Genomic DNA, 130,556 nt, shown 5'->3' on the forward strand with positions numbered 1-130,556 from the left:
TTCAGTCTGTAGCTCTAAGGATTGAAAATGTGTAACATTATTGTCTTGTACAAATCATGTTTCATCTGGTAATGAAACTCTCCAAAAGAAAGAGAATACATTACTTGGATGTCCTTGGAAAATGCAAGCCTAGTACGTGGCCAGCAAATGTGCTGCTCAGAAACCTATGGGAATATTCACATAATTGCAACTAAAGCTTTGCTTCTGTGTTCAGGAATCCTGATCTTCTCACACAGATCTCAACACATGACTGAAATAATCTGTTTACTGAGCATACGGTCCTTTGTGAGGACCGGACAGAAATCAGTTACTCGGTCTTATTTACCATTTGTCCCAGAGTGCTGTTTCCTTCTAAGTGCTCCCTTTCTAGTCCAGGGCCATGGAGGCATTTTAGCAATGCAAAGGGGTGATTAGAGGCACTTCTGCTGGCATGTACGCTGTAGTGCTTAATGAAATTAATTTGGCTTATGACAAGAGCACTGAGAGGCAGCGCTGGGCTTTGTCCCACTCGCTGTCACTGTTTCCCAGCGTGACATTGGATGTGTCAGTGGTGACCTGCTCTTTGCTATGCCTTGGGCATGCACAGTGCTAGCAGGAGTTGGGGGGAGGCTGGGAGTTTTCAGGTGTGCTCGAAGGTGTTTGTGTCCAGGAGAACCAAATCTTTAAAATCAGATTATTCTGGCTGTTATTATTGTAGTTGATATTTGCATATAAGGAGAATCATATCTGCTTGGTTTAGCAGGAGGACTATTCTGGCAATTAAGTGCTGTCTCCTTCCCCTGAAATCAGTGACTGTATCTATCCCAGACACATAAAAACAGAAATAAAAAGGCTGCTCAGAGCTTTCCTTAGTCCGTCTTCCTGCATCCCTCTGCCTAGAACAGTGGAGCCAGTGTGGCTGAGCTGGGCACTTGGTGTTTTGAGTCTGAGTTCCATTTTTCAGGTTATGATGTCCTTCTTTTCTAATACATGCAGTAAAGTACTGTTTACATGGACAAACTCTACAATAATAGTGTAAGCACTATATGAGCTATACAGAGGAACTACCACTTGACTCCAAACAAAGTCAAGTTTTAAATTAATGAAAAGCAGGATATTTTGAATGAAACAAGGTAGTGCCCAAAATCCCCCAGATCTCAAAGGAAAAAGGTGTAGTATCAGGAAAATGCAGCCAAAGTGAAATCCCAGAAAAGTGATAATAAAATATTTCATTAAACAGAAGAAAGACACAACCAAAAAAGCTTTGCTTAAATGTCAGTGAGAACTTTATTTCTGGTTGGGTTTTTAACTTGCCCCATCAGTTGAAAACTGAAACCCTTCAGTCATACAGATATTTACTGCAGAGGAATCAGAAGCTGCAGCTGAATGGGTGATGCACTACCAACCGTGAGATCAATCAGGTTTTGACACTCGTGTTTTTACTAGGTGCCATTTCACCAATAGTTTCTACAGGTCTTTCAGTTGGACCATGGAAGCAATCTTTTATAACAGGAAAAGCAGTGAACTTGAAAAGCACTCTGCTCCTCTGCTCAGGTAGAGTGGCATTTGTAGCCCTTGCTCCCCAACAGAAACTGCACTGAAGTGTTTGCGTAGCTTGTGTGCCTTGCCAAATTCAGCCTATTTCTTACACTCCTCTCTTCTTGCTATATCAAATGGGGATCTAAGGTTATTCACATGTGTGTTGCACTCTGAAACCACTGCAAGGATGTGAGGGATTGTGTCATCTCCTGAGGACTGGTTTCCTCAGGGAACTGCAGATTTTGCTCTTACTAGTGGAGACTACAGAGCCTCTGCTGCCGACTCCCAGAGACAGCCCATGTGCATGGGATGCTACATGCTGCCTCTATGATAAAATCACGGGTTCCTGCTGTGTTTTCAGCAGGTCTTCAAGAACTGAGCAGCTCCGCCATTTGTGGGGTGCTTTCAGAGGTTACCTGGGCACCACGGCTGCTCCAGGTTGAGTTTGGGCATATGGGCAAAAGGGGTCAAAGTCGGTGAGAAAGATAAGATCTTGTGCAATGGTTTACAGGAGGGAGATAGTTTATTTGCATTGCACTTTAGGGGACTGGGTTCAAATTAGGTAACAGGTCTGTTCCTGGTTTGTGTAATGCCTGGGTGGGCACAAAGTAGCTCAGCAAAATACTTCAGTGACACACAAGTGGGTGCGAACCTTCCTATCCCCTTCCACATGCTGATCCTGCACTATCTTCCTGGGATCACATCATGGGGTGGCTCAAGTAATGCCATGGGAGAAGTATTTTCTTAAGCAACGTGTGTTAAAAAGTGCTGTTAAGGTAAAGGATGTGAAGTTGTCAGGCAGGGAGAGCTTGTGATGGCCAGAGGTAGGGAGAGGTAGTTGGGATCTCTGAACGTGCAGTGGGTTTATTCTGCAGTTGTTTGCTCTTTGTATTTGCACTGTCCATGTTTGTGTGATCACAGATAACAGGTGACATATTTAGACACGTTAAGAGAACTTGTGAGCACTCTGACAAAACCCCCCCCAAAGATAATGTCATGTGAAAACAGGAAGAAAACCGCAGCTTTCGCTACTTGCAACCAGACCACAGCAGTGTCCATGCAGTTCTCCCGGTTGTGCTCCCCTGGCATTAGTTTTCCCTCTGCTGTTAATTTCCTCATGCCATAATGCACCCATACCCTGAGGTGAAGCTGGGAAGACCAGACAGAGTTTGCAGGGTGTTTACATCCATGTGTTTGCCAAGTTTGCCAAACCAATGAATGGGGAGAAAAGAAGGATGATCTGTCTCAAGGGCCTGCCACCTCTGAGAGGTAACCCATCAAAACCACTGCAGTTTTACCCCAGGTAAGGTAGCACTAAAGTATTAATCTGCTGTTCTGCTCTCCAAGACCTCCACTCTTTTTGCTGAATTATTTTTAATTATTATTCCTAAATTTGCAAAGTTTCAATTTGTGTTAATAGGCCATCTTGCTGCCATAGCCAAATGGCAATGCCCAGTTAACAGAGTGGCAGAGCAGGCAAATGAGAACCTGCAGAGATAGCAAGGGGGGTGGAAGTGTTACTGCGGGGAAAAACCAACCTTCTGCTTAACGGGAACGTGGATGCATGGAAACCGCATGTGGGCAGCTCATGGCAGGATGGAAATGAAGGCTTGTAGTCTTTCAGGGGTCTCCTGCAGGCACAGCACAGTCAAGGAGGCTTAGTTTTGCAAGGCACACTAATTAAAAACCAGACGGTACATAGAACTCGCTATCTGAAATGCAATGGCGGATGGCACGTTTTCTACAGCAGAAGCCGTGATAAGGTATTCTCCACTTTATGGCTGTGATCTCCGCAGTGGTTACTCCAAGCCACATCCCACATGTTGTCTGAGGGAGGCTTAGCCCAGGGCAGGCAGGAGTGCAGGGGAGAGGTGATGAAGTCCCATCTTTGCTGTCTCCAGGTACCAGCTGGCTGAGGGCCAGCCCGCTGCTGAGCCAAACAGGGGCTCTCCCAGCTGCTGGTGATGGAGGGAGGGCACGCACTGCTTACATACCCCATGGAGCAAATTTTGTCTTGTTTTTCAAATGTTGGAGATTTCTCCCATGTCCTATAAGCTATTTGATCAATTACCTCCTTCTGTGAAGGTGTGTTTCTTAGTTTATGTATCTATGGTGATGCCCCAAGTAGGGCAACGGGGTTGGAGAGCAACTGAAAAAAAGCTTTTGCTCTGGCTGGACCCCGAGCTAGCCAGGTGTAAGGTGGCTCCCGTCCAAAAACTGTATTGCCCTGGTAGCTGAGGGTCAGCGTGCAGTAGCCTGGGCACTGTGCTGTGCCAGTTCAAGTTTGGGGCTGGAACTGGCCCCAGCCACCCGTCAGGCAACGCCAGGCTGGTCGCAAGGCAGGATGGGGGCCGTTGGTACCGACAGGGCCCCTGGGTTTGGTTCTGCACCATGCAAACACCCATGCCATAAATGAGTAACAGCATTTTTTTCTGGGTCTCAGGTTTGTTTGCCTTTTCTTTTTCTTGGACAGTGAACCTGTACCTTGAGAAAATAAGTGAAATGTTTTTAATATCCATGCCACCAATGAGGCAAAGGCGGTGCATCTAATCTTAATCTATATTGTTTGGACTTTCATTCGGTAAATCAGCTGAAAGAAAGAATACATTTCTTCTTTAAAGCACCCGCCCCTGCTGTATGAGTAACTGTTACTTCCTGCCCTCCTGCTTTCTCAATAGTGCTTCCCTTTCCTGTTTTGGTTATAAGCCTTCATAGAGACTCCTGGCTTGTCTCCCTGCCAAATTTGCCTTCTGCTCAGTAATCAGGTGAAATAGCCTATTTGGGTTTAAGCACAGGTGCCGGACTTGAGCGTATACTCCTGCGGGATTACCTGACCAGGTCTTCCTCGATGGCAGGCTCGTAAGTACCTTGGGACTGTGCAGGATGGCAAGGCATTTGTTGACCAGGGTTAATGTGACTGGGTGGGAAGGAGACTGTGTATTGTCATAAATGCAGAAGGTCTGCATTTTGTTTATAGCCTCGTAGGATAATTCGTAATTGTATAAAATGGTAATTAAGCTTTTATGGCAATGCTACATTAATATGCATCCCCTGGCAGAGAGGGAGGGGCTGACTTGACGGAGCAAGCCTCCTTCATTCCTGGTCTGCCTCTGTTGGCTCCAGGGGAATTGTCACAGGTTTATTTGCATTTCTTCTGGGACTGAAGGGAAACCAAGGCAAAGGAACGCCAGCTTTAATGAAAGACCTTTTTGTTCATTTCCTGTATTCGCTTAAGAGTCTGCCTCTCCTGATTATTAGTTATGATTATGATCTTTCAAAGACTTGGTTTAAGGTATTGTTCTCCTGAAATATGGATATGGCTGGCCCATGAGTGAGAGCCCTCGGTCATGTATTTTCACTTGACAGTTCAGTTTTGGGTTTTGCATAATGCATATTTTACAAGATTAGTTACTTCTTGGTTTTATTTCTGTAATTGAAGGGTGAAGGGAAATAGTTTATATTAATAGCAACCTGTTCTAGTCAAGTTGCTTTTTTACTGTTTTTGACTAATTCGGTTCATAGTGTTTCCCCAGGCCATTTACTTGATTTATTTTTAGCAACTTCTAAACATTTACTTGATATTTATTTTTAGGAACTCCCAAAGTATATGTTCAAGGTGGTCCGCAAAATCTGAAAGTGCACCACACTTCACTGCAGAAAGAAATGTTGCGTGAATTAAAGGATTAACCAAGCAATGGAGTTTCTCCAACGGAGACCTTGTTGGAGCAGGTGGAAGCTGAAGGGAAAGTTTCCTGGAGCATGGCATGGCTCTGGGAGTCTGGCTGCCTGGCAGCAATGGCACTTCTCTGAATCACTACACTTCTGCTATGAAGTGCCTTTTGCAAAGCAGTTCTCTTAAAACATTTTTTTAAGATGTTGAGTTGAGATACTGATGACTGGAGTTCCCCTTAGAATCATTCAGATTCTTATGCTTCAGTTTGCAAAACCTACGAGAAAAATGATGGGTTAAAATTAACTCTACCACGTAGTTTCAAAATTTCAGCAACATAAACTAAACAGATGTGCTGGCTTACGAGGGCATCAATCTGTGGCCACTCTGCTGGCCCTAAATCTCCACTGATTGGCAGATGTGCTATTTAAGTGGCACAGTGGACACAAGAGGTCAGGGCTCTCTGCGGACTTTCGCTGGCGGTGCTGAGGACTGAGCTGCTTTGGACTGGCAGTCAGGCCCCAGTGGAACATCTCTTCCGTTGCATTATCAGTTTGCATACTTCATTTATTTTTTGTATTTCTACTCACTTCTCCCATGCTCAGGAGCACTGAGGGGTGACAGAAGGTTATGCAAGTTTCTCATGTCATGCCAGGTTTGCATGCATGTTCCCAAATTTAGCAATTCATCTCCCAAAGTCCTGGCTTAGTGTGAGATCTGGGTGCCTCATACACTGTCTCTTTTTTGGTTTCCAGCTGAAGTGTCTGCAATGGATGTCTGCAATGGGTACTGGGCATGGCCATTCCCACTGGGTATGCCAATGTAATAAGGGAGAAGAGTAACTCTTAAATACTCTTCCTTGTGCAGGTGAACTGGTGCTCATCTTACTCTTGTTAATGCTGTAGGTACCACTATTTCCATTTCCTGCTCTGTAAAATATCTATTTATCTTGCAGGTGTGTCATGACTTTACTTAACAGCGTCAGTCTTTTTGAGAGCTGCTTATGAAGGAGGCTTTGTATGTGTACTATTTTCTTGTAATTATTTAATCTTAAACTGTTTAGATTCTGGAGTTTAACAGTGGATAAAGGTGATGGCCAGGCACCTGCAGCAGGTGCTCAGTGCAAAAGACTCCTGCTGGTGATGCAGCCAAAGCCCAGCACCAAAGGCAGACCTTCCATGTATACATACAAGCTGAGCAGGAGACCAAAAAATAGCAGCTCCCCTGGGAACTGGGTTTCACTTCAGGCTGACTGTGGCAAGGGCAGCACTGTTGTGGAGGTTTCTCTGCACAGGCAGGCAACCAGGAGTGAGCACAAATTGAGGACTTCTGACCACTGGGGTCCATGGGTTGGTTTTTCAAGGGGTTCCAGGTAATGGGAGTTAGAAAAGGAAATGGAGATAGTTTTTGTGGCACCTCCATATTATATATGAAACTGTGACTGCTATTTTTCTAAATATCTGCTAGAAAACACTCAGGCATCTGCATGTCACTGAGGATTAAAAGGTCCTATCTGGATGTAGAGTCCCTATGGGTTTCCACTGTCCTTTAGTGTGATCAAGTGGCTAAATGCTGTTCCTTGATTATGAGGTTTTGCTGCGTTGCTGAGGAAGTAAGTTCTTAAGTTCTTCAGTTCTTCAGGACAGAGGTAGGGTGAACGATGGTGACACTGACTGTGAGTTTGGTTGCAGAGGGAAGTAGACTTTGAAAAAGGAGGTCCCAGAAGGAGTCACAAGCATGACTGATGTTGTGTTGGAGAAATGAGGCTCCCAACGAGAAAAGGGGTCATGAGCAAAGCTGGTGGTGAATCTCTGGTGGGAAGGCTGGAGAGCCACTGCACTACAGCAAGTTTTACCTGTAATGAGCTCAGATCTCAGATATGGTCTACATGAGCCCAGAAAACCTGACTGACCTGTGTTCAGAGGGTCTCCCAGGTTTTTTGTTCTGTAGATCCAGTTCTCTGAGAGGAACGCCCACCTGTTCCTATAAAGATTACTACTGAAACAATTTCCCTGCATCTCAGTCATTGTTATATTTGTTGTAGTGGAACCAATTAAATGTTTGGCAAATTAGTCCATTAAAGTTTGCAGTACACTTTAAATGCTGCAGGAATATGACTTGTAGCTTACTAATTTTGAGGTTAACACAGATATGTACCACACAGACCACACATCTCCATATACAGGATTTTGTGTTTATGTTAGCTGTTTAAGCTGACATTGAGAGAATTCTGTCGGCTTCTTAAATCAGCATCAGCATCTATTTCTTGCACGTCAGGTTTAACCACACAGCTGTGACTTTCTGCAGGCAGACTCAGTGAGACGTGTTAAATGGCTTGTGAGTTATCTCACATGTCTGTGTGCTGAGGATTTGTTCCCAGCTGGGACAAGCATTGGGCAAACTAGTGTTAACAATTTCTGTCACCAATAAGGATGGTTAGGTCAGTCCAAAATATTTTTTTATTATTAATAATTTATAGTGCATGGAGGGAAATGGATGGGAAATAGAAATTAAAAATAAGGTCAATGTTTGTGAAAGTAGCTGTTTGCATTTCGTAAGAATACCAGAAGACAGCTCATTTGAAGGTGAGACAATCATGAGCAGCTTGAAACAGGGTAGATCTGTAATATGTTCAAAGCATGATAGCTTGATTTCTATCAGGGGAGCTTTCACAGTTCATGCTAAAAGTGAATTTCTGCCCCAAGGAAACAGTTGTGTCTGTAAACATAAAGGATAGTGGAAGACTCGTGGTCCAGCTGGCATGCTGGAGCAGAGCCCACAGAATTAGGTGCTTAACCCTGAGGTTCATTAGTTGCTGTAATTTGTTACACCTTTTGTGAGCATGGTTCGGTGACCCTCCAAAAGCTCTATGACATTGCTGTGGCTCTAGAAGAAAGTATTTCAAACCTCTCCCAGTGCCCGCTGGGTGGGCTGGTGCTGGACAGGGGTCCGGGGTAGGGCTGGGATAACCCTGTGCCACAGCAGGCTCTGCCACCACTGTTCAGAGGTGGGCTCCGCAAAAGTTTTATTCATAAGAAGATACCTAGTAAGTAGAGAAAGCAGGTCAATGAAGGAGCAGTGCAGCATGGCCTCTCCTCTTTTTCTTAGCGTGGGACAGGAGAGAATAGCCTTGGAGACCCTTCAGAGCCTCTCTAGCAAAGATGTGCCTCCAAACATTACGATCTGCTCCCTTTTTTTCTGTTTATTCTCTATGCCAGGTCTTTTGTGGTTCCGCCCTGAGCTTTTTGCTTGTAAATTTGGATAACCCACTGGGTTAGGCAGAGTGAAGCAGGCAGAGTGAAAAGTCCTTTTCCCTGATCTGCAGCTCCCCACTCCCAACCTCCACAGTAATTTCTGTAATTTCATTTCCCCCCTATGTTTTCTCCTCCTATTTAATTGCTTGCAGTCAGCCAGGTAATGTCAAGAAGCCCCATTAAGTCTCAAGTGATAATTCACAAAAAATACAGATGTTTTCCCTAAGAGTCCCTGTGTTATCTTTTCCATACTCCTTTGTGGCTCTTTTTTGACTATGAGACCTTGGTAATCATAAATTTACTAAAAGCCAGGAAGAAAGGACTGCATTTTTGAAGTTCTGCACAGACAGAAGAAAGAGAGACATTTCTGGATGAAGCCACCTTCATTGCAGCACTGTCTCGAAGTGCAGCCTCATTGCTACCCCCAGCTGCTCTCCCCAAATGCAGTAGTCTCTGTACCTTAAGACTGACATGACTCATTTGGGGCTGGAAGTGCCGCTGACACCATAGCTAGCAAAGCAAGGAGGGTACAGCAAATCCGTGCGGCCAGCCCAAGGATGCCACGCAGCCCAGGCGCTGTGCTTGGCTGCCCACTCTCACTGGGGCTGGGCAAGAATGGTCAAAGTTGACCCTTTCAAGAAGGGTTAAATCCAAATTAGCTAATCTGATAATTTGTGAAGACAAATCTTAAACAAAGAGATGGAAGACAGTGGGTCAAAATGGGTGACACAAAATGAAGCAAAGAGTATTGCCTGCAAACATATATATATTTCTTTAATATATAGTTTTTTAATATTGAAACACTATTCTATAAATCTCAACGATGAATGCTGGATTTTAGGTACCAGCTGCGAACAAAAGATTTCCCGGTGCAGTCTGCTTCTATCAGATATGAAGTTAAGCGGGTTTGCTTTAACTTCAGGCGAACAAGTGGTCCTGGTGCAGAGGCTTGCCATCCCACAGGTGTAAAGCACTGAGGAGACAATGTTTTCAGAATAGATAGGGGTGGATATTAGGATTTGGGTGTAAAGGGAAGAACCCCTTCCCCTCCACATATAAATAAGATGTCTCAAATCTGCCCTAGAGCATACTGCAGCGCATTGGAGTAGATGTTATGCACAAATGTGAACAACGTTGTGATTAAGACCCCTCCATGATGCAGTTTTTATCTTTTTTGCAAGTAATTGCCTATGGTGGAAACCCAGGTGGATGAGTCTGATGACTTGCATGTTAATGTAACATAAAAACTCAGTAGGGGAATTAGTAATATTTGGAAAGTTAAGTGAAACTTGATGAATCTTCTCCAACACATACCCATTTTTCAGTAACTTTTGTGTATTCTTAGGAAGATAAGGCAAGTTCTAGAAACTACACTCATGACTTTGTGTATAAATACTGATATCTGCCAGACTCTTCTCATGGAGAAGGAATGTGACTGCACAATAAATAGTGTGACTAAACCCCATATTTATTGCCTGTTATGTGTAGTTGACATAAGTGTCAATGGTGTATGGTCCCAAAAATAAAAAATTTTGCTGGAGCTTCGTGAAACCAATGTTGCTTGATTTACGTTTAAAGTAATGGACTCCACAGAGGGTAACAGAGAGATTCTCACTGACCTTTATGAGAGGAACGTTTTCTGGACTGTTTTCAGGAAGCCCCTTAAAGTGGCAGGGGGAGAGTTGTGCTTTTTGTGGGTAGGACCAGTAAAGAGTCTTCAGGCATAAAGAGTTACACCTCCATTTAGGGTGAGACAGCAAGCTAGTAGTGGGTCCCTGGGGGCATTTTAGGTTTTGAAAGATTGATGAAGTGCTTTGCAGGAAAGGATTCCCCTTGTGCTGTACTTGTTTTATGTTCCTTTCTGTTATTTCACTAGAGGCCAGATAACAGGCTTAATCCTGTTTCCATTTAAATGAATGATGAAAAACTTCCATTGACTGCAGGGAGAGCAGGGATTGAGCTTGATGTGTTGCTTTATGTTACGGTAACAATTGGTTGTCATGCATTAAGTATTGCTCCTGGGGTCTGTATCTGTATTTCAATCGTGAGGTTGTAGGGGAGTTCTTTGCTGCAGTTTTCAGCAGCAGCAAGGTCTGAAGGCAAAGTTGCTGTATCCACTGGAATCTGGATATGGCATTACGAATAATGGCACGGTAAGGCCCTCATGTCTGTATGGTTAGGTGCATTCCCTTTGTTGTAAGTCAGGATAATTTAATTAATATTGACTAATTAAGGAGCACATGGCAATTGTGGGTTCCAAAATTAATCTGAAATGGAGACGACATTGGGTCCCAGACTTGCTCTGATGAAACCAGTGGCGTGCTCTTGCTTACTTTAGTACAGCAAGGCTTGTAGCGACCGGCAAGGCCTGAGGAGAAGGACCCGGTGTCACGCTGGCTGCGTGTGACTCTCCCAGGGACCATGTTTTCTGGGAGCCTGCTGGCTCACTGTGCAGGGGGTTGCTGTGGCTCTGGGCAGCTGATGCTCCCCCCACCTCTGGAGCTGGAGGTGGCACGAGACACCTGGTAGCACAGGCAGGTGGGCACCATCCAGCCACAGGACCACACCGGAGATTAGTTTTAGCCATTCCACATCCACATGGCAAAGCTAATCCAGTGTACTTGGCTTTTTGCTGGTGCATTTCTCTCCCATCCTCCCCATCTGAGGGAGCGTCCCTGGGCAGGGGAGGATACAGGCAGTGCCGCTGCTGCTGCCAGTCTGCAGCTCTTGTACCAGTTGGAGGATTAGGCAGGCTGGAGCGAGCTCAAGTCTCTCAGCTGCTAGTGTCAGATACGGAGAAGCTGCCACAAGACATTAGCTTACCTTAAAAAAAGGGATGGAGAGGTATTTGCTGGGTGAGTACATCAGCAAAGGCACAGATGTTCTCCGGGTATATTGCATAACAAAGCAACAGCAGCTGGTGGATGAGCTTGATTTTATCAATTCTGAAGAATATAAATAAAATAATGTTTAGTCTTTCCAAACTGAATATATTGCTCCAGTAAGAGACTCTAGCTGTTTCCATGCTATGTAATAAAAATACAATTTATTCTAGATTTTCTTACCTTGTTCTTTATGGAGATATCTGCCAGCATCTGCTCCCTCTGTAAACGTTGTGAAGAGTTTTCAGCTCTTACCCACAGCCTGGAGGAGGTCTCTGGGCTACTTGGAGGCTATGCGAAGTGGCTGATAAAACCAGACAGAGTCAGTATGCTTTAGTGTACAATGGGGGATGCATCTGCCTTGGAAATCTTTTTGAGACTCACAAATCAGAAAAGATTGAAAATTGCTGCTGTAATCTACCCAGATCCTCTTAATACTTACAGTAATGTGCTCCCTTTCATGAAAGTGATGACAGTGGTGGGGGCGGGTGGGTTTGGGTTTGCAGCAGTTGGTGTAATTTACAAGTGGTGTAATTTGGCATGGTGGCAGTGCAGCGAGATGGTTTAGCACCACCCAGGAGGTTCTTGTGTATTTGTGTGCAAGTGAGGCATTATTGAGGCAAAACCAAAACAAAGACGTACATGCAAGAGGGGGAAAAAAAAGGATTTGTGTGCAAAGCGGATTACCACTTGATATTGCATTGCCAAAAATTAATTAATATGGCTTGGGCTAAGGAAGGGAGGTATATATAAGTATATATAGGTCTAAAGTTAATAGGACAGTCATGAACTTAAGATTTTTGCAGGACATAAATCCGAACAGTTTTATTTAGGCCTAAGATTTGCTTGTTGAAAATCCTTGTTACATTTGAAGATCTCAAATCTCCAAAATTTGGAGGGTTCATTTTTTTCTTCGTATAAGGAGCTCGTATCTCCTCTGGTATAAGAAAAGTGGCTGGGAAGTCAGGAGAGCAGGAACTGAAGTCCTGATCTGTATTGACATGTCACCTCAACAGTGTTTGCCAGTGGCATTTCTTGTATATGAAGGGTGTGTTTTAGCACGAATCAAGTATATGTGTATTAGTCATGAATATGCAAGCAAGAGGTAAAGAACTGATGAATTTCAGTGAATCTACGGAAGAAAAATAGTTATTAATGCTATACAAAATAATGGCTATGTACTTTAGCACTGGAATGCAGACATTCATGGATTCCCTTTTCACACTTTCTTTGCTACTAGGAGAAGGAAAAAAGAGTTCCTCTGTGTTTTGCACCGTGTATTCCAGGACTTCTAAGTGCGTCAGCGGGTCTGGGTATTAGGCGTCAGCTGGATTAACGTAATTGATTTCTTCAGTTTACCTAACGTGGCTTTTGGTTCAAGGTCTGCTTGCTTCCAGTTTTAAATGTGTAACTCAGCTGTGGATATCATGTTTATTTTGCCAGTAAGCTGTAAAATATTGGTAAGTTTTCATGCAAATGTGAAAGGCTTCACTTGCCAATAGGTATATAAAATAAATGGAGCATTCATACTGTTGGACAGTTTTCATAGCATTTGTGTAATACAAGTTATTCCTCAGGGCCTAATATTTTTATATAAAATAGATTATCAGTTCAAAACAGCAGTGTACTAGAGGTTTTTTAAGTTGATGAACACATACATGCCTGCTTTAATTTAACAGGCAGATTGCATTCAAAGGATTAGCAGATCTCTTATAAAACATATGTTGTAAGTAATTCCGATAAATTCTGTTGGTTTCTTTTCCTTTAGATGTTTTTGGTAGCATGCAGAAAATTCACTGGTTTTTTTCCTGATTTTGTTGTTTTTGCTCTCCAGTGAACAGAGTATTTGCCAAGCCCGGGCTTCAGTTATGGTCTATGACGATACCAGTAAGAAATGGGTGCCAATCAAACCTGGACAGCAGGGATTCAGCAGAATCAACATATACCACAACACGGCCACTAATACCTTCAGGGTAGTTGGAGTTAAACTGCAAGATCAACAAGTGAGTAACTGTATAGAGTTTCCTGTAAATTAACCTTTGATCTCATTGGATACCGTCACTTCTATACTTAATGCAGTCTAGCAACATTTCCTGCTCCCTGCAAGGTGCCTATGAGTCTGTTTACTCCACTCATTCAGATTTTGTATAATTTTTTGTGCACAGAATGTATCATAATTTATTACTGCTTATTTGCAAACAGAACTTTTGGTAAATGTCAGAGAGAAAATTTAATGTTATTTTTCCCCCCTCCATTTTTGCTTGTGAAATGAGTCTTATTTCATTCTGCAGGTTTTGCTCTCAGCTCCCCCTAACTTACTTTTTGCTCATTTTTAGTACTATGTATAAAAAAGAAAAATAAATCAATTGTTCTGCACTGCTGTCTTGCAAAGTGTGATTGTTACATTGCTATGATAAGTAATTAGTTCCTCATAATGCATTTTAAAATCCTAGGTGCACGCTGTGATCTGATTTACAGCAGCCTAAGTCCATAGGACCTCCTTGGGTATTAAAGGAGTTATATGGGATTTAGATAATCAGAACTGGGATCAGACCGTCCTCGGTCACCAGATCCCAGCAGCCTGGCTCATGGGTGTGCTGGGTGGTGCATCCCATCTGTAACCAAATGTCATGTTTAGACCGTAAATTACAAAAATATACTGGGGGGGGGAGTATACTGTCATGCCATTTACATTTTAAAGCAGACATTTCAGAGTCGGGCACTCGCTCTGTGTGTTAGCGTGAGGCTGGTACGGTGGTGGCAGCCCAGCCTGCCCGAGCTGCCCACCTCCCACACTCACCTTAAGCCCTCAACCTGGCAGAAGAATCAGAAGAGAGGGGGTGATTGATTTGCTGTTGTTTCAGAGCGTGGTGTTGCCTCCTGGGAAGGTGTGACGAGCACCACCACCAGCATGAGACGGGCAGGGGCAGGGGCAGGGCAAGCCAAGCCAAGCCAAGCCAAGCCAAGCCAAGCTGGAGAGTGGGAGCCAGGGCACCACCACCTCTCAGCTGCCACAAGTGTTAAATTGACCGATCTGCTCATGGAAATGCAGATGATGTCCCTCAGCTGTCAGCCATAATGATGCTTGGGCCAACTGGAAAAGCTAGTCACATTGCTTATGAGAAGTGTTAATGACTTTTCTACACTGTCCACATACACAGTCATCATTTTGAAAAAGGAAAAGCAGAATAGAAATAGGTGGGGGTTTTAGCACATCAGTTTTCAGCTCCTTGCAGTGCACTTTTGAAACATCTGCCTTATCTTTTGCCACTGCTTTTATCCTGCTCAGTAGAGCAAAGGCAATATATTATTGTAGTTCCATTTGAAAAATAGAAAATATTTTTGAAAATAAGTGAAATACAGTGGCTTCTTAGTCAGTTGTGAAAGCCAGTACTGCTTTGTAACAAGCCATGCTAGCTGTTTATTTTACATAGCCAGCAGGTGAATGTAAATTATTTTTGTGTGACTAGAATCTAAGATGGGTCTGAATAACTGGTGTAAAACTGGCACAAGTCATAAAGTCTACATATATATGTAAGGGAGACTATGTACCAGAGGTCTGTCTTAATCAGAGTATACAATTTAAAGAGTAGGATATGTTAAAAAGTCAAATCTTGATCTGTACTTTAAACATGTTTTGCATTAGCTGTAACATTCTATTTGCTTGTAAATGTTCCTACTTATGAAGAGGCTGCATGCCATCTAAAAATCATCTCAATTCAGAAGGAAACAGATAGAATATATTTTTCTAGTTTAAAGACTAAAAATCCTCCCTCAAACAAATGAAAAAGTACAGGTTACTTTAGTCACTTAAAACTGTCAAAAAGAAAGTATTCACCTTAAATATGATTACAAAAATCCAATATTATGAATAAACAAAAATTCAAGACAGCATAGCATAGTAGTATTAAAAGGAATGTTCTGAAAGTCTCAAGATTCAGAATTTAATATATTTTATATGAGTCTCACATGGAATCATAAGCTTGCTAGGCTAGCTAAGTATTTGCATTTAACGAGAACAAAAATGAATTTCAGTTAAAATAATTCTCTGTACAAGCCATTCCATGCTTGCTCTCAGGTTGTGCTAGATCACATGAAAGTGAGGTTTTAGTAAAGGCTGTTGCTTTGCCAGGAAACCCATATTTTTCTGAAAAGGACCAATCTTCAGCTAATATGTGATTTGGCATATAATGCAGCTAATGAAACTACACCGATTTCCAAGAGTTGAGAAACTAGTTTAAAATATGTAGCACAATAATACCATGGAGGAACAATTTTAAGTTTTATTACATACTGTTTGGCAAGGCACAGACTAGAGTAATCTTCATGACTTCACCCTTGCCTGCATTTAATGTTTGCCTTTAAATTTTTGTTGTTTTATATTAAACCTCTAATAATCTCTCTCTTTAACTTTCATGCTCTTTCTTTCTTCACGTGTCGTCTTCTGTAGGCTCCTTTTGCTGTCTTTGTCTAGCTGTCTTTCTGTTTTCTACCGCTTTTTTGATGTATGTGTTAGAGTTTATGATACTGTCTTCTCTCTGCTTACCTTATCTGTGTTTATCTTCTTCTCTAGCAGACAGTGTCTAAAAAGAAACATGGTTTTTAGAGTGGCAGAATTTGAGCATCATTCTCACCACTGGGAGTTGGTCACCCAACCTCTTGTTGTCCTTACGTGTCTGGGTGACGTGCTCATCGCATGCTTGCATGCAGCAGCAGCGCTAAGTTACAGACCAGCAGTGCATGAATTCCCCTTTCTGCTCTGCACGGATGTGCACATTTGCATAGACTCATGCTGGCATGAGCAGTAATCTTCAGAAAACCAGAAGTAGACTTTTGAAGCTTTGAAGTAGCCACAGAGGCCAGAACTGGTTTGAAGCTAAGGCCAGATCAGTATTACAATTGCTTGACGTCATGAGCTTTGATGCTTCCTTGCAGCCTTCATTTTCTCGTAGCCCAACAGTTGGAAACAAATGGTTTACCACTGTGTTGCGACTTGCCAGCTGTCATTGTAACCTAGCCTGTTGTAAAGGTGAAGTGTGTTAGGTTTAGTCACCATGCAAGAAGTTCACAAAGCTAAAAACATACAAGTGGTCCATCTTTGTGGCTTAGCTGACAAGCGGTAGCTCTCCAGTTCAGAGTCCTGATCAACTGAGGGTTTAAAATTACGATTTTGCATCAACTGATATCAGCTCAGCATGATCTCATCAGCAAAAGGCATGTGCTGAACAAATAGGCAGGGAGGAGGATGCAAGTCAAAAGTAAATCATATCTCCTGAGGGTTTGGTGTCTTGATGTGGCTAAGAAGTGAATGTAAAAACAGGGCCTTGGGGAAGGTGGGACGTTTTACATTTGAGCGTAAGCCAAAACTGAAACGGGGACAGCTTTTTGAAAAATAAAGAACCTATTAATCACCTCTGTAACTTATTAGAAATTGGTCAGGTTTGTGCCTGCTTACAGAAATAAGGAATCTGGCCTCAGCTGTATCAGTTTTTAGCTGCTACAACATATCCTCCCTTTTTTAGCAATCATACCACTGCTCCCCATGAGAGGAGTCCGAGTGCTGGCAGCATGGCAGACTCCAGGCTGATAACGAACTTCTGAACAATTTCATACTCTGGAGAAACAAGAAAATGTCTTTTCTGGTTTGATAAAAAAGAGTATGGGCAGTAAGACTTGTGTGGGAGCTCCTCCTGTGATCTTGGTTGTGGTTACACTTCAGATATGGTCCTCCTCAATCCCTTCTAGCCCCATTCTTGTGAGTCCTGTCAACCACCACCATCATCACTGCTGACAATTTGTAGCTCAGCAACCTACAGACTGTCGGCAAAGGGAAGGGCTTCTTGGTTTTGAGCTCTTTTCATAGGTCCCAAAATTCCCTGCCTGCCCCAAAGAGCCTACACTTGAAACTGAGATGAAAGGGTGAGGAGAGTACCAGGTAGAAGTGAAGCAAATCAGTTTTTAACATTATAGCAATGGGAACATTGAAAGGTGTCAACATATTAATACTGTGCACAATTGGTCTGTGAAACTCCTTGCCATATGAGATCATTGAAATCCAGAATCTAACAGGATTCAAAACAACTCAGACATCTATATCAGTAACAAGACTACTTTGTTTCAAGATAAAAAATAGTAAAAGGGGTTGGAAAAGAAAAAAGGGGTTGGAAAAGAAAAAAGGCACATAAAATGTCATGTTTCAGCTTTTAAGATAAACTCTGGGTGAAGAGTTATAGGAAGAACTGTTTGCTATGGACAAATCCATTACTTCTTTCTGCAAGATTTCCAGTAAGTTTCTCCAATTCACCTATTACAGACTACAACTGAAGATGAAAAGATGAACTGTTGGTCTGCTCAGCATGGCAGATGCTATCTTACTGACATATGAAGCTTTAGAGTAAAGATCCCTTAGAAACACCTGTAAAACACCACGCTGTGCTCCAAACAGGGAGACCTTCTTTATTTTAATTGCTGCTCTGAAGCACTTACTTATCATTGTGTGCCTTGCATAGTCTCCATACCATCTGTACAAGATACGTTTGTGCACTCATGCCTAACAACAGCAGGAGAACCCCTCCTCTTTTTTCGGTTTTCTAGAAACAATAGCCAAAGGAGATAAAATGAAACTCTGGCTATTTTGTGTTTCATTTCCCAGTTTTAAACTCTCTGTTTTGAGTTTGAAGACCAGGTATTACATGTGTAGGCATCCTGATGATTACTGAAGGTCAACATTCAAATTCTGTCTTTATTCAACTGAAGGGATCAAACCCTCAGAACAGAGTGGATTTTCTGAGTTTCTTGGGTCAATGTTCTGGAAAAGCAAATTTTAAACAGTTTACCTGACTTCTATTAAAGGGTTTTTGGCATAGGCTTTTATAATTTCTGTCTTTTGTTATGAAACTGTGCTACACCATCTGGTGCTCTTTGGACTTTAATAATGCTGTCCTTTGAAACAGAAGATTCTTCTAGTAGGTAAGAAATACTCACTTTGCAAAGGCTGGTAGAAGCTCACAGTCTTTCTAAACATTTCCTCCAAGATACTGGCTGTGCCTTCCCTTGGTTAAGCTACTCCGAAGTGGTTGGAAGACTTAAACTCTTGGGTTAGTAATCCAGGCAGCCTACTTAATGCTCCAGAGAATCCTGGAGTATGAGCAACATCGGTACAGGTTCTCCCAGTGCTCAGTGGTAGAATGAGAGTGATGTCCCATTTTTTAAGAGAAAAGGGCTGTCTAAGCTGTCAGCTATAAGAGTGAGTTCATGGCTTTGCTGTGACCGGAGCAACATGGTTTCCACGTCATTCTGGTTGGTGTGGGTGGCTTCCTGCGCAGCATATTGGCAATGTGGTTCCCATTTTCAGGGGACCAACTCTTGGGAGCCTGTGTACCAAATGTAGGCTGCCCTGCATCTCCCTTTGGATCACAGGTCAGGAATCTCTCTATGAAATGTGACAAAAAAAGCAGTGTAGGTCTGATTGCTGCCCAGTGCATTTACATGGAAACTTAGTAATGATATTGGTTTGAGAGCAACAGTTGGAGCAGATATCTGATCTTCAATAACCATCAGGATAATTTATGCCTAAAGCTAGACCAAGTATTGAAAGACTATCTGCTATGTCACTGTTTAATGCTGGCTTAGGCAAGTAAATGCATTATAGGGCACATCTGTAATTATCTGGTGTATTGGCTTCTTTGCTGGTTTCCATATTTTTTAATATATTTATATAGTATAGTTATCAGACATCTGTTAACTATCTATATCAATGAAACAATGTCATCCTTCAAAAATGGGAATGTGTGAAAAACAATTTGCTCTTTATGTATTAGGTGCTCGTCTAATGTTTTTCTGCCATTTTAAATTGGCAATCTGCTGAAAACTCAAAACGCAGAGCTAGGAGTAATCAATCTTTGATATTAGTTTTAATACTCTATTTTTATAATTGAGAAGAATTGTCAGTCATCTAGCAAAAATATTGTCAATCTAATTAAATATGTTGGAGTTTTTTAGATGCAACAATAGTACTAACAAAAAACTTTCCAAAGTACTGGTCAATCAGACTGCGAAAAATATGTATTGGTAGGTTTTCTGGTGTGTGGGATCCACCTGTAACAATAAATACTGTGTACAGCATTTATTCGTTACTGGCTCTCTGTTCCCTTGTCTTCAGCTGTTGCTCCCATTTTACCAAGTCCAGGATGGTAAGACTTGCACTAAGAGTGAGCTCCCGGACAGCGTGCACCAAGGTCCCTCTTCCTACTCCTGTATACCAGTGTCCAGCTCACCTAATTTACAGACGAGTCATACAAATTAGTTTGGTGGAGGATTTCCACTGATTGGCTTTCAACAACTACCAGAAATTGTGGGATTGTCCTGGCTCTTGATAAAACTCCAGCCAAAATAACTCCATTTGTAGAGACAATCTCAAATATTCAAAACCATTTTTTTCGCTGCTCATAATTTTAAATTTCTCTGTCCCTGCTTCCCTTCTGCCCCCAGCCTGCGTGGGCTGATGGAGAGCGAGCCTCCATTTCCTACTCCTTCTCTGTTTTCAACTTCACTGTGCCTGTTTATGAGAATAATTATGATCCTTTCTGTTGGCGTTTTGTTTCTTAAATTTGTGTCACAACAGAGCGCCGTTGTCAGTCCACAGATGGGTATCTCAGGGGTGCTGTCTCTGCCATGGGTCTTTCTGGCTTATTACTGGTGCAGCAGACACTCCTGCCTCTCCACCTTCAGCTAGAGCAGCTTACACTTTTAGCACTGGTTTCTGGTCAGATTTCTGGTCAGGTTTACTGTGTAGCTGGGTGTCCCATGTGCCCTGCCCAAGGATAAACAAGGCATTGTATTTAGCAGATTAAATCAAAACATACAGAAACACCCTTCTGCTGCAATCATCCCTTACCTGGAAATTTTAGCACGTACAGCAAGGGAGGAGGTGGGAGAGGAAATGTTTAGTTGTCTGGTTTTGTCATTGCCTATCTGATTCTAGAGAAAAAACTCTCTCAACATAAGAAGCTGGTGGTGATCAGGAGAAAAGCAGAGCCAGTGCAACGAGTCAAACATTTATCTGCTGTAGGGCAGGGTTAGTGCCAAGAGCCCTTTTTCTGACAATTGGGCATGATCATCCCCCAAAAGATGGCAACAGCTGCTGGGCCTGACTCCTGACACCTGTCTGCAGTATCTGCACAGCTGTATCCTGCAGAGGTGCTGTAGAAAACATGAGCAGGTAATAGATTTTGCAAAACTAGCTTGCAAGTCCCCGAGGCTGAACTGAACTGTTGTAAATCTCATGCCCAGAGGTGCGTCTTCTGTCACTGAAACGCACACTGCCTTACCATAGAGCCATGTTGGAGCTGCTATATAAATTGCCTCTACCAATTTAATTATCCTGTACCAAAAGTTTGGTGTTTTTTTCCCCACTGAAAACAGAACTATTTCTAATCTTCACCCCTCTCTTTCAAATCACAGGTAGTGATTAATTACTCAATTGTGAAAGGACTGAAGTACAATCAAGCAACACCTACCTTTCATCAATGGCGCGATGCACGGCAGGTCTATGGCTTGAATTTTGCAAGCAAAGAAGAGGCTACCACGTTCTCCAATGCAATGCTGTTTGCTCTGAATATCATGAACTCACAAGATGGAGGTAAATTAGCAGCCACTATGCTTTTTAGTAATCTGTGACATTTTACAATGCTTGTTGTCAATCACCTAGTGCAGTTTTATTGGATACTATGCCATTATAAAACACGTTATAATAAAAAAAGTTGATGTCTGGTAGACAGCCTTTAGATTAGCATTTGCTGTTTTATGAATTGTACGTGTTTTCAGGTTTTATTCACCTTCCTTCTAATTTTTCATGGTGCCTTAACTCACTTTAGGAAATCAATGGTTCTTTGGGAATGTCTCAGCAGGCAGGTAGCCCCACTGATTTATGTGGATCTGTGTATGCGTTGTGTTACATGTAAGATGGCAGAATATAATTTTAAGTAAACAGAAGCTATAGTAAAATTAGCAACGTTCTATAAGGTAGAACTCAGAGCTGGTATCTCCAGTGTGTTAGATATCAGCTACAGCCATTGGCTCTTTTGGGCTCACTTTCAAAAAGAGGATTAGTATGAGGACAGGACAACTAGGTGATCAGGCCCAGTCAGCATGGGTTTGAGAAAGGCAGGTCCTGTTTGACGAACCTGATCTCCTTCTACGACAAGGTGACCCACTTAGTGGATGAGGGAAAGGCTTTGGAGGTTGTCTACCTGGACTTCAGTAAAGCCTTTGACACTGTTTCCCACAGCATTCTCCTGGAGAAACTGGCTGCTCATGGCTTGTATGGGCGTACGCTTTGCTAGGTAAAAAACTGGCTGGATGGCCAGGCCCAAAGAGTTGTGGTGAATGGAGTTAAATCCAATTGGCGGCCGGTCACAAGTGGTGTTCCCTGGGGCTCGGTATTTCGGACAGTTCTGTTTAATGTCTTTCTCAATGATCTGGATGAGGGGATCAAGTGCACCCTCAGTAAGTTAGCAGATGACACCAAGTTGGGTGGGAGTGTTGACCTGCTTGAGACAGATCCCTACAGAGGGATCTGGACAGGCTGGATCGATGGGTCAAGGCCAACTGTATGAGGTTCAACAAGGCCAAATTCTGGGTCCTGCACTTGGGTCACAACAACCCCATGCAACGCTACAGGCTTGGGGAAGAGTGGCTGGAAAGCTGCCTGGCCGAAAAGGACCGGGGGGTGTTGGTAGATAGCCGGCTGAACATGAGCCAGCAGTGTGCCCAGGTGGCCAAGAAGGCCAACAGCATCCTGGCTTGTATCAGAAATGGTGTGGCCAGCAGGAGCAGGGAGGTGATTGTCCCCCTGTACTCGGCGCTGGTGAGGCCACACCTGGAATACTGTGTCCAGTTTTGGGCCCCTCACTACAAGAAAGACATTGAGGTGCTGAAGCGTGTCCAAAGAAGGGCAACAAAGCTGGTGAAGGGTCTGGAGAACAAGTCTTATGAGGGTTGAGGGAACTGGGGTTGTTTAGCCTGGAGAAGAGGAGGCTGAGGGGAGACCTTATCGCTCTCTACAACTACCTGAAAGGAGGTTGTAGCAAGGTGGGTGTTGGTCTCTTCTCCTGAGTAACAAGTGATAGGGCAGGAGGAAATGGCCTCAAGTTGCACCAGGGGAGGTTTAGATTGGATACTAGGAAAAATTTCTTCACAGGAAGTGTTATCAAGCATTGGAACAGGCTGCCCAGGGAATTGGTTGAGTCCCCATCCCTGAAGGTATTTAAAAGACGTGTAGGTGTGGCACTTAGGGACATGGTTTAGCAGTGGACTTGGCAGTGTTAGGTTAATGGCTGGACTCGACAATCATAAAGGTCTTCTCCAACTGTTGTGGTTTAAACCCAGCCAGTAACTAAGCACCACACAGCCGCTCGTTCACCCTCCCCCCCGGTGGGATGGGGAGAGAATCCAAAGGGTAAAAGTAAGAAAACTTGTGGGTTGAGATCAGAACAGTTTAATAATTGAAATATAATAATAATGATAATAGACAAATTGATTTAAAAAATATGAAAAGGAAAACAACTGGAGGAGGAACAAAACCCAGGAAAAACAAGCGATGCAACCGCTCACCACCCACCTACTGATGCCCAGCCAGTCCCTGAGCAGCGATCGCTGCCCCCAGCCAACTCCCCCAGTTTCTATACTGAGCAAGACATCATATGCTATGGAATAGCCCTTTGGCCAGTTTGGGTCAGCTGTCCTGGCTGTGCCCTGTCCCAGCTTCTTGTGCACCTGGCAGAGCATGGGAAACTGAAAAGTCCTTGACTAGTGTAAGCACTGCTTAGCAACAACTAAAACATCAGTGTGTTGTCAACATTATTCTCATCCTAAATCCCGAACACAGCATTATGCCAGCTAGTAGGAAGAAAATTGACTCTATCCCAGCCGAAACCAGGACACCAACCTAAATGATTCTGTGGTTCTATGGTTCTATGATTGTGTGGTGTCTTGCTTATTTCGTAAGGTAAAATGCAAAGGCTTGTACTCTGGACGTTGACTGATGTTCCTAAGTACTGTATTGTCTGCAGTTGAAGTTTGTGGTGAAGTTTACTGTTCTGTGAAATTGTCCTTGTACTAGCTTGACAAGGGCCCCAAACAAAGTCCTGGTTTCTCAATGGAAACCAGTTTATGGTCTGCAGTATCTGGATGAAGTTCTGCCCTCAGTTACATGCCTATGACCTCTCTGCAGCTCCTGGGCTGGGAACAGAAAGCAGTCCTTGTGTGGTGTCTTTTTTACTGCAAAATATACACCACGCCCTGTTTTCCTTTTGAAAACACAGTGAGTCAAATTTTACATCACTTGCTGCCATCCAGGTTTCACTGCAGTGTTCACTGGCAATGGACAGCAGCTCTCTAGAGACAGGTTGTCTCCTGACAACCTTCAATACACAAATATGTCTTAATAAAAGGTGTATTTGTAATAGAAAAGTTTGTATTTTTTTCTTTTGCTATTTCCATTCATCCTATTAAGCTGACAAATGCAAAAGTAATCAAAAATCAAGAAATATCTTAAATCCTGAGCTATATTTAGAAGTATTGAGGACTGAATTCTGCCTTTTTCAGCTCGAATTTTTTCAGCTCTAGTTGTGCCACAGCAGGAGACTTCAGGAGGAAATCTGGCCAACACTCACCAGTCCTAAACTCATGCAAGTCTGAAGAGTACAGAGGTCTTTGGCTGCTCATATGTGCTCAACCCTTTCAGACTACCAGATGAGACTCCAAAATTTGGATATTTTGACTATGGTCTTGGTGTAGTGATTGGTTTAATGTCTAGGATGAGTTTGCCTTTCTTCTGAAAGCCAAGTTTGGGGTTTTTTTTCCCATCTGTCTCTTCCTGTCAAAGGGAGTGAGGTTTTTGCAGGATTTTGAGGTTGTTCCAGGGAGGTGCCCTGTGGGAACATGAGTCTCAAGATTGGCTAAAATAAAAGAAACTACCTTAGAGTGGATACTTTAATTATGTTACCTACTCCTAGCAAAGAACAGCACGTATTTTTAAGAAAGTATTTTTGAGTACTTGAAAAGCCTATTAGATTTCTGAAAAGTTTATGAATATACAGCAAATAATAATTTGCATTTTGGGGGTATTCTTTTATTAATTTACTTAGCACACCAAAGTGTGTTAGATGCTTTACAGACATAAGATCCAGCCCATGCTGAAGAGCTTGCGTTTAAAGTTTGTAGTTGTAACATAGACAGACACAAATTGGGTCACAGATGAAAAAATTTACTACTTTCTTTTCTAGGGAAAAAAAAAAAGTCTGGTAAATATTCAGTCTTCAACAACCCCTTTTCTTTCATACATAAAGTGTTAAAAGTTTCAAAGATTGCCAGTTGTTCCATTCTTTACAGCTAAGCTTGTTAAAAACTGAAATTTGGTTTAAAGGGAATTTCAGCATTGGTGGCTTTTAAAAAAAACTCCGGTTCCATGAAACAAATTCCCCAAATATTCATTTTTATCAAAATTAATTTTTTAATTACAAAATTTATTTCAATAAATACTTCTCTTTAAAATTGTATTAGCTACAACTTGATAATAGAATATATTGAGGACTTTTATATCATCATAGGTTTCCCAGTTATTGCAATGATCTCAGCATGTGAGTTGACAGCAAAAGTATGTAATGGATATAATGTACAAAATGTTTTTTCAGATCTGCTTTTCTAGGCTCATATAGCACATAAGCTTTTGTGGGCATGAATTAATGCAGATAGGAATTCACACAAACACACATATCCATATATCTTTTCGGGCACAGCCACTGCCTGCATAGTCCATCCATTCTTCTGCCTGCATGCTGCATTAAGGGTTGATTTTTCATCTGGAAGAATCATTAGGGAAAAAAGGTATTTATTATATCTACATATCCATGTATTAAGGTTGCCCATGTGCTTATGCAGATGGATGACAGCTTTAAGGAGTGCATTGGTACGCACAGAACTGCTCACACACTAATAAAATCCTCAACCAAAACCAGAGAGTTAAACAGAGGTTCCCTCTGGCACATTCATCCTTAGTACAGAATACCCTATCTATCTGCTAGCTCCACAGTTTGCAATATGCTATGTGCACTGCTTGCGGTGTGCTATTTCTAATGTTTACTTGTTTCATATATTCCCTGCTGAGACATTATTGTGTTTAGGTACTGCTAATCTTCCCATAGTTGGATTCTGGCTTCCATGACTACTTCTCCCTTCGTTCCACCGCCCACTTGCATAGACTAAAATTAATCATGGTAGACTACAGCAGAAAATCTGAGACTGCATCATATCTTCAGCAGATGTGGAGTCAGGGTACCGTACCATTTGGGAAAATAACTAGTCTTAGTCGCAAAGCAATGGTGTGGGTTTTTGAATGGCTCATTAAGATTAATTAGTTTAAAAAAATTATAGCAGTCTGTGTTTTGGGGAGTTGGAAATAATTTTTAGGCAGTGCTGACTTTAAAATGAATGAGTCACTTCAAATGAATATACAGTTATGACTAGCATTCAGAATTACTGTACTGTCCCACTTCTTCATGAGAGAGACTACGAGACCTGAGACCATTCACCACAGAGGTGCCCATCGCTCTGAGGTGATTATGTGGGGCACTAGTGAAAACTAAACCGAGTGTTTTGTTAAATGCCTAAGGTTAAATGGGCTGAATCAGATCCTAAATCCAGCTGCTGACTCATGAGCCTGTGTTAACCTGGGTTACATGTCAAGATCATCCCTGGGGATCCCTCCTAGGAGTCTGACATCCCAAAGTTTGTGAAAGTTGGGAGAAAAGGTATACTCCAAACTTGCTGTCTAGTCATATTTCTGCAGTGGATGAACTCATACTCTTACCCACGGGGAGGGCTGGCCATCTTCCGCGTAGCCAAATTCTCAGTGCTGCAGTGGGAGCCTCTCTGAGTGCGCATCCTCAGGGAGGGGTGAAGCGAGTCTTGCAGCGCAGGAGCCGAACACATACTCAGCTCAGTCTTGTACTTTGTAAGATGCTAATGATCATGTTGGGAGTAATCTAAAATGAGATAAAATAAGACTAAAAAGAAAATAATAATACAAATGTGTACCATCCTTCCTTTAGAGGTTGACAGTTGTCTCACTGAATCACAATTGTTTACCTGCCAGCTTGTTTATGCCTAATTACTTTGATTTCCTTATACAGCTCTTTAATCTGTTCTCCTTTACAATAAAAGATGAAGAGTTGGTCCTGAGCCAGCATGCAAAATGAGAGCAAATGATACCATTGTCTTGCTCATTACCAATCTCTTGCTTATGGTTCTTTACGGTGTCATTTAGTAAGACCATTAGTATGACAAATAACTTCCCATTAAATTGGTTTGGGTTTTTTTTCATGGGAGTCCACTTTATGAAGCCAGGCTTTTTACTGGCATGAGTTACCTGATGCAAGGAGTGTCACTGGCCTACCTTGTCACTTGCAGCCGGGTTTCACTGAGGACCCTTCATCACCCCTTCTTGCCCAAGGTGTACACTGCAGGAAAAGCATTTTGCACAGATCCTGCCTGCAGGCTGTTTGATGTCTGGTAAGCAGACAAGGTTCATGTTCTTCAGGGCTTACATCCTCTTAGATTTAATAAATGCAATGACTGGTGGCAGCACGGCACAGTTATTGGAGCAGGACATAAGGTGAGGATATCAGTAAGTTCTTCCCTTACATAATTTTGTAGGAAAGCCGGTGGTACCTGTGATGAAGGTAACTCTCTGCAGGGCTTAACAGAGCCTGCATACTCAATGCTTCTCCCAGTGAGAGAGGGAATGAGGCTATTTTCTCTCCTTTCTTGCTCACCAAATTGCTAGAGACGGGCAAAGGAATGGCTTCACATCTTTCCATCCCTATTTGCTCACTTCAGATACTGTCCTTGCTTCCCTGCTGGTCCCTGGCAGCATCTGCACGTTTCCATCAGAACATTCTGCAGAAGGAGCCAGTGGCTGGGCTTTGTGGCTTGGTGTGACCAGCTCTGAGGGCATCTTGGGCTTCCATCGTTTAAAGACTTGGTACCTCTTGGAGAAGAATTGAGATTCTGATACATGCAGCCTACTGGTAAATACTGCCTATGACATAGTGAATATAACATATTATGGACTTTTGCTTTTCTTTTGATGTCTTTGCCCTGGGCACTTGGATAGTTATTGTTGACTTACAATGCAAGAAAATAATTTATATTTCTAAATGTGAACTGCATGCACTGGAAAGCCTTACGCAGAGGGCTATGTTGAAGAGTTAGTCATAGTTAAAGAGGTCAGCTGCCTTATCTGACTAAGAAGGGAGACGTTGGAGGAAAGCATGAAATAATAGGGCAGAGGTTTGAAGAAAATCAATAGAGTTTTTTTTTTTTCTTGTAAGAAGGCATTTTTCTTGTTCTAAGTGGCTTACAGACTACACAATACAGACGTGTGGGTCACAGAGGGTACAGAGTTCAGCCCCGTCCCTTCCGACACGGAGCTTCACAGACCGAAATTTAACTCTGCAGGGAGGGTATTTTAGCAGTCAGAAGGATTGCTCCTCACTCCTCTTCCTCTGCTAGCAGATCTGCTGGCTTTTCTTTTCCACCATTGTGGATTATTTAACATGTATTTCTCCAGCCCCCTTTCCCATAAGTTGGATTTGTGAAGTTCTTCCAAGTTTGAGATCTTTTTCCATTCCTTCAGTCATTCTGCTCTTATCCTTGTCCAGAAGTGACTGCATTTCTGTATTGCTGGGAGGAAGTTCCTTGGAAAGCACTTTGAGCCCTCCAAAGTAAGGGAAGAAATAGAAGAATAAAGCATTGATTCATCAAACAGTAGATAAACTGGCAGTATACAGCATATATTCTCTGTCCTCGTTAGATGCCCTAAGTATTTGCAAGGTTTCTGTCAGTGCAGGATGTGCGTGAACATTATGGTGCACTGGATTTCAGATGAAAGTCTACACAATTTTTTTTTTTTTTAATAGAATTTTGTAATGTTATATTCAGTTCATTTTTTCATTAGAATTTTTCCAACTAGTCCTGTGTCTCTTGATATTTCAGAGGCACTAAAGTGTAACTGCTGGGAAAGTCAGTCAGCTGCATTCATCTTCTACAATGCAGTGACTTTTATTTGATAATATTGCCCCAAGACTTCTCAGCACCACAGAGGACACACTGTGGGAAGACAAAAGACTGCATCTTCATTACAGTACTGCATAATACATAAAATAACTCATCAATAATGGAGGGGACCCACCACAGAACACAATGCCCACTTGCAGCCAGCTGGTTCCAAAACGTGCTGGTGTAAAGAGATCTGTGCCCCATGCGAGGCGCTTCGCATACTGTGCTGCGGATTCGTTTCCCATGCTATCAGGTGTGTTGGTTCAGGACATAAACCACTAAGATGGTATATTCTGTGCATGTTGTACTTTTAAGTGTGCTAATAACATTTAAAGGCTTGTGTAACTTCGTGTTGCAGGACTGTAAGCATGCCATTCCGCTGCAGGTCTTTTAACCAAATCATCCTGGAAGTTGTTCCTATTTATAATGTAGGCATAGAGAACTTGTAAATAGCAAACTTTTAAACTTACTAGTGTAAATATGATCCATGTGGTCAGACACCTAGTGCTAGCCAAAACAGCAAGCCACAGGCAATGGTTAATTGGGTGCATGTTAAAAATACAGAAAGCTTTTGCTTCTTTAAAAAACAGAGCTTTCCCAGGGGAATAAATATTTCCCAAGTGACATCTTCCAAAAGCACCAGAGAAAGGTTTGGAGAAATAAATTTCACAATTTTTCCAGCCTCATGCCTACTCTGGTTTCAATATAAACTTTAGTCACTCAGAAATGCTCTGCAGATAGGGCAGTTTCTGATCTAACTTGCTTTGCTTTGTAAGTCAATGAAGAGGGAGGGAAAATTCAAGTAAGATGATGAGCTTTTTCCTTTATCGCTGGATCTGTTCCAGAAAAATCCATCTGACTTATAAATAATCTTTTAGTATATTGCTTACTATAGGAATAAATTCCTTCCTTTGCGAACTGGACAGAGATGAGCTGTTACACAGCAAACAAGGTGTGAATTTTCTTGAGTAACCAGTGCCCCACCACGCGTTCAGTGGTTCCCATCTTGGACCGACCCTTTGAAGGCAGAGTCCCTTGCTATCGCAGCTGAAAAACATCAGCTTGGGCCATAGTAACACTTGTTGTGTCTTGCTCCCAAGGCCCTTCCTTACTGTGCTGACGGGGATAACAGTCCTCAAACGAGCCCAATGTCCATGTTTCCAAAATAACCAACACTTCTCCTCCTGGAATTACGGGCGCTTTCCTTGCAAGCTTCCCCTGCCTGCAAAACTGCTCAAGTGCCCGCTTCTCAGGTTAAGCTGGGTTTCCTGAGATGGGTGTACGACATTTCTAAGAACTTGGGTACACTTCAGAAGTTGAGTTGATGTTAAGAGAAATGTGTTTAAAACCAGAACTGGAAGAAGTTGGCCCAGCCAGAAGAAGCAGTGAGTAAAACTGGTTAATCTTCCCTATTAGCTTGGCTCCAGCTGAGTGGAGCACAGGAGGTGAATTGCTTCATTCGTGAATAGATAAACTGGGATTACAGACTCCTTTCAGTGTTAGAACTGTAAATATCATGGCTATTATTCATCTGTCAGGAAGCATCAAACCATTATTTAATTATTCAGCTCTATAGAAGCAGGCATCGCTTTTTTTCAATTCAGTTTTTCAATCCCCGAGATGGTAGGGATCCATGGCAGAAAGTTTTCGAGGGCAGTGAAGTGCTCTCCCAGTGTTATGGTAATAAAAATCTATGGCCTGTTGCTTGTACGCGTCTTAGCCACTTTTCTGCAGGACTCTATTATATCCCTGCTTAGAGCAGTGGCAGTGCCGGAGCCGCTGTCGCACGTCTAGAACAACAAAAGGTGCCTCTGTTCTTTGAAGAGCATAACAAATCTAACGGCTCTTGAGTCTTCACTGATGTTTTTTGCTGTGCTGAATTCTTCTACACTAAATGAGAACCACTTCAGGAAGGAAACTGTGGGGAGAAAATTGTTGAGAGGCTCACGCATGTTGAGAGCGAAGACCTGCTAGCAAGATTCCCTAGCACTATTGCCCTCAAACCCTTGTTTTTCTGAAACTAGTGCAAACTGGCAAAGTTCCCAGAGCTCAGTGGTAGGACACGCAATGTGGCTTTTTCACTAGACTACAATAAGTGGCAGAAGAGTATATTAGCTTAGAAAAAGTAATTATCAGAATTTAAGAAGTCCAGTAATATATGTGCAAGCAGTGTAGGCCAGATTTTGGCCGTTATTCATTTAGAGACCATTTGTAGGGTGTTTCCTTGCTGAATATACCTCTTCATCTGGCAAGGGCTTCTTTTTGGGGGGGTTAGTCTGGACTATGTATACACCATGGGCTGCGTCAAGTGACGGCTGTGAGTGGAGCTCAGCCTCAAGCCACGGAAGTACGAAAGCTGCCTTGCCCAAGGAGATGCCGTGACTCAGAGCAGCTCTGTGTCACTCTCCCTCTTCTGCTTCCCCTCCTCTCCTCTCCCAAGGGTCATGGCAGGAGAAGGAGTACCTGCCACCAGCCTACACCAGCAGTGTGTTGCTAGCACGCTGCGGGTGCAGCTCCTCAGGTGGGTGGTGGTGGGCTCTGCCCTAACTCTGCCCTTCTGCTCTGCACGGGCAATGAGCAAAGGCGTGGGTTTACACCCAGTCTGGCTTCTTACCTCCTGTGTAAGCACAAAGTCTGTGCTTGGAGTCCACAGCTCTTCAAAAATCTGAAGCATATGAGGAGCAAATGGCTTTTTGTGATGAGAACAGTATTTTCTCTTTACCTTTTCCAATGCCATACTTCGGCATGTCAAGACTCAGTGCATTTTGCTTTGCTCAACAGTAATAGACTATGGGACATTTATTTATTTATTGATTGAGCATCTGATTTCTTTCAGTGAAAGAGAAATTGCTCCTTGGAAGAGATTTACTTTTTTTAGAAAACTTCTTTCAGTGTTGTGTTAATTTTCTGTCATTCTTAAAGTGCTTTGATATTTGGTGTCCTGGGGTAGTCTCTAAAATAACATGACTTCATTTGAGTTGGAACAAGAATTGCTTTTTTAAGGCAGTTTGTCTTCCTTTTCAGACCCTGCATGAATTAGAGGTACTGTAATTTCACACAGAACAATGCTTCGTTTACCTCTGTACATACATGGACATCCCACTCCACTCTTCAGACTGATTCACACCATTTTTAAAGCCAAATATTGGTATAGTTCATAATATATAATGTCATAGTAGAGGTTGAAAAGAACATTCTGTGAAATTTTCTCCCTAGAGGAAAAGAGGAGAAAGAATACTGAAAATAAATAATTTTAAATACTGTAAGGGATGCCATTATTCTTAAAAGAAAAAAAAGACCAGGCAGCATGCTGTGATGGTAGTCACACAGATCCAGATTTGCAAAGAGGCATAACTACCAGTAGGCATTCCTAACCTGAATCACCAAACACAGGCTGATTTTTAAGATGATGCTGTGCTCCTTCAAATGCTATCTATTTTTGGAAAAGTAAACTATAGAAAATTCCAAGAGATTTTACGGAAGGTGACATCTCCAGCTTTCTACAACATTAATTAAGTACCCAACTGTGCTTAACCCAGGAGGAACACGTATTAATTTTGTATCATCTTGCAGAAATGGTGCCTTCTGATAATGATGATACTGTCTAATTCCAGTGTTACCCCCCCGCCAGTTACGTATTTTATACTTTTCATGGATACCCTATGCTAACTGTTGGGTGATAGCTACTTTATATCAGTGATTAACTTGAGATGAGATACACAAATGTGTAGGGATTAAGATGCTTGGGTTTACTCATTGCTGGGCTGTCAAGACACTTGGGCCTTTTTTGATTTAGTAGACTTTCTGGGTTCCCAGCTAAGAGCTGGATTGTACAATACTTGTCTCTACACAATAATTCTTACACTCCCCTAGCTGTGATTCCACTCCAAACAAGTAATAATCGTGTGATCACCACCCTCCTGTTAACGGGAGTAGAAATGCAGGCATCTGTAGTACAGGGTTTTGTGTCTGAGCTGGGCTGTGTTTGTGGTCAAGGAACAGCAACAAATGCTCCTGGGACATTCAGTATTTTAGGTGTCTCTACAAGGCACCTCTAGGCAAAATTCAGCCTTTTATTTCACTGACTGTAAAGGATTGCTGCTAACAACCCTTCTCTGGTTTATGACAATTTTGCTGTGATCCTCTCTTAAACTTTCTAATTAATAGATTAATTATTTCTAATTATGCTATAATTAATTAGTAACTACAATAATAATTAAACTTCTAGTTTAATAATAATAAATTAGGGACCTGGAAATGAATGTGCATAAGCTGTATTTTTAGTGATGCTCCATGGATTTCACTGGGACAGTTAGTGAGAACTCACAAGAATATGTGTGAGTTGTGTGCCTCCGTGTGTGTGTATTCACATGAGCAATGGACATCAGATTATCACTTCTCTGACTGCCTGAGCTCTGCAAACAGATGGTCTTTGTACATGCAAATTTTTGGATTTTATACTCAGGAAGAAATTCACACATATATAGATAGAAGTCAGGAATAAGTTGCTGGGCTGAGAGGATTTTTCACATGTAATCAAAATAAAATGAATAGGGTTTTGGATTTTGTCTTTAAACTCTGCTTTCATTATGTGCCATAGTTCACATTCAATAAAAACATGTTCCTGGTCAAAACACACAGTGTTTATGACCAGAGAGCTGAGCGGGGACAGTCGGTGGTACAGCTGAGGAGGCAGGGCACAGCTCTGCAGCCCACTCGACAGCAGGCTCAGCTGAGGGGAAAGTCTACTGCTTAATTCCAACCACCGAGTGAATCGCCATATGCTGCCGTCAGCAAAGCATGTAGAGCAGCTTCTGCTGCTGGCTGGTAATCCCCGGGGAGCTCACACAAAGTCTATTAATTGCCTTCTTAGATGACTCCGTGCAGTCACCAAGTCAGAGACCCAAAAGCCCTAGGCTGTGTGGCATTCTGGAAGCGGAATCTCAGACCCTTATGGAAGTGACTGTTGTAATTTCTCCAGTTAATCCCAACGAAGCAATACAGCTGAAAATGGGATTCATTTAACTGAACTTCAGTCATGTAAATGCTAGGCATCTAGTCTACAGTAATTGTATAGTTTCCTTTCCACTCCATGGAGCAAGGACAGCTCTCCTAGAGTGATGAGTGTAGATGTAGTCCCGTGCTGCTGGTGGTGGCTCGACAAGCTGCATGGTCCCTGCAACACAGCAGGGAGCAAACCGCAGCGGTGATAAAATGGAACAATCTCAGGTCGTACTGCAGTTCAGGAAGGAAATAATCTGCTAATAGGTTAGTTTACTTCACGAAGTTCCTAGCCTTTGCACTTGTACTGAGGAGAAGGCAGTGTGATTCAGGTCTTGAAGGTGAATTTAAAAATATGCTCCAATTCTACTGATGAAAAAGCAAAACCCTGCAAAGCAATCACCGTCAATCAGATTTGCATGGATTGCCTTATCTGTTGGTCTTGATTAGTATTCCGGAGTGCTCTACAAAAAACATCAATTTTAATTCCAGTTCTTCCACTGCTGGTTTCCAGGGACTCCCTCTGGTGGTTAGTGCAGCGCCTGAAAAACTGTGTGTCTGTCTTCTTCTGTGCAATACGGCACGGTATTAGAGGTGGATACTGTGGGCACAGCAATCTAAGAGAGAAATGTAAGCCTATTTCATTCCTTAAATGGAAAGAAAATAACAGTAGTTACTTACTGTGCTGGTTTTGCTCCATTTTGATGCAAGCCTATCCTAGTGCTAAGGGAGAGAATCAAGTGCTTAAATGAGCCCAGTTTTCCAATATTGACCAAATCTTACATAAGAGATCCACCTTGTGCTATTCTTAATCTTCCCAGAATCTCACTGAGGTGACAGTTTGGTGCCCAAGAAATGCAGGACTGGTCCCTTAGCTCTCAGTTCTGGTTGGTGGTATCCAAGGGTTGTATGGTAGATGATGGCCTTCCAACAGCATTGCCTTTGCTGGCACAAGTACATGCTCAACACTTGCAGTTTTACCCTGGCTTGGACATGTGAAGAAGCATCCTCCTCTGTGTGTCTGCAAAACAGCGCTTAATTTCTTCACTCATCTCTGAAGCAGTGAACACCCTAAATGTATCCACTACAGGTATCTGTGCAGTTTAACCAAATGCTTCTGAATCCTCTCAGAAAGCACCTGTGACTGCCAGACTACAAGATTTTGACTAGAAACTGGTCTTTATATGTGGGCCAGAGAGCTGATATTTGTAGTCAGTAGGACTGATACCCTCTGAGGAAGACCTTAGTTTGGTGTGCTCAGTTTACTATAGCTGCAGGCTCAGCGTCTTGGGGTGCTACTCAAGTGCTTTTCTCTCCCATCTCCAGTGTGTTCCTCCTGAGTCCTTTCTAAGTCTTCCTTTCTTATGTCTGTCGCCCTTCCTCCTTTATGGATGCAGCAGAAAAACATCAACATTTCCATAGACAAGAATATGTACTAATATCTTCTCTTAGCTTAAGCAATGGCAAGCTCCAAAGGCAATTCCCCCTGGTCTGCAGGTAAGCAGTGAGCACCCTGATCCGCTACTGCTCCTAATCTGAAGGTCCAGTAAGAGAGGGGAATATGCACTGACAGAGGCATCCATGAAGGAACTATTTCTGTACTAATGGCATCCTATCCCAGAAATATAATTAACCAAATTTTGTACTTTGCAAAAACAGGTACCTAGATTATGGGAAAGGTAAGTTCTGTTTCAAGTCTGTGTAGGAAGATTGTGAATTTGAGGCCAGTGATTACAGAGGCCTGATGTACCACAACCATCCAGGCAACAGATACATAGAGGATTATATTTTAATACATAATCAGTGCAGCTATCACTCTTTTACAATGGGGACATGACTTTATTTTACTCTAAGACCATGCATAATTCAGTGTATGGAAGTCCTTTTTATTCTGATCTTCTGGAGGACTCAGAGGACATGAGAAGAAGGAATCACAAATTTAATTCTTCTCAGTTTCTAGTAGTGTTCTGCAAATTGGCAGAATGCTGCTGTGGGGAAGCTGAGAGGCAGCTGGCTTAGAGGTGCTTTCCAAAAACATGCCCCCACTGTCAACTGCAAGAGTTAAACAGAAGGCACAGCTCTAAAACTGTCACACATGGAGGCTGTGGGCTTCTAAAGTACCTCCCAGGAGACAATGCAAGAGAGACAACTCCAATGTGGTTTGTAAAGCAGAAATTTTAGAATCAGTTATTTGCAGTAGGTGACAATGAGCTATGATTTGTCATCTGTAAGTCTTCTCTTGTGTAATGTTGTCTCAGCAAATTAGTGTAAATGTTGTAAATGGCTTTCTGCAAGGAATGCAATCTATTATTGTGAATAAATATGTTGTTAGGGATAAATCTGTTGCTGTATTAGTATTTGAACTGACAATATGTGCATGGACCGTGCTGAGAAACTTGCTGCTAAAGGTCTGAGATAGAGACATACACTGGGAGAACTGGGAGAAGAGTAGGACCTCTTGAGCTGACGTTCAAATCTTGTTTCTCTTGAAAGAGTGCAAAGGATAGGAATGGGTGAGGTGGGAGGGAGCCGGCCATATAGACATTAGAGAGTACTGTTGGTATTTTCAGAAGTGCCCGGATCCCCACAGCTAGCTATGGTAAGCTAATGTTGCCAAATCCCTTGCTCCTGGCCAATGCAGGCAAACATCTTGCTCCAGGTTTGCTCAAACTTTTGTCTTCTGTGGTCATAGACTTCAGATGATGAGTTCAGACTCTGGATACTGAGCTAAAACTTACAAGAGGTGGAACCTCGTAGTAAACTTCCCAGGGTACAATGCCCAGAGCTATCATTCTGGGAAGGAGCAGGCTCAAACACACACATAGGTGGCTGTTTGGCTTCTCTTGTAGCCGTTGCAACACAAAAGTCAACATGCAATGTGGCAGTGTCTTTGGAGCAGGTGATACATGTAAGTTGGTGGTGTTCGTACGTATTGTTAGGAGGCTACTTGGCTGTTTGCTAGGAGTGAGAACGTTATTCAGCATTGACTGAGGAGTATCTTGGCTTTTTTCACACCTTTAAAAATAAACACGTGGTCACAAGTCATTGAGATTATCACCTCTTTTGACTGCTTGAACTTGCTAAATGTGAATTGCTTGTTCTTGTGAAGAAACGGTGTGTTTCCTGCAGCGTGGCAGAGTGAGGAGCAGGACTGCAGGTACCCATGTGCAAGTCTGGTGCTTTGTGGGCAGGAGCAGGAGGATGTTCAGAAGGTTGGATATTGTCAGAAATCCATTTGAATATGGATTGTTCTGAAGTTCAATGGATGTTCAGTTCAAAGGCATTTTAGTTTACGGGATATTTGGGTTTTCTTTTTTCAGCATATCATAGGCAACTGGTATTGGCATCCAAAATACAAATGACTGCACATTTGGGTCTGGGTGTTTAGGTTCCCCTGCATCATTTACAAATACTTACATTTCAATTTCACTTCTCAAGATGCTTTGCCAGCAAATCTCACAGGATTCTTGCTAAATGCAAAAGAAAACACTTTGAATCAGCAGAACAGCAAGGCTAACTGAACTTGGATAAAAAGAGACAAGACTTTCGGTGTCCTCCAGAGCCTGCCAAATCACTAAGTGCTGCTGATGACTAACAAGGGTGGCACACCTAATGCAAAGGTTGGCAAGCTTTAGCTTGCACAATGCCACAGGAGGGGCACCCTTAAGCGGGGATGAAGGGGTGGATGGATGCGGGGAGCCCAAGGGCAGCGGCAGCATGCAAGCTGCTCCCTGCAGCACTCTGGAGATGCATCTCCAAAGTGTGTGGACTGGTTTCTGGATCTGCAGTGGAGGCAGGAGGCAGTAGGAGAAAGCTTGGTCCCCACAGAGTCAGCAGCAAAACTCCTGACTCTTTCAGCTAAATGGGGAATTTACCCCTAGTTTATGAAAGGAAGAAGGGTTTGAAAAGTGTAACAAAGGTGAGGATGCAAAGGGAAGCATGCCTCGTGCTTTCTGTTGATTATTTCATTCCTCATCTCTCTGACCTTTCTGATCACTCTAAACTTAATATTCAGACTTCAGGGCTAAAGCTTGAACAATAAACATAGATATATTGCTCTTTACGTGAGCTGGCATTCCTTTTTTTTTTTGCTATCTGCTGTAACATTCCTGTAAGCCCAGAGTAACTGCATTTTTTTGACTGTTATTGCAATGATTTTCTTACAGATGAGATTGCCCCTGGGTGGCTTTTCATTATCTCATCAGCCTGAGAGTGCACCCCCCAACTGCCGCCTTTGTTGCTTGTCCGAGTTTACTGGCATGTCCAGAAATTGCCCAACGAGGGTTGTGCTCTATATATTTCTTGTCTCAGATCACATTATTTTGCAGTTAGATCTTTCAACACTGTCATATTTTTAAATAATGTTTTCCCTGATGCTGCAAATGGTGCAGAAAGTTGTAGGCAGATGGCCACTGAATTGAGCTGTTAGAGTTGGGGGCAGGGGATTTGGTCAGCAAGCCTTAACACACAAGGAAACTATTTTTACAGAGCTATATTGAGAAGTCATTGCAAAAACCTCAACAGTTCAGAGATGTGTCCTTGGTCATGCTATAAAGGTCAGCGTTGGCTTGTTGGGTGCATCAGTGGGGGCTGAGTATGCAAGCGCTGTTCCGAAGTCTGTTTTATAGGCAGATTTTCTCACGCATTTCACTGCCACAGTTTATATTTGTTCTAGTTACTCCTCAACTTCTGAAGTTAAATTACAGATGCAGCAATAAACAACCTGTATGTTTCTTCTGGAGCATTCTTGAGGCTCATCAAGCCTGAGGAACTCACTGAGAGGTCTACACCAGGCATGAGGTGCTTAAGTCACCATTTCATCAAGGCTGGGAAAAATGTTTTCAAGGTTCTTTTAACAGAAACCAAAACTTTTTCCCAGCAATGCATTACATCTGATTGCACATTTTATTTTACTAAAATCAAAATAGAACTTTTGACCTTCCTGAGAAGATAAAGTATGTGTTTTTCATTCTGAAATTACCTTTTGTTTCACTTTTCTTTTCAAATGCACATAATATAAAATACCATATGTGGTTATCTTGAAGGCAATAACAAAATCCCAGCTTTCTGATTCAAGATAAAGAGAAGTTAAAACTGAACATTCTTTTGTGTTTCCATTTTAAAGCTCAAATTCAAGGTAAATTTAAAAAAAAAACAGGAAGAACTGTTTGTCTGAAAAGCTGAAATGAAACATTGTGATGTTTTAAAAGAAAAGGAATATCTTTTATTAAGAATAAAAACCCCCATAAATTTCTGTGCAAATTCACAAGTTGTTTTTAAATTAAATTTTTAAGTTAAAGCCAAAAATTTTACTGTCAAATTCCTTTTGCACTGCTGCACTAGAAACAGTAACGCAGTAATGATTCCTCGTCAGTGGTATCTTGAATTACTAGATTTCACATTCTTTTTATTATGGGTTATTTTTAGCATTAAGATTCGTTTATGGCTAGCGTGAGAACAGTAGCTATTTAAACAAAACTGCAAAACATATTGTCAGCTTTCACACTACATAAATTAAACCAATATTTTTTCATATTACATGAGAAACAGATATAGTGTGGTGTTTTGAGGTTTTTTTCATATAAAATGATTCTGAAAGTGTCCTTTTTTTTCATTGGTGGTTTTGAGGAGAAACTTGCACTGTTTGGAGATATAAAGTTAAGAAGATATGTACATAAAATCAGGAGGAATGTGGACGTAAAGAGTAGAAAGCCGTGTAAGCCAGTAGTCCTAGCCCTTGTCTCCCGGCCGTGCCCGCTTGTGACTGCCCAGGGCTGTCCCTGCTTCTGGCCTCCTTATTTCTGGGTGCAGCACGGGGGCGAACACATCATTTTTAGGCATTATTTCTGGGGCTGCTGGCGTTGCTTTCCCCTGTGTTCCTTATAAACGGTTGTGCTAATCAGCTGATTCATGGCTTTCATTTTCCTTGTTCTGCAGCGCACAAGGGATGATGATGCCTCTGTTTTCTGTTCGTATGTGCTTTAAAATTAGGTGGTTTTGTTTTTTTCCAGTTTAACCTTAGTTAGAGATTTTGAAATGTTTTTTCCTGGGCTTTCCTCATCACATTTCAGTCTTCTCGCTGAGCTCAGCGCATACAGAAGTTACAGTGAAACCTTAGTTTCTTTAGGTCTTTTTAGCTGGAGGGTGTTTTTCCCCTCATGTAAGTTCCATTCCTATTAATATGAGAGCACTTAAGGATGAACTGTAGTCTCTGGGGCTTCTGCCACCATGACCCAAGTTGTTCAGGGTTTGTCCTCTGCGATGGGTTTGTCAACAGAGGTGGCTGGCCCAGGTAAATTTAAATCAATCTTTTTTTCTCCCTGTCAGTGGTAGAATGGTCTTCCATTGCTTTTACTTAAGTGTTCTGGTCATGTAATCAATGACTTGTTTTTAAAAAAAGAGCAAACCCAAAATTTGACCTATTGACAGGGTGAATCATAGTGTCTGAGCTGGCTTCTTTGTGCACAGCATAAAAAAAAATGGAACTCTGCTGTTTTGGGGTGGTATTTTTTCACAGCATATACAGTTCCCGTAAAAGGAGATGCTTTGGGAACCACTAGGAATCGGGTGGTGCTTTTTTGTAGGGCTCAGTGTACACGGCTCGTAGTACATGGGAAAAGAATTCAATCCCCAAAATCATAGTCATATGGCCGAACAATCTGATAGCCAGGAGTCCTTGGCATGAAACTGTCTCTAAAAGAGGGCTAACAGCTGCACCTTGTGGGCTTGAAATGCCTTGCAGAGATTAAGGAAAGGAGCCCTTTAAGATGACACTGACTTTCATGAAAGTCTTTCATTAACTGACTTTCAGAAGTTATTGTCAGGGCTTTGTCTTGTCAGAATTGATCTTTATTTTGGGGTAGCAAAGATTAGTGCATGTTTACAATGATGCCTATGTAGAGAGAGTATTATTTAAGGATTTATATTCATTTGCATGTCAGATTAAGGTCCTATGCTATTCCATGTGTGAATTAAACACGGATAGCAGTTATGAGAGTTACGAGCTTTTCTGATGGATTTCTGTGTTGAATTGCACTGAAATCTTACATGATCAGATGAAAGTGCCCACTCCCATACATTAATATCCTTTTGTATTTGGACCAGATATAAAAATAGATATCACATTGTATATGCGAATAATGCGTATTCACACAGATATTTGTTTCAAAGAAATTGAAGGTCATTCTAACTCAACAAGGAATAAAGTTTACAATTGGTAAGACAAAGCAGGGATGCGTATCCTTAATGTTACTGGTCCCCTCTGGGAATGGTTCATCTCCTATGATGCAGGCAGCAGTCAGCGTGGATCCAGATTCCTGTGCCACACCCCACCACCCCAATTATGGCATGCAAACTGTGTGACATTGCCTTGGCAGAGCTATGTCTCTTGCAGTGGCGGCTTATGAGACTTGATGAGGGACAGGGAGCCACCAAAGCAGTCATCCCAACTCTGGACAGAGCAGGTCTGGGGTGGTGTGATCCAGCAGGGCTGTTCCTCCAGCACCTCACAGGTCTGCAGTGGCAGGATGGACGACCTGGACAGTTGGAGCAAGTTCTTGCCCCCATGGCCTGCCCAGCTGTCATGGTTTAACCCCAGCTGGCAACTAAGCACCACACAGCCGCTGGCTCACCCCCTCCACCAGCAGGATGGGGGGAAGAGAATTGGAAGGGTAAAAGTGAGAAAACTCATGGGTTGAGATAGGAACAGTTTAATAACAGAAATAAAATAAAATAAAATAAAAATAATAATAAATTGTAATGAAAACGACAGTAACAAAGAGAGAGAAATAAAACCCAAGAAAGGCAAGTGATGCAAATGAAAGCAATTGCTTACCACCAACCAACCGATGCCCAGCCAGTCCCCAAGCCGCACCCCCTGCCCCCTTGCCAAACTTCCCCCTAGTTTTATTGCTGAGCATGATGTCATATGGTATGGAATATCCCTTTGGCCAGCTGGGGTCAGCTGTCCCGGCTGTGTCCCCTCCCAACTCCTTGTGCACCCCCAGCCTACTCACTGGTGGGGTGGGGTGAGAAGCAGAAAAGGCCTTGACACTGTGTAAGCACTGCTCAGCAGTAACTAAAACATCCCTTTATTATCAACACTCTTTCCAGCACAAATCCAAAACATAGCCCCATACTAGCTACTATGAATTAACTCTACCCCAGCCAAAACCAGCACATCAGCCCTCTGCAAGGTAATCACCCATGCCAGGAGTGTGCAAAACATTAGTGAATTTGTTCCTGAAAGTCTGCGATACACCAACCCAGTACACCAACATACACCAATTTTAATCATAGAATCATAGAATGGTTTGAGTGGGAAGAGACTTTTGAAGATCATTGTCTTGGTTTCGGCTGGGATAGAGTTAATTTTCTTCCTAGTAGCAGGCATAGTGCTGTGGTTTGGGTTTAGGATGAGAAGAATGTTGATAACACGCTGACGTTTTTAGTTGTTGCTGAGTACTGCTTATGCCAGTCAAGGACTTTTCAGCTTCCCATGCTCTGCCAGGGGCACAAGAAACTGGGAGGGGGCACAGCCAGAATAGTTGATCCAAACTGACCAAAGGGCTATTCCATACCATATGACGTCATGCTCAGTATATAAACTGGGGGGGGTTGGCCAGGGAGCAGCGATCGCTGCTCAGGAACTGTCTGGGTATCGGTCAGGCGGGTGGTGAGCAATTGCATTGTGCATCACTTGCTTTGTATATCATTATTATTATTATCATTATTATACTGTTACTATTAGCATTACTATTTTACTTTATTTCAAGTATTAAACTGTTCTTATCTCAACCCAGGAGTGTTTCTCACTCTTACTCCTCCGATTCTCTCCCCCATCCCATTGGGGTAGGGGGAGTGTGCAAGCGGCTGCGTGGTGCTTAGTTGCTGGCTGGGGCTAAACCACGACAATCATCTAGTCCAAATCCTCTGCCCTGGGCAGGGACATCAAGCACTGGAGCAGGCTGCCCAGGGAAGTGGTTGAGTCACCATCCCTAGAGGTATTTAAAAGACGTGTAGATGTGGCACTTAGGGACATGGTTTAGTGGTGGACTTGGCAGTCTTAGGTTTATGGTTGGGCTCGATGATCTTAAGGGTCTTTTCCAACCTAAACAATTCTATGATTCTATGATCTTTCACTGGCTCAGGTTGCTCAAAGCCCCATCAAAACTGACCTTGAACACTTCCAGTGATGGGACATCGACAACTACTCCGGGCAACCTGTTCCAGTGCTAACTGAGTGCACTGAACTGCAAAATGCCAGGTGCAAGTGCTGCTTTGTAGGCATCAGACATCTCCTCCAGGCATAGGATGGAGCCATCCCTCCATCTTGCTTCATCAGTCAGAGCCCATGGGCTCATTTCCTCAGTCGCAGGGCCCAGCTCTTGCTCCCAGCCACCATCCATCCCCATCCCATGCCCAGTCCCTGCAGGAGGGATCAGGGGAGCCCCCCTGCTTTTCCCTGCCTGCCCATGCCAGTCCTTCTCCTGCTTTGTGTCCCTTGCCCCAGTTCAGCCCCATCTCCCACAGGAGGGTTCCCTGAGGAAGCGTTTTGAGGAAACCGCTGTCTTGTGCAATACTTTGGTAAGGAAAGAAGATTTCTGTGAAGGAACTGGATTTTCAGCTGTTGGACTTCACATCAAGAAGAATGATTAAAATGTGAAAATAATGTTCAGCCAGAGGATAATGGGGTGTGCTGATGGTGTGAGATAGGCTTCATGGTATTTCAGTGAGAGGTTAGCTCTCACCGGTAAAACGTGCTAGTTAGAAGAGGAAATAAAATGCGCTCGCATCCCCAAATGTGAGTGACTGTAGGGTTTATAAACAGGGTCAGGGCTTCCTTAGTTCTGACTGATGATAGTAAGGGATTATTATGACCCCGCTACTTCACGAGATCCAGATTTTAAGTGTCAGTGTATGACTTTTTCATAATATTGTGAGTCTTGTCCAAAACTTCCTCGAGGTGTTATTCATGGCTGCTTGGGCAATTTTGCATCTTAGCTAAGATGACTGATTAAAAATAGAATAACTGTCTTAAACCTATCCCATGCCTTAGTCCTCCTACTGAATTGGTCTTGTCTGGTTTCCTCTCCCTGCTATATATATTACCCTGGGATGAGGTGTGCTGCTACAAGTGCTTGCAAGGGAGGCTTCACCAAATATTGAGGAAAATTAATGCTGAGCTGATAAGCCCAAACATACAGAGCAGAAACCTCATTATAATTATTCTCTTCCAGTGCAGCACAGCATGTATAAATTGTATAAAAGATTGTATAAAAAGATTTTACAGAATTGTTCATGCCAAGTTTGCAAAAGAAAATTCATTTTTAAAATTTCTTTGGGGGGACGATCTATAAAAGCAAGCAAGTTTTGACAAAAACTTTTCAGCAGGTATCTTTGTATTTGTGTATTGGAATATGGTGAAAATTGCAAACTAATTATTAAATACAAAGTACTCCTTGTCTCTAATAATATGTATTAAAAATAGATCATGTTATTACAGAAAACATGAATATTTGGTGCCCCCGATTTAACCCTGGGGTTAAAAGGGTTTTATTACAATTGTTTAATACTACATGTTACAACTTCCTCTCTATTTGTGATGTGAACATTTTATTACTTTGGCCTAAGTGGTAAAAAGTAAATACACTCCCAGCCAGCATCAGTTGCTGGGGAGTGAAACCCGGCAGCCCAGCCTACTGTCCAGAAACATCTTCACACTTGGACCTCAGAATGCTTTGCTAAAATAGGTTAAGAGTGAATAAGCCCCTCACGTCTCACCAAGCTAAGTAAGTGTTGCTGCAGAAGACGTCCAACCCGAGTGAGAGGTTTAAAAGAAACTCTATTTTCTGCTTCTATTTTCTGGTTTTGGTGTGGTACTGCTGTGGAGCCCGGGGCTGCCATGCCGTACCTGTATGCTCACTCACCGCCGGGGATGGGCACTTAGCTTCCAAGAGGTACTACCCCTTGCAAAGTAGTGTTTAACATGGAAACTGAGAAGCACAATCCATCGTCTTGGTATTTCAAGTTTTGCTTAGTAAATCTTTGATCGTGGACCGGCACGATTCACGCCGCTGTGCCAGGCAAATGGGTGATGTGGGTTGTGGGTGAGGGGTAAAGCCACCGCCTGGTGCAGGCTCTTCACAATCTGCCTGATCCTGGACATTTGTGGGCTAGGGGGGCTTGTGTTCATTTTTCCTGTTCGCGCTTCTGTGAGCAGGGACGCAAACCAGCCTCCTCAGGAGTCCTGAAGTTTTGTGATGGATTTAACATGATGTCCCACTCCTTCCCCGGGGAGTTCCTCATCCCACAGGGTGTCCCTGGTCACACTGGCATTCACTGGGTCCATGTTTAGGTGCCAGCTTTTCCCAACATCTCATTTGGACGCTGTGTCTGATTGCATAAGTCAATCCACAGGGTTGGTCAACATCTCTGTTCATGTTGCCACTTGGGAAGTTTTTTTTGAAATACCAGTCTGGCTGGCTCAGCAGGGTCATCGGGAAGGGGTGAGTTGGGCTGTCATCATCCCAAGCACTCACTGGAAGTAAAACCGTCATGCGAATAATGGTGCTTATAAGGCACTCAGCGCTACCCCTGCGCTGCCTTGGACAGCTGGTCTTGGTGTCTCAGCATCACTTCTTCAAAATAAAAAATAGCTGGATGTAGCCCTCCACTGTTTATGTCTTTAAACTCCTGATATTTAAAAGATAGTAATATTTACTATCAATTAGGTGGCTACATGGTTGCTAAAGCAGATGTCAGTACTTTCCCTTGGGAAGATGGCAAGAGGGGATAAAATATTTGTACATCCAGAAGAAGTTAACTAATATTAATTCTGAGCTGTTGCACTATAGCCAGAAATAAAATTGCAATTTTTTTTATGTGTCAACCTCAGTTGCTCTGTAACATGAATCCTGCAGATCTGATTCCTTACACAGCATTTGTACAACACACTGCCTTCGTGCAGTCACTTCTGATTTACACATCTGGTGGAAGCCAAATTTGTTGAGACTAACAGGTTTATAAAATGCTATCTATTCCCACTGAAGAGTGAGAGTAATACCTGAAATGATCATAGCATGCATGGGTTTTTCTGAATGGCCTGTTTTAATGCTGCTTGCATGAGAGACTTTACTTGCTAACTCAGCTGACCTTTGTGGTCGCCTCCACCTTTCTCTTGTAGTTGAACTTTGTGAAGAGCTTCACAGAGCCATTATAAAATGAATTTCAGGGTAACAGAAGGCAGATATGTAATTATACCTTTTTTTTTTTCCCCCAGCTGTGAATTGTGGTATTTTTGCTTATTTCTTTTTTTTCTGAGAAGATCCAAATGCAATGGTTGGCATATTTCAGCAATGAGAATTACATGATGGTTTGTTGTGCCAGCTTAGAACAAGTGCATACTGCAAGTTTAACGGGACAAGTTGGGTTTAATAATCAGTTTTATTAGAATATTCTGATATTTTTGTAGCAAGCAGGCAGCAGGCCTGCTGTAGGCTCTGGCAGCATTTTCTCTCTTCATGCTTTCTTGAGAGCTGAGGAAGGACGTCTTTGCTCTGTGGTACCATTTAAAGCAAGCTCAGTCATGTCTGTGTAGTGTATTGGTTACATGTGTGTAATATCTTACAGGATGGAGTGACTAGCTGCTGAGGGGACTAGCGTGAGCATGGGGCACTTTTTTTTTTTTTTTTCTTTGGGTTCTTGGTATTTCCTTTGTTCCCTTGTTCAAATTTCAGTCAAGGCAGAAGTCCAGTCTAGGAGTGAGCAAGTGACTGCTGTGCAGCTATTTGAGAAGTCCTGAGCAGCTCAGCTCTTTGTGCTGTCTCTGGGAGTTAAAAATGCTCAGTGTCCTTCAAAAGCAAATCTCATCTGCCTTTCTCAGAGCCTACAAGCACTGGGTCTCTGTCTGGGTCTCCGTCTGGGTCTCTCTGGTCCAGAGCATATAGCCCAAAACCTGGTGGTCTCAGAAGAGAAGCCAAAGTCTGCCAGCCTCATGGATCATCCTGATTTCTCATTGATATAGATGATTTTTTATTTCTTTCTTTTTATGGAAAACATGAAAGCATGTCAGCTAGTCAGGAAGCAGAAATGTATGCAGCCTCTCCAAGTAAAACATTTTCAATGAGAAAAGGATGGGCTTTGGTTTTCAGGCTTTCAGTTCAATCGTCCTAAAAGCACTAGATGTTTTGGAAAAAAATAAAACATTTAAATAGATTTATTATTCTGCCAAGATTTATTTGAATTAGAATTCCCAATCTGGGGGGGGGGAAGAGTATAATTTCATTTTCTAAATGATATTGAAAGATCCCTTGTAAACTGAAAAGAGACCAAGGAATAAAAAAAGTATTTTCCTGTCTTTTGTTTGCTCCTTTTATAGGACACTAAGAGATGGCAGGTGGAGAAAGTCTGACAAAACACCTTGTGCGTTCACACAGAAGCAACATAAAGTCAGACATCCTTATTCTGAAAATTAATTATTTTCAACTCTTAAAGTGGAAACAGAATATAACGATGCTTCCGGGTCTGCTGTTAAAATGCATCACTTCTGTTTATTCACTCCAGCCCAGGTTCGCGATTGCAGCTGTGTGTGTGCTTAGCAATAACCACATTAGTCGTCCCGTGTGACTGCTCAGAGATTTATGTTTAAGCATGTGCTCACCTACTTGGTGTGGTAGGATCCAAGTGGCATTGTGGTATCACAGTGCAGAAGAACAAAGTGTTAGCATTGGGAAGTTTGAGAGGACTTGCTGTGCTGCCAACTTCTTTCCCAAGTTTCCTAATCCCCTGGGGCAGGAAGGAGACGGGCCAGGAGACCTCGTCTCCAGCAAGCCCATACAGCGCACTCTTGCCATGAGCTGTGCTGTTCAGGGCACAGTTGCGTCATCACAGGTAAGAAATATTTTATAAAAGTGGTTTAGAGTGAAATTGTAGCCTCAGCACTTGTGCGGCATTACTGAGGAGAGAGTGATCTCTGGCGGAGACACCTTTATCATCAGGGGAACTTTTGATTCTGCTTTTCCTTGTCATTCACTATTTCTTGCCGTTCCCATCTTCAGTCAAATGTACCTTTGTTTATTCTCCGAGACCACACACACTGGCATGACAGCTGCGCACAGTGCGTTTATCCATCAGGAAGGAAAACTGCAAGGAAGGATGCGCTTGAGAGAGAGCCATTTTGAGATCCCTCTCCCTGAGTGCAGCCACAGTTCCCGTCTGCAGCACCCAGGCAGTCTGTCTGCTACAATCCCTCACCCACCCTGTTGTCTTTCTCTATTAACAGCCCTGGCAGCTGAGAGCCCTGACCCATGCACTGCTTTGCCCCTTACTTTCCCTCTGGGCATAGACCTGAGAATAACATCTTTTTTTCGCCTTTTCATCCTTTCAGAGCACTTCCAGATGTATTGACTCTTGCTTATGCTGTCCCTGGGTCAGAGTCTTTCTCACGTACCCTCTCTGAAGCTATTGCGGGGCTGCTCGGGGTGTTCGCGGCTGAGATGCCTGGTCTCCAGCACTGCCAGCTGCACATCCAGGCAGGCTCTCCAGGCAACCCGAATCAGTAGAGTGTCACCTGCCAGTCGCAGTGGTGGATGCCTGCTCCCTTGGCTGTCGCTATTCTTGGCCCAGGAGCCTGTGTCCCCTCTGTGAGCTGGCAGGGGCTTGCCTGGTCCTCAGCACATCTTCGAACAGTCAGCAATCTTGCCCGTAGTCAGCTGGCAAGGACTCGCAGGGGAAGAAGTGAAAGACAGGAAGGTCATTCTGCCATTTCAGCCTCGCAGCTGCTCCCCAGCTTCCCTTACCTTGTCCCCTTTCCCTAGTTTTGGAAATCGGAAAGGAGCATAACACACATTGGTGTGTTGCCATCACTGTTTTAGACGCAAATCCAAAACACAGCACCCTACAGGCTGCTATGAAGAAAATCAACTCCATCCCAGCCAGAGCCGCTATACAAGTGTTTGTGCGGGGATGCTGGCATCTGGTCACATCTGGGCCCCAGGCAAGGCAGTGCTTGGGCAAGACTGGGCACGCCGGGCATCCAGGCAGGCACAAAGCACTAACAGCTGATTTTCCAATGCCAGGTCAGAGGTGCAGCAAGCAGTGCTTGGTCCTGGAGATAGTGTGCAGTATGAAGGTTTACAGGAGCTGCTGTACATTACCATGGAATAGGATGCCATGCAAGCAGGTGGCAGGGGTAGAAAAAGCAGCCCTGTGTTGTATTCAGTCACATCCCTTTTGAAAGGGAGGCTTGCTATTCAGTACTCCCCCCCGACACACACACCCCCTCTTTTTGTTATAATAGGCAGAGTGGAGGTATAGAGCAACCAGCTGCTCCCAGACTGTAAACCCCTGCACATGTGGAGTGTGGTCACTCACCACAGGTCATGAGTTGACCCCCATGGAAGTACTCATGTGAATAATCTCTCACCGATGCAGGCAAGAGATGTGCTCATTTGTACCTGACCCTATATTTTTAGTTGGGAGTTTAAACTGGAAAAGAGCTACCGGATTTGTCTGATGTATGACTGTATGTAAATTGCCATGGTAACCGCCGCATTTCATGTGCTCAGGGCGTTTTCCTAAATTCTGCAAGCAGCTGTAGCCGTGTTTATTTATGTAGCTCAAAGTCAAGTTTCATTAAACCACTTGCTGTTTTGTTTTTTTCAGCATGTCTTTTCCTTTTCTTACCACTAGCCATTTTAGCTCTGCATTTTTCTTTTCCTTTCCAAATTTGAGTGTACTTTTGCAGCATGGGCCATACCAGAACCCCCTTTTAATTACAAGAGCAATCATAACCAAGAATAACTCTTTTTTGCGACAGAAAGAGTAGAGTAGCACTGGAGGACTTGTCATCATTCAGCTCACTTAACCTCATTTGGGAATTTTGAAGTCTGCAAACTGTGTTCCAGGTCAAAGATCCTGAACTCTCACAGTCTCATGAAATTATTTACTATTAAATGAACATAAATCTTTTGGCTTGGACTACTTTGCTGTAGTGTACAGAATAGCATTGTGTCTTTAGGGGTTTGTTGCAGCTGGGAATTTTAATACTAAGTCAGCATCCACCTACCTTTTTGTCCCTTGTTTCATATGAGGTCATCTGTAACAGCAGAGCTCAAATTCAGGAAAGCATTTAGGAGAATATTAAGTATACTTAGGTATTAAATGCTGAATTATCTTTGAACTAACTACCTTAATTAAGATCTAGAAGCTGCTTAGTGGACCCTAGGGCATCAGCAGATAACTCATTTTGCAATGAAAACCATGGTCAGATGAAGTTCCTTTATTTGCTCTCCAGATTCTGTGGAGACTAGTGGTATTTGCTTCCTTAATTTCCCCAGTGTCTTCAGACAGAGTTATTTAGGGACCTCTGGAGATCATCTAGTCCAGACACCTGCTTAAAGCAAGGCTAAATTCAAACCTTGATCAGGTTGCTCAGGGCCTTGTCACAGTGAGTTTTGAGCATCACCAAGGATGGAGACTTCTCCATGTAGCAAGGGCCTTGTTCCAGGGCTGTACCTTTCCCATCATGAACCAGTTGGCCATTGGCACCAGCAGTGAGATTGCTCCTCAGCCTTCCCTTCTCTAAGCTGAACAAGATGACTACCCTGGCCCCTCCTCATGTGCCATTTGCAGTCCCCAGCCATCTTCGTCACCCTCTACTGGATCACAGCACTATGTCAATGGTTCTCTTGTATTAGGGGTCCAGAGCTGGACCTAGCATTACCAGTGCTGAGCTGACTCGAGGCCAGTTAGATACAGAGGACTTATATTGCCTTTCATCTCAGTTGTCCTCCTTCCAGGCCAGCATTTAAAATGTCTTCTCAAGGTGAAAGTAGGCAAACATGAATGTCTCTACATTATACTCTGTCTTTTAAAAGACAGAGGGAGTGAGCATCTCCCTGGCTCAGTGCGGAAGTCAGCATGGGAATCGAAGCACACCCGGTGGGGTAGGGTCCTTATCCTGCACCTAGCCAGCTCACTTGGTCTGCCATGCCACCTTGGCATGGCCCTGCTGTGTTGGGTAGGCATGCCGTAAGGAAGAGATGAAACAAATGGCATTATTGCTCCAGGAACAAGAAATATTTATTTTATTTAGGGTGTGTACTATAGCTCCAAATCACAGCTGTGCTTTCTGAGAGTATGGAGCATGAAGGGTAAAAACTCCATTATCTTGATCTAAGAACAGCTGCGACACTGGGCAAACTCTGCATATCTCCCAGAGAACCTGGGAAGCGAAGAGCCTTTTAGTTTCCCTGGTCAGTGTCAAAGTGTTGATAATTATTTGTTGAAAGTACTGAACTTCATGGTATTGCAGGGACGATGGATTACATGCAAATTGCAAACATAATATTTTACTGACAACAATCCTAGGTGTTGTCTGTTGTTTCTACTTAAGTCAGCAGAAGGATTTCCACTGACTTCCCTTGAGGGTTTTGTGTGATGACTGCTGTTATTGTATTGACTTGATGGTTATTTTTTATGTAGTAAGAGTTTAGCTAAGAAATGCCAGATTCCTTTATTTCTCTCCCTGAGTGACATTTTATGTTCATTAATGATGCATCTAAATTAGAGAAATAGAAATGAGAGCAAATTGTATTGTTAAACAAAAGTTAGTTTAGCTATCAGGAATATGCAGACGTGTCTGCAAAACTCCACAACAAGTAATTAAGCTTATCTCCTCAAACATAGGATACTATTATTAGCAAAGCATTTAATTAGCTGTCCATTGCGATAGTAGCCTATCCGTAGTTCACAGAGCAACACTTTAAGATTGCATGTCACATAAAGACTGACTAAGATTTTGTTGTAGAAAGCTTTATGATAAACTTAACTGTATTGTTATTACCAGCCAAAACCCCCACCTTTTTTTAAAAGACCATAAGACAAAATTAAACTGATCTGACTTCAGCGATGGAAAGAAGGGTCTAACAAATGCCCCAAGAAGGTGCAGAATAGGACACTTTCAATTGTCCAATACCAGTGTTCCTACTTCTGCTCCAGCACAGCTAACGAATGAAAGAGGGGCTTAAGGAAAGGCTTTTGTGCTGCACCCTCTAGATATTAGAACAATTCAGGATAGGATTAAGATGAATGGCAAGGAGGAATTGTGGATGGATTGCTACAGTAAGGTGCTGACTTCAACATATCTGAGGAACGTGCTCTTGACTCTTTGTAATGCCGGGAGAGATGGGATGCTGGCTTCTCTTATGCGGAGCTCAGCACTTTGCAGAATTGGGTCTTCACCTGCCACTTCAACCATATCGTCCCAAATAAGGCAAGCACATGAGTTTAAAATGTCTTCTTCCAAGAGATGAAAACAAAGATATTGATGGAGACAGGAATTTTCCTACGGTTGCAAAAGCAGCACAGCCACCCCCAGTGGGAAGGCTCCTGTTCTTTGGGTTTCACTGAGCCATCCTCAATACATTATGTGTGTGTGCCCGTCTCGCAGATCTAGGCTCAGGACACCGCAACGTTCAGGGCTTGGCAGCGCGCCTCCCCATCTGGCTGATGGGAGATCTCAGCTAATGGGAGTACGGCTGGAGGGTGTCCCTGCCTCGCAAATAGGAACGCCATTATGAGAAGATCGAGACTTACTGGCCTAGATTATGATCAGGACAGGGAGTAACTCCATGCATGTGGTTGTCAGCACCCAGCAAACAGCATCTGAAAATAAAACCAAGGCATCACTGACAGTAGTCCACAAGTAAAAGATTTATTAATAGAGATGAAAATGTTTATTTTCACAGGCTTTTCTCATAAATTAGCCAAAACAACTGGCTTAATATAAATTACCCATATATATAGATATATATAAAAAAATCTGCTTTTATTCAGTAGCATGATAACACTATTTGTAGGAGAAAATACAAAAACTGAAATTCGTTAGGGAAACATTTTGCACTACATTTAGATATGATGCTGCTCAGTGTGGGGTTTCAGTTTGTTTAATTCACATTGATGTGTAGGCAAGACTGCAGAACAATAAAAATACAAGCATACATTTAATGTTAGTTACATTGCTTGTTCATGCATACTTTAGCTAAAGTCTTTGTACCATACGATTTTAGATTGTTTTTGTGTGTCCCTAATCAAATATTCATGGTTATATTCTCACCTACAGTACGTTCTCTCTGCTAAAGAAACGATTCTGAAGCCTACCTTGAAGTAAACACAGAGAATAAGGCATATGTTCAGCCCAAACTTTGGTCTTGCTTATGCGCATATAGATGCTGTAGCAACAGCTACAACCAGCTGCGTATGTGAAAATCAAAGGGTAGATGCTGCTTAGGCGCAACATTAGCAATGTGAAGCTATTGAACTTTCCAGGACTGAGACACATCCCATTAAGGACATGTGCAGTCCCCATTTCTCATTTCAGCTAGGGAATGGGAAAATGCTATTTACCCAAGAGGGCAGATCATCACAGAAAACATGTAGTCTAGATCCAATTTAGCAGGAAGTGACGTCTGTTGGGTTCAAAGGAGTAGCACTGAATTCCAGCTGAGAGGCTGGACTTCAATAAAATATTATATTCAGCTTTCACTCTTCATTTCTATTTGGGGAAGAAGCACAAAAGCAACTATCTTAAGATACAGTCCAAACACTTAATTCTGCTTATTTCATTATTAAGGAGTAATAAGCATCACTAATATTACCTTTTGCAGTAATAATACTGTAAAAATTTACTAATATGTGTTTAGATTTTTTTGTCAATGGAACAGAAAAATATAATTTGATGTACATCAAAGCAACCTCAAGATGTATCACCCTGTTTGAACATGAGTCACTCCTAAAAAATAATTCATAACGTCTGCCAAAGTTATTTAGCTCCCTAATTTTGCCTGTGTTGGGCACTTAACTCTTACTCGTACAATCATTTTAATGTTTCATACTATGTTCCTATATAGGTTGTTACTGTAAAAAGAAGTAAATTTGTTAGTGCTGTTTATTATTTATGTAGCGCCTTAGGTAGAAAGAAAGAAAACTGACAAGATCCAACCTCACCTTCACTTTAATTCCTAGGGAAGGACATTTCATTATTTTTCTCCCCTTTGAAGCGCCAGGTCTCTGAAATCTCTTTTTAATGATACGTATGAAAAATAAATATGTAGAGGAAGGAGTCAGTGTGCAGAATTGAAAGCACACAAGACGTTTTGAGGCCATGCCATGCAGCGGGATGGGAGCAGCATCTCAGCATTGGAGGGCATGCGTGCCGGGTCCCTGGGCTCCTGGCGCTGGCTCTGCTTCAGCAGCCAGGCAGGAGTTTCTCTCTTCGTCAATGAACCAGCTGTTACGGCAGATGATCGTGCTGAATTTCAGGTCATTTGATAACTAGGACAGGCGGCCGTGTTTTGCAGTTCAGCTTGGGTGACATGTAGATGAAGAACATCATCAGCACAATGCAGAACTGCTCACGTTTCTCAGCTGCTTGGGTGGGTTTGTGCTGGGGGTGGGGAAGGGGTGTTCAACCAGGTCCCGTCCTTGGCAGCCAGATAGCAAGCGCTGTCTCCTGCTTGGCACTTCTGCGTGCGAGAAAAGTGTGGGACATTGCTAATTTTTTGGCTTTATTATGAATGACATTCAGAGTTGTTCTTATTTAGGCTATCACTTAAATCTGCAAGCTGTTTGCAGGCCTGGTAGGCTCTTCTTGGTCATGTCAGCTGCTTCTTCAATGTGAATTGTGGTGCCGGCTTCCAGACTGGCAAAGAAATGCTTATACCCATGTCAAGGAATGGCAATGAAAGCTTCCCAGTTCCTTCAGTGGCTTGGCAATACCTGAGAGGGGACACATGGGGAGGGGGGAGCCCATACGGAGCCGCAGAGAGGAGCAGTCCAACCATGCTCCTTGCTCAAGCTGCTCAGAAGAAAAGTGGCAAGGCTTGCTCAGGGCCAGGGGAAGGATTAACGTAAAATTCTGGGGAAAGCAGCTGGAAATATCACGGTAATTTTCTCAGCTTGGCAGGCTTTTAAGTATTAATGGATTCCCAGAAGAGTCAAACAGATCTTTGGTGTAAAGAAAGTGGTAACCGATGATGCTAGATTCCTAGATTTTTAGAGTCAAAAGAGATCATTAAAGCCATCTACTCTAACCTCTGTGTTCAAACCTACAGTGTTCTGCTTGCAAATTCTTTACCAAGTACATAATGCCCTGTTTGTGCTAGAAAGGCATAATTTGGAAAGCCACAGTCTTGGTTTAATAACTGCATGCGATAGAGAATCTGCCACTTCCCCAGTTAAGTTTTCCCAACTGGCTCATTACCATCACTGATAAAATACCATGTCTGAAAGCATACACCTCGCCTCTGAGAGCACCGAGCTTGGGCACCTGCCTTGCTGATGCTGATCCAAGGTTTCCAAACTGGACTGACTGGTTATCTCAGCGCTGGGCAGGATGCGGCCAGCCTGCCCTCCGCCTGGGTGGATAGGCACAGAGCAGGGCTAAAAGAGGATGCTGCAGAGCTGAAACAACGCTGGTGTAAGAAAAGTGGGAAGAAAGGCAGGGCTGCAGTAGATTTCAAGAAATAACCTTGAAGAGCCTTTTTGGTGTGAATAAGGCTGGTTTTAATGTAATTTAGAAGGCCGTATCTGCCCTCTCTCCCCGCAAGCTTCTCATAATGTGGTGAAAAATGTACAATTTGAAATGGTAAAAATGTAAGGAGAAGAAGAAAGAGCAGGGCAGTAGGTATTTTGACAGAGAGCAGGCTGCTAAAGGTGCCTGTCATGTTAGAGGTGGCAGCTAAGACTTGTTTTCTGTGTTTCAAACTGAATATGCCCTTCAAGGCAAACCAGCTATTTTTAACTCTCATTCTGGGAAGTCCTTTCTCCTGGTGCTGGAAGGGAAGATATGTGCCCTGTGTCACAGTTGTCTCACAACCACCTACCTCACCATCCTCCTTTCAGTAAGGAAAGCCAAATAATAGGACAGAAAATTAGTCACCCAAGCTCAGTGATTAATAAACCCCCGCTGCTCATTCCTGGGGGTGAACAGGGAGGGGGGAAGCCTGTTTCATTTAGCAGGGGAGGTCCCATTGTGGATGGTAAGACAGAGCCAAACAGGCATTTATTACTCACTACGAGGAGTATTTGCATGCCGTGCCCCTCGCAAAGCTCGCTCTGGCATCACCCAACAGTGAGTCACCAGCGGTGAGCCAAGATGCAGAGTGGTATTCCATTTTTTAAACCCTCCCTGAATCTACGGGTATTTTGGTAGAGCTTGTGGCTTAGTCTCTTAGGATTAGACTCATCCCAGCTATATTTAGAGGACTGACAGTCTGGCGTGGAGTCTCACCCAGACTCCTCCTGTAATCAGTGGAGAGATATGCTGCCAGGGAGGATTCATCCCTCTTTCGGATTGGCACTGATAACTGAGGAGGTTTTAGGAGACTGGTGACGCAACCAGAAGTTTGCAAAACTGAAGTATTTTTGAATTGTGCTTGCTAGCCTCTTTACAAGAGTTTGGGGCTTTTGCTTGGGTCTCAGGCTTTCTGCGTCACGTGAAATGTACATCACAGTCTCCCCTGAAATGCCTGTTCTTACTCTCAGGAACAGAATGCACTTTCTGAACATTTTCAAGTGAATCATAATCAATTTGCAAGTTCAAATTAATTAAAGTTGAGCCTTCTGAGAAGCATCGAATACATGCCAGCACTTCCTTTATACCAAAGGATCTTAATAGCAGTGTAGCATAGACATCAAAATTCCCCATCAGTTAAATTAATTGAATTTTTTTGTAAAAGACAATTTAGAAAGCAATATATTATAATACAGGTATGTTACTAGTGACTATTTAATTGTTACCATACTACGGGCTACTGACAGGCAGCAGCTTAAATAATTTGCAAGTGGGGCAGCTGTCATCAGAAATTACTTCCCAGCCTTCCTCTTTCCTGCACAGCTATTTTGCCCCTAGCAGTACCCTGCAAAGAAAAGATATGTAAAGTGCAAGCATGTATTTTAAATATAGTTTAATTTAGTACCACAAACACTGACATGGTTTAATCATAGCATATTATTAGAGAATGGCATCAGTACAAGACGCTCCAACGCAGATAAATTTCTGGTAGCTGTAATCTTTACTTGAGTTGACAGGGTTTTTCTGGGCTCAGTCTGTGAGACTCGCATCTGCCTGGAATGCGTCTTGTTCTCTGTTTCTTGGCAGAAACTTTCAGTCTTGCATCCTATTTAAAATTGTTTGTAACTGGAAATAGATATTAGGGTCTAGTTCTGAAATAGATGCTGTGCCTGGTGGGTCTTCTCACTCCCACGGGCAAGTCTTGGTTCAGGCACCTGAAACTGGGCTGTCTATGTAAGAAACGAAGGTTACATGTTGTATTTCTAGGTTGGTCTCACTCCTTTGTACCAGTATTGCAGAGCACTGAAAGTTGGGATAGAATCCATCAACTTCACGTGGGAGTCCTGGCTCAGTGTGGGCTTAGCCAAGGTCTCCATGAAGGGTGCAGCTCCAGAGAGACAAAATGTGGAGATGACTGGGGTGCTTCCTTCCACATCTTAAGTCTACTCCATACAATCTTACTCCAACTGAATTGCTAGGGTACATGAGTGCAGCATCTGTAGACTGACAGCCGTACCGCAAGCATTGTATACTAGTGGGAAACACTTCAGTTCTCAGCAGAGTACGCAGGAGTCCTTTGGAAGTGATGATGGAAATGGAGATTGAGAGCAGAGAAGGGCAATATCAAAAATTAAAGCTGGTTCAGTATAAGCAGCTTCTACAGGTAGGACAAAACATCTGACACTGGTCCTCAATAAAAAAACCTGGTTTCCGTCCTCAGGACTACAATGATCTGGGCAAGGCATGATGATGGCTTTTTTAGTATATTTTGCCCAGCTAAGGAACTTAAATGTTCATTGGTCTCCTTCTTGAGTGTTTTCCAGAGCTTTTTAGAGTACAGACCTTCTCAGAGTGCCAGTGGATAAAGACACTACTAAAACCATGAAACCAAGCACTCAGTTCACTTCACAGTGTTATTTCAGTTTTGGCACAGCCTCTGGGTTCTTAGCTGTCTAATGCACTGAGAATTGCCTCCCCAAGCACAGATAATAGATAAATAAATAAAAAAGGAAAACAACCTTTTCAATTAAGGGCAAAATGTACAGAAATTAAAATGACACAAGTTGTATCAGCTGCATATTGGCTCCGATGCGCACAGTCTCTAGATATAATCAGTAGGTGCTCAGACAGATAATTACAGTCTTCCTGCAAAAGGGTTCATGTAGGAGAGCCACCTGCCTGACTGCTACCACTTGCAGGATCAGAGCTGTCCTTTATTTTTACTGTTGTGGATTGTGGAATTACAGTTTTCCAACTTCTGTTTAAAAAAGAAATCTTTTTCTAGCACATCTCCTTTCAGAGGACTGCTGCACCAGGTAAGTGCTGGGCATCAACAGTGATTTGTCAGCCTTTGTTATAGACTCAGTAGTGATTTATATTTGTCAAAATGCAATTTGCACAATTGATTTCCTTTGCAAGGATTACAGGAGCAGTTAGTTGAGGGAGTGTTTGACTTCTAGCCAGCCGGTATTGTCTTGTGCTCAAAATAGGGTGAAGGTTGCTTTTTATACAGGAGTAAGAGATGGTCAGTTGAATTGTTACTTAAAATCTCTTTAGGCGCACAACTTCTGCAAGCACTGCTTGTTCAGGAATCATCTGTCCTGCCACAGGCAAGCTGGCCTGTAACCTTTGTGAAGGCAAGAGTCAAATAACAATAGCAAGAAATTATGAGGTTTCTGGGTGGTTTTATGCTCAGTACCACATGCTGCATGTCAGAATATCACTTTTAAGTGACTTGCATACAGCTGGTGGCACATGTACCACAGCTTAGGAATCCCAATACAGACATTACGAAAACATTTGATCACAACGTTTTCGGCCACACCTGAATTTTTTTTTTCCAAACTTAGACCAACACTGGTAGTTGTCTAGCAAGTCATAACTTTATTTGCCTGAAGTAAGAAACAGAGGTGGTGGGTCACATCATACTCTCTGGGGCAGCTGCTTTCTCGGGTTCTTTAATTGTATTTCCTGTGGGCCATGCTGCTATTTCATACTTCTGAGGGGCCACTTTCTTGCTGCTGTGATTGTGGATCCCCGTCTTCTTTCCAGAGTCAAAAGTGATGGTGGAGTCCCTGAGGGAACCTGTTCTCAGTCCATATGTGCTCTCCTTGCAGATCACCTAAAGCCATGCTATGCCACTTAGTCACATGGTGGCACTGGCTCTGCTGCCCTACTTTGTGTTTGAATGAGCTATTTAAAAGTATTACATTAATTTTAGGCTTAGGCAGAGGGAGAAGTAAGCATACCCACTCACTCATTTTCCTGGTTGCATGGCAGGCTTTGTTGGCAGGGTGTTTTCTGTGCAGGTGGTAAGTCTGCAGAAGGATCTGCAGGAATTTTTAATCTCTGTTAGATCAGCCTGAGATTTGCTGAGATGCTGTTTGGCCTTGAAGGATATTTTTCAGCTTTTTATTAGTCAGGAGCATGTTTAACCCCGTAGCAACCAAAATCAGAGTGTGTAAGAGATAAAGACAATAATAAAGAAAATATAGGGTAACACATACTCTTGGCCAAATAAGTCAGTAAAAAAGTTAGATGCATTCTTATGACAGAACGAAGTTGTACATCTCTTCTGTTTACAGATTCCCTCATTATTTTGGTATATTGTTTTTAACTGCCTGCATTTGTGTAGTACTGTTTGCTTTTGAAAGAGCAGGTGGTTCCAACGGTGCTGCAGGGGATCAGAGCTGATATCTTACACCATCCAGATGCTTCCTTTCATTGTGAGATATAGGAGGGAAGCAAAGGAGAACAAAAAGGATTTGGAGTGTCCTCAAAACTGAGAATGCAATGGTTTGAACATGCCTTTTTCTGTAGAAAAACTGGAGTCCTGGCGGTTTTGTCCCAAAAAAGGACTGAATTCAGTTTTACATAGTGTAAAATTTGATTATTTTAATGCCAGTTTTATTGATCTAAATTTATTTCTGGATTTTTTTAAACCCTCAGAAAGTAATTACATAAGACCGTTGGCATTTATAGCTATGGAAACCTGAATTTAAATTCCGGTTTGAGTGTAATATTCCTGTTTGCTGATGTGCCTCTAATGGCTTTATAAGCCACCAAACAGAAAACAATGAGCTATGCAGGTAGAATTTTGACTGTCTGCGTGCCATAGTGAAAAAGATAGTTTGCTATTAACACAGTTTTTGCTGTCTCAAATATTAGTTAGTTAATACTTGTTTTGCTGCATCTGATGGTGGAGCATACCTGAGAGGTATCAATACTGTAGACTTAAAATGGGACATGAATAATTCATAGCAACAAGCATTAGAAAACATATGATAAGCAGCTTTGCTATTATAATATCTACATACCACTCAAATGCTCTGAGTATGTTTTAACATTGTAGGAGGCAGGTACAGAGAGAGAGCAACTACTCAGCTATGCTGAATATGTATTGTTTGAGAAGGATAGGAGTGGCTCTGATATATTGCAGGTAGTTATGAACCTGTCTGCACCTGGGGTTTCACCTGCTCTAACCATGTAAGGAGCCTTACAGTTTTTATTCAGCTTATTCTAGACATGAGATGTTAGATAAAAGACTTAGCAGGTAAGTTCAGTGGGTCAAAACATTAATCAGTCTAAATCAGAGTAGTGTCACTGAAGCTGTGGAGATACATCCCCTAAACCAGCTATGAATTTGCTTGAGGAGTACAGGATTGGGCTGTGTGAGGTCCCCAGTAGGCAGAATAATGCAAAGGCAAGGAGAAAGGAAAGAAACGGATCAAAGGACTGGTGATAAGGCAAAGACGACAGAGAATGGATATTCTGTGTAGCTTCCTCATACAAACTGTCCGTTAACTTCAACTGGATTGCCTCTGTGAGACCCGCTGTATTTAAATATAGAAGAGGAAAGTGATTAGCAGACAAAGTAGAAAGGGAGAAAACTGTTGGGATCAGAGGAGATCAAGAATGATGGAATGATGAAAAGAACTGAAAGACAGTAGATGGGGATTTTAAACCATACATATTTATTTCTGAATCCAGCATGTTCACACTTATATTTTAAAACTAGTGCTCGACATTCATCGCTGGTGTAGCCCCTTCGACTTCAGCAGCTACACTGCCTGTGAAATTGATCCTGCACGTTCATTTGCAGTCATTTTTTCCCCAGTAGAAGATAACTTTCTGCTTATTCACACTTTGCATTTATTGTAATTGCTTGCATGTAGGCAAACATATGGTGGTCTGATCGGGGCAAGGGGCAGAAAATGCTGTTTCTTTCTGACTTTCACGGTATTATATGAAAGTCCAGACAATGAAGTCTGGCTTCAGACACCCCGAAACATTGTGATAGGCGAGGAAGAGGGTCCGATTAAATATTTAAGCGGCCAGGCCCACTTTGCTGCTGCAGCGGTGTATAGATTACACCTGGTGAAACCTGGTCTGCAGTGGGGCGGTCGGTAAGTGCTGGGCATGAGGAAGGTGCAAAGAGGAGTGTGCTGAGGAGGCTGCTGCCATACTATGGTTAGCAGGGAATGGATTTGGCACTGCTTCTGCCTCTGCCACTGTGACTGCGTCATCCTGTGCCGAATGTCTTGTAGGTGATGGAAACCTCCCCGCTGCCTTGCACGCCCCATCCCTTGCATGCCGTGCTCCAGCGGAAGCTGTCCCGGGAAGGGGGAAGGGATGCTTGCACCAGGGTGTTTCAGCATGGAAATGTTCTGTGCCACCATCCAGTTGTGCTGGGAAATCGCTAGCAGTTGTAGCTCATCGATGGATCGTTTGTCTTTTGCATGCTTTTAATTCCATCAGGCGGGCTGTCGGATGCTGAGATAATATTTGAAAGAAATGACCCATTAGGTTCAGATGACGCCGGCATTAGTCAGGGCTGTTAAATCAGGAGAAGTCATTACAGTGAGAATATGGGACCATGACTTCTGAATCAATGTGTTGGATTGCTTCTGTCTTTACTTGCTAATGAATAGCATCTGTATTCATAGAATAGATATTGGTTTAAAAAAATAGATATGAACAAGGGCAGCATTTTATACTGTTATAGCTATCTGGATATTTACCTATTTTTTTTCTCCATAATGACCTGTCTGTGATTGTCAGTTCCTGTTAGCATTTCTGGAAATGAGCATTTGCAGGGTTGTGGAGGGTTGGGCCATTAGGCTGAGGAGGATGGGTGGATTTACTATGGACCTTCCTAGTTAGTGGGACTTTTGCTTCTCTTAAGCAGAGGGCTTGGCTTTTGGTGTCAGTGTGAGGGGGATCAGGTGCTGAATTTGAATTTTTTTGTTTATCCATTGAATTTATTAGACTTGTGTGTTTGTTGTCAAGGAGGACTACCCATTACTAATGTTGTTTTTTCATATTTTTGCATAAATCCCTCCATTTAGTTGTGTTTCATTGAAAAGTCCTCTGCCTTCCAGCACGCTGCCCAGGTACGGGTGCCCATCCTAGTTGTCTTACAGCAGCGCTGGTGTTTAAATCGTGGTAAAATGGATCTTGTCTGGATCTTAACTATTAACTAGGTGCAAACTGTGTGTTCATAATGTGGTATTTCCTATGTGTACATGTTGCTTCAATGCACTTTTGGGGCCCTGCTGTTCTCCATGTTGTGGACAAGACTGCCTTGAGGAGCTTACTGTCTCACCGGAGAGTGAAAAAGGAAGGAGACGCTTAAAAACTGAGAGACTTGCCTTGCAAGGTTATACATGGAGTTGGGCCAAGAGTAGACTGTGGTGCTCTAGGTGCCTTGGGTGCTGCACCAGGCTACACTAAGCATATATATTTTTCTGATTTAATGTGTCATAAATCTTATTGGTAAAGAAAACTAGAGATGATGTTTGACAAGCCAAGTGTGTAAATATCAGCTGATTGAACTCCCGTCTGTGCCAGAGGCTGGGTTCATTTTCCCTGTGGCTTCAGAGATTTTCAGAGATTCAATTTGTCCCAAAAAAGGATTGAATTCCTGCTTTTTATTTGATGTAAGGAATTGTAAGTATGAAGTGCGTATAAACAGGTATATGCATGTACTCGTGGAAATACACACATGGTCACGCTTAGCTAAAGGAAGAGATTCAGTTTATATTTGACGAGTTGGATGCATGGGGCTTGAGATATTGCCCCTTGAAGTTAGCGGGAAAGTGCTTTCTGAGCTCAGCAATGCTCTTATTGCAGAGCATGAGGCCAGCATTGCCAGTGCTGCCTTCTCTGTTGGGACAGCGCCTTGCAAACTGTCACCAGAGTGAAACAATTCATGTCCTCGTTAAAACCAAATTCAGGAAAATATCTTTATAATATAAGCCATATGTTTAGATGGTGTGTATTGATTTACACCCTTGGCTTCTTTGGAGCATCTACTGCCTGGGCTCTGGCGCTAACCAGACCCCCATCCAGTGGCATGGAAGTGACGGCTTCTCAGTATGGCTAATGATCTCAATTTTAACATGAGTCTGATGATATTTGGCATTTTTCTTAAAGTTCCATTACTGCCTAGAGGCACGAGATTATGAGCTAATCTTAACCTTTATTGAAAAGTTTCGAACCTGGATATGCAGGAAAATAGGCTTGATGCACATTCTAAAAACAATCAAAAAAGGAGGGGAAAAAAAATAACTGAAGTGCTTGTGGGCTTGTTTATTTAATACTAATAATTGTGGGGTTTGTTTAATACTTCCTTTTAGCTAGTCTTATGCTCCTGAATTTTATAGATTACTTTTTTACTTGACATCTTTTCCCATCACCTTCCCTGTACGTGTTTATAAAGCCATCAGCATTGGAATCACACCCTTAGAAATTCAGCAATGCCTTTTTTTTTTTATCTCAAAAAACCCCTAGCTATTCCCATAGCTTTCTGTGTACATACCATTTTTCTCAGGGCCAGAGGCAGTTCCCATAACAAAAGCAATCAGTCATCAACTAAGTAGGATGCTTACTTATCATGAAACTGCCTGCGGAAACAAGGCTGTTTCTCTAAATGCAGGAGAGCCCCCGTGCCAGCCCCTGCAAAGGAGGGAGGTGCTGATGGTCCCCAGCTCAGTGCTGCGTGGCAGGTGGCTGCCTCACCCGCCTCTGTTTCAGTAGCGCATAGTTGAGCAGCCACTGAATTAGTTCTTTCTTGCTCAGAGCTCAGCACAGCAAACAAAATTCCCCCGGGATGCTCCAGTTCCACCTTTCCCTGACCTGTGTGGAGGTTTCCTGCGCTCGTCTTGCTGGCCATAGTCTCTGTTTCTTGAAAGCCAGCGCTGCACAGGGTCTGGTGCTGTCCTGACACCTTCACTGGGCACCACGGCGCTGGGCCCTGATCCGGTTAGCTGTGTAGGCATCGCCTTCCGCTTTGCTGCCATCCTGAAGGTCTGGTGCTTGAAGCACTTCCCTGGGAAGGGGGGTACCACGGTTCAGCCACCTCCCCTGCCCAGGGGGAACTGCAGCTTTCATTTCCCACCTCTCCCCCGCCCCAACGGGTTCATGCTATTGTAGATCAGTGTGCGGTTTTTTCTTCCTGTTGCAGCTGAGCTGCTGAGAGCAAAATAATTCCCAGTTCTCATGCACTTCTTATAGCTTATGTTAATCAGTCACCGGATAAAATACAGGGAATCCCAGACCAGACATTCGGACATCCCGCACCTGCTGCATGCCCTAACCGTGGGGATGCAGTCCCACCACCTCAGGCTGAGTTCTGGGGGAGATGCTGACCCCGATAGCTCTGAAGCCACCTCATTGTGGAAGGCTTCCTGTTTGCACATTCACCTATGTGTATTTTTAAATTTCTTTTAAAGCTGGTTGTGTTATCTTTTATGTGAGAGGTAACCCAAGCTGTGCTCCTGAGCTGAAGCACTGATGCTGAAATAAATGCACCTGAGCCATGTCCTGTACATATTAAATATGATCCCTGCTGTGAGAGTGCAGTTGCTTACTGCAGGAGCTGCTTTAGCACCAACTCATCTCTAGTGAATTCAGAATGAAAAACTAAGTTTTTCTCCTCCAGCTCAACCAAGACACCAGCAGGAAGGATTATCAAATGCAGTGCCAGTGCCGTGATGGATAAACAGCCAGGATCAAATAAATGCCATCATATTTTATGCAAAATAACTGAACTAACAGCTTTAGCAGTTGAGTCAAAGGCACACTGGTTTCATGTTGATGTGTTCAGTAGCACTTCTGGTGAATTGAAGATGGTTTCTTTCTAATCATCTTGCAGCACTGGATCTTTGCATGGCCTTTGGTGACTTCTCTCTGGATCTCGTGTCTTACATCCTGCTCAGTGCACATGCACAGTGATGTGGTTGTGCATGAAGGGACCCCTGCAATTTGTTGGTTTTCCTGAAAAAAAAGAAAACAAAAATACCCTTGTATATTCTCATACCCTTGTTTCAATTTAAGGAGAGCCTGTTTCATGTTAGGCTAAAGTAATCTTACAGGTAAAAGGTAAAAGTAAAGCAATTGCAATCTTGGAATGGCACTTTTAAGAGCTTCTAAGCTGGGAATGTCTCCAATGCAGCTGGGAGTTGGTACCTGGATACACACTGCTCCTTGTCCAGTGCAGTATAAGGTAAAATGAGGCTATGTAAAACATTGCTGGGGATGGTTTTCAGAGGATGTGTTTTACTTTGCACTGCCACAGCCTTGCAGCACTGTTGGTTACCAAGGGACGAGGGAGGGAGGTAGAGAAGTTTTCTGGCACAGAGCTGGAAATGCTCATTTCACTGCACTCTTCCTGCCTTAGGTCAAACCAAAACTAATTTGGTCTGCATCAGAATGAGCGCCTTAGGTGACCTTTTGCATAGGTTTAACTGTGTCAGTAGCAAATCTCACCTGTAGGTAAATTGATGCAAACAAATTTTACTTGTGCAGACATGGTATGGGTGTAATCAAGCCACTTAACTTCTGCCTCACAGCATTGGTGAAGCTTAATTAAGGCTGATAAAGTTCTTTGCAGTTCTCAGAGGAAAAATTTGGTCCATGTGTAAATGATGTTATAGAAGGTATTTAAAGTACTCTGTTATAAATGCTTGTGAATAACACTCTCTGAAACTCACTCCACTTCAAGTTAAAGTTTAATAGGAATGAGGCAAACACTGCCTGAAAGCAGGCTTTGTGGCACTGTACCCAAACCCTCCTGTTGGTGGGTGGGCTCCCTCCCTTTGCCAGGGTGGTTTTGCTTACAGGAAGGATCCTGTACGGAGCTGTAGGCACTCTGTCACATAGTTAACAGCACAGCAAAACCCTAGTGGTGTTAAAATTTTTCAAACTGAGCCACTAGTGACCCATGGAAAAAACTGCCCCATTCGTCCGTCTGTCCGTGCTTTGTCGCAGCCCCTGCATCCCTGTCAGACAGACACTCCCCGCAGCATGCCTAATGCATGAGCTGTTGCACGTCAAACAAGGCAGGATGCGCAGAGTCCCAAGCCCCCGGCGTGGAAACGCTGTGGCAGCGTGGCAGCACACATGAGGAGCCATGGCTCTGCCCAGCTGCAGTGGTGGGGCGCAGCGAGCGGGGTGATCCCTCTTCCCAGTCCTTTAACTTGCCATGGAAATTTAGGTCTACATGACCCGCCATGTCATCCAACTCTGGTTGTGCTAGCTTGGGCCCCAGAAGTAGTATAGGCACCCTGCTTTATCTATGTGCTTTATCTAGGCTAATTAGATCGGGGCTTTGTCCAGGATAATTGTCTCTACTAATGAGTTTGAGTGCCGTGTCACCAGCACAGTGATGTTGTGCCAGGTTCCTGCGCTGGCTGCCCCGGTGGGCGCTGCCTCGCAGCGTGCGGCCGTGCCAGCGCACCTCCGGCATGTGCAGTCCCCACCAGCACAGAGCAGAGGGGCTGAGAGCAGGTTGAGGTGCTCAGGGCGGAGGCAGATGTTTAAAGTGCTGACAGAGCCCGGGCAGCAGCAGCATGATTGCCTAACAGAGGCAAGAGGGCTAAAATTAGAGCCAGGCTGTGAAGGGAGGAAGCAGTGGTGTAAGGAGGCACAGATAACTTCCCCCCTCTGGCCAGAGCAGGGCCAGAACCCACTTGATTTCACACCCACATGACAAGGCTGGTCTGCTTGTGGGGTGCTCGGGCAGGGATTGGGCAGCAGCACAGCCAGGAGCAAGTGTGCAGGGGTGAAGGGGGGAGGTTATGGTGAAGATAGCAAAATGCACCGTCCGGCCAGCTCCCGGTGTGGGTTTGCAGGTTGGCCCCAGGGGCTGGCAGCAGCCCAGCTAGGACTCCCTCTCCAGTGCCCTGGCACGGCAAACGGTGGCCCAGGCTGTACCTGAACGGGGACGCTGGGATTAGCATTGGTCAGAAATGCTTTTGACAACTGAAGGTTTTTTTATGTCAGAAAATGCCAATTTATTTGAAAGCTATTTCTGTGGGAAAGAAAAGCTTTGCAGGAACTTGTAATCTGGAATGATTTCTTCTGTTCAGGTCAGGATAAGCAAGTGTTTATGTCAGGTTCCCAGGATATAGATGACAACGGGTCAGACCTGGCACTTGAACGCGAGTCTTCCGCAATCCAAGTACGTGCTGAAACCATCAAGCAATGAAGGAGAGCTGTCTGTCTGTCTGTCACCTTTTTTACTCTCATAGTCTGCTGTGGGTTTTTTCACACAGAATCATCATGTTCTGTTTCAATTTTCAATCTCATGAATTTAAAGCCCAGATATATTTCTTACTCAGCTCTGACTCTGGACCCTTTCCTTAGCCCACCACATTCATCGCACTGGTCCATAAGGACCATGGAGGCTATAGGGGTTGTAGAAACCCCACCTGGGGCTGCCTTCAGTGTATATAATGAATAAAAGAACTGTAAGTGGGTTATATCGGACTTTCTGTATTGAAGAAGCACAAAATCCTGGTTGCTCAGGGAAGTGGGCGTAGTTTTCCCACTTTCTTGAGTGGCATGCAGTCAGTGGTGCTTGCAGTTGTAGCATAGGTAAAAAAGGAAAGAGAAATGCCACTTGGGGCTGCCCCAGCAGGAGAGAAATGATGACATTGTTCCTGCTTGCTCGTGCCTTGCCGCTGCAGCTACACCAGAGTGGAAGCCAGAGCATGGGTTTTCCCTTGGTGACAGCTTTGGTCCTATTTTGTGGCTGGCCATGGGCCTGGATGCGGACATCTCTGAGCAGTAGCAGGGTGCAGGGATTGGAATGGCCCCCAGCACATGGAAACCGTCACACCCACTGCGAAGCAGTGCCCTGTGCCAGGAGTTCCCCATTGCCGTCTTTAGGGACAGCTGGGGAAGGGCAGAGTGGGTGCTGAGACAGCTGAGCGGGACGAGAAACAGCAAACATGGAAAACATCTGTGTGCTCCCAAAATCTGCCTTGAGCTGAATCACAAGATACTTACATAAAAATGCAGTTAATTATTACAAAGGAACCAAGCAAGGAAGCACAGACATTCACAACGTTATCTCCTGCATTAATTAGTAGCTAAAAATGCAGATCACAACATCTCTGAAGCTGCAAACGGGTCAGTAGCAAAACCATCTCTCCTGGTTCTTGTGCCAAGAAGTGCTCTTCTCTGTGAGGCTGCTCCCAAAGGCTCTCAGGGTCAGAGGCAGCTCACAGGGCAACTCGAGAAGCATGTTTAAATGAGGATGCCATCACCAAGAGCACTTACTGTTCATGTCTGCTCAAGTCTGAGAAATGTCTCAGTTAATCAGTTAAACCTAGAAATCCACCTGAATTTAAAAACCCCTCAGTCAAACAGGTGTCTGCTGTATGTGCACTGCAGAGCATACACATACGGAACCAAGTGTGAAAATAATCCCTGCCTTCAGTATCTGTGTGAGCTTTGGCTGAGCATGCTAAAAGCAAGCTCAAGGACGAGAGAAACAAGAAGTTCACCATTATGGAGATTGATGTTGTCTGCAGACTTCACATCAGATGGTGGTGTGTCTGGGTCTGCTGAGAAGTCTGGATTGCAACGGGGGGAAATCTAGCAGAATTTATGTTTCTGGCAATGAACAGAACCGAAACCTTGGGTTGGACTTTTAAGTGTAGTGGCCAACCTCAGGCAAAATCTTGGTTGCCAAAACAGGGTGCTTCTAACCTTTTTCTTTAGGGTTTGCAAATTAAGGTTTCATATTACTATAGAAAAATGATTGGTTTGAATAAGATCTCAAGCAGGATGCCAGAAGGAATTATTTCTTGTGGTCGTAACTCAAGCAAAACAACAACCAGTGCCAAGCAGAACTGGTGTGTTTCCTCACTGGTGGCAAGAAGAGCTATAACCCCACTGGCAGCAAAAGGTGTAACTGCCCTGAACAGCCTGTTATCCCAGGACAACTCCACGTACAACTTTCCTCAAACTCTTTTCCAACCAGTTCCGATCAATACAAGCCTCTGCAAGAACACAAAACAGGTATCCCTGTTCCCATTGGCTGTGATTGATCCCTGCAGCTCATCTAGGCTTTTCTTCACCTAGCATTATCTTATCATCTGTTATTCCACTACTTCTTGTTTTACACAGGAGAGAGGACAAGCTACCTATTGCAGCTTCATCCTCCTCTTCTGTTCATGCTTGCCTTTTTTTGTCTCCCAACTTCTTTAGGGTACTTCACTTCTAAAGCACTTTGAGAAGAAAATTGTGCTAAACAAAACTAATGTGCAGAAGAGGACATTAAAAATATCTTAGGATTGGGTAGGAAGTGAAGACAGTTCACTTCTTTAATGTGACAACACTGGTCACTAGTAAAATAGAAGAAAAATTAGTTTGGAACAAATTTAAATAAATTAATGATGTTTTGCTGCAGTTGATTTAAGTACGAAATCTAAACCTGTAAACGAGAGGATTTAGTCATTACTCAGAAAACACTAATTGTTACAAGTCTCAAGATAGCCGAGAGAGAATTAAGGACGCATTTTGGGGGCCATACAGTCATGTACCCTGTACCTCTGAAAAGTTGTCTATTTTTTTAAATTAATGAGCAAAAAAAAAAAATCTGCAAATTTGTCACCACTTATGCAAAGAGTTTTTGAATGTCGATTATTTACTGAGTCAGGTCTGAAGTAGCTTTTTTCCTTCTGATCTTTTTTCTCTAGTTTTTGTCTGCCAAAAGAGGAGGGCATTTCTATAGAAACTGTGAAGAAATCAGCAATTTCAAAACATAATTAGGAGCTTTATGTGGTTCATTTTAAGGACATTTCACACTATGACCAAATAATAACAAGAACAAAATGCTGCCAACTGAAACAATCAGCTGAGGTTCTTAATGTAAAAAAAAAATTAGGGACTATTAATGCATGGAGCTCATCTCTGAATAAGGGAGTGAAATTAAGTTATTTCAGTGAAGTGAGGTAAAAATTTTCCAGTAGCATTGTCTGAATTGACTTGTGGTCTGCCCCAGGAATATATCAGGTATTTGCTGTACCACAGAGAAATTTTTTAAAGCCAGTGTTCATTTTGCAACTATGTATTGCATCCAAAAGCTGTGTACTTAGTTTCAAGTGTGGTCTTAATCCTGCAAGCATACACGTACATACTGGCAAATATAAGTAAACGCATTGAATTTACTAGGACTCCTTTGTGCTGAAAATTGAGATGGACTTGTTTGCAGATTCATATGCTCTTTCATTTACCTGCCTGCTATGCAAGATCAGCTTGAGAAAGCTCCAGGTGATAAAAAGCAACAACCCTAACTTCCAGATGTGTTTTGTAACATTGCCTTGAAAGGATTTCTTTAGGCCTCTTTCCAAATTTATTTGGTTGGTTTTAAACATACATAGCAAGTTCGTAACAGTGCCCACAGGAAAAAGGAGCTGGGTTTTTTTGTGTGGTGTTGATAGTCAGGTCTTCAATTCCTTCTGCATGTCTAGTATTAGTCAAACTGGCCACACTGCCTCATTTTTCTGGGCATTTGGCCCCAAGAGAAGATTCACGCCAAAGTACCAGATTAAGATGGCATCATTAGAGCCTCCTATATACTTTGACGTGATTTATTGGTTTAGTGGTGGACTTGGTAATGTTAGGTTAATGGTTGGACTGGATGATCTTAAGGGTCTTTTCCAACCTAAACAATTCTATGATTCTATTGCCAGGGGAGAATTGTTTCTGCTGCCTCATCCTCTGGCCTTTCTTGTTCATGTTGGTGCCTACTTTTAGTCCTCTTTCCAAGCAGAGTGCAGGCTTCTGTATGATGCTCTGATGCTTCTGAGTCATTATACAAGGGAAGTTTTCTTGTGATGAAATCATATGCAGGGATCAGCATGGCTAAGGCTTGTCACGGTGGAATTTGTTACCCGGTGCAGGAGGCGTAACTGGTTTAAGCCTTGAAAGTCTTTCACCCAAAAGTCTGCTTATTGAAGTATCTCACAGGTATGTGTATGTGCACAGGAGAACGTGGGTGCACACACCAGGGCCAGGGTCCAAGCCGGTGACACTGCTAACTGTGGGGAGTCTGGTCCAATTCCACAGGTTGGGGATGGGACCTTACATGTCTTCCTGCTGTGTTCAGAAGAAGTTTAAATTCACTCTGTAGCTGCTGCTCAGGGGTAGCTCTGGCCTTCTTTCACTTCAGTGGTGAAGGTGCACAGTACAAGCATTCACGCGGTAACATGGCATCCTTGTAGGACCTTAAACTCCTTACATGTGAGCCTTCTGCTCTGTGCTTCCCAAATACCTGCTAAGTTTTTTCCTGAGGCTTGCTTCCAAAAAAACCACCCTCTCCCCCCTGTCCCATTCATTGTTTCGTGTGATCTTTACAAAATGTGGCATTTCTGTCTAAATAATTTGCCAAAGGCCTGTGACAAACAAAATTAAGTTGTCAATCATGAGACATTAAAAAAGTTAACTGTCTTCACTTCATACCCAATCCTGAGGTATTTTTAAATGTCAGAGCTTTTGATTGGTTGTCACTGGCTCCAATTTTGGGATACCCAAAACTGGAATACATTGGCCCAATTTTCAGATAGTGCTGTGTTCCCTTTCTGCAAATGTTAGTCCTTAAACACATTTCAAAGATATTCACAATTTCATCAAGATCAGTCCATGCTCTGGAATTTCTGGCTGCAATGCATTTCTGCCATCTCTCCTGTTTTCACGCAGTCATACTTTCTAAATTCATTTTCGGATGGCATTCTGCCTGGCAGAAACGTATAAAGAAAATTGAGAGAAATATCCTTAACGATTTATGAGTGACATATTTGGGTTCATAAGTGTTTAATTCTGATTTGCTCTTATTGAATAACTTTTAAAAGGATGAAATTTTACATTTGAAAATTAAAAAAATAAAGTAGACATAATCATTTCCTGCATATAACTGATTTGTTTCTCAATGCTATTTATCAGGAAAATTGCTGTTGCATTTAATAGAACTCTTACCTGTTTAGTCCCAGTTGAAACCCACCTCATCAAATCAATAGAACAATCCTCCTTCCACTGAATGCAAGACAACTGTAGCTTATGTTACCAACAATTATTTTTATTTTCAGAATAATTATTTCTTTCTGAAAATGGCATGTAAGTGTCATTGTGCTTGATTAAATGTCCAAGAACAGAGATTAAATGATCAGAGTCAAGAGGAGATGTGACTTAAATGGTGACACACATAGTTGAGTGTTGTTGGTGAATACCAGTGAAAGCTCAGCTTGGTGTGGATCCTGCAGAAGCAGAAGACCGACAGTATTGTAAAAAGAAAAGCCACCTTTGTAAAAGGCTTGTTTAATCTTGCGTCTCCTTGCACCTTCCATCAGGTAGCTTCTTGATGCCAACTCAGCATCAGAGCAGCAATAGCTAGTATGTACGCTCACAAACTCAGCGCTGTGGCTGAATTACTGTGCAAGCACAGAATAATCCAGGGAGATTAGGTCTGAGCCCTGTAGAAGCTAGAAATGCATCCCAGTGCAATGGACTGTCCTTCCACGGGACATCTTTGGAACGCTGTGGGTCTTCACCCTCACCAAGGGATGAGTGTGTAGTCTACAGCTACCACAATGCCAAGTTACTGGACAAATCTGCTCACACATTTAGCCATTGGATTCCCCCAGTGGGACTAAAAATTTACAGGAGGTGATGATTTGTCTACTAGGAAAAAATAAAAAAAAAAAAAGCAAGGAGAGGACAATAATGCTTGAGGTTTTTCTCTCGTAGTAAGATGGAGAAACAATTAATCTGAGTGGCACTGTTTTTTGAAAGTCAGCTACATTTGCTTTCCTAATAGCATTCTCTTCTTTTTTCTGTAGGTCCAGCTGTCCAGCGCCAGGTCCAGAATGGGCCATCTCCAGACGAGATGGAAGCACAGAGAAGGTAAGTGGAGTTAATCAGTTATGGTAGAGTTCTGGTTTGTAACTTGGATGAACATCCAGTCCTTGCTCACCAATAAGCACTGTTCTTTTTACTTGTACCTGTTTTAAGGTGATTCTGCGTTTTCTGTAATTATTGCTAATGATTCTGTAATGACTTTTTAAAGGGCAAACTGAAGCCCTAGGTGAACTCTTTGCTCAAAGCAAGCGTGAGGCATGTTGATGTTCAGGGTTAAAGACAAAACATGTTTAAAAGCATTTTGTAGAGTATGTGTTTCTCAAGCACATTAAGAAAGCCTAACCTTACCCTGTTCTGGATCACCTGCTGGCAGTTGACAGTCATATTGCCCAGGGCGCATCTGACGGACCATATACACTCTCATTAATAGCTTAGGCCCATTTTGTGTATGGCTACTTCCTATATCATATGCTGTTCGTTTTATGAATGTTTTGCTCTAAACCACCACAATAAATGAAAGTGTAAAGTCATACCCTTCACCTTTACACACACGTCTAGCCTTAGTGCCATTATTACACATGGCCTTTTCTCTAGCTGCGAGGAATGGTCTCCTTGACATCAAAGGGAAGATAGGCAGGAGTGTCCGTCCTTATACGCCTGTCTCCATAATCAAATTATGAGGCCCATCTCATTTCAGCTATGCTGATTCAGTCAAGGCTCCTGTAGCAGCAGCAGAAATCCCTGTAGCAGCAGTATCTCCAGCTTCCTTCACTAAGTATAAGACATACCTGTCCCATTCTGGACAAAGTTTTCTTATCTAACCAGTAGTCCATGCTGTCAGAGCTGTGATCTGTCTGCTGGACATCGGTGGTGCCCATGCCAGCAGCACTGCTTAGCCAGGCTTGTGCTTCCCTTTTGAAATATAGGCTTGTGCACACACAAAAAAGCACCTTTGTTCCCCATATTCCTGCTCACTGCAAGTGTGTTTGTCCTACTGTATGAGAAACACCACAGAGTATTCTGCCGTAACAGGTACAAGCTGGTGAGCCTGACTTCATCAGGAGTGCGTTGGAGTACAGAAATCTGCAGGACCTGTCACTGTTCCAAGTTTGGTGCCTGGCATTGCTTAAATGAAGTGTCTGCATTTGCTTCTGTAACGAGAGGAGGATCAGCAAGTGCAATCAGGCCTCCAGAGGGCTTGGCCCAGTGTTTGGTTCAGCTAATAAATAGCTTTGTAAGGATTTTAGTGGAACCAGATCTGCAGTTCAGCACCAAAGATGTCGGATGTCGGTCTGACGTGACAGAGGCTCAGTGGGCTCTGCCTTTGTTTGTAGGCGCAACCTGTAAGCAGGCAAGGTTCCCTCTTGCAGGGTCCAGGGACTGCCCTGGTCCTATGAGTAGTGTAGCTTGGTATCACACGCTCCTGGAGCAGCAGAGATGAAGTGTTGCAATATATCGTTTGCATTCATGCTCCAGGGCTACCGTTCTGACTGGTCCCTACACAAAACCACGTATAGGTCAGTCAAGACAAAGCCCATACACAGGCTGTGGTAGGTACTTGGGATTCTCTCTTTCCCTCTCCCCAAAAACTGTAAGGAAAGCATAGGGAAACTGTTTTCCTGCGCCTTTATGAATAACTCTGAATGGCCCGAGATTTAGTAGATATTTTACATATGACTATGAAATGGGTCAACGGGTAATGATATTTCACTTGAGATTTGTAAGATTTACTTTGGGATAGCAGAGCTGTCGTAAAGGTCGGAGGAGAGCCCCTGCTCACCCAGCGGCAGCGGGGATGCCGCCTGTCCCCACCACCTGGCTGAAAGACCTGATCCAGCTCTTCATTTAACCAGTGGAAATTACTGATTCTTCAGACTATATGTAACTCAGACCTCAAATTTAGGTGTCTAGTCTGTACATTTAAAGAGCGAGAGCTTAACTGCACCAACTTAACTTCATATTTTATTTATTGTTTTTCGTTTAGAGACAGTAAAAGCCTTTTGGGTAGGTATTATTGAACTGCTATAGGGCACATGGTTCTGGGAAAGCTTCTTTTCCTCCACTGAACTGGAATAAGCTATGCCAGTAGATGCACTTAGATATTATTGCATTGGCACTAGAGGATTTTCAACTTTAATTATGCTGATGCATTCTTTAAGCATAGAGGAGACCTTATTTTAGGCCTAGCTTTTTTTGAACATCTTATAAGCAGGCAAGGAAATGATGGTAACTACCTTGCAAGTTTGTCTGTTTAAAAGGTAGAGACCTTTACACAAATGTTAAAAGAATATATGTTTAAGTCACAGTGTTAATATGTCCCCTCTTGTACTTTACTCCTTGTATACTCCTTAAGCAGCCTTGTGCCAATCTCAGGCTTTATTTAGTTCCACTGGAATAAATTTGACTTCCTAAGAGTGTAAGAACTTCTCCTTTTAGCACGTGTGGGAGGATATATTTGGCACGTATAAACTGCTTCTGCCCAAGGGCAGACAGGGCTGGCATGAACCCCAGCGACTTCAAATGGCAGTGGCTGACCCTTGTTTTGGGGAACACCCCGCACTTGTATCTGCTCTGCAGTGGCTCTAGCAACTTGGAGATGTCTTACCCATATTTCTTTCCTGGTCTGTCAGGCTGGAGTTTTCCAAGTCTGTCCTCCAGATAAACCTAGAATTTTCCCCAGGTTTAATGAGGAAAATGTAAGTGTCAAGTTGTTCTTCATCATGAAATTTTGCTAATAAATGCCAAGCTAAGGTAGGGGATGGTATGCTTAGGAAATTCTTAGTACATGTGTTTACAACTAAAATTTTAGCAGTGCAATTGATGCTGTTGCATATGTGTTCAGCCCATAACTATGAAGTAAGAGCCAGGGTATGTACTGAAGTAAAGATTTCTATTTATTTGGTTTAAAGTGTGATAGCTTAAATGAAACCAGTTGAATCAGCCAACTAAGGCTGTTCCTCAAAACTGTTTTCCCTTTGCACATATAATAGTTTTCTCAGCTGTCTATAATGGTTTTCCAGAAATTGCCAGTGTTCAGTGGATTGCATGTCCTGAACATAAAACTAGTTTAGGATTGATCACTCCACCATGAATAATTATAATCATGGATTTTCCTGTCCCATCTATTGAATTAGAATTAAGATATGGGAAATTTGTTTTGCAAACTAAGACATTCTTTCTTCCTTACATAATGTTACTTTATTTTTCTGGACTTATTTCTAGAAAAGCTTTTATTTGTATGTAAGAAGATAGAATTATTTAAAATTGCAGACTCAGGAAAGTACAAGTAAAACTGTAGCAGGGAGATCTCTCTAAAATATTACATAAGGAGTCAAAATAGAAGTATTGCCTAGAGTTAAGCTTGCCTTACTGAGCAGACCATGAACTAAAGTTGTTACGGAAAAAAGAAATCTCTAAGTCGTTAACTATGTTACATTGAACAAATTCAGGGCAAACTTGGCCTAGAAATCATGGAAGAAAATGATAATAAACCTTATTACCAAGTGCTCCAGTATTGTTGAAATCTTTAGTCCATATCCATGTGCACGGTAGAAAGCCTAGCAAATAGTCTAGTTTTTAGATCTCGATCTTTTTAACAAGAGACATGCCAGGGAGGAGTTGTGGAGGTCAGTGACGGCTCTTTCTGCAGAAGTGTTAGAGTGTGCGAGAGAAGACCTCTGCTGATAGACCGTGGGAACTGCACATCTCTGGGAAGCAGACCCCGGGAAAAGGCTTGGCAGTGCATTTCCCTATGGGACACCAGGCCTGGGTAGCACGGGACCTAGCAGCTCCTGGGCGGAAAGGTGCCAAAAAAGCAACAGTGCGATGTTGTGATCTGCATTGGTGGAGGAAACGCAGCGGTCGTGGTCCCCGTGTCCCTGCTGGCAGGCCCAGGGGCGGCTGCGCTGGGGCATGAGGTGGCAGGCTGTCAGCCAGGTTGTGCAGCTGGACAAAACAGCTTTTGGGCAGTCAGCACCTAAACGCAGATCAAGCTTCCTTATATTTTCATTTTAACTACAAGGCCTTTGGGGTCCCGATCTGTGAAAGACTCAGGACTGTGTCATTTTATGCGAGACACCTCTTACTCTTCCCTTGCAATGCTCGTACACTTCAGGTTAACAACATGCGTGGTTGCTATGCTCTCCTGGGCCTGGGGTGCTGACTACTCCTCCTGCAGAGCTTGTTGAGGAGTTATCTTAAATGGCTCAACCAGCCCCTGCAATGTCCGGCAGGTGCAGGGCAATGTCCTGGTTACACTTCCCCAACGCATGCAACAGCATCGCTGCAGCCAGGGCAAGTAAAATCAAACCCACCTCCATCTCACGGGAACAGCATTTCTGCGAGGGACTGGCTTACACCGCCCAAGACATACAGCTTGAGTGCTTCTCGGTTTATAAAGCTTTTATTCAAAATTGTAAAGAATACATAATGACCCAGGGTTTTTTCATTGCCATTTTAGACAAGTGATGGAGCAACAGCAACAGCGCCAGGAATCTCTGGAAAGAAGAACCTCTACAACAGGCATGTATCAAACCAAGCAGATATAGTGTCTCCCTGCTCGTCTCCTCTAGCTGTACTTGGATTTTGCATGGTGCTATACAAGAGCTAGACTGCTAAAAGTGGTTGTAGTTATGATTAGATTTTAAAGCATTTTCAGCTAGGGACTTACATGCATTCAGGCATGGTTGTGTTGTTTCGCAGAGGCTCAGGTCTGGGGCGTGCAGGTAGAGCTAGGCAGGTTTTGCACTTGGCAAAACTTGTGCAGCTGAGGGGGATTTTAGGCATACCAAGGGGGCCTGGCCATGCTTCTTCCACACCCACGAGCAGAGCAGGTAGCACAGCCACTGCAAGAGTGCCTCCATGGTTCCAGGGGATGTCAGCACAAAGGGGTGGATGTGCTGGATGTGCCAGGTCAGGCGCTCCCCATTGCTCTGCAGCACAAAGCAAACTACAGCACAGAGGAAAATCTAGCTCTAGACACTCACCAGTGGGGATTTTGTGGTCATGAAGTGAGGAGTCTTCTGTGAGCTTAATGGAAAATATATATATATTTAATGAGCTTACAAAAATCTTCTATAGCATATTAAGTTGCGCTAAGCTGAGAGAAGAGATGACATGAATAGCTTATGTCAAAGTGTGGCTTTGCCTCTCTGAAAGAAGGCAGAGCAAGCAAGCCAAGATGGCCATCTTGTATTTGGGCTTTTGTTTTGGGGAAGTTTTTTTCAGTTAATCTGGCCACATAAGTGAAATGTTTTTCCTTAGCTGTTACAACTTTCTAGTTTTTGACTTGAAACCAGCTCAGACATACACACATACCTTAGTCAGTCACAGAAGTTGTTGGACTGTGTTTCGGCAGAGGTTACTGTGTGCTATTCTGCATAGGGAACATAGCCAAAATCCTGCCTCAGCATCTGCAAGGAGCAGGACTTGGCTCCCAGGGGCTTATGGCTATCCCCTCCCTGGCTACGAGGTGGCCACCGCTGTGTTCAGCATGTCCTTTGCAGCTGCCCCTGGTGCAAGGGTGATGCTTGTGTTCTTAACTCTGATTCATACGGGGCGTGGAGGAGCCTCACTGGCACCGGAGCACACAGCCCTACCTGTGCTGCCAGGGTCCTGCTCCGCAAAGCTCTCCGGTTCTGCCAAGGGTCGGAAACCCCCAAGCTGGTGCCTGCACCATCTCTTCTCTGCTTTGTTTGAGCTTCTATTTGCATTTACTTTGCACTTCCTTTTTCTCCGTTCTACTTTGCCTTCGTTTCGTTCCTTTCTGCGTACCCACCTTATTCTTTTCATTTGTCTTTTCTGTTCTTTTAGTTTCCACCGTTCAGATAAGCATGTGCTCTCCCCGCTCTCAGCCCCAGTCTCCTCCTCCCACCTGCAGTAACTGCGGAGCTCCTGCCGCTGGTGCTGTGCCCCTGCCACCACCTCATGCCAGCGCTGTCTCTTCAGCATCTGCTGTCCCCGAGCCCACCAGTCAATCCTCTTTCAGATCCCGGCGGAGAGCCAGAGAGCCCCCGCAGCTCCTGCACAGGCACTCAGCCTCTGAGCTGCCAACAGCCCCAGGTTCCTCCCCTCCAGCCTGCCCAAACCGTGGGACCGTAACACCAGGCGTCAGGCGAACCTCGCTGTCTCCACCACCTCCCCATCCTTCCCACTGTCCTTTCACCTCTCGCCAGCCTCTCAGGCACTCTTCTCTTTCCTGCTCTCCTCGGACTTCTGCTTCCCACACCTCAAATGCACCACCTCTGCAGAGGGGTGGTGTCCTGCAGCCGCGCAGTCCCACCATCCTGCCCGTGATTCCTGTCCCACCTGACAGGATCAGGGGACCCACAGATAAAACAGGGCAGGAGACCTCAGCAAATGTACCTCTGAATGGCCATCTTGAAGAACAAATTGCTTTAGGCCCCTCTGGGACCCAGGTGAAAAGCGTGGACGGGTCCTTCTTTCCATACCTCGGAGCTGCACCCTCCTCCCCGCTGCCCACCATTGCCAGCCCCCCTGGCTCCTTTGGCCAGGCTCCCTCCCCATCCTCCCATCCATCATCTTGTCCTCCACAGCAGTGGTATCAGCCCATGTCACACTGTCTTCCATTGCCTCCCCCTTACGCTGCTGTGTCTGAGGCGACTATGCCCACGAGGACCCCTCCTTACATGACTTCATCAGCCATTGCCCACTTGAGTAAGTATTGATTTTGAATGAGTTGTGACCTGTATAAAGCCTTAGCTTTCAGCTATTTAAAAAGCCCTGCTGGCACCGCCCATGACTGCTAGAAAAAGGGATGAGAGACCCAAGGCTACTTGGGTCTATGTGATTTCTGGAACCAAGGTGGAAAAGTATCCAAATCACTCAGGACTGGTCCAGGGACCTTCTTAGCTAAAAGCAAGAACGCTAAAAGCCAGGGCCCTGTAGCTGGGTTGTTGCAACGCATATTCTTACTGTAGTAGCCCAGAAGGAGATTTTTATCATTCAGCAGAGTCAAACTGCATTTGGCAGCGAGCTCTATACAAAATCTATATTCAGCTGGTCCAAACATAGCGGATGGGCTCTTCTGAAGCTGGAGGCCAGGTCTGCTGTAGACTTGTTGTCTGTGTAGCAATATTGGTAGAGGCTGTGATTTTTATTCTTTTTCTTAAGTGGCATTTCTGTTACCAGCAAAACATAAAACATGGATTTTGTCATAGTTACCCAGAATCCCCTGTGCTTGTGTAATTTATTTCATTCTAGAAACTCTCTTCCTGGTATAAACTGCATTTATAGTTGAGGGCTCGTCACTATAACTATTCCAGCAAACCTTTTTCATTGCAGGCAGATCAAGAGCTTGGGTCTGCCAGTTTGCATATGGTCTTGATTTCTAGCGCTTGTCTAAAGCCTGCAGAGTTAGAACAGTTACGAGTAATGCCTATTTGCAATTCAGATCACAGGTTTTGTGACTTGGATCCATTTCTGTTTATAACCACATGTAATGCTTAAATGATGTGCCTAGAAAAGGAAGAAAACTGAGACATTTCCTTTTACTTTCTGCTAAAAATATTACAGCAACCACTGGAGGCTCAGTCCTTCAGCTGATATAAGTCCTTGAAATCCACTTAGTTCAATAAAGTTATTTTAAACTCACATCAGTCCATTATTTTGACTCAGTTCAATTATTGCCGCAGGCTGGCCTCTGGTTAGGTGGGTGTAGTTTTGCAATTACAATTAACTGTACCCACAATGAATTACTAGCTATTATGTTCATGAACCAAAGAGGGCTTGAAATGTTTAAAGTATTTCTAATGGCAGCTATGGTTCATTTCAAGAATGGAATTGGGAGTGTGAAATAATGGCAGACGTAACCACAGAAATAAGGCAGTGTTGTAAGAAAACCTAGATAAGAAGAAAACCAGGCTAATAATGTTAAATACATTCTCCAAATGTTCCTCAGTCAAAACCTGCATGTCTTTCAAAATAACACTTACTGAACAAAGGAACCTGTGATTATATATCAGGAGCAGCCTGTTCTGAGAGGGTGTAATGTGGGGAAATACCCTTAGGGAGGTGGATTCATTCAACTGACCCATTACAGACAGTCAAAACACTGCAACGGAGTTACCCACCATCAGCCCCTCCAACAGGCTGCTGCTTTGAGGAGCTTTGCTGAACCTCGGGGTGCTTGGAGCTGGACTCTCCCCCCATTATTTTGCAAGACCAGCCAAGATCACATGCCGGCTGTTCAACAGAAAGGAGGACGTGTTGCTGTAGCCCACGAGGTGAAAAGCTGGTGTTAACAGAAGTCCATGGAGTTGGCTGATGTAGTTTATTATCTCCATGTAGAAAGCTATGAGAGGAGCAGAAGAAGGTGCCACTTCTGAATTAGGAGGTGGCGTCTGTGTTTTGATTTCGGCACAGAATAAAACACTAGCCCAGACAGGGAGAAGAGGAGGGTGAAGGCTGGTTTATCAGGGACAGTGTCTTGCAGGAGGACACAACTGTAGCTGATTGACCATTGATGCAACCACCATTTCCTGTTCTTCTGCTTCGTGCTTCCTTGTGCTGCTCACTCATCATGCAGTCAGGTCATGGCCTTGGGAGTGGGAACGTGACCTTGTGTACAGGCTGGAGGAGACCATGCTTCATGTCTAATTTGTATTCTCTGCATTTCAGGCCCAGCACTTCCACCTGGTCATCCCAGTGGCGCTGCTGTGATCCCTGCTTCATCCGGGGGTCCCCCACCTCCGCCACCCCCCCCAGTCCCTCCGCCATCCATGGGAGCTGCGCCCCCCCCGCCTCCCCCACTGCCAGCAGGCTCCAGCCAAGGGGCCGGCACTGAAGATGGGTCAGTGTCAGGGCTCGCAGCGGCTCTGGCTGGTGCCAAACTAAGGAGAGTTCAACGGGTAAGAAGGTGGCACTGGGACTCCCCGATGGGCTCTTCTCCACTGCAGGAAAGCCTGCCACAGCTTGGTGTAATGGTCTGCAAATCCAGCATGAAACATGGTGAAACATGCTTCAGCTGACCATTAGGTGAACTTTTAAATGTGAGTTTGTAGTGCAAACAAAGCTGAGCAGGAAATGTTTGGTAGAATTTCTGCTCTTCAGAAAATAGGAATTAGCAAGTGGCTGCAAGTTCTCATGTTGCCAGGATTTCATTGCTTCTGCAAAGTCCGCCATTGTACTATCTGTTAGTGTTTTCAGTTATTGTAAGTGGTTAAAACTGCACCATGCTTACAAAAAACAGCGTAGACTGTTCAGGACTCACATCAATAGGTGTACACTTAAGTAAGGGTTGCATAACCATGCATAAACATAACCATAAACAAACAGCCCTGTGGGTTTTTTCATCATTTGCCCATATATTTGCCTCACCCAGACTGTCCTGGTTTTAGTAAGGTCCACGTGGGTCATCTTCCCAAAGCAGAACACATCCTATCTCTGGTTTTGGGCTGTGATTGTGATCACTGTTCCTAATAATTAGGAAAACTAATCATTAAGGGTGTGGTTGTAAATGAAACTTTTCCTTAATTCCAATGTTGATTTCTGTCTTAAGCCAGAAGATGGTTCAGGAGGGTCCAGCCCCAGTGGGGTCTCTAAGAGTGATGCCAATCGAACAAGTAGCGGAGGAGGTGGAGGAGGACTGATGGAAGAAATGAATAAATTACTGGCAAAAAGGTTTGTACTTAGACTTCAAGTAAGCACCAGCATGATCTCTGCAGCAAATTGTGGAACAAGATGCTGTCAGTTTTGGTTAGCAGTGGGTCACTTTGGTGCTTCTTTGCAATTCGGCAGGTCCTGCATAACCTGGCCTTTAATATCAAATGTAGATGCTGCAGCAATGGTACCTGGAAGAGTTTAGCTGCTGTAGCAAATCCTGCAGTGTGGTAACCTTCAAAGATGGTGATAAATATATCCACTGTGGTTTTGCCATTTTACCAGATCTATTTCAAAGTGACAGTTTTCGGAAAGAGTAAACTGTGAAAGGAGCTTAGACAAATCATTCTTTATGCAGCACATTCAGGATGTTGGGCCCAAAAATATAAACAGAAGTGCAATAGAAAGACAACATCTTGGCAGGTAAATTATTATTGATTGTCAGTGTGTTTCAGACAGGCTAGCCAAGTTATTCTCCACTAAAGTGAGTTGTGATGTATCAAGCTACCAGCTGTTAAAAGGCACTCAATTATTCCAATTATTTTTTCTTTCTCTTTTCCCCCTGATTCCATCAGTAATGTTCTGTCAGACTCCCAAGTTCCTAGTGTTAGATGTTTTATTTTTAGCTCTCAATTTTTTTTTTAACTTATGAATAGTGAAAAAAAGGGCTAAGTAAAATAATGAAGAGTAGGTACAGTCGCATAGTGTACAGAGATGGAGTTTTTAAATAATGTTGTCTAGCATAAAAACAGTTCCCTGTTCAGAGGATCTGATTCCAGCTCTCCTCCATGTCCTGGACATTTCAGAAGGAATTCTGAACATTGACTGTTGATGTAATCCTTTGGAAAGCATTAATGAATACACAACATTACAAAAAGTTACCAGCAGTGTAAAATACCAAATAGATAATTTTCTCTCTTTTCAGAATTGAAATAGCTTAACAGTTTCTAATAGTTATTTACTGGCTCACCTTCTGACCTATTTTGTGCTTCTACATATTAAGACTGACCTTGCTGAACTGGAAGATGTCTGTAAGCAAAGTAAGGCTCGGTGACTAGATACTGGGGTAACTAGCTCTGTTCAAGCCAGCAAGCTAAAGGGACCTCTTATATGCTTGGATATAGAAATCCTACAAATTTCTGTGGTTCCAGTCTAAAATGTACTCCAGTATGGCTTTCAGCAGTGGGATTCCATGTCTTCAAGTACTCAGGGTCAAATCCCCTCCCTATCTTAACAAAAGCACCTGCACTGCCATGAGCACCGTGCTGCCTCTACTCTGAAAATAACTGAGCTGCAAATCCTTTCCCAGGGAGTTGACAGCAACAGGATTGTCTCCTAAATTTTGCTTCACAGAGCCATGGAAGTCATTGGAAATACTCAAGTGTCCGTCAAGGGTGCAATCGGTGCATACTGTTAAACTGATACTGAGAGGACTTCTTTTGGCTGCAAAACCCTTTTTATGTGTGACGACATAGAGAAAGGAAGAACCTGGCACTGTGTTTCAGGTTGCTCTTACTGAGCTGGCAGCCAGGAGGAAAAAAAGATGGTTTTTAAACTGAGCATGCTCAATACAGAAATCACTGAATGATGAGCAGGGAATCTCAGGGGCCCTTTTCTGAACAGAAAACCACATGCTCAGAAACACGGAATGTGTATAATGCTAGGTAAGTAACAGAGGAAAATGCTTCTGAGAGCTCAGGTGGTATAAAATACAGCTCTTTAGATTTAGCGGCCCCCATGAGACCAGCCCTTTGCTTCAGAACTGAAGTGCAAGCAGAATAATGAACTATCTCACAAACCACTATCGTTTCTAGCCCAGTAAAGTTTGTTGCAGGACATAAATCTAACACTGGTCTCTCACCCTGGCAAATATTTCCCTCGCTCAGGTTTGTAATCATTATAACCTTTTTTCCTCAGAAGTATCAAGTAAATGTTAGAGAAAGACTATAAAAATTATTACTGATCTCATAAAATTATTAATGCAGTTGAATATCTGGAAATAATTCCCACAGAGCACTGTGTCCTGCAGACACATGCATGTCGTTTACTCCTCTGGTTTTTGTCAAATTTACATCAAATACTCCAATTTATGAATCCAGTGAGGCTTTTCTTTTGCTAGTGATACGGAAAAAAAAAATCCTTTGACAAACTTGTGGCAGTGTTTTGAAACTCAGAAGCCTTTCTAAGTGCCACTTGGGATTATTTTTTTTTTTTCTGTGAGTTTAATTTTTTCCACTTCAGAAGCAAGACTAAAAGAAAAACCTGTCATATTGGTGTTTTAAAAAACATCTGCTAAGGGCAGTGTTCACAGGTGGGTAAGGATAAGGATCATCACACCCGAAGTCCATGTGGAGACTAGACCTGCAGTTCTCCTAATTGTCTAAAATGGGAAATTGGATGTCTAGACAATCAGTACCTGGCACACTTCAGTACTGTTTAGACCCTGAGTAGGGCTTGAAAATCAAGAATTTGGTTTTCTTTTCTTCAGCCAGTGTGGCTAACACCCAAGAAGTTATACCGTGTGTTCTTCAAAGATAAACAATCAACATCTTTGTTTACTCTCATGTTCAATTGCTCCAGTGGATGGATTGCAGCTCTTTGCCAGTTGCTTCTCGGAGAGTTTTGCCTCTCCTTGGAAAGCAGGACAGAGTGAGGGTCTCAGGTCCTCACTCAGCTTCTATAGTCACCACCAACACCGCCAGTCCTGGGACTACAGGGCTCAGGAGCTCTGCTGCCTTTGAATTGGATTTGAGACAGCAATAATGTCCCATCACTGACCAAAGGCACTTGAAAACCCAGACTGGTGCACTCATTTCCTGACTCCTGGTCTCCAGCCAGAGCTCTCCCACGCTGGAGGGAGCAGGGGTCTTGGCTGAGCAGAAATGGTGCCCGATCTTTCCCGGTGAGGATGGACCTGGGTTGAAGGGCTTTTCTGACTGTCTTCCCATCGCATGAGAGCACTGCCACAGCCCTTTCTCTGGGTGGGAACAGAGATGGGGGATATAGGACAGGTGGCAAAATTATACTGGAGCTGACTGAGAACATAATGTCATCACTGCAATACCCACCTGATCCACCTGTGGGGGGTTGGGTTGGGTTGGGTTGGGTTGGTCCTCAGAAACCCCTTCCTGAGCCCTAGTTGTCACCCAGTTTCATAACCAGCTGTGCTTCCTTTCTCCACTTTTCTCCCTATTTCCTTATGCTCTGCACCCTGTGTTCCTCTGTTAAACACTGCATCATAATATTGCCCCTCTCTCTGAGTCATATCACTGAGGTCTGCATTCCTCACCTCCACCCCAATCCTACGCAACCGAACACATCCAGCCTTTGTCGCATTTCCTAGGATGAACTAAGTAAATAATAACTCCCACCAGAGCCTGAATCAGCCTTCCCACGTGGAGGATGTGTTTCTAGAGGGTTGACTGTGTGTCCTATCTCATGTTCCTTTGCAAAGGAGGAAAGCAGCGTCGCAGTCAGACAAGCCAGCTGACAAAAAGGAAGAGGAAAGCCAAAACGTGAGTCCTCACTGTTGTGCTCTTGCAAATATGTTGATGTGCTGCCTTGTAATCCAAAGTCCTGTGCTCATTCACTGTGCGTGGCAGGCAATGACAAGCAGTGCTGATCCAGGAATAGATTTGCACATTCAGTCAAAAGCTAAATGTAACTGCTTCCACCTTTCCTGGGAACAGCACCCTATCAGCAAGAATCGCCGCTTTATTCATAGGTGAGGAGTTGTCCAAAACAGGTTAATAGGCGCTTTCTCATGGTCTGATCTGAGTGTTGTAGGGTACAGTAGATTATTGCCCCTAATGAAGATGCATTGAATCTTCTGGCAAGTCAACTTGAGATCAAGTCCATGTTTCTTATTTTAAATTTGCAGCTTCAGCTAAGCTGAAGTGGATCATCAACCATGTGGTGTAACTTTGGATTGCCATCCTCCATGCAAAGCAAGAATCAGCCCACTTCGGACCCGAGTCCACATAAAACATGTCTCTGGGGGGGTATGGGGAAATAGTGTATTAACCACTAGACCATTCAAAAGTTAAAATATGTGTTCATGATACTTACACTAAAATCAGAGAGAATTTGGACAACTTTAGGGAACTTTGATTAATTTCTGTTTTAACTGTTCTGTCTGTATGTTGTCCACAAATGCAATTAAACAAGAGTTTTGATTTGACTCAGTCTTTACACTGAACTTGATGCAGCAATTTTGAGTTCAACATGCAGATTAAACTACTTTTTTTTACTTGCTGAACTGGTAAAGCATGGGAGATCATTCCAGTTTCAAGAGAGGCCAGGCTTTATGCTGTGTCCCTTTCCATGTGGTGCTTTCCTGGGCTGCTGCTCATGCAGCATCCCTGTTGCTAACCTGTGCCCTTGTGAAGGCTCTCTGCCATGGCTGCAAGTTCATAAAGCATCATGTGTGCCTCATATCACCTATACAGAGATATTCCCTCCAAAGACAAGGTAACAGCTGCTCAGCAGGAACACCATTCAGAAAATGCAGATCTCGACCCAGTCTGAACGGTTTGTAGCAAGAGCAGGATAAGCACTTGCACTGTTTAAGGAGAAAAGCAGCTATTTTTTGCATGTTCCTCAAGGGATGCTTCAAGCATGGAATTTGCCCATTGCCTTGATGCTGCTATGCAACCATTGCTCTTAATCTTGCCCCAAAGCTGGTTTTGAACCATACACTCAGAGATGAAAGGCACCATTTAGCTTCTAACTATTCAGCCTCTCCTGTCTTTCTGCCCCTTGTTCTCTCTCCTTGAAGCTCTCCATTAGGTTATATCCCCAATCAGACTTTTCAGTAGCACCAAACTGTTTAGAAAGGTGTTTCAGAGAACATCTGTTTAATGTGTATATTGAGTACACTTTGTGGTGGGGGTATCTTCTGTCAAACTGGGTGCAATTCCATTTGACAATGCACAGTTAATGCTTTGCCTGAGTGTGTTTTGAGGGCTTCTAAATAGTATTGACATGTCAAGTATACGGGTGAATGGTTTATTATCTGTCACACATAAATCCCAGGAAAAAAGAGCCCAAAACTGTGACGTAGTGTTTAATCTTCTATTTAGGAGGAGTATTGATTGATTTGGTTACATTGTGTTAGTATCTGGACTACCCTCACTGATACCAGTGGCTGTCCGGGGCTAAAAGGCTGGGATCTGACCTACTGTTCCTTCAGGGGGCTCAGTTTCCATATCACAGAGAGTTTCTAAATTTGGGAAATGGATGGTTTGTATTTAGACAACAGCAGCCAGCACTTTAGAGTGGTAATTTAGCCTGGTTTGGTATACAGGGATGAGAGTGATTGAGTAGAATCATGAAAAGGTGTCCATGTTAACAAAAAATAAAAAGGATGTATGTTGCCATGCTAAAGGGAGAGAAGGGTTGAAGTTTAAATGGACTTGAGCCATACCTTGGTAGCAGTGACTGTTGGACATGCTTGGAGGAAACTTGCTTTTGTACCACCTGTGCTGCAGCTGGTCTCCAGAGCAGAAGACAGCTCTGCACTTCATCTCCAGGATTAAGTAATGTCCTGTTTTTCTCTTTGTAGGATGATGCTAGCACCTCTCCTTCACCCAGCACACGAGGTCCCACCCAGCAGCAGCAAAATTCATCAGGTATTAAATCGAACTACTAGTGGTTTAGTTGTCTTCTTAATCTAGTCTTCTCCACCACCTCTAAACTCTGGGTTCATCATCCCTACTTCTGAGTGCAGCAGCAGTAACTAACAGAAAAATTCCCAAATACCTGTTGTTTTAAAAACTGTACTCAGCAAGAAATGGTGATTTTATATGCTTCACAGCCAAGAAAATGTCAATACAGCCAATTTAGTTAAAGGGTCCAGACATGTAGCTGAGGATCTGTGTCTTCAACGTTGTGCTCCTGAATCTTCTAAGAGAAAAAAAGCTGTATTATTTTACTTTTGGTAGTGTAGCTGTCCTGGTTTATACAGTTGGGGGTTGGGTCTCAAACTGTTATCCTTCCTTAATCTAGTAGTTTGTTGCAGTAAGCCTGATCCTGAGAGTTACTAGGTGAAATTAAGGAGTCCCCAAAATATGTTTTTCCTATGAGGAGTTGAAATAACTGTATCTGAGTAGATAAGCTGCAAGCCAGTCAGATTCATCCTTGCATCAGCCTTGGCTTTCATACATGCTAAAAGAAATCTCTCCCAAGGGAATGAGTATTTAACCATTCCAGCTTCCTTTTGGAACAAAGCCACGATTTGCGTGTTTTGCAAGGGAAAGGGAAGAAGTCAGGAGAAAGGTGCACGTAAATGAGGAACGAGATCTAGAGATTTCCTGGGAGTGCCCAGAATTCTTTTAAAGAGCTTTTTAGGACCTCACAGGGGAGCAAATCCTAGTTTATAAAGTTGTGTGTTAATTCAAGTCTCTGAAACAGTTCACTTTATTTTAGACTATTTGCATAGAAGGAGATTGGGACGATAGTAAGCGTTTTCAATAACAAGGGTTATGTAGTGCAGCTTTTGGGAATGTTCTGCAAGTTAGAAATGTAGACAACATTAAATAAATTCTCTGAAGATTTGCATAGTGGGGTCTCAGTGCCTTTTTTTTAGACACACCCACATTTTCTACCAACTATGCAGACAAAAAACCTAAGACTTTTTAACTTAAAATATAAATAAGTATTGTACTGAATAAAATAAGCCTTGCAGCAATTAGCCTGTATTTCTTAATAGAAGTGATCTATGCTTTTCCTCCTAGTGTTCCAGTTCTAAGTCTTTTTAGTATCGTTTAACTATGTAGGCAACTGCAGTCATTCAGCAATCCCACTTTCCTGGATCTAAGTCACTCATCATCACTGAATGAAAGCATCTGTATAAGACAATCAACTTCAGGCTTTTTTTATCATTAGAGAAAAAAATAATAAACAGTAACTTTTCATTTTTGTTTTCCAGACTCTGGGAAGAAGCCATGGGAAAGGAGCAATTCTGTTGAAAAGCCTGTATCTTCATTACTTTCTAGGTGAGCTACACGGGGTGTCCCTGCGGCTGGCTAGCAGTCGGGATGGTCATGCTGTCCCCGTGGCATGTGCCCAACTCATGTCTTGTTTCATTCCATTGCTGTAGAAATCCATCAGTGGTGAAGAGCTGTGAAGCTAAGAGCCCCACACAATCCCACGTGTCTTCTAGGTACTGGCTAACAGCCTGGCTTCCTAACCGTCTTGGCTTGTCCTTTGGCAAATCCCATCATTCAGCACTAACGTTTGTCTTCTGTCTCGTCTTTACTCGTTCTCTAACAATCTGCTTTGTCTGTTGCTGCACAAAGTGTGAAGGTAGAGGGTGTTGTGTCAAAGGCTTGTTCCATGGAAACAGTCCCCTGCTCAGATGGGCACAGGTATCACAGACGTTAATCACGCTTAAGGAAGCGCTTAAAGCATCTGTGCTCGTGAATCAGAGGCACGAGGCTGGCAGCGCACCGTGCCACGTGGAAGGCAGGTTTTGGAGCATCTTTTTATGGCACGTTCAGGATGACCCTGCCAATAGGAAAAGTTTTCATTGTCCAACCTCTGCAGAAATACAAAAGCAAAGGCAGAAATAATCTAAAGAGCCTGCAACTGGGTGAAGGGAATTTATTCCTCTGTCCATGCAACTGCAGCAGGGGCATGAGAAAGGAGAGCAAAGCTTGGTGCAGTAGGTTAATAACACCAAGCTGTAAAAAGGCCCAGGCACAGACAGGGCATTCAGAAATATGGGGTACAAAAGCTGGCAGGTATCAAAAGCCAAGAAGCCTAAAGTAGGACTCCAGAAGTCCTGTTGGTCAGAACAGCCCAGCTGCAGTATCACCACCCATGTTCTTACCCGCAGAGATTGAGATAAAGTTTGATGTTGGACAGCTAAAGAGAGACTTCCTTTCAGTACTGGTCCAGGGCCACCGAGTGTTACTGCAGTACTGGACACTGAGATGGATGGATAAACTGAATAAGGAGGTAGAACACAGACTTACATATATTTAGCATTTACTGCAAGGAGATGTCCCTTATTTTACATTGTTACATATACAACAGTGCTGATAGTCTGCAGGGAGAAAGTTGCCAATGGCAACTATCTGCACATACTTGCTGCTGTGTTAAAGATGCTGGAACATGCCCTTCCCAAACATTCAGAGGGATGCACCAGTGTTACTAGAGCAAAATATAGTCTCTCCAGCTCTCCTAAAACCAATGGGACATGTTGGTTCTGGGAAATATGTGAAAGTTTCCAATAGATACAGAAACGCCATTCCTTCTTGCAAATGGGAATGAAACATAGTCTATTTAAAGCAGCTGCCAAGTCTTTGCCAGCTATCTTCTATAATGCTACTCCATCCTGGGAGGAGGAGGAGTTCAGTGGGAAAAAATCCTTTCTTAGTTTAACACCTGGAGTAGTGCTCAGTCTTTGTTTGCTCAGATGACTTCTGTGGGGGAAGCAGGGCAGGTTTCAAAAGCTCTCAGCAGTGACCTGTTTCCGTTCCTGTCCATTTTGATAGCATTTGTAACTGTCTTAACTCCCAGCTTAGCTGTGAGATGCTAGGAGACATGTTAAGATTTTCCCAAGAAAGGGTTGCAAGACCAAGCGCACCCTCAGGAGCGGCAGAATTCCTCCAGCCCCCAGTCTGGGCCCAAAGGTGATGGCAAAGTTATTTGAAGCCTTTTCTACAAATTATATAGCATGCTTGATTTTTGAAATGTTTTAGAGTTACTGATTAAAAGAGAAAGTCAAGCAGCTTTTGCTTCCTTAATTTATTTTATCAGCCATCATCAGAGTTGAGCCCACTGGCTAATACCATTCTGGAAGACCAATAACACTGAAGTGTACTAGCCATTAAGGGCACATTGGTTTTGTTACTGGGTCAAGAAAAACTGCCTGTGCTACACAGTGCTATCAACAAGCTCCACTTGACTTAGTCAGGCCTTCCAAGGGAAGGATACTATTTTTAGTAGTTATTAATTTCCCTATAGTATTTTTATAACATGTATTCTACTGTTACTTTAGCACCCGATTAAAGTCTAGGTGGCCAAGACAGAAAACAAACTGCGAGAGAAAACCAGACACCTAGCTTGCAAATTGCAAATGCTGTAATAAAATACATTGTTAAACAGGCTTTATCCCCTGAAGACATCTCAGCATTTTCTAGTCTGAAATCGTTGAGACTCCCAACACCAAAAAAAAAAGAGTTAATTAAGTTTCATTGCAGCCTTTGCGCTCCCTCCAATATGTCTGCAATAGGAGAAAGCAGCATCTTTGAGGGTCAGGCTGTGCAAACGGGAGCAGTGCTGTTTTCCAGCTGCCGAACTCTCCTGGGTGGCACAAGAGGGAGCCTCCAGTCGAGCCCTTGAACACAGGTGCTCCTGCTCTGGGGTGGATTTCATCCGCACTGGGTGTAGCTTAGCATGCATTGCAAAGAACTGACTGGCTGTTTTGTCCTCTCCTTCCATTTCTTAAGGATGAAGCCAGTGAGCAGCAGCAATGATGTGGCTATGGATGCCTTAGATTTTGATCGAATGAAACAGGTGAGTGAAAAGGTCTTTAAGAGATTTGACAAGCTACCCATTTTCCCCCATGCATGCGCTGTACAAGCAAAACAGCTGTTCAGTCTTCTGATTTCCTCTATTAACTAGGTGCTTAGAGAAGGGCTAGCTGGTGAGCAGCAAGAGAGCACAATCTCACTGCTATTTGATCCAGATGTCTGTACAGAAACGTGCAAGTAAATATGCCAGCATCTTCTGCGTCCTTGGCCTGGGAGTGCAGACGTAGCTGTTAGTAGTGCTAGGCTCTGATCATCAGTGGAGGCGGGGGACAAGCACAACCGTGTTAAACTTGCATTTTCTTCCACCGGTTAGAAGGAAATTCTGAGCAGCTGACTTGTGTTTTGTCTCATCAGGAAATATTGGAGGAAGTTGTAAGAGAGTTACACAAAGTGAAAGAGGAGATAATTGATGGTAAGAAAGAGAAAAATTATTATTTTTCTCATCTTTATGACTAATTTCCTGTAGATAAGATGGTAGGAACTGCAGAGAGTTCCCTGGTGTTTTCAGACTTCTCTGAACAGCTCTGATTTATTACACATTTGAAGAACAAGCATCTACCTTATCTGAGCTCTGATCGTGACATTGTGTTTACTTCCTTTATTTTTATGCTGTTGACGAGCACTTTCACTCCCAACCTGTGAGAAATTCACTGGCCAGTGTTTCTCACAGGTGGGAGGGTGAGAAAGGGCCTGCCCGTAGCCCGTGGCATGTCAATTTATCACAATCAGGGAGCGTGAAATCACTTGTAACTAGCCGGCCACACAGGTCCGGGATGAGGAGGGGACAAAGGTACCAAACTGAAAATCCTTCCTGAGCATCTTCTGTAGGCTTCCTATGCTTGAAGAGCTATTTCAGACCTTCACTCGATTACAGCTTTCCAAATAGCCACATGTTTTTATAATTCGTTGAAAAGTACAACTGCTGTACTAAATATATTAGTACTTTTTTATAAATTGCTCTGCAATATATGACTAAGTGTATTTTTTGGGGCCATTACTGAAATGCACAGCAAAATACCTAGTTGAAGCCTGCATTAAGGCATATGAAGATGCATGTCCACACCCTGCACTCCCCATCTTAGATTCACACAGAAGGGGGAAAAAGAGGAGACTGTAAAACAGCTAAAATCCATTCCCTGTCCCCTTGCCCTAGACCTGTGTGCTCACAAAACCTCAGGGCAGTTTGCAGTTGAGGACACCTTTGTCCATATGCTACCGTCCCAGCAGCTTGCCCCTCAGAGCCTCCCTAGTTCATTCCAGTGCAAAAATAAGACATTCACATAAACCACCAATGCGACTTCTTAAGCCAATACTGCAGTTTGCAAGCAAACAGCTGACTGCTTACCCTTACTCATCCTTTTACCCTCCACTCATCCTTTTACCAGCGTGTACTTTCTGCAACCTCTATACTTAGCGTTTTCCATCACAATGGATATAACATTATGCATTAACTTTTTGCTTTGGTTTTCTAGCCATACGGCAGGAGTTGAGTAGAATCAGTACAACATAATGATTGCAAAGCATTTGGACGGTACTAAGAATGCTAGGAAGATCGGATCATTTCTAAGTGTACCAAGGTCATGCAAGATGGTGAGAGAGGACACCGGCACTGTCTTTGTTCTTATACCCTTTTTATTAGCAGACTCAGCACACTTTGAAGCTTGCTGCTGCCTTGGATTCGCTTCATTTTAAAAGTCTTAATCTAAAGAATATTAAATTTTAAATTTCTGGATTTTTTAGATTTCATCTGACACTGCACATTGGATTTGTCAGCCTTTTTTGTATTTTGTATTTGCTTATTTAAATGTATTACCTTTCTTTTTAGTAGTAGATAAGAACACACGTGAACCATTTGCTTTTGATAGATTACTTCAAAGTAATTTTACTAGTAGTCTGCAATGTAAATGAAGATCCTTTGCCAACAGAAATGTATTGTGGCATCACCAGAAGAAACAGAGACATGTTAGTTGTCAGCCAACAAGTTCTTTGTCTCAGAGTTATCACAATATAAAAAAAATGGTACGTCAGTGCATCACAGTATCTGTGTTCATATTGGTAATAAACTGTTTATTGTCCACATGATCCTGCCTTCCTTTGTTTCATTCCTCCCTTGAGCTCCCTCACTTTTGTGTCACTTGGGTTGATGGTGAAAGGAAGGTGACTGAGACTCATGGTGGGGTGGCAGCTCTGCCTGGCCAGCACCACAGAGCACGAGGAGAGAGCCTGAGCGTGTTACGGCTGGTGCAACGGCAACGGCCCTGCCTTTCTTTTACAGGGAGATGTAGCTCTCACCTGCCCGGCCCTCCTCGCATCACCCGCTGAGCACCACCTCCTGCAGTCAGGCTGTGGCAACCTCAGCAACTTTTTGCCAAAGTCAGTGAAGGACACTGGCTTACAACTCCTCTCAGGCCACCACAACTGTCCCACTGCATCTCCTGCCATCGCTGAAAAAAATGCAGGTCTGATCACTTGCACTCGTAAGGGCTTCCAGTAAATAAAAAGGAGGTATTTATACAGAACAAGGCTACTGAAGGCATTAGGAGGATGCGAGCTGAAATCACTGGCACAGCACCACTGAACCAGAGGTTTAAGGAGAGTCATTCGTTAATATCTCACGTATTTCATTTGTTAATGTTATGCAGGTCTTGAGCTTTATTTCACGGAAAGTGAAGTCAAAGATACAAGTACAGGACACTGAACACTGAACAGCGCACACCCAGTCATATATTTCAGGTCATACAATTTTTTTCTTTAGAGCCATTCTTCCCACCAGCGATCTTGGGAATTTCTGCTTGACTTTGTTTGGCGCAAGCTTTGCATGGCAGTAGTCTCGATACCATCTTCTTGATAACTTTGTGCAAAAGGCAAGAGATTGGAGTTCAGCTACTGCAATCTGTCAAATATTTTCCAAGCCCCCCTACTTTGCTTCAGGCCTTCCTGAAGATTTTGTTTTAAAAGCCAGACCCCGGGAACGGCTTCGGGAGCAGAGCCTGGTGCAGCAGCCCAGGAGAAGCTGTGGTTGTCCCCATGCTCGCGTCCCCAGGCCTCACGGAGCACAGCAGCAGGAGGGACTGCCTGCTGGCAACAGGAGACCCAGGAGAGGAGGCGGGGTGGGCATGCTTTGCAGTTAGTTGTAAAATGTTATCTGCTTTGGCTTGGAGAACGTGGGGTTGTTCTTCAGCAGTCTTCAAAGCAGCCCCATCTGCCTTTTAGAAAACAGTCTGGTTTTCAGTGTGGTTATACTGTAGATTAAACATGGGAAAAATGGGAGAAAGTTGAGTTTAATGCAATGGCGAGGTCCAGACTGAGCCTGATGTCTGTTAGCTGTTTAATGCCGGCAGAAGGCAAGAGACAGGTTAGACAGGGGCATAAGATTTCCACATGGGAACTAAAGCAGGCAGACATTGATGTGCAACACAATACGACAACCCCAGGACCAGGAGAAGGAGCCTTTCCAGTAGGAAGAACACAGACAAGCATCAGTAACAGCAAAGATTGTAGTGCTCTGTTGCATAAGTCTCATACAGTAGCTCATGCGTTTCTTAAACCCATGTAATGGCATACCTAACAGTGGCAAGTCCTTTTCAGAAGTGCTGCCTCTTAGATGATCACAACCGTTCTGTGAAACTCCCCCATAATGTTAATTAAGCTTCAGGAAGTTGGGGCCTGGCATGGTTCACGTTTTTGCCTTGGAACATGGTATTATGCCTAAGGTCAGTAAGCGTCATAATTTGGGCCAAGCGTACAGCCTGGATACGGTGTGCCCCTCTGTTAACATCAGCCACGTGCTGTAAATGAGTTTTTCTTAATTTCTTTTTCTACCTTTGCAGGCCTCGTATAATTAAGACATAATGAACTGAAGTTTGCACAGGGCCAGTTAACAGCTGTGGGACCAAGGTGCATGGGAGTGGCAGGGGAGGCTTGGCTGATAGGGGCAGGGAGCAGTCCTGGCATCACCAGTGCTTTGCTGGTTCCCAGCCTACAGCTCCAGCAACGGGGCTGCACAGGGTGGCTTACTTGCAGTAGTGGCACTGCTGGAGCATTTCACCCTCCCAGACACTAATTCAGTTTGCCTGCTGCCTCTGTAGAGAAGGGTGTCCCTTCATGCTGTGCTTTTTGAGGGTACTGCTGCAACACGGCAGGCCACAGGCATTTTACATCAGCAGAAATCAAAAGGGGCATTAACCTCCACTCTGACCTATCATACAGCTATTTGCCCCTCCTATCTCCTCTTGCCAGAGCATTAGTGTGGCCACACAATGGAGGGGATCTGGATTAATTTTTAAGCAAAGAGAATAAAACTATACATAGCCCCAGTGTTCTTTTAACCCAGACCCACTTGTCCTGTGGGTACAAAAAAACCCCACTTCTGCCAACTTTACTGGTAGTGGCAAGAACAAGTGCCCATGGAGAGGACCACATCACAGCCTTCTCCAGCAGCACCCACACACATTGAAGCTCAACTTGCACTGCACATCTGCAGGGACCAGGCTTCCAGCCACTTCAAATTCCCACCAAGATGGAGAGTGCAGACCAGGAGGGCTGTAGGGCTGCCCAGGCAAAGCAAGGTGGCACCATGACAGAAATGCTGATGGGAGACAGGATAAGAAGCAGCTGGCATTTTTCGTTGCCCTCTGTTTACACCATAGCCTCTGTGTCAAGCTAGGCTAGTAATCTATAGACCACAAAGGTGACTACATCATGGAACAGCTGAGTGAGGGAACTGTAGAAAGGTCAATCTCCATAGAGGAGGACAATAGTAAGATTAAAGAAGATCGCATAGTCTTTATTATGGTTGTTGTATTAACTTGCTAAGTTGGCCAAGCTTGATAAGGACACGGGAAGTTGAATATGTATTAATGGAGTGCCAGCAACACTGAAGTAAGGTATGGTGATTAAGGGTTTTGATGATACAGAATTATTGAGAATAGCCAGAAGTTGATATCTGGAGAGGACAAGCAGGAAGATTTAACTATTCGTCAGCAGAAATGACAGATGAAGGTAAACGTCAACAGCACAAAGTAAGACATGCAGGGAGAGAAACGACCCCAGCTCCATGTTCCAGGTACATCCCCTTAACACCATCAGTGGCAACTTCTACATAGCTGGAGTATCACATGCTTCCCAAATGTCAAGTTGGTGCCCCTTGAATGACAGAGGAAAAAAGTTACAATTATTCTGAAAGCTGTTAGGAACAAATATCACCATAACGTCTCCATGTCTTCATTGACACAGACTCCTAACTCCTATGCATAGAAAGGAGTATAATATAGAGAAGAGCAAGAAAGGCGGTGGTGTGGTTTAACCCCAGCCAGCGACTAAGCACCACGCAGCCACTCGCTCACTCCCCCTGCCCCAGTGGGATGGAGGAGAGAATTGGAAGAGTAGGAGTGAGAAAAACTCCTGGGTTAAGATAAGAACAGTTTAATAATTGAAATAAAATAAAGTAAAACAGTAGTAGTAATAATAACAATGTAATAATAACAATATAATAATAATAGTAATAATAATATACAAAGCAAGTGATGCACAATGCAATTGCTCACCACCCTCCGACCAATGCCCAGCCAGCCCCCAAGCAGCGATCGCTGCCCCCCAGCCAACCCCGCCAGTTTCTATACTGAGCATGACGTCATATGGTATGGAATAGCCCTTTGGCCAGTTTGGGTCAGCTGTCCTGGCTGTGCCCCCTCCCAGCTTCTTGTGCACCTGGCAGAGCACGGGAAGCTGGAAGTCCTTGACTAGCATAAGCAGTACTTAGCAACAACTAAAATATCAGTGTGTTATCAACATTATCCAAAACTAAACTAAATCCAAAACACAGCACTATGCCAGCTACTAGGAAGAATACTAACCCTATCCCAGCTGAAACCAGGACAGGTGGTCAGGAATATTAACCACTTTGGCAAGCAGCAATTACAGCTAGAACCTTTCCATTCCCAGAAGGATTTATGGTGGGGAAAGGGATGAGAAACATGAAGTTATGAATACTGTTGAAAAGGTGAGTGAGAAAGGATGACCCAGCTCCTCCAGGGGCACATCCATGCTGCTGATCAGGCAGCAAGCGGAAGACTAAAGGAAGGGTTTCTCCACACCACAGTTCAGCTCTACCAGATAGCTACACTGAGTATTAGATCCTAATAATAGAAATGCATTCAGAAAAGGTTTAGACAAAGCCCTGGGCTAAAGGTCAAACAGCAGCTACTAAAATAATTATACAAATGTACAAAAATATACACATACTCCATTGCATATACAAAATCTCTGCTACCAGCAATTATCAGAAGTAAGACATTGAGCTGAAAGCACCCTTATGTTCTCCAGAAAGTATCATTTACTACTGTGTGCCAGTCCTCCCTGGTTGCACAGTCCTGGGCACGCAGAGCATCTACATCTAATCTGGCATGAAGAGAAACCAGTCCTAAACCACACACATGCATGCTCACACATACACGCACCAAGCATTCTCCGTTGCAGACCAGGACAAATCTCAGGCACACATGGCCCAGGAAGTTAATTCTAAGCCTAGACCAAAAGTTCACATAATCATAGCTCACTTTAATCTGGTTTCTCAGGGTTACCTACACAAATATCCTTTATTAGAAAGTATTAATAGTCTAAAATAGTGCATCCAATTCCTTCATTTTCTCACTCATACTCTTGGTCCATTAGCACCAATGCAAATGCAGCACACACAAATGTCCTTCTCCTTCTGCAGAAAACTCAAGTCATACAAATGAAGAAACAAAACACCAATGCAGCAGGTGGAGCTAGTCCATTAGCTTTCTTTTGCCAGCTTGCATAGTCTCTTAACCCTTGAATAAGGACCAATGGTGTCATCAAAAACAAAGTGCCACAGAACTCGAACCCAGGACTGGTGATGTGGGAGGTTATCGTAATATTCTGCTGCAATCTTCTTCACCTGGAAGAAGAGGAGAGAGAATGAGCTGTTTAGCTGCACAGTGTCAGGTGTGTTTCAGTCTTCACGTTCAGATCTGATAGCACAGCCATAACCTGAAGTTACTTGTTATTGCTTGTGAGCTTCTGAAGTTCAGCCAAATGAGATGTACTTAAATATATTTAGGTATTTCTTAGCAGATTTCTGATATAAGCTTTGCCTCACAATGTCAGAATTCGAAAGATGATGGATCACTGCCTTCAGTCAGAACTATTTTCTCTCATTTTGGAGGTGGAGGGATCGCCGCAATGAGATGACTAATCCACCTTATAAATTCCCAAAACTCCAACACACTGTATTTAAAGCCCTGTTCGCCACTTGTAATACTCGTCTGCTGAGGGTTCCAGGTAGGAGAGAAATACCAACTGAGAAAATGCCAGACACAGCCTTGCCTACACTTCATTTTCTTTCCTCCATTCCGTTACTGTGATGCAAATCTGAGAGACGGGTTCCTCCAGCAGGCAGAGGTAATTGGGGGTGGTCCATTCTTCTCAGTCTGGTGTTAAAAATGCTGCAAGATTCATTACTAGATCATGAGTCTAATAAATTTTCATCCCTGTTACAAATCCCCAAGTCTTAAGACTGTTGCCATCAGAGAAGCATTGCGCATCATTGGGGGTGGCACTTGTAGTGGGAGTAAGGCCAGAACCAGAGGACAAAGAGATTTCAAACCTGGCAGGTTCAGGGGACGAGGATTCCCAAGTTATCAGTAGCCCCTGCTCCAGCTAGATGCTCTGCTTTTTGAACACACTTACGAAGCAGCAGAGTCGGTTAACTATTGTACACTTGCACATAAACTGCTTGGCCATGGTTTTATTACAGCTCCACCTCCTAGACAAACAAAGCTCTATTCTAGAGTAGTTTGTCTTGATGGACAGAATGACTTCTCTCTTTAAAAACCCTGCAGAATTTTAAAGCCAGCTATGCTGAGCACAGTTCGGACTTCCAGTGAAGAGCAAAAGGGTTACAGAGAAATTGTCATCCAGGAGGAGGGTCTCATCAGCGTATGAGTTGTAATGGTGGAATCTTAACACAGCAATTTGACTGTTTGTGAAAAGGTAAGAATCCAAGCAAAAGTTAAATTATAGCTCACTGCTAGTTACCTCATAAATTCAGCTTCCTAGCGGACATTTCCCTGTGAGGTAGGTTAGGTAACATACCAAGTTCCATTAAGATCTTTTATCTCTGTACCTCAGCCCCTATGCACTCTTTGTGCTCATGGCATGATAGGGCTGTGTTGGAGGTGCAAGATTCAGTGCAGGTCTGATTATATTCCACCTTTCACTGAATACCTCTGACTTCCTAATAATTCCCTATATCCTGCTTTAAAGTGTTGGTCTGTACTCCAAATGTGGTTCATTTTCAATGGGATTCAGACATTATCAGCATTTGCTCTTAGAGGTATTTGTTAATGACTGGAAAAAGGGTGACTTCCAGGTACGTGGTCAGATCTCTAGAGACGCATATTTAGTTCCCTGCGCTACTTGCAACCACAGTCAAAAATAATTTAATCTGGGTTTTGTATGCTCCCTTTTCCCAGCTGGGTAACTGAAATAGCCAGAGGATGAGAGGGATGACTATTTAGACAGTAAGCTCCCTTGACTCCCTTGACTGAAAGCCACTAATGAGGCCTTATGCAAACACAAAGGGGGTCTCAGATACCCAGCCCCAAAAGCTTCACTCCAGCTCTGACGTGGTCATTCCCTAGCACACTGCTGCTTACAGGCCTTCCCTCCTACCTCCATTTAAGAAGTTCTGCCTGAATTTTGACTTGCAACAGTAATTCAGCCCTCATCTATGCTAGCCAAGTTCATATGGCAAGTCTACCATTCCCCTCTTCTCCGGAACCCCCATGTATTTCTTGCCCACAGAAACAATGATCTGAACCAGATGTTTTCTCAGCTAGTTACCTTATTCTGCACAGCTCTTGATCATGTTAGACTCTGACCACTATGACAGCTTCAGAAAGTCTTTCTGTATTGCCCCTTGCGCATGGAAGTGCAGGGCTGGAGACTCACAGAAACCAATTCAACTCCTAGGAACAATGTCTCAGGCAGTGGCTGTGGCCTCTGGCACCAAAGGCTAACTAAAAATGACCCCAGTGACAAAGTAGGACAAAAAATGGCTCAGAGAAGAGGCCAATAAACAGTCTACGTTCAACCCAATAGTTTCCGCACTTTCAGCAAACATGAGCAGCAGTATAGTTTGGGCATAGTGCTGAGGAGCTCAGGTGGACACAACATGCAAGTCTGGAAACATGCACTTAAATATATTCCATACACATGTTCTGCAGTTGTATTACAGGTTTTAAACAGGCACCAAGTATTATTGGATAATTAAAATGATTAATCAAAATACCCAGCAGTGAATTTTGAAGAAGATCATACATACCCCATCCTGGAAACAGGCAGCTCAGTCATGGCTGGCAAGCTGCTTGCCAGCATCAGGTGTGGAGGAGTTGCTTGTTCACCAAGCATATCCGTTTAGCACCTTCCTGCAGAGTACGGCGGCAGCTCATTCTGAATGAGAAGCCCAGTATGGAAACCACAAGAGATGACCAGGGGCTTGCACTGGAGTGTGTTACCCTAGATCAGCTGTGGGACAGTGACTCACAGCTACATGAAATAGTTCTTCACTCCTGCTTGGCTTTGTGCCCAGCAGCACCTTGTGCAGGAAGGCAGGCAGGACTTGCACCATCAGCAAGGTCCCTGTACTCTGGGCAGGATAACTGTATGAGAGGTACAGAAACAATGGAGAGGAGAAGGTAAACTGCAATAAAGTGTTTCTGACAAAGAAATGGGGAAGAGGGAAAATTTAATGAATGCGGTTAGAGGAAGGACTTCTGAAGGGTTTTCTTACGGAAAAGACAAGGAAATTTGTTAGGAAAGAATTTTAAAAGTTGTTTCTCTTTTACAATGGATCAACACAAAAAGTTTACACAAAACCACCTCATCTATTGTACTTTGTTTCCACTTCTCCATATGTAAACCAAAATTATCTCCTCCTTACCTACCAGAAAATTGGGGGGGGGGGGGGGGGGGCACAGTTGGATGGCAGTTTCCAGGTAGCAAGTTTTGCAGCCAGATCATAGATCATCACATAGAGGATGGCACTGTGACAAAGTATTCATAGATCCTGCTCCTGACTTCCTCCTCATGCTCTCCATACTGCATTGGAGATGATCCATTTGCTGCAATTCCTCCCTCCGTTCCTCCTTACAGATCTCAACTGTAAGTCTTAAATCATTGCTAGTTTGTGAATGGAAGTTATTGCGGAAGGACAAGAGATCAAAGTCTTCAGGAAGCTTATTAGGCACTTGGCACGTGGTATATTGAGGCTTTTCTTTAAGTAGATCAAGGTGGTAGGTAAGAAATCACATCTTTTAGACAAACTTTGCTTCTGGTTTTGTGCTTGTAGAGTACAGCAACAGGACCCCAATCCTACTCCATGGTATCAGATAGGTGCAAAAGTTAAATGCAACCTAATATTTCACCACGGGCTGCTACAGACCCTTTGTCCTGGGGCTATATGGAAGCTAGACAGCATTATGACAAGAAGCTGAAAAATGATGTTTAGAATGCTAGATGGCATATATTACAGCAGTTCCCTCCATATTCCTTGACCGGGGGGAACACTCAAGCTAGCCCTCCTGGCCATCACAGGGTTAATGAAATCTGCAATTCAAAAACAGCTCATCTACCATGTTTTCCAGTCTTGTCTGTCTAATAAATCTGGTTTCATACCATGTCTTTTCCTTTTCCCACAAGCTTAATGAGTAACTACTTTGCCTCTGGTAACACTGCAGGTTTTATTGCAGTTTGTAGGAAGAGTACTGAGTTCCTCCTTCTCCTGTCCCCTCTCTCCATAAGTATATTCAATCCTTCAGATAATGAAGAATGGATCTTTTTATTAATTTGGTAAAGAATGCAATATTTTATTGTTATAAGGCTTCGTGCAAAGACTAATCTAGTCATAAGTCTATAGGGGTTTTTTAGAGCAGGTCCTTCATTATAATGTTAAATTTCATGGTCTCTTGCATAATCTCTTATTATACTAGTGGGACAAGTTCTTACTGCACACTCATGTCACTCATCTTTAATATCTATAAGCTTACAGCACAGCCTAATTCTTCCTCTTTCAAATCTGTCACACTCCTAGAGTAAAGGTCTTTCCAGCGGCAAACACATTACTCAGAACATTCTGAATGAGACACCTGTAACAAAGGACAAAGCTGAATTTACTTTTCTGATAAGCAAGTGGAAGAGCCAGTTACTTCCCAAGATTAAGATCCAGTTATTCTCTGATCCTGTTTCTCCCCTGCTCTCAATCATGCAGCAACCAAATAAAGATCTTTATTCCACTTTCTACTTGTCAACAATTAAAAATAAAAATAGCTATACTGAGAGGTCAGCTGTATTACACAATTCAACTATTAGAAGTTCAAGTGCCTAAGAGACTAAATCTGAAAAAAACTAGACCTTTGCTGAGCAAAGAATTTGCTGGGAGGTTAAGCAGAGGAGAGCAAGGGAAGGTTTCTAGCCCTACCTGTTATGAAGTTCAAACACTAAAGCTATCCAGAGAGGATCTGTCCCCTTATCTCCTTCCACCAAAAAGGCAGAGAATTTTTATTCTCAGTTTGCAGAAAAGAACAACCAACTTGTTTTAATGGACGAAAGATTTTCTACGGTAACTGCTTTGCCAAAGAATTTTCACTTCAAAATAGATATTCACTCGTAATTGATCACTCATCAAAGATTCAAAATTTTCCATATAGTTCTGTCAGGCAACGATTGAGAAGCCTGGTATCTCCTCCACCAGCAGGGCGAGTCTCAGTTGCCCAAGAGCTAGAAACACATGAACACAAGCCTATGAAATTCAACTAATAACTCTATCCTCTTTACACAGGAGGGCAGACACTTCCAGCTGCTGCACTGCCTCGAGGAATTAGGCTGAACTATTTCTGATGTGGGTGGGGAAGAGCTTTTCAGGTCTCAATCAGGTCTGGAGCAACAGTCCCAGCAAGTTCAATTAGTCACACACCTCCCTTGTGTAAGATACAGAGCTAACCTCTTTCTCTTCTTCTATTTACATTTCAGTAGTCCAAGTATCTAAGCCTATCTAATAAGTTTGAACATTTGAAGCTAAAGCTAAGCTCATACACTTCCCAGCTGAGCTATCGGGTGTATCAGCAATGGGAGTGCCTGACAGCAGAACTTCACATGTGAGCATGGGCTGCTGTACTGGCTGCTCTGAACGTCTCCAGGAATGGCCAGCTTCTCCAGGACAGACATCCAGCAGTAAAGGAGGTGTGTTAAAACAGAACTGCAGGCTATACAGAAGCTCCCCACACTCTTCTACACCACAAGAAAATCTCCTGGTTTGAACCTTTTCTCAGACAGTGTTTCTGTGATGAAGAACATTAACCCACAAAGCAGTGTTTGCCTGGATATACCATCATAAAAGCTGTACATGTTATGGGGAGGGCACAGCTCCTGAACCTCAGCCTCCTCAGCTCCACCTCCACCTCATAAGGATGTTGCAGTAGTAGCCCCCAACTTTGCATCAGACCGGAGACAGAAGATGTTTCCTTCCTACTATGCCAGAGGATTTGTATGTATGAGTAATACTTCGAAGTCACGTACCTCTAACACCGTGAGCACCTGCTGAGGAACCCTTGTATTAAAACCCAGAAGAGCAGCTACATACCTGGAGGGAGACTGAAAACCATTCCTAGACACCTGGGCTTTGCAAATTTGATTCCCACAACTGATAAAACATAAACAAAAAGGGGCTTGACTTTCAAAAGAGGAAAGCCACAGCACTTTCCCAATGACAGATCAGGCATCCTCAGTTTCTATGGGTGGGGCAGTAGAGCTAAAACAAGTCATGTAGAGCGGGGCTTTATTTTCCAGCACTATTTGTCAGGCTGGAACATGCCCCGATACTTATGTCATCTCAAACAATAGAAAGACTTTTATTTGATGTTAATCAAGCAATATAGTTATCAGACTGATCATTAGACAAATTTCAAGTAGTAATTGCCACCTGCCTCACTTTAGATGGGCCTTTAAAATGCCAAAGAGATGAAACCTGGTGGCTGAGGGAAGGAAATGGAGAAATTTAGAGCATTGTTGGAGGATTTTATTATGCAAAAAGTATTCCTCAATCTCTCTGAGGCCCAGGTGTTCTTGGTTCCATCAAATAAACTAAATGCTACAGCAGTTTGGCAGCCATTCCTCTCAATCCTCTGCTTAATATGAAAGAAATTGAAACATATCCAAAACCTTTCTTCTTTTTTCCCCTCTTTTTCTTTTTTAAAATTGATCCATTGCTATGGTTTGGAGTGATTTCTTTGAGACAGTTTAGCAGCTTTTATAAAAATCCAATTCACTCATGCTCATGCCATACTTACCATTGGCAATCTGCACCCAGGAATGCTGGGGAAGTCATGATGCTCCATGTGGTAGCCTACATTGAAGGTGAGCCAGTTCAGAGGTCCATAATAAGAGTATGTCTCATACCCTTTCAAGAACATGTAGTGTTCTGCTATGAAGTGCCCAGAAATGGGATGTAAACCCATGCAAAGAATTGTACCTGCTATTAAGTAAATAATAGGTTTGAGCCCCCAAAGGTAGTAAATGATAAGGTCTATAGAAAACTGGACGAGAGCGTTAAAAATTTCCATCCGTGTAATTGCTTTGGGGTTCACATACAGTGGTCTCAGACTGTAGAACAGAGGTTGGAGAAAAAGCCAAAGCAGTTTCCGAAGTGGCGTACAGAAGAACCAGCCTTCAAAGTCTGTGGGAATGTCCACATCCAGGCTGTCCCCACCAAGGTACCGATGATGGTCAATGTGGTATTTCTTGAAAGAGGCAGAATAAGGGATGCCAATAGGCAAGTTGGCAAAGACTGCAAACCATCGGTTCCACTTGGCCTGCTTGTTCCCAAAGGCGACATTGTGTGAAATATCATGGATGGCTAGGGTCAGCGAATGGTTGATGCAACCCCCAAAAGCATAAGCCCAGAAGAATATCCATTTCCAGGATAAGTCTTTCACCAGGTAGCATGCTAGAAACTGCATGAAAACCATTCCAGATACAATCCACTTTAAATGTGGATCCGGTCCCATCAGAGTCTTGATCTCTGGATACTTTGCTAAAGGGAAAAATGCAGATAAAACCTCATTAGATTGCAGTTAGGTAAACATAATCACCACTGGCACTCTATTTTTATCACCATATGTTTGAAGCCCTACTTTATAAAGTGGCAATTCCAGATCAGGATCGCCACTACAGTGAAAGCTTTACTCATGTATGGGCTCCATTCCCACTGTCAGCATCATGTCCAATTGATACTGATATTGAGATATTTATATGCACACACATATATATAAACACATACATAAAAAAATAAAATTTACCCTGACAGTCAATACGTGGCATCACATGCCTTCACAAGGATGAGTGTTAATGTGCCAAAACCCACCAGATTTAAGCTAAGAAGCACCTTCTGACAAGTTTTTAATTTCCCTTTTTATTTTTCCTAATCCAGTTGCTGTTTTCCACAAAAGGGATACAGCTGCCTTCTTTGTAGCCCTTTTCATACTGTTGCGTCCGACATGCTAGCAGGGGAAGAGGGCTGAGCAACAGGCTTGCCAGGTTTTGCTGTGTGCTTACATGACAAATGTAGCAATAAAAAAAAAAATTCCTAAGTATTTGAGTGTTCATCAGTGCGTGCAACACGTACAACTCTTTGCACATGGTAACATCACAAGAAAGTCAGTAATATTATCAGGAATTCGTAAGACAGAAAATTTTTCTCTGTTCCCATTCATTAGCCTGTTCCCAAGTCACATACCAGAAACAGGCATGAAAGTCACATAAATAATCACACACCACCTTCACGTGGCCTCACGAATGCTGCAATACAGCATCAGAGAGACGTGGGCTAGGCTTGCCAGGTCTGACCCGTGTCAGGACAGGACCAGCTTACTGATCGTTAGTTCTACTGGCATTCATTTGTCCTTTTAAGAAAAAGAAAATACACAGAAGTACAGCTTATCTTCTAGGAGCTGTTCATTGCTTCAGGTCTCTTCTTTACAAACCCCCACTTCTCACTTCCAGTATTAACTTGCACATGAATTTTTCCACTGTTTTATGGCTTTTACCCGCCCACTGGCCTCCCTCCTTTTACTCATTCTCTGCATTACTCAATAATTACAGTTTACACAGATAAGCCTGTAGGACAAGTCACTCATTCTGAACCCTGAGGTTACACAGTGTGTCCCTGTAAGTTTGATAGGCCCATTTCATGAATAGCAAAGTAAATACCATCTGACTACCACTATATGATACCACTGCAATAAAAGGCGTTTATAATGATTTGCATCTATGCAGCTGTATATACTATAAACAAATGTGGGAGACAATACACATAACTTCATGTGACCTTGCAAGCAGTGGCAGGTACTGAGTGCAGGACGCAGAGTTTTTTACAGAAATGAAACCTGAAAATTTTGCAGAAGTTCTGAGAGATGAAGCACTACTTAAGGGAGTGGGCTGATGTGATCAGGCTCTGCAACCATTCAAACAACTTCTGAGCCCATTGGCCAACTTCAGCCCAGCTTAACAGAGGTTAGAGACAATAAAGATTAGACAGGTTTTGTGGAAGATGATGAGAAAAGGGATATTCTTGATTCTTCCCCTTGTAAGGACACAGGAGCAAAATTGCCCCAAATAATATTCAGGCAGGGCAGAGATTTTCTAAGTGGAAAAACTCTCTTTCTAAAGTCAGCCAAACTTTTTGATAAAAATCTCTGGAAAGCCCAGGTGTTTTGGTTTTGCTGGTTTGTTTTTGTCCTTGTTTTTGCAGGTTTTTTTAAATTAGTTTTCATGTTAGAAATGCTAACATGCTAGAAATGGTTCTCTGGTGCCTAGACAGGTACCAACATTTTACACAATGTGCTGGGATATCCACTCTAAATAGTAACTTGTATAATAACCTGGTCAGAATATGTGTTACAGACATACAATTTTACATAGCTTACTGTCCTGATTGGAAGCATCTGTCTGAAACCCAGAAAACCCTTTAATAAATCAAGCCACCTCAAATTTTCATACCAACCATGCAGCTGGTAGAGATAAGTTACTGCAGTCACCAGAAGAGACAGAGATGTAAAACAACCAAATCTGTTCCTCAACCTGGTCAAATTCACGCCACTTTGACCAAAAAAAAGTTTTAATGGGATGGGAAAATGACTAAGCAATGCTTTATATTGTAGTTTGAGAACTTATTTATGTTGTTACTTAGGACCTATTTCTTTTTGTTGCAGCTAACAAGGATTGCAGATTACTTTTAAGAGGTTTCAGAGCAGTAACTGCCAACCGGCAGCAACAGCGTCTGCAAGCAGCAATGCAGAGAGGTTGCATTTATCGCAGGTGGCAGTTATTAAGTAACTTGCTAGGCTTTAATATTAAATTCCACACATGATTAATTCCTCTCCAACAGTAAATTTTTGCATACTAGTTAGAGTACAATACTGTGTCTGTTTGTCATTAATACTGATAAACCCTTCCCGTTTCCATGGCATGGAGAAACCTTGGGGAGGCTGACAAGTGTGGCTGCTAGGCTCACTGTAGGCTAAAAGCCCCACCGCTGATGTAGCCTGCCAGAGACCTTTCGGTTCAGGAGCATTGCACATGCAAAATGTTGAATCCTGACCCTTTCAAAACTTGAGGCCAAGCACTCTTCAGTGAGACACATTTAATCGCAGATTAAGTGATCCTGATGACTGCAGTTTATATACAACGTGCTGACACAAAGATGTGACAACATGAATATGTATCTCAATTTTCCCTCATGTTCATGCCTTGCAGTTAGCTGAAGGAATCCTAGTAAGGCAAGATAGAGCACTTACAGTTGAAAAACCTGGACACCCCTGTAAGGCTGCTGTGACAAGTATCTGTAGGTGATCAGCTGGGCTGTGCAACCAAGGACTGTGCAAACCAGCTGTCAGCCATCTGCACGTCCCAAAGGCAACAGAGAATCAGACACAGGGTTACTGTGCAGTGCTGAACCAGGAGCCATAAAGGACTATGAGACCTGTGGCAGCTACACAATAAAGACCACCTTCATTACCTATGCACTGCACTTGGAGAAGTAAACAGACACCTACTCTCCACTCTTGAAACTGCTGGAGTTTCACACTAAGACGCATCTGAGCAGAGATTTTCATCATGCTGCTTTTTCCTGAATTGCTTCCATTTTGGTCTTCCTGAGCACTTTTCCATTATAAAAATGACCAGCTTCTATACGGCCAAGAGTCCATCACTTCCCAACAAGCACTGGGTCAGGGCTAGTACATGACAATGGACGTAAAATGTAACCTATAGTGAGCTCTTCATTATCCACAATCATAGCATGGAAAGGTCACAAGAATAGGAGAAAAAAAACCCCAACATTCAGTCATTCTAGATGAAGACGGGGAGGGAAGAGGAGGCAGACAAAAAAAACCTGCAAAGATATGTGACCACATAGGACCAGGATTTGCCCTTTAAAGTACAATAGGACCAGGACAACTCCAGCTACTCTGATGTCTCCACAGGACATCCTCCAGCCTCCAGCTCATTGGGGAAGTCTGTTAGCTCAGCCTGGCATACTGCTTATCCACATGTGCTGCTTCCAGCTTGTCCCTTGTACTGCCATTCAAGGGGTGGGGATACTGGTGTAGATGTACAGCAGTGCAGAAGCATGACTTTTCTGTCCCAGCACACCACAAAAGCAGCGCAAGCACTTTAGTAGTAGTAGTACCCACTTTAGTGGGTAGATGTAGTTAATAATTCTGCCCAAATAGCTCCACGGTCTCTATAGCATAACCTCAGAGCAGCTGAAATGGGCAGCACGACGACGAAAGATGGAATTTCCCACTTGTACAACAGTGTGGATGAAAGAACAGCAGTCGAGAGAGAACAAATGCTGCAAGTATATTTTCAGAAGCATTCATGATTCCAAAACAACTCATTTACTGAATAACATTTCAGAGATCACTCCAGTGTTGTGTGTAAGCATCAGTCACCTTTCTAGAGGCATGCCACACTCTGAAACGCTACTGAAAAATTACACTGACTACACATTTTTTTCTTTGATGCTCCTCTCTGGAGATCCAGCAGCACTCACCATAGCCCTACAATGATGCTCGATTAGGGCCGGAGTAATTGTTCCTGGAGAAGCTGTCAAGTCACTAGGTCCTGGTGTTCCTCCTCCTCAGGAGACAGAGGATGTCTTGTTTTGAACCCTCACTCATCATCTATTCCCAGTGACAGTGGTCCTGAGATGACTCAGGAGAGACCCAGTTAGACCTCAGTGATGGCAGCAGACACAATGTCTCCTTGATGTGACACCACATACTTAGCACTTGCACATTTTGGCATACACGAGATTTGGATGTGGGCAAGTGGGAGCTGTCCACAAACACAGAGGTGGTGGAGGTTTAAAGGAGCAACAGCTCTGCCCACATCCATGAGAAGCTAGCAGTAACAAGAGAAGAAGTGTAATTTCTTCATCTTCCTTTATTTTGACCACAAGTGCAGCATACAGATATACTCAAAGTGGAGATATTACTTAGTATAAGACTTTTAGGAGGCCTGTTAATGAAAAAAAATCTCTGTGATGCTGCTGTCCTGGACTATGTTCTATCATCTATGAGTCCCTGCCAGAACAAGTAAGAGATGCCAGGCACAGGATGGTGCCCTATGCTAGAGCTGGTATTTGTACCCAAAAGAAGAAACAAAACAAAAGAAGTCAGTTTGCTGACATGATAGTGTTTTGCTTTTTAGCAGCTCGGCTCGTAAACATGCTCATAAACAGCACAGCACACTTGAGTCCTCAGTACAGGAAAGACATGGACCTGTTGAAGCACAAAAATGACCAGAGGGATGGAGCACCTCTCCTATGAGGAAAGGCTGAGAGAGTTGGGGTTTTTCACCCTGGAGAAGGGAAGGCTCTGGGCAGACCTTATCACAGCCTTTCCGTACTTAGAGGGCTTATAAGAAAGATAGGGCAGACTTTTAGTAGGGCCTGTTGTGATAGGACAAGGGGTAATGGTTTTAAACTAGAAGAGGGTAGATTTAGACTAGATATAAAGAAGAAATTTTTTACAATGAGGGTGGTGAAACACTGGAACAGGCTGCCTAGAGAGCTGGTAGATGCCCCATCCCTGGAAACAGGGGCTCTGAGCAACCTGATCTAGTTGAAGACGTCCCTGCTCATTGCAGGGAGGGTTGGACTAGATGACCTTTAAAAGTCCCTTCCAACCAAAGCTATTGTATGATTCTATGATTAATTCAAACCATACATGAGCCAGGACACAGGTAGGACACTCACAGAGGACAACACGCATGACTAAAGCTTCTGGCTTTGCACAGTCTCCCTCCCCCTCCAGTACGCAAACTAATAAGAAGCCTTTTTGGCACAACTAATTACACTGAAGTTTATATATAAATAAATAAATATATATAAATATATATATATATATACTGTGCAAGGACAAGGGTCTTAATCTTGTATTTGCCATCCACAAGCTCCTAAACTGCTCTGTCCTATCTGGTCCAAGGGAGCTGGATCACCCAGAAGTGGCCAACAGAGGCAAAGCATCGCAGTGGTGCCACATTGCTGGCGTCGACAGATATGGATGGTGGCAGCACATCACTGTGCCAGCAGCTATGACCTGTTTGTTTACACTTGTTTATTAGCTGGTTCAGAGTAAAGGGATGTAGGAATGCCACGAAGATGGCTTCCAACTCCCTCTGAAACAAAAACCTGCAACATGGAGTAAGCTGAAGCCTTTAGTTGCACTTAATACATTTTCAGCAGAACATGACAAGTGCCTAAAACAGTCACTTTCTGCTCATGTGATTTATTTTATAGGTGATCCCCACAGGGAACTGGCATGAGCACTGAGAAAGCAGCTATTCTGAATGTGCTTATCAGAGAATATGCACATCAGTGGCAGTCCTGTGCCCACGTACTGTAGCACAGAGGGGAAACAGACACATAGTTTCTTCGCCAGAAGGATATGTAATTCAGAGCTTTGATTTAAGCTAAGGAGATATGCATCTTGCACATTTCAGTAGGTACAATTTATCAGAATTTTCATAAATGTGAGTTTTAAATAGGCAACAGCAGAGTCAGCTGTAAGAAATAGCAGACTAGTCTCTAAGTAAGTGAGCAGAACTGGAAGCTATTATACTCAAATTGGCTAAATGCTAAAATAAAATGGATTTTGGCTTCTTCATTTTGTTACACACACACACACACACACACACACCCTCCCCAGGCTAACATCTCAGCTTTTTTACAGGTTAAATAATGATAAAGCACATATAAAACACTTGCACCATCTTTACTCCAAAATAACTTGCCAAAGAACAAATTATATAATTATTAATTATTCTTGAATGTTGGGTGATATTCAGATGCTCCTAGCCTACCCTGAGCAACACTGATTCAGCCTTCATCCTCAGCAGCAAACAAGGGCTTCCCTAAGGATCCTGTGAGGCAAGACATTTTCTGGCCAACCTACAGTAATTTCATAAAGTTAGATCCAACCCACAGCACAAATAAGATCTCATTCTTTCTATGCCACAACATACTGCTCATTACTTGCATTTGGAAAACTGTTTGCAGGTGAAATGACCATTCATTGTGTGCTTATGGTGCTACCAGCATCTGAGCAACGATTTTTTCATCTTCTCTCAAGACCAAAAAAACCACCAACACTTCCCACTGCGCAAGACCATAGTGCTTCAAGTGTTTTTTAATCCAACAGACCCATACTGCCACTAAAAAGAAGTAGAAATCGTACTTCTACTAGAAGTAGATATCCCCTCTACATTATACCCTACATTCTATCTCCCTCTGATAGCATTCCTGTAACTATACAGCAAGGCTAAGGAGATCCAGGTGAAAAAAAACTTTCTTCTGCAGGTTGGCTTTTAGCCAGGTCTTTCCCTAACACAGCTCACTGCAGCGTTACACAAACCTCAGTCCTGACACAAGACAGTAACAGGCTTTTCATAAACAAGAGGGTGAGAGAACAGCAATGAAACAATTCAATTTCATAAACTGAAAAGCGTGAATAATGTGTTCGGGAACGTGAATAACGTGATCAGGGTCAAAGTGCCAGCTTGACAAGAGACCTCCACTGCAACTTAGAAGCAGCTGGCACCTAGACAGTACCAAGCAGAAGCTACATTTTAATACCTAGAGTCTAAAATGAAAATACTACAAAGAGATAAGAGAGAAAGTATCACCTCTCCCTTGTGCAAAATATTGATCTGTTTGCTGGTATAATTATAGCTGTTAGGAATCACATCCCTAGGAGGTTCATCTAGTGCAAAAGCGTCCTGTCGTGAGCTATCTTCCAGCCAGCCCAGCTGATATACACAGCTCATAGCTCTGCTGCTCAACTGGAACAGGTTGCCCAGAGAAGTTGTGGATGCCCCACCTCTGGAAGTGTTCAAGGTCAGGTTGGACAGGGCTTTGAGCAACCAGAGCTAGTGAAAGATGTCCCTGCCCATGGTAGGGGGATTGGACTCACAGAGTTGTCATTCAGACATATTGTCTCTGACCACAAAAGTCTTATAGACACCTGGGCTACTAACTCTCAAGCCAGGACATACAACCCTGTGACGGACCATTATTATCTCTCAGTCACTTTATAGAAACATATTGGGGCAACAGCTCAAGGAAACAGCACTCGTGGAAATAAACTGCCTTATGTGTTCGTCAGTTTGCTCATATTTTCTTCCTAATGGATAATTTCAATTTGCATTTAAACCCAAGTAGCTATGCCTAAGAGAGACCAACATTTCAAAAAGCTGCAGCCTAAACAGAAAACAATCACGTTTCAATGCTTAGTAACTAAATCATTAACCTATTGGGAGGAAAATACTTCCTTTACCAGCATGGAATGCTGTCCCCAAGGCATTGCTACATACAAAAATGTAAAATACGTGGATACTTGTAGATCCTTGTTCACATGTATGTAAGATTCTTACAGGACACTCCAGCTCAATAGACACTTCAGTAAGTACACACCCTAGATACCAGGGGTTTGCTGACCTTCAGGCTTTGAATAATACAGTGATGATCATTATACCAATATCATATGGGATATCATGACAGTTTCAATAACTTTTGGTAACATTTTGGTATTCATGACACTAGTTCCGTGATCCATTCTGCCTTGTCAGACACAGACACAGAATGTTCTGCCCACATCTTCCATGTCTCTCTTTCCAAGTTGTATTTCTCTATGCCCTTCCTTCTGCTCCCACAGCGGGGGGAGGGGGAGCTGCGGGGAAGAAGATGGACCTTGATTCCAGTTGCTTGTTCTGAACCCAAAGAAAGTGGGGGCAAAACCTCTGCAAGTATGCAGGTTAAAGGTCCTAAAAAGAGAGTTTCCTGTGGCAAGGGTAAGCCAGTCCAACCACTCCAGGACCACCTTGCAAAACAAGTTTCATGGCAGTTTGCAGTCCCCACTCTACAGCAAGATCAGGAAAGCGAGAGACTAGCAAGGGGAGAGACCCACCATACACACTCCTACCCGTAGCTCACAAAAACATAGTCCCCTTGACTAAAAGGACGAGTAGTGTGACTCGAAGAAGCATCACTTTATATAATGACATCATTTGGCTCTCTATCATGATTACACAGTAAAATAATTATTATTTTCCTGGATACAATTCAAACCTGGACCAGAAAATTCCACCACCACAACTATACCGGAAATGTTTTTGTAATTTAGATTAATCCTGGATTAATCCATTAGATGGTGGAGGAGTTAAGAAACTACACCTAGTTATCATAGACCCTGTGCAGCACCTCAGCCACAATCTCCAGTGTCTTCCTTTATAAAAGATCTTTTAAAACTTTATCATACTCAGTAGAGGGAAGGAAAAAAACCAACCAAACAACCCAAACAAAAATAGGAAAAAAAAAATTTCTTCTTTATTAATAAAATGTTGAAAATATATTTTCAGGAGATATGCAACAGTATTCTGCACCAATTCTGAACTATTAGTTCTTCTCAGAAACTATCTTCAGTAAAAGCCCAAACCCCCAACCCAAAAGTGGAAACCTCCCAACCCAAAATACTCAGGTATGCAGTTAAATGCTGCCTGTACCACATGAAAACCCGAGAGTGTACCTTGTCCCGGGCAAGCAGCACGGACTTTCTGTTCTCTAGCGAACGCACCCTCATCCTCGTTTATCGTACTGCGCTACCGAGACGCTGGGAAAACTGGCCCGCAGGACTCCCCGCCACCCCCCGTGCAGGCCCGGAGCGCTGCCGGCCCCCGGTGCGGTGGCGGCCCCGGGTGCGGTGGCAGCCCCGCGGTGCCCCCCGCCACCGCCGGCTCTGCCGCCCGCGGAGCCCGGCTCGGGGCAGCAGCGCTGGGCTCCGCTCCGCCGCCCCCGCCGCTGCCTCCAGAAGGCGAGGCGGCGGCGGGAGGGTTTGGGAGAGCCGCATCCCCCGGGGAGAACACCCCTCCGAGCCCCCGGGCCCCTGCCCCGAGCCGCTGCCAGCACCGACAGCGGCGGAGCCGGCAGGGACGCCCCCGCCCCGCCCCGCCCCGTCCCGTCCCGTCCCGTCCCGTCCGGGGGTGCGACGCCGCCCGGCTGCCTGCCCCGACGGCGGCCGCGTCCGAGCCCCTGGACGTACCCAGGATCTCCTTCCTGCGCTGCGTGTGGGGCTGCTCCGTGTAGACCCACTCGAAGTCGTCGCGGGTGACACGGTTCCCCATGGCTCCCGCTGCTCCCCGCGCCGCTCCGCGCTGCCCTTATAGCTCTGCGCCCGGCGGAGGGGCGGCTCCGCCGGCCTCCTGCCTCCGCCCCGCCGGCTGCCTCTCGCCTCCGGCGGGCACCGGGGCTGCGCCCCGGCGGGGCGGCCGCGGGGGGAGCCTCGGGTGTGCGTGGGGGGAGCTGCGCGGCTCCGCTGGGTGTGCGGGGAGCCGGGGGAGCCGCAGAGCCCCTCTGGGCTGCGCAAGGAGGGGCCGGGGGCAGAGGGGGGTGCCTCGGGGCTGCCTCTGGGGACAGGAGACGGGCGCCCGAGGTTCGCCTCGCTGTAGGGGCCTCGAAGGCAGCCGGGAGAGGCGTGTGGGGTGGGCGGTGGTTTAGCGGGGCAGCAGGAGCCCCATCGTGCCACTGCCACCACCGTGGGGCCCGCCGGGGCTCAGCAGAGCCACTACAGCCGTACCCTCCCGGGACGGCCTCAGAGTGCAGGGGGGATGGCCAGCACTGCAGGCTGGTCCCCGGGCACTTCCAGACAAAGATTTTGGAAAGCAAGGGTAGTCCAAACCCCATAAATCCAATGCCACAGCCCGGGGCAGAATGTGACTTAGGGCAAAGCCCAGTCATGTGAGCTCCGCCCAGGGGTGGAAGACCTGGGACAGCGCAAAGATGACCAACGCCTGGCACACGTTTCCTTGGTACTCCGACAAATCCTCTGTGAGCTGTCCCAGTAGCATCCAGCCCTTGGCTGGGTCACGCTTCACTCCTGAGAGTCTGCGGCCCATTTCCCAGGTCCCGGTACCATCTCCACCGAAGTAGCAGGAAATTACACTGCTCCCTTGGTAACGAAGCCAGGCAAAGGTCTTGCTAACCTTAAAACTAAGGTAACCTTCCTAACCTCTCTAGCCTCTCTGATTCACAGGGAGAGGAGTCACATGTGTTACACAGTGGTGTTTCTCCACACACACAACCTAAAATTAAAGTGCTGCTCTTGTTCCCACTACGCTCTTTTGCAAGCCCATACCTGACCTGCTGGCTGTCTTCAGGGTTCACTATCCCTATCATTACTCCTTCCACTCACAACATCCCATTTGAATCAGCTCCACACTCGGAAGACAATTCTGTTTCTTTCTGTTTCAATATGAATCCCTCTAGCTCCCTCCGTACTCTCTTGTCCTTAAAAATGCCTATCACAGTGGGAAGTTAAAAGGGGCAAAAAAGCAGCCTTGCAAATGGGAAATGTACATCTTTTTCAGCAACAATTTTTGCCTGCTAACATTGGCAATACTATCACCTTTTACTTTAGTCTAGTTTAACTATTTAAGACTGCTTGGTAGCACAATTGCATGAAATGATGTGGCTTAAAAACCAAAGAAACAGCAACAAACAACAACAAAGCAACCCACAAACCCAAAACCCTGCCACCTGACTGCTAGAAAGTTTTAGGAGGCTTTTTTGATTTTTATTTTTTTCCCCTGAAGTGGTCTAAATTGAAACCCTTGAATGTTTAAAGGTCCAAAGCAGGTTGAGTGAAAGGAGTATGGTGTAAAGGTAAGGAACTTTGCCCAGAGCAGGAGCAGGAGTTTAACCACTTTGCTTTTACAGGTCAGCTCTCTGTAAGTACAATGGTTTCTTCACCATCGCTCCAGCACGAGGTTGGTGTTCTCCTGTAAAGTTGCAGGGCCCAACTGGACTGATAATCCAAGTAAGGTTATTAAATGTTTCTATAAGGAATGAATTGTTCAGAGAGCAGATGCATCAGTATCTCAACCTAAATCTTTAATTGGCTCAAAAGTTTTGGCTTGTTGACAGTATCGGTGGAGAGGCCAAAGACGACATGAATGTGATGACACCCTTCTGTCACTTCCTGCTCAGGAGTGCTCAAGGTGACTAAAAAAGCAAATTAGTGGGGCAGTCCATGCAGTTGCAAAGAAAACAAATACGCCTTCATCCACAAAAGTTTATCCAATAGGCTAGTGCTATTGTATATGGTAAGTTACGCATGGAAAGTTAAGTATCTCCTTTGCAGGCAACGGCATTGTCTTCATGTAGCTCAATTACTATAGGGTCAACCCTACCACATGAGAAGAACAAAAAGCTTTTCTGTCTCCAGTGAGTTGGCATCTCTCTTTGAGGCTAGAATTTCATGCTTTATATTTCTATAATAAACCAAACAAATTATACTAATTTAAGAGTAATTGTGGATGCCAGACAAACAAGAAACGCCAGCTTTAGACTGTCTTCTAGAATTGGCAGAAGTATTATCCAGCTCTGACCATTTGGCACCCTTAGTTTTATAGCACCCTAGTAAAGTGCAAACAGGCTTACAATCTTTCACAAAGGAAAAGGAGGGGGGCATTTTAATGTCACCCAGCAATAACAGCCCTGTTAATGACTATTATAATGGTTGTGAACTCTACAGATTCACATACTCACTACGTTTTATGGCAATTCAAACATGTTTCATATGGTCAGGTTGTCCCAGCTGTAGCCTTCCTTTCTGCAGCAATTTCCTATACTTGCTCAGGATTTCTAACTATTGAGAGGCCTAGCTGAGAGAAATTCCTAACGCACTCAACGGGAGGAGCACAACTGCTGACTCTATGCAGGGTACCATCAAATATTTCATTTACATGGTTTTAAGTACACATCACACTCACCTCCAGCATCCCAGCTGGCAATTTCCAGGGTAAAAAAGACAAAAATCCTTTGCTCTGCTGAGGACTTGACCTACGATATGGAGCACTGAAACAAGACATACTGGTCCTCTCTTCCACACAGCCAGGCAGACTCACATTTCCCCACCCAAAGGTGCCTTTCTACCAGCTGACTTCCCAGCATGAATGCATTCCTGCTACGCAACCCAGCTACTTCCTCCCTCCACTTATTAAAAGAGCAGGTGACACGGTAAATGCAGCAGGAACACCTGCACACATTTCCCAGTGGCTATGGCCAGCCTGAAGAGCAGGCTTGGTGTTTGAGGTATCTCAATTCTGCCCTGGCATACAGGCCTTAACTCCTCTTCTTCTGGTTTCCAGTGACTGATCTTTGGTAAAGCTGATGTTCTGGAAGTAAAATAAAGTTGTCTGGCAATTTTATCTCTAAATAAGGTGTTTTTTCCTCTGAATAAAGAGCTCCATGTCCCATGACAGACTTGCATTTTCAGTTCCTGAGTTACCTAGTTTCTTCTCTGCCTGTATAAATTGGACCTTCCTTCATAGCTATTTTGATTACCTGAAGAAAACACAGCTGTATATTTGCTTGTTTAGAAAACATTTTGCAGTCATTTTGAGTCGGGTGTCATGCTCTGACTTGATGTAACTAGTGACAAGGTTTACGATGTGACGTACTTTATTGAACAAAATCAAATGTTTCATAGGCAGCAGAGTTTGTATATGAGCTGTGTCATGACCCCCCTTCCCCCCCCCGAGTTAGCTCAGGGGAAATAATTTGCCAATAAGCCCTACTTTCTGATTTCCTCTCTTATCTGTGCTGACCCTTCCCTGGTTCATTCTGGCTTTCTCGTGCCGCTGGGTTAACTCTGTGCCAGAGCTGCGAGTTGAATTGACCAAGCAAAGGTGCCGGGGAGCTGGTGCAACAGGATCTTGGGGGGAGAAAGCCATTTTCCTTTTGCCAGTGGGAAGTTGTCAGATCCATTTGGTTGTATTACGTGTAACCCACCCTTTACGCAACACGGTGCTTTGACGTCAGCCAGCGCAACAGCCGCGTTTGCCCAGCACCCGGGGAATCCTGCTGCATCCAGGCTGGTTCGCTGTGGCTCTGCCTGGGAGCTCCCAGAACGAAACGCGAGGTTCAAAGCAGCAAGCTCCCCAGCAGATCTGCTCGCCTCCGCCCCAGTCCAGCGCTCCCCGCTCGCTCTCAGCTTTCCCAATATCCCAGCGCTGTGCTGAGGATCCTCGCCTTCCCCCGCCGGCCCTGCTGGGGAGCGCAGAGCGCGGCGGGGCTTTCATAGAATCATAGAATCATAGAATCATCTAGGTTGGAAAAGACCTTTAAGATCATCCAGTCCAACCATTAACCTACACTACCAAGTCCACTCTAGACTAATCAAGGGTAGACCAGACTAAACCATATCCCGAAGTGCCACATCTACCCGTTTCTTGCACACCTCCAGGGATGGTGACTCCACCACCTCTCTGGGCAGCCTGTTCCAATGCCTGACCACCCTTTCCGTAAAGAAATTTTTCCTAATTTCCAGTCTAAACCTCCCCTGGCGCAGCTTAAGCCCATTTCCTCTTGTCCTATCGCTAGCTACTTGGGAGAAGAGACCAACACCCACCTCACTCCAACCTCCTTTCAGGTAGTTGTAGAGAGCGATAAGGTCTCCCCTCAGCCTCCTCTTTTCCAGGCTAAACAACCCCAGTTCCCTCAGCCGCTCCTCATAAGACTTGTTCTCCAGACCCTTCACCAGCTTCGTTGCCCTTCTCTGAACACGCTCCAGCACCTCAATGTCTTTCTTGTAGTGAGGGGCCCAAAACTGGACACAGTATTCCAGGTGCGGCCTCACCAGCGCCGAGTACAGGGGCACAATCACCTCCCTGCTCCTGCTGGCCACAGCATTCCTGATACAAGCCAGGATGCTGTTGGCCTTCTTGGCCACCTGGGCACACTGCTGGCTCATGTTCAGCCGGCTATCTACTAACACCCCCAGGTCCTTTTCGGCCAGGCAGCTTTCCAGCCACTCCTCCCCAAGCCTGTAGCGTTGCATGGGGTGAATTTCGGCAGGGCGAATAACCCCTCCCGCGCCAGGAGCGAAGGGAGAACCGGCACGGTCCGGCACCGGCTTCGCACGGCCTTTGGAGCCCCACGGCACCCGCGCTCCTCGCCTGCGCGGGTGCTGGGGAGGCTCCGCGGCAAGACGCCGCTGTGGCCAGCTCCGGGTAGCCCTCCCCCGCCTCCGGCAGCGCCCGCCCGTCGCGGGGCACGCAGGGTGCGCAGCTCGCCGGGGCCAGCGCCGGGGCCAGCGCCCGCCTCCCGCCGCCCCGCCGTGCGCAGGCCGCCCCCTGCCGGCGCCGCCGCGCCACCGCCGCGGGCCGGCCCCGCCCCGCCCCGCCCCGCCCCGCCCCGCCGTGGGCCCGGCCCCCCCCCGCCCGCTCACACCGGCCGGAGAAGGCGTTTCGCGCTCGCCGCGGGCGTGGCAGCGCTCGGCGGCCGCCCCGAGGCCTTGAGGTAAAAACCCGGGAGAGCTGCGGCGGCTGCCGCGGGCGTGCCCGCTGCCCGCTGCCCCGGCAGGGCCCGAGGGCCGCGGCTGCCGCCGCCTGTGCGCCCTCCCGGGTGCCAGCGAGCCCGGGTGTCCTGCCAGCGCGACGGCGAGCGGCAAAAAGGAAGGTTGCGGCCTGAGAAAGGCTGACTTCACCGGGGAGAGCGACCTGGTTTGGTAGCACTCAAATGCTCTCGCCTCCTTTAGAAACGTGCGCTGCAGGAATTGTAAAATTTTGTGATCTGATCATTAGAAGCTTGACAAACGCAGGCCTACTGTAATTACTGACACCGCTATGATCAAGTACAGAATGTTTTTAGAAGGACTGCTTCTCACTACAGGAAAGACATTGAGGTGCTGGAGCGTGTTCAGAGAAGGGCAACAAGGCTGGTGAAGGGTCTGGAGCACAGGGCTTAGGAGGAGCGGCTGAGGGAACTGGGGTTGTTTAGCCTGGAGAAGAGGAGGCTGAGGGGAGACCTTATCGCTCTCTACAGCTACCTGAAAGGAGGTTGGAGTGAGGTGGGTGCTGGTCTCTTCTCCCAAGTAGTTAGCAATAGGACGAGAGGAAATGGGCTCAAGCTGTGCCAAGGGAGGTTTAGGTTGGAAATTAGGAAAAATTTCTTTATGGAAAGGGTGGTCAAGAATTGGAAGAGGCTGCCCAGAGAGGTGGTGGAGTCACCATCCCTGGAAGCGTTCAAAAAATGTGTAGATGTGGCACCTTGGGACATGGTTTAGTCTAGTCTACCCTTGATTGGCTTAGAGTAGACTTGGTAGTGTAGGCTAATGGTTGGACTGGATGATCTTAAAGGTCTTTTCCAGCCTAAACGATTCTATGATTCTATACAGGATTCAAATTCAAACAATTTCCTTTTCTCAATACATATTTCTTCTTGTGTTACATTTTCACTCTTCTCCTTCTTAGCTTTTTCAAAGAACCACAACCTTTCTGGAAAGTAATTTATTCCACACAGTGTTTTATATTGTTCAGAGAATTTGCAATTGCTTTCTATCACGAGAGACTGTGCTGGTTTTGGCTGGGGTACAGTTAATTTTCTTCACGGTAGCTAGCATGGGGCTGTGTTTTGGATTTATCCTGGAAACAGTGTCAATAATTCAGGGATGTTTTCATTACTGCTGAGCAGTGCTTACACAGGGTCAAGGCCTTTTCTGCCTCTCACCCCACCCCACCAGCGAGCAGGGTGGGGGTACGCAAGAGGTTGGGAAGGGACACTGAATGGGAATGGGACAGCTGACCCCAACTGACCTAAGGGATATCCCATACCATATGACATCATACTCAGCATGTAAAGCTGGGGGAAGAAGAAGGTAGCGGGGGATGTTTGGAGTGATGGCATTTGTCTTCCCAGGTCACCATCACATGTGTCACCATCACGTGTGACGGAGCCCTGCTTTCCTGGAGATGGCTGAACAGCTTCCTGCCGATGGGAAGCAGTGAATGAAGTCCCTGCTTTGCTTTGCTTACGTGTGACTTTTGCTTTACCTATTAAACTGTCTTTATCTCAACCCACAAGTTTTCTCACTTTTACCTTTCTGATTCTCTCCCCCATCCGGCCTGGGGGGAGTGAGTGAGCAGCTGTGTAGGGCTTAGCTGCCGGCTGGGGTTAAACCACGACAGTCCTATTTGCTGTTACGCATGGCAAGTACTTACCCCATTAATAGTTTATGCTACCCTCCCTGCAACCTTGGCATTTCAGGAACAGTTTTACTAGCATCCCAGTACAAATACCCGAATGGAATGTGTTAACTAGCCTTCCCTTCCACAGCAAAAATGTTATATGCAAAAAGTAGTAATATTTGTAATCGCTTACCCAAAAGTGAGAACCTAAAGGGTTCCCTTTTGACAAAGTGTCCTGTGAAGACAGCCATCAGATTAAACTGGGATTTCTCTCCTCCCCCTCTAAGCATTGACGGGTCTCTTCTCTAACACCCTGCACTACTGTACCTCACTGGTATGGCAGTGCTTTCTAGACCACAGCTGACCCTAGCAGATCTGCTCTTTCGAAATGTATTTCCTGATACTCAGGTTCCAACCTGACATACTTAAAACCTGATTTATTTCAGCGCTGCTGAGCTCACTTCTGACAATAGGAGTGACACAGGGTTAAGAGGGTGTCCTGGTTTCGGCTGGGATAGAGTTAATTTTCTTCCTAGCAGCAGGCATAGTGCTGTGTTTTGGATTTAGTAGGAGAAGAATGTTGATAACATGCTGATGTTTTCAGTTGTTGCTGAGTACTGCTTATGCTAGTCAAGGACTTTTTCAGCTTCCCATGCTCTGCCAGGCGCACAAGAAACTGGGAGGGGGCACAGCCAGAATAGTTGATCCAAACTGACCAAAGGGCTATTCCATACCATATGACGTCATGCTCAGTATATAAACTGGGGGGGGTTAGTCGGGGAGCAGCGACCGCTGCTCGGGAACTGTCTGGGTATCGGTTGTCGGGTGGTGAGCAATTGCATTGTGCATCACTTGCTTTGTATATTATTATTACTGTTATTATTATTATATTGTTGTTATTATTATTTTACTTTATTTTATTTTAATTATTAAACTATTCTTATCTCAACCCAGGAGTGTTTCTCACTCTTACTCCTCCGATTCTCTCCCCCATCCCATCGGGGTAGGGGGAGTGAGCGAGCGGCTGCGTGGTACTGAGTTGCTGGCTGGGACTAAACCACGACAGTCCTTTTTGGCGCCCAACGTGGGGCACGAAGGGTTTGAGATAAGAACAGATTAACTAGAGTGTATTAAGGAGTCTGTTAACAGTTGCCGGTCATGATATTAGTTCATCTGATCTGTACCATGTTCTTTTCTTGGCTGTGCATGTTAAAGCTTGGTGTTGGTCTGTGCATTGCGCTATGCTCTGTAGTGATTAAGGATGTTTTGATTGGGAGGTTCCTTATCAAAATCCTGACCTTGAGCATGGTTTTGTATCTGGGTTTTATACACAAGTCATTACTGTACTTCGGGTACCACCTCATGGAGAGAGTTAGCAATTATACCTTTCCCTCGGAGACGTCTGTTGTGGAGGAACTACAGAATGGCACCTTCATTACCTTATTCTATAATGCTTCCTCCCTCATTACAGAAAGTTTTCAGTATTTTGAACATCCCTGGGCAGTTAAGATACTTCTATTGATACTTCTTGGGAATATTGTTTTGGTTTTGACAAAGGTTAGTAAGCAATTTAAGAATATCATCCAGAGATCTGCCCCAAGGCTGGAGAGTTATGAGTGGCAGGGTGTGTGGGATCGTATGCGCAAGTACCTAGGGCAGTGGGGACCTCCAGTGTTTTGGAACTTCACCCCTGAACAAGTGCAGAATCCTGAAGAACTAGTAAAGTATTTGGAAGAAGTATGTTCTCACCCTGGCAACTCCAAAGAGACACAACTCATTGCAACATGCTGGGGACTGGCCCATGCCTATCGAGCCCTGTTCAACACTATTCAGTACCCTCAAGGGAAAGAGAGGGTCTCTGGATCTGATGACAAAACAACAGGCACTGTGGCTACTCCAACCACAGCCATGAGCACTGTGGCTACTCCAACCACAGCCACAAGCACTGCAGCTACTCCAACACCCACCACAGGCACTGCGGCTACTCCAACACCCACCACAGGTACTGCAGCCACTCCAACCCCAGTGGCAGGCACTGCGGCTAAACCAGAGAACCAACCTGCGCCGGTATCAGTTGCCCCTATACAGAAGAAAAAATACACAAGGAAATCAGTTCGTTTAGTAAGGGATGAAGATGAACCAGGGCCATCACGAGAACCAGAGGAGGAAGAACCCATAAATGAGATGGTGACCACCCGATCCCTATCCCTGAGTGAGCTGCGAGATATGCGAAAAGATTTTGGTCGTCATCCAGGCGAGCACATCATCACCTGGCTGCTCCGATGCTGGGATAACGGGGCCAGTAGCCTGGATTTAGAGGGTAGGGAAGCCAAGCAGCTGGGATCCCTTTCCAGGGAAGGGGGCATTGACAAAGCAATTGGAAAAGGGGCAAAACCGCTCAGCCTCTGGAGGCGACTTCTGTCAAGCGTGAAGGAAAGGTATCCCTTCAAGGAGGATGTTTTATACCGCCCAAGCAAATGGACCACCGTAGAGAAGGGTATCCAGTACCTGAGGGAATTAGGCGTGCTGGAGGTGATTTACAGTGACCTGAATGATGAACAGTTAACCAAAGACCCAGATGAAGTCAGGTGCACACAATCCATGTGGCGGAAGGTGGTACGGAGCGCACCAGCATCGTATTCCAACTCGTTGGCAATACTAGCCTGGAAAGACGACGAGGCACCAACGGTGGATGAAGTGGCTAGACAACTCCGGGACTACGAAGAAAAGCTCTCTTCCTCCCTACGGGCCTGTGTCTCGGCTGTGGAAAAACTGTCTGAAAAAATATGCCAAGAGTTCCAACAACTCAGAGAGGATCTGTCCTACTCCCCACCTGCACGGACCAGTGTCTCAGCCATTAGGAGTCAACGTCCCTATGCTCAAGAGAGAGGATATAGAGGATACACACCACGGGGCACCCTGTGGTTTTACCTGCGTGATTATGGAGAGGACATGAGAAAGTGGGATGGAAAACCCACCTCAACCTTAGAGGCACGGGTGCGTGAGTTGCAAGGAAAAACTATTAGGAAAGGCGGTTCTCCCAGGAAGATTGCAGCTCCAGTTTCCAGTGAGCAGTTCCCAAGACAAAGTAAGAGGGCTAATTTTACTTCCGACCTTGATCAGGGGACTTTTGATTCACATTTACAGGAAGTGAACAGCGAATACTGTGACCAGTGTTAGAGGGGCCCTGCCTCCAGCCAGGTGGAGGAAAGGGACAACCGGGTTTACTGGACTGTGTGGATTCGATGGCCTGGAACGTCAGACCCACAGGAGTATAAGGCTCTAGTGGGCACTGGTGCACAGTGCACGCTAATGCCATCAAACTATAGAGGGGCAGAACCCATTTGTATTTCTGGAGTGACAGGGGGATCCCAACAGCTAACTGTACTGGAAGCTGAAGTGAGCCTAACTGGGAATGAGTGGCAAAAGCACCCCATTGTGACTGGCCCAGATGCTCCGTGCATCCTTGGCATAGACTACCTCAGGAGAGGGTATTTCAAGGACCCAAAAGGGTACCGGTGGGCTTTTGGTATAGCTGCTTTGGAGACAGAGGAAATTAAACAGTTGTCCACCTTGCCCGGTCTCTCAGAGGACCCTTCGATTGTAGGGTTGCTGAAGGTTGAGGAACAACAGGTGCCAATTGCTACCACAACTGTGCACAGGCGGCAATATCGCACCAACCGAGACTCCCTGATTCCCATCCATAACCTGATTCGTCGACTGGAGAGCCAGGGAGTGATCAGCAAGACTCGCTCACCCTTTAACAGTCCCATATGGCCAGTGCGAAAGTCTAATGGGGAGTGGAGACTAACAGTGGACTATCGTGGCCTGAACGAAGTTACACCGCCGCTGAGTGCTGCCGTGCCAGACATGCTAGAACTTCAATATGAACTGGAGTCAAAGGCAGCTAAGTGGTATGCCACAATTGATATTGCTAATGCATTTTTCTCCATCCCTTTGGCAGCAGAGTGCAGACCCCAGTTTGCTTTTACCTGGAGGGGTGTTCAGTACACCTGGAACCGACTGCCCCAGGGGTGGAAGCACAGCCCCACCATTTGCCATGGACTGATCCAGACAGCACTGGAACAGGGTGAAGCTCCAGAACATCTGCAGTACATTGATGACATCATTGTGTGGGGCAACACAGCAGAAGACGTTTTTGAGAAGGGAAAGAAAATAGTCCAAATCCTTCTGAAGGCTGGTTTTGCCATAAAACAGAGTAAGGTCAAGGGGCCTGCACAGGAGATCCAGTTTTTAGGAATAAAATGGCAAGATGGACGTCGTCAGATCCCAATGGATGTGATCAACAAAATAACAGCTATGTCCCCACCAACTAGCAAAAAGGAAACACAAGCTTTCTTAGGCGTTGTGGGGTTTTGGAGAATGCATATTCCAAATTACAGCCAGATTGTAAGCCCTCTCTATCAAGTGACCCGGAAGAAGAACGAATTCAAATGGGGCCCTGAGCAACAACAAGCCTTTGAACAAATTAAACGTGAGATAGTTCATGCAGTAGCCCTCGGGCCAGTCCGGGCAGGGCAGGATATTAAAAATGTGCTCTACACCGCAGCCGGGGAGAATGGCCCTACCTGGAGCCTCTGGCAGAAAGCACCAGGGGAGACTCGAGGTCGACCCCTAGGGTTTTGGAGTCGGGGATACAGAGGATCCGAAGCCCGCTATACTCCAACTGAGAAAGAGATACTGGCAGCATATGAAGGGGTTCGAGCTGCTTCAGAAGTGGTTGGTACTGAAGCACAGCTCCTGCTGGCACCCCGACTGCCGGTGTTGGGCTGGATGTTCAAAGGGAGGGTCCCCTCTACACATCATGCAACTGATGCTACATGGAGTAAGTGGGTTGCATTGATCACACAACGGGCTCGAATAGGAAACCCCAGTCGCCCAGGAATCTTGGAAGTGATCATGGACTGGCCAGAAGGAAAAAACCTTAGAATATCACCAGAGGAGGAGGTGACACGTGCTGAAGAGGCCCCACTGTATAATAAATTGCCAGAAAATGAAAAGCAATATGCCCTGTTCACTGATGGGTCCTGTCGTCTTGTGGGAAAGCATCGGAGGTGGAAAGCTGCTGTATGGAGTCCTATACGACAAGTCGCAGAAACTGCTGAAGGAGAAGGGGAGTCGAGTCAGTTTGCAGAGGTGAAAGCCATTCAGCTGGCTTTAGATATTGCTGAAAGAGAAAAGTGGCCAATCCTTTATCTCTATACTGACTCATGGATGGTGGCAAATGCCCTGTGGGGGTGGCTGCAGCAATGGAAGCAGAGCAACTGGCAGCGCAGAGGCAAACCAATCTGGGCTGCCGCATTGTGGCAAGATATTGCTGCCCGGGTAGAGAACCTGGTTGTAAAAGTTCGTCATGTAGATGCTCATGTACCTAAGAGTCGGGCCACTGAAGAACATCAAAACAACCAGCAAGTAGATCAGGCTGCTAAGATTGAAGTGGCTCAGGTGGATTTGGACTGGCAACATAAGGGTGAATTATTTATAGCTCGGTGGGCCCATGACGCCTCAGGCCATCAAGGAAGGGATGCAACGTATAAATGGGCTCGTGATCGAGGGGTGGACTTAACTATGGACAGTATTGCACAGGTTATTCATGAATGTGAAACATGCGCTGCAATCAAGCAAGCCAAGCAGTTCAAGCCCCTTGGGTATAGTGAACGATGGCTGAAATATAAATATGGGGAGGCCTGGCAGATTGATTATATCACGCTCCCACAGACCCGCCAAGGCAAGCGCTATGTGCTCACCATGGTGGAAGCAACCACTGGATGGCTGGAAACATATCCCGTGCCCCATGCCACCGCCCGGAACACCATCCTGGGCCTTGAAAAGCAAGTCCTGTGGCGACATGGCACCCCAGAAAGAATTGAGTCAGACAACGGGACTCATTTCCGAAACAACCTCATAGACACCTGGGCCAAAGAGCACGGCATTGAGTGGGTGTATCACATCCCTTACCATGCACCAGCCTCCGGGAAGATTGAGCGATACAATGGATTGTTAAAGACTACCCTGAGAGCAATGGGTGGTGGGACGTTTAAACATTGGGATACGCATTTAGCAAAAGCCACCTGGTTAGTCAACACCAGGGGATCTGCCAATCGAGCTGGCCCTGCCCAATCAAAACTTTTACGTACTGTAGAAGGAGATAAAGTTCCTGTAGTGCACATGAAAAATATGCTGGGGAAGACAGTCTGGGTTACTTCCCCCTCTGGCAAAGGCAAACCCATTCGTGGGATTGCTTTTGCTCAAGGACCTGGGTGCACTTGGTGGGTGATGCGAAAGGATGGGGAAGCCCAATGTGTACCTCAAGGGAATTTGATTTTGGGTGAAAATAACTAATGAACTGAATTGTATAATATTAATTGCTTTATAATACTGTATGTTATCTCTTAACTATATGTTATCTCTTAACTGCATGTTAATATAATAATATAGTAGGTTAATATTAAGTATATAATACTGTATATTATGATTGCTATATGCCACATCAATGGTATTGCAGTAAGAATTGCCCAGCTTAATGAAAATGAACTTTGATGAAACCATTTTGGAATGAGAACTGACTTCAGCATGCAACAGTCCAACACTGCACACCACCTCTCCTGCTCTGAAAGACTGTGATGACAGATGGAACCCAAAGTCATGGACTAAATGAACTCAATGGACATTTTAGAGGGATGGGCCATAGACGAAGGGAATGATATCTGTGTGTATATCAAGATAGGGAAAGTGGTGGTGATTAATTGGAACATATTGGAAAGGGGAGGGCCTGTGCATGACTTAGATGGTATAGAATAAGGGGTGGATACTGTCCTGGTTTCGGCTGGGATAGAGTTAATTTTCTTCCTAGCAGCAGGCATAGTGCTGTGTTTTGGATTTAGTAGGAGAAGAATGTTGATAACATGCTGATGTTTTCAGTTGTTGCTGAGTACTGCTTATGCTAGTCAAGGACTTTTTCAGCTTCCCATGCTCTGCCAGGCGCACAAGAAACTGGGAGGGGGCACAGCCAGAATAGTTGATCCAAACTGACCAAAGGGCTATTCCATACCATATGACGTCATGCTCAGTATATAAACTGGGGGGGGTTAGTCGGGGAGCAGCGACCGCTGCTCGGGAACTGTCTGGGTATCGGTTGTCGGGTGGTGAGCAATTGCATTGTGCATCACTTGCTTTGTATATTATTATTACTGTTATTATTGTTATATTGTTGTTATTATTATTTTACTTTATTTTATTTTAATTATTAAACTATTCTTATCTCAACCCAGGAGTGTTTCTCACTCTTACTCCTCCGATTCTCTCCCCCATCCCATCGGGGTAGGGGGAGTGAGCGAGCGGCTGCGTGGTACTGAGTTGCTGGCTGGGACTAAACCACGACAGAGGGGTACTTTGTTCAGCCCCTTGAAGTCAGAGACTGAGCTTTGAGTAGAGGAAAAAAAAGCCACTTGAAAATGGATAGCTGTGTGTACGTGTGGATGTGCGTATAGGAAGAATTCCCTCTGCAGGGAACAGCTGGAGAACAACTTTGACAACAAACTGTGCTAAATTCCAAAGCGTACGTCATACAGTCTCTCTTTTTGCTTTGGAGAAATACTTTTACTCAGTATTTATATTGTAGCAACATATACAGTTGCTCCAAAATGCACTAGGACTTAACTATAAAAACACAAAGTAAAACAACAATCTTTCCTCCGACGAGTTTGAGTTACAAATCCTTCTAATATACACACACTAGAAGAAGTATTGATCGGCTTTGCTTATGCCTTATGAGTATCAGGTTTTATACTCACATTTTAGCAAACTGCCAGAGAAAATTGAGTCACAATATGTATTGCCTTGTAGAAACCCAGCTCAGTTGGTTTAAGAAAAAAAATAGCTGTCCTTGGGCTTTCATTGAGACTGCAGCAATTTATACACCTTACTTATTTTTAATTAATTAGCCTTATTAATTTCAATCTGAGAAATTTTTTTTCCTTTTAAAATGTAATATTAACTCTAGGGGTACTGCTTTCTCAGTGCTACTGGGATCTATCAATACCCGGTGACCTTAATGGAAGCTGAGAGCTCAGCAGTTTCCAGCATCAGGTCTGGCGTCTGTAACCCAAGCAA

The 130,556-nt window shown here is 44.0% G+C and overlaps 2 protein-coding genes across 2 annotated transcripts; one reads left to right on the top strand and one right to left on the bottom strand.

The window, feature by feature from the left end:
• Positions 1-4,242: 4,242 nt before the first annotated feature.
• On the top strand, positions 4,243-93,852 carry EVL (Enah/Vasp-like). The gene is made up of 14 exons (XM_009480161.2): positions 4,243-4,377; positions 13,159-13,327; positions 20,787-20,964; positions 72,645-72,708; positions 77,123-77,184; positions 81,301-81,530; positions 82,181-82,302; positions 85,736-85,796; positions 87,845-87,911; positions 89,210-89,276; positions 89,381-89,443; positions 91,737-91,803; positions 92,175-92,232; positions 93,293-93,852. Exons 1-14 carry the CDS (start codon positions 4,367-4,369, stop codon positions 93,328-93,330), a joined length of 1,257 nt encoding a protein of 418 aa, XP_009478436.1. The 5' UTR covers positions 4,243-4,366; the 3' UTR covers positions 93,331-93,852.
• Positions 93,853-98,598: 4,746 nt separating this feature from the next.
• Positions 98,599-115,580, bottom strand: DEGS2 (delta 4-desaturase, sphingolipid 2). The gene is made up of 3 exons (XM_075712861.1): positions 115,499-115,580; positions 105,191-105,933; positions 98,599-98,742 (listed from the first exon to the last, which is right to left on the bottom strand). Exons 1-3 carry the CDS (start codon positions 115,578-115,580, stop codon positions 98,599-98,601), a joined length of 969 nt encoding a protein of 322 aa, XP_075568976.1.
• Between the last annotated feature and the right edge of the window lie 14,976 nt (positions 115,581-130,556).

Source organism: Pelecanus crispus, chromosome 6 (genome assembly GCF_030463565.1).
Source record: "Pelecanus crispus isolate bPelCri1 chromosome 6, bPelCri1.pri, whole genome shotgun sequence".
Lineage (NCBI taxonomy): Eukaryota > Metazoa > Chordata > Aves > Pelecaniformes > Pelecanidae > Pelecanus > Pelecanus crispus.

Bases quoted from the DNA above. Each gene is read 5' to 3' on its own strand.
- EVL (XM_009480161.2), top strand. The intron at 13,328-20,786 runs GTGAGTAACTGT...TTCAAATCACAG, and splicing joins TTAAACTGCAAGATCAACAA to GTAGTGATTAATTACTCAAT. The intron at 89,444-91,736 runs GTACTGGCTAAC...CCATTTCTTAAG, and splicing joins CAATCCCACGTGTCTTCTAG to GATGAAGCCAGTGAGCAGCA.
- DEGS2 (XM_075712861.1), bottom strand. From the start codon at position 115,580: ATGGGGAACCGTGTCACCCGCGACGACTTCGAGTGGGTCTACACGGAG. The intron at 105,934-115,498 runs GTACGTCCAGGG...TTTTCCCTTTAG, and splicing joins GCGCAGGAAGGAGATCCTGG to CAAAGTATCCAGAGATCAAG. The intron at 98,743-105,190 runs GTAAGTATGGCA...CTCTTCTTCCAG, and splicing joins CTGGGTGCAGATTGCCAATG to GTGAAGAAGATTGCAGCAGA.